At 34.3% G+C, this 138289-nt stretch overlaps 4 protein-coding genes across 6 annotated transcripts; 3 read left to right on the forward strand and 1 right to left on the reverse strand.

Annotated features, from left to right (window-relative positions):
* The first annotated feature begins 7967 nt into the window (after positions 1-7967).
* Positions 7968-51892, forward strand: LOC128990701 (uncharacterized). Of its 3 annotated transcripts, none has more exons than XM_054413222.1 (12): positions 7968-8039; positions 40364-40433; positions 41739-42162; positions 42767-42926; positions 43273-43483; positions 44115-44389; positions 46246-46369; positions 46938-47152; positions 47956-48145; positions 48778-48990; positions 50729-50947; positions 51434-51892. In XM_054413222.1, the coding sequence occupies exons 2-12, from the start codon at positions 40370-40372 to the stop codon at positions 51790-51792; spliced, it is 2454 nt and encodes an 817-aa protein (XP_054269197.1). In that variant the 5' UTR covers positions 7968-8039; positions 40364-40369; the 3' UTR covers positions 51793-51892. The 3 variants fall into 3 exon arrangements, with proteins under 3 accessions (XP_054269197.1, XP_054269198.1, XP_054269199.1); XM_054413223.1 differs by lacking the exon at positions 7968-8039 and adding an exon at positions 39346-39410; XM_054413224.1 differs by lacking the exon at positions 7968-8039 and adding an exon at positions 39586-39640.
* A 779-nt stretch (positions 51893-52671) lies between these two features.
* LOC128990627 (uncharacterized) lies at positions 52672-66672 on the reverse strand. Its single transcript, XM_054413100.1, has 5 exons — positions 66247-66672; positions 64421-64542; positions 57133-57254; positions 56054-56133; positions 52672-52939 (listed from the first exon to the last, which is right to left on the reverse strand). Exons 1-5 carry the CDS (start codon positions 66392-66394, stop codon positions 52797-52799), a joined length of 615 nt encoding a protein of 204 aa, XP_054269075.1. The 5' UTR covers positions 66395-66672; the 3' UTR covers positions 52672-52796.
* Positions 66673-67096: 424 nt separating this feature from the next.
* Positions 67097-75584, forward strand: LOC128990141 (uncharacterized). Its single transcript, XM_054412405.1, has 7 exons — positions 67097-67333; positions 71131-71313; positions 72137-72268; positions 72770-72893; positions 73802-73856; positions 74331-74472; positions 74890-75584. Exons 1-7 carry the CDS (start codon positions 67256-67258, stop codon positions 74902-74904), a joined length of 729 nt encoding a protein of 242 aa, XP_054268380.1. The 5' UTR covers positions 67097-67255; the 3' UTR covers positions 74905-75584.
* Positions 75585-80783: 5199 nt separating this feature from the next.
* LOC128989083 (condensin-2 complex subunit D3-like) lies at positions 80784-106400 on the forward strand. The gene is made up of 13 exons (XM_054410940.1): positions 80784-80910; positions 85985-87925; positions 88147-88323; positions 90091-90251; positions 94398-94551; positions 98305-98544; positions 99474-99675; positions 100032-100224; positions 100548-100836; positions 101381-101555; positions 103034-103239; positions 104641-104778; positions 105789-106400. The coding sequence occupies exons 2-13, from the start codon at positions 86075-86077 to the stop codon at positions 106293-106295; spliced, it is 4293 nt and encodes a 1430-aa protein (XP_054266915.1). The 5' UTR covers positions 80784-80910; positions 85985-86074; the 3' UTR covers positions 106296-106400.
* The last annotated feature ends 31889 nt before the right edge of the window (positions 106401-138289 follow it).

Consider the following 138289-nt stretch of genomic DNA (forward strand, 5'->3'; position numbering starts at 1 on the left):
TTACTATAATTTTACTAACAAACCTTTTACTAAGTTTATAAGATACAAGTCAAAACAATTTTAAAGTTTACTTTTTATAGATTAATCATTATAACGTTTAGAACATAGTTATTTTCTCTACAAATAAATGTCACTTCCTACTCTGATACGTTGGTCACGTTGGCATGGCAATATTAAAACCCCCTTTCCTACATTTCTTGGCTGCACTAAAACTAAAACCATAAACTATGACTTATGTTTATTTTCATAGTGGTTTTGGCATGAAATTCTCGTTTGTATAATATGTTAAATCCCTAGCATGAAAAGTATCATTAAGAACTTTAACAAGTTTGAGTTTTTTCTTGACGTGTAAATGTTACAATACAAGTCTAATAACCAATCACAAGCTAACCATTTATATGAGCAACTGAAAGATGTTTAAATGTATTCAATATCTCAGATTAATACAACACAAAAATAACATTCAATACAACATTAATTTGTTCTTTGTAGTGTTTGCAGGATTATTTATAAAATACAACACAAAAGTACGACAATGTCAACAAAAAACACACTGGAAGTAAAGTGATTTAAATTGTTTTGGATAGGCGATAAGGCATTGTAGAAATTATTCTATGTATGTGTATGCGCGTGCGTGAGACAGACAGGACTAGACAGGATCCCTTATCAGCTCATTATCATTTATTGTTGCAGCTGCTCGTTGCTTTTTTACGATTTCAGTCGACAACGCTCGCCCAAAATAATGTAATTTTTGTTAACATCAGACGACCCTAGTTGTCATAAAATGTCTATATATTTTTTTTTATCCTACTGGCGCTGTATGATTTTGACTCTTAGAGACTAAATTGAAGATCCAAATTTCGACGTATAACTTAATTACTATTTTACAAAACCTTTAAATTGAATGGTTAATATAATACTTCTGCCCCTTAAAATCGTGATTGGCATATACTTAGAGGTAAAATAATAACATCTAATAAAACATAAACAGAGCAATGTTTTTATTTTTCAAAAGTATTAGAACTCCATTGAATCTCCATTCAACCCAACAAGTTCTTGTACAAGTTACGTTCTACGTCAGGACAAGAGTTTTCATATTATTTATTGTATTTTTTGCCCCAAGCGAAGGGGCCCCTTCAACTCGATCGCCACGGCCGTACGTTTGTGTGAACGGCGTCATTGAAACTCAAACTGGTCCGTCACAACCTAACAGCTATGTTCGTGGTAACTAGGTCTAAGCGCGGGGCCCAGTGCAACCCTTGAGGAAAAGTCCTTTAGAGTAAAGAATTTTGGTCTTAGTAATACCTTAAAATTCTCTTAACAATAACCTTAAATATAGGATAACGACAATAAAGCTGTTAAAAAAAGGCCATTCTGTAAGTGTATGATTAATTTTCGAAAATATTAATAAAAACTTCTGTGCCCCTAGGTAAGTTCGGCCCTGATGATATTTAATGGGTGAAATTATCAAAAAATTGAAATAACATTTGAACTCTGTAAGTTTTAAAGCATTAGGCATTGTACCATTTTATTTAGTTACAATTAAAAAAAAAATTAGAAAAAAACCTGGGTATACTACGAATTAGTAACATACCAAATTTCATCAAACTCGATCCACACACACACACTCACTCCGGAATCACTCTTTTGGGTTGAGGGGGGATTGCAAAGGGATACCTTATTTCATTCCAAAACTCACAATCGACAATTTTACCAAAACAATAGACTACTTTTTCCTTTTTTTAAAAAAAATGCAGGTTCTATTATGGGCTGTAGCCCAGACGCCAATTTTTTTGAAGAGCCAAATACCAAAGTTATTTACTGCACCTTTTCAATTAGTTTGCTACAAAATCATAAGCACATGCCAATTTCAAACAGTATTGTAAAATCCAAAATTGTTTAAAAACTTGTATTCAGATACTTAAATTTCAAACAATTCCTGCCCAGATGTTTGCTGCCCAGAGCTACTCACCCTCCCCAGGCCTGGAAACGTGAACTAAAACTGTCTTGAATTCTTGGGCTCTGTAGGTAGGTGTTAAGCTCGCAGAGTCGTCAATTCTATAGATAGTTCTTTAGTTTTTAGATGCACTTACATCACAGGCCTATAAAGATAACCCCGCTAGAGGACGAGCCAAGTAAAAAAAAATCAAGTAACGGATTTCCAATACAAACGTTAGAAAGAAGTGTAGGCCTAAATGCTATTTTTAGACAGTCAAAAGACAACTATAAACAATGTTAACTTCATTTGAATGTACCGGTAATTGGCAGTTTTAACAATTTGTTTATAAGAGAACTGTCAAACATTGCTCTTATTATTATTTTATGTGAAATAAAAATGTTTATGCTTTTTATAGACAATGGCATTTTAGAAGAAATTCAATTTGGAAAACCAAGTGCTATATTTAATATCTTTAAAGGCCATAACATTTTCTATTAACATTATAAGAAACCACATATACAACAATACCTAATTAATTAGGTATAAACAAACTTGTAAAATTTCATGTCATATTATTCTTTGTTCAACAGCTAGTCAACAATGTGTAGTCATATTTCAATTTTTAAAATTAATTTGAATTTATATATATTATTATTAATCATTAAAGTGTTATGAGATGGTTCATAATGTATCCTTATTGAAATATAACCAGCAACCGTTGGATTTGAGGTAGAACACTATTAACCTTGTACACAATCCACCAATATTAACCCACAGGTAGAAAGGTCTTTCTCTTTAGCTATTTTTAAACTGTGAGTCATGCCGATGTAAAATTTACAGAATATCCACAAAAAACAAACACAAGTATAACTGCAGGCAATTGGCGGTTATACAGTGAGATCGCCTAGTCGTAGTAAGCACCCACACAAAGAATCAACAAAAACATAAGGATTCCTTCACGCAAGGTCATGCACATTCTGCGAACCATCCGCTGTTTATAATTGCCTTTGCTAAGTGTTAAATTGTTTTTACTGTTTGGCCATTTGTACTTAGCAATAAAGACGTTACTTCGAAACTTGTGATTGCAAATTCTTTTAGGGTGTGATGCTTACATTATATCTCTGGGGCCGCAAAATGGCGTAGTAGGTAATTTGGGCAACGAAGTTGGCTTTTTTTCATTCTATGTAAACAATAGTATCACCGTCGCATTCTATAGAATTACAATTTTATCATTGGTCTAATTTCGTTTTATTTTTTGTTGTTGTTGCATTGTGCAAGTAAATGTGACAACATACTTGCGACAGCAATAGACAAAACTAGAACACCAGAATTAGCAAGTTTTTTATCACAACCATTTTAAAACGCGTTTAAAGTATCTCTCTTGCGTTAACAGAATTCTTGTTGTAATTTCTGTGGTAAATGGGGCACAGAAAGCATTAATGTTGTAAAAGAAATCATAAAATCTTTATTGTTTCATATATTGATTTACAAAGCTTACACCCAGAGTAAAACTAAAAATAACTTAGATTAACTAACTTACACACTTGTGATTTATTCGATGAAACTATATTCATCCCTAGGTCAAAGACCTGTTTGGGATGTTCTAGTACGTACATATACATATAAACAGCTCAAAAGATAGGATTACCGACATCAATAAATAATACATTCTAAAGCAAGCGAGGGATTCTGGAGTGAGCTAAGTGTATGGCAGGTAAAACTCGGCCGATTTTGCTCATTTTTTTAGTTTTTCGCTTACAACTCAAAATCAGTGAATCCCACAAAAACGTGTCCAGATACTTTTCTAAAGAACATTAAATTCCGTGTCGAATGGCGTTAAGTTCATTAAAATCGGTTCAGTCGTTTTGTTCAGTCATTTATGTTCAGTCGTTATGTCGTAAGTTCAGCAATTTTAACATTCTCCATGTCATCCTATTCTTGATTATTACAGCGTGTTCTGCCAGATGGCAGTGTATGCTAAAGTTTTCGTTTAAAATTATTGAACTTTGACGGCCTGTTGTAGCAGAACGACTGAATCGATTTTAATGATTTTAACGTCATTCAACGTGGAATTTAATGTTATTTAGAAAAGCGTTATTGTGGGATGCACTGTTTTTGAGTTTAAAGCAATCTCCAGAGCAGATTTAAACGATTTTCAGCTTTACCCCATTTTTTTGGAGATACCGCTCGTTTTTGGGCTAATTTGCCTGGGCTATGTCGTCTAGGAACATAAATAGTTTAAATTGAGAATTATATTTTGTATTTGTAGTCAATTGTCTTTGCTCAAATTAAACGTACGTTTACTTTTGAAGATGAAGCTGTACATGAAGCGGCCACCCATCCCTACCCATCGCTTGTCGAGATTTCTTGTTAACTACAAAGAAAGCTATGCAATTTAATGTTTCACTGTACGAATTAGGATCACTTCTTGGCCACCCGAGTAATCATTGGTGGATCTTCTCGTCCTTCCCGTTGCTGGATATTCCCGCCCGGCGCACATCTGGGACGCGACCCCGCCGTCGCGGGAAACGAATATTAATCTTTCCCGCCAGATTATCCCGTCCGACCTAACCTGGTTATCATTCAGCGCTACCAACCTGTAAACAGAACTGTGACGTGGTGCTATAGTGGAATATGCCGCAGCGAATCAATGGCCAGCCATGAGCTACTTAAACCTGGCATGTGATAAACAAACAACTGGATTTTTAAACTTTGATGTAATTTTACCAGAATCTCTTTCTTCATCTGGTTATCATTCCGTTTTTCGTGTTGGACATGATTAATTAGTCTGCTAAGAAGATGGCAGATAAATCTTCGAAGGAGATTTGAAGGAGTTGGTTACGTTTCAATAGCAATAAACGTATTGAGTGTTTTGGTTTTTGAGCTGAAGTTGCTATGTCTAGCCAAAAGGCACTACTGTTACTATAAAAAAAAAACACTTGAATATTTTACAAGTTTTTTTATTAATTTCTCATGGACAATGAGCTAACTAATTGTTTTTACGACGCGTCAAAGGTCCTCCTTTCGTCAACAAATATTGTTTAATTAACTTTAAAACTGCTTTAGGCTCCTCACTAATCGACGCGTCTTCTGTAGACTCCGTATTTTGAATAGTACTTACTTTAATTGCTTTGTTTTCCCTATTTATCAGCTAGTGTGCGCATTCGTACATGTGGAATAGAGAAATACCCTCGCCGCAGCAAACCTGCAGACTAAGCGAATTTCCATATGTCTGATTGGGTTTACACTAAAATATCTACTTAAAATTGATTTCCTATTTAAATAGAATTAGTTTAACAGGTACTTAGGTTTGCTGCATCAGGGAGGGTAAAACTGCTTTTTTTGTAAAATGTTAATAGTTAGTAAGAAATAAAAACATTTTCCAAATTTGATCAAAGCGTTGTTGTTCATAAACAAGCAAACTACAACAGTTTACTTATTCTCCATAAGAATAACATGGGAATTTAAAATTTACATTTTTTTGGAATTTTCTCTGTAACCATTAGGCGCATAGTAACACTTCAATATACTAAATTATTTGTTTTTTTAAGCACTACAAAATGGTTTGAAAAGATTTTGCAAAATTTTATGTTTTTGGGTCAAAAATGGGAAAACCCCATTTTTACCCCATAAAAGCCCCCATAAACCCCCGTTCCCATAGTCCGATCATGCTGGTTCGCGAACTCGTTCAAGTTTATCCCGCCTTACACCTTCAAACCAAATTTTATCAAAATCGGACAAAAATTACTCAAGTTATCGTGCGGATGGTCACATATATATATGGACTCCGGCGGAGCCCGAGAGTCCGATCAGAATAAAAACAGCTTAGTTTTCATATTTAATGCCTAAAGAATCAGTGTACCAAATTTCAGCCTCCTAGGTAATTGGGAATTAAGAGAATTGGTGATGAGTGAGTGAGTCAGTCAGTGAGTCAATGAGGGCTTTGCCTTTTATATATAGTTACAGTAGGCCTACATTGCAGAATTGACTGGCAAATAAGTAATCCAAATGTTAATATTGCATACTGGCTTAATGATAAATCACGATCAGCTGTATTGAAGTAAACAAAGATCTGCAGTAAATGGCTTCTAATGCTATTCTTATGGAGAACATTTTATGTTATATATCGTTTTCTGGTAACTTTATGGGAATTCAGCTATTTTCCCCGAGTCCCTGGGGTCAAGACCTTTACTAAAATGACGATTAGACCCCCCTGTACAGTTTAAGACCCCTCCTACGTTTCTGCGACTTACCAGACGTCCACAATTTTCTGGTAAAAATTTTGTCTTACAGATTCTAAATATATAATACCCCCGCCGCAGCAAACCTGCAGACTAAGCGAATTTCCATTTCCCTGAATGGATCTACACTAAAATGTCTCCTTAAAAATATCACATTTATTCCCTATTTAAATAGAATCAGTTTAAAACATACTTAGGTTTGCTGCAACAGGGAGAGTAAAAGTGTGAAATGTTAATAGTTAGTAAGAAATAAAAACAATTTCCAAATTTGGGCAAAATATGTTTATAAACAAGCAAACTACAACAGTTTACTTATTCTCCGTAAGAATAACATGGGAATTTAAAATTTACAATTTTTTGGAATTTTCTCCGTAACCATTAGGCGCAATATAATGCTTCAATATACTAAATTATTTGTTTTTTTAAGCTCTACAAAATAGTTTCGAAAGAAATTGCAAAATTTTTTTTTTTTGGGTCAAAAATGGGAAAAACCTATTTTTACCCCATAAAACCCCCCGTAAACCCCCGTTCCCATAGTCCGATCATGCTGGTTCGCGAACTCATTCAAGTTTATCCCGCCTTACACCTTCAAACCAAATTTTATCAAAATCGGACAAAAATTACTCAAGTTATCATGCGGATGGACACATATATATATATATATATATATATATATATCTCTATATATAGATATATAAAAATTTGAACGAATGGTGTTTTTGGCCTCTGGGGACATCAAAATGAAAAAGTAAATCGGTCCCGGGCCTAGGTCTTACCATGAGACCTACGGTAATAGCTACTTCCCTATAGGGAAATTCGCTAACAACCTTCGTGATGGAATTAATTTGTTTTCTGAGTTTGTTTATTTTATTTTATTGTTTTTGGTTCATTGGCACAAGAGTATTTAGATGCAGATCCTACATGTTCAAACGCAATCAAACAAAATAATCCAGAAGGCAATGTTATGGAGCATATTCAATTTTCAATATATTTACTGGTTTTATGAAACGTGTATTGTGCAAACACCGATGATTCAAATATTAAGGAATGTGGCTCGAATAAAAGGCCAAGAGCTCGAAGCTTAACATAAAATTGTTTTACAATTCATGATTTTGTAGTGCTCTGATTTGTGGGAGACAAACTGTTGGCGAACTCGAACACCGGTCTAAAGGAGCAAACCATACTTCATCACGATGCTAAAAATTATAGCAATATCGTTATTATTATAGTTTGAAATATTTTTGGGAAATTAAGTAGGCATTGTGAAAATTTTATAAATAAAAAATACTCCCTATGAGAAACGATCAGTTTACATGGTACCAAATACGAAATGTTTTGGTGCTGAAATATTGGTCACGCTCTTTTAGACATTAATTTGCTGTTTAGGATATTGATAGATCCAATAAAGAAATAGTAAAGACCCCCAACACAGACCCCTGTGGAACACCTTTTATGAAAACTTACAAACTATTAGGTCACAGTAAACGTACACTTGATTACGTAAATTAAACACATATAAATGGTCCAACATCCTTGTGCACCTTTCTGGAACTGTTTGCCAAAACCGACGCGTTTCTCAATATAATATTTGGTGGGAACTTAATTACTGAAATGTTCCGTCCTCTTGTCTTCACCTGACTCCTGGATGTCCACGACCCGCCTCAACCTCCCGAAGGACCCGTGGACGACGTGAGGTCCGCCAGGTGTCCTAAGGTACTGAAGGTCGGCTCCTGGTGTACCCTCGCCACTCGCTACATCGTCGTCCATCGCTGTTCGTCGTCGCCCACCTAGCGCGCCGCTCACCATCACAGCTGACCCTGCTGACGTCACCGACCTGTTGTCACATTGTATTGTTGTATGTAAGTTGATTTAAATTTTTCAAGTATGACTTTGATTGTTAAGAGTGATAGGTAAAAAAAATTACAGGACCTTTTTTCGTCAATTCACTATCACTATTTTTTAGGTTGAAGTGCTATGATTATTTACAAATTCTGTTTATGGTTAGGTTGGGTAAAGTTTGGTTATTTTAGAACCAAGGCATATCTTAAAAACTTCAATTTTGTGTTTTTACATACAAATTATATTGTGGTAGTGAATCAAAAGGAAAAGGTCCGAAATGCACGTTTATTTATCAGTATAAAGTATAGTTTTATCAGTCTAGCAAACTCTTTGTATTGATTTTAAAAGTAATACGTAACTATTCGGTTATGCCATGATTATTGTTATTAATTGTTTTTGCCAGTTATATTTTTTCTATTTATTATATCTTCTCAAAGTTCATAAAAAATTAGTTTTAACGTAAGCGCGACTGTTTATTATTTAAATTCAAAGTTAACCACACGAATTAGTTACGATTCTTTAAAGCCTGTGATTAACTAATTTTGTTGAAAAATAAAATGTAGGTCGGTTTCATACGAAACAATCAAAATTTAGGACAATTAAACAATCAAAAACAGGAACAAATCTGCATGTTCTATGCCTATCTGCATGTAAATATTCATTTTCTAAGACAATAAACAAAGCACATCTCCTTAACATTTTAATTCTTGGCACGATTGTGTAAGTGGATATACGTGAGTAGTTAATTTGTTTATTTGGCTCACAATCAAATTACATTGTCTAAGTACAATTCTTTTTGTGAACAAAAGAAACTTCCATATAGATACTTACTTGTCACACTGTTTTAAGATTATAAACGTTGTTCAAACATCAAACAAAATTACTTAATTTAATTTACTTAGTTGCTTCTGTTTGATCATACTGGTCAAAATATTTAACAGACGATATCCATGCAAAATGTCCCATTAGTATGACTTTTAAATATAAACAATCATTAAATGATCTAATATTTCTATGTTGGTTTAATCATAGATTAAAGGAGTAGACACGGTCTACTTTTTAAAATGTGGTTATGTTTCCAGTTTGCCGGTATTTTAGCAATTTAATGTTTTAAGGTGATTCGTGGCTTTATACAGAACACATATTAATCGTTGTTTGTAAAAACCTATTATTGTTGTAGACATTTAACAATGCATTAAAAATCTTCGTGAAATGCTATTATTTAGAGCAAATTAATATTTACATCTGATAAATATAATAAGATCTTGGATTAAAGAAATACGGACACGATTGAACAGAAATATTCTTACATGCAAATAATAATCCACTGAATATGGGATTTTGTTATTACATATGTTTTCATTTTTTATTTGAAACTGTTAAAGAACATTTCACGAGACCGTACTAATATATTACTAAACAATTTATCTTTAGTATCATTGTTTAGCCTCTGTTATAGAAGTTTACCTTCAACAAATTTATCATCTGTTGACTGGTTTAGCATAAAGAAAATTTTGTAGTTGTATTAATAGTAATGTTAGCTAGTGTCCCTACATGGAAATAACCGAAGTCTACATAATAATGCCTATGAGCACTATTCTTTTTCGTTAAAAGGGTCCCAAAAGCCAAAACGCAGTTCGTCCCAATTGTGTGAATATATTCACGTGCTTTATTACTCTTTTGAAAATCATCCAATTTTCATTTACTTTGGAACAAATGTATAAATACAATTATTATAGAAATACTTCGCAATTATTTAGATTACAGTATTTCGAATTAGCTCGCAATTCGAACCCAAACTGACTATATGAAGAAGCACCTCATTATTGTTTAGTATTTTCGATAGGAATAACGTTTATACATTTCAAAACTCATGAAAATCTCCTAAATAAAATTTCCATTTCATGCATTTCACCCCTAACTTTTCCTATTGATAATTAATACAAAATTTATAGGTCGTTGTATTACATGAACAAATACTCGTAGTCAACATCACGATATTATTGTATGCATGTATAATTGTATGCAATTTTAGTATTTATATAAAGAACAAAAAAAAGTATTTCATAGTCAACAACATCAATAAATCATCACCTCTGACTTTAATATAAGACATAACTTTTTTTGAAGAAAAAACACGTGATTTCCCATTTAAACCTAAGTATATTCAACTAATTGATTGATTTAGTGATCTCCCACGGGGAAATGTTCTTGACATATTCATATAGATTTTCGCGAATAACAAGTCTATTGTTTGCCTTTGCACACCTTGGTAGTTTGGCAATGATCGCAACAATTAACCTTGTCGCAACATCAAACTTTACAACAATAAAGCTTCTTTCATAGCGTCCAAGTATTGCTAATATGCGCTGATGAAACAACAATTAATCATAGCAGCGCATTGGCAACTAATTGTTATAATAATATGTTGTAGTAGAATTACTTAACTTATCAATCAACGAATTCAATCATATTAATGTTCTTTGAACTGTATAGTTATTGGTTGCACTATTTCTTTATAGATCAATACAAAGAAAAATATAATGTTTGTTAAGTTTCAAAGTTAGGATAATTATTTGGTGTCAGACCATTTGAAGATGTTATTCGTCCTAATATAATGATAACTAGTGTATCTGGTGCTTGAATTCGAGCAATTGTGAACTATTACATGCATTATTCTAAAACGAATAACAGTAATAATTTCCTGTGACTTTAAAAGAGTCGATTCAAAGATTATGGAAATACTCACGATGTACATAACAGTTTGATACAGGGTATTTGGTACTCAGTGTGACAAAAATATTTTGGTGTAAGTACAAAGTAAATTAAGTGTGATGATGCAAATAAAATGTTCCAAGTCTAAAAACTAGCTTCCCAAAAAAGTATTTTATGTTTTTCAAAAATAACCATGCTTTTAAACTTAATACAGCGATTTCTCAATCACCTGTATATATATTTGAGTAGATTTTGCAAATCTACACACCCAGACGAACATTTTGGTATATAATATGTGGGGTTAAATATTAAAACAAAAAAAGCCTTATTGTTCACAAAGTTTGATGTAGCGTATGGAATATACGCGTAGCGTGTAGAATATAGAAGATAGATTGATAGATAGATGAATGATAACAAAATGCATGTATGATGGTCCTGTAAACATAATTTTTGTAGAAGTTAATTTATTATCTCTCAAATAACAATAGGATGTCTAAAGCATTCAATTGTATACAATTGCTGCAAAATAATTTGTTGTAAATAAAGAATTTTCTCTCTATCTCTCTCTCTTGTATACGTAAAAATCGTTAATTCTTTAATACATTACCGCTATTGATCAGTAAGATACAAAAACGAATGCTTTAAATCCAACATTTTGGTTATAAAATTCAAATATTTTTTTCAAATAATAATATTTCTGCTATACTATGTATACGTTTATATAAGAGGTGAAAAAATCGAACTACTGTACTTATTCCCTTTTGTCTTGTGGTCTTATATAACACTGTTTGTGTACTATAAATTAGTTTAATTAATTGATAGCTTTATCATTTGTAAAAAAACAAGTAAATTAACTCTGTGAAATAAAAACACAATTATTAATAATTATATTCAAAATTAAAGTACATTTGATTAAAATAATATACAGCCCTTATAACAGTCCCTTTGGAAATAGCTGGATAACAAAACAATGGGTCTGGTTGAGTATAGGTAAGCATACCTTTTAGATCCTCTTTAAATCCGTTTAAACTATTACCGCCATATTTTTTGCAATTGAAAATTTAAGGTAACCCACAATTAAAAAATCCCAAAATGCATAAACAATTTCATGAGTGTAATGCTTTTATAAAAAAAATCAACGCTTCTGTGGTGTCAAACTTGGCGTCACTCAGAACTAGGTGCTCCAGTTGTAGAAAGTGGCAGTCGGAGTGAAAGTAACCTTAACCCTACAGTAGGACCGCTTACATAAGATCGCCGTAACCACGTCCCCGTCCGTGACATTGGCCTCCTACCCTCAAACGTCCGAGCCGAGGCGCCGCGCCGGCGCGAGGTTTGTATTTTTGTTTCGAAATTGGTATTCATAAATTACCATTGGAACTGTGTTTGGCCGTGAGATAATCACTAGAATGTTGAGTATGATCATCGACTGAGTATATATAGTCAACGATGGTGGATACTTTTGGAAATTTACACAATACTGCATTGGATATGGCTCTGATATATTTGTTCTAGAGGATGTAGTTTTTCTAGTGGGGCCTTGATGTAGGACGTAGGTAGTATCGATCGATTGCGGATTTCTTCAGTTTAAAAATCGTTATTTCAATGTAGAATAACAGTATTTCCTTGTTTATTTTTGGGTAATATTAAATCATACATCGACAGAACACACTTTACACGTTTAGTTTATGTATGCCTTAAAGGCTGCTATTAGTATTGAGAAGTAGTAAGTTTTCAAGACATAGTTTTTTTAATAAAATTGTAAACCTATGACTTCTGAATTTACCGCAACGCATGTTTGTATAATGTGTAAACATTTTAAAACACTAAATGAAATAAACATTGTCAAATGGAGTATTCATGGGACCTAATTAAATATAGTGGTAAAACATTGCATGAACTTCGCAAAACAGATAAAAACACACTTTTTTAAAGTAACAACTTTGTTTTTAAATAATATTTAATCTTTCAGTGCCTTTGTAAAAATAAATACACAATGACTTTAAAATATGTATGTCTATTATATGACTTTGCTTGTATAAATTAAGCATAGGCCTATAATTTCAAAAAAATATTATGTGCCACGCATGCATAGGTGTTTGCAATCAATATATAATTTCCTATTCTATACCCTCGATCATAGTCCTGAATCCAAGGCATTACAGTAAGGCATTTCGACCATCCAAATTACAGTAGCAATTACACTGGCTACAAAGGCAGTATAAAAATAAACGTCATTAACAGAAAACCCTGACAAAAAACTGGTTCATGTTTTTGTTGGCTGGTTTCCTTTTGTTGCCAAAACCGGTGTAGTGATAGGCTTGCATAAGGAAAGACCACACGTGGTACGCTGGTATTTGTGGTGGAAAACACGTGATACAATATCCAAGGCCTGTCACGTGATGTAGTCTACCTCAACAGTTTCAGACAAAATTTAAGACAAAGTCACATGATGTGCTCTCCTCGAAGAATGTGAGGCAAAATGTAAGACTTCGAGTCACGTGATGTTCTCCTCTTGAAGAATTGGAGGCAAGATTTGAGACAAAGTCACTTAATCTGCTCTCTTTGAAGAATAAGAAGCATAATCCCAGACAAGGAGTCACGTGATCCAGTCTACTTCAACAATGAGGCAAGATCCTAGAAATGTCACATAATAATCGTCGAAGATGTAGTAAAAAATCATACACATCAAGTCACGTAATTTGGCTTTTTTTCTTTTACTTGAGGTTCAAAGTTTAATGGCGACGTTTTACGAAAAATACAGTAATACTAAAGTTTAAACAAATAGATAAGTAAAATGCATTTTAAAAACGTTTGACTACTTAGTAAGTAAATATTAAATGCCAAGTAAATCATCTTCGCGTATTTAATTGCTAAGAATCTTGAAAATGAACTCACGTATTTTTCGTGATTTGCTCAATAGTATTTTTTCTTAAATCCTCGATAACGATGGTAACAAGTACAAAGTAGTTAGGCCTACTTTAGTGTGATATACTCCAGTAAATCCTAAATTATCGTTAGCCACGAATTGACAACAGCATTGTCAGTAAGCGTGGGAAGTTGTATAAAGAGGACCCAATTACTTAACGAGAGGACGGCAGCTGTGGTTGTATCACTACAATGCCAACCTTGGAAGGTCGTTTCACTTTCAACAGATTCTCTTTGCGGCCTCGACTCGGTGATATTGCTCTCTGGAATGCGTTGGTTCTCGCAGATATTTTATATTCTTTCATATAATATTTTTGATCACAAAAAAATGTTGGGGTATTCTTCAAATAATTGTTTCCCTATTATCAATCACCATACAGCAACTCAATTTTACTGTTTTCTTTGTGTTGTTTTGATTTAAAGGTTGATGAGTTTTTATATGGTTAATAATTAGGCTGATTTAAAACATTAAAACATCTATAAACACGAACGATATAGTTTAATTCTTAAAATACATCTCGTATTGTATATCTAACTGTTAGCTTGGGGGGAATTGGTCGAGTGGTAGAGCGCGGGACTTCAGCCTCTGAGGACCCTGGTTCGAATCACCAATGTATTTTATCTTATAATGCCGCAACCCCTATTATAGGTTTAGTAGTGTAAAATACTACTCCCGGGCTAGAGAGCCTAACTTTCTAGAACAAAAAAGTAACAGTTAGCTTATTCTATACACAAGAACTGTAGTTTATGAATTAATAACCAAACTATTTAATGGTGTTTCAAATATAAATTACAACTACTCCTACTATAGTAGGTGAGCTTGGTTTTATGATCGTAAAGATTCTTTAGTCGTACTAATTATAAGTATGCATATATCGAATTAGACTGGAAATAATTGCCTCCACAGATGTTATTGGTAGTAAAATAATGAAAGTTGACCAACAGTTATATTTGTCTTGAAAGTACAGTACAGCAAAGATATAACATTGCCAAAAGTGGTGGAGAGTTTCCTTGCTTTTTACGCCTGAAAGAATAACGAGGGCTTGATCACTAAAATATGCTTATGTGATGACAGCTTAGATAGCAGAGTAGTTTAAGAGATCCATTATCCAAATAGGATGGTTCTACATCGGTCCTTAGAATTGTAGTTTCCAAAGGCAAAAGTGTAACAGAAAATGCCGAATTTGGAATATGGTACACAAAACAACACATGATAGTGAGTTTACAAAAATTGCCATTTAACCATGGTTAAGCCATGGTTTAACATTTAACTTAACCATCGAGAAAAATATCCTTCCCTCCAAATTCCAGTGGCGAAACTACGAGCTAAGCCTGAGCCTAACCAGGCCAAGGGAGGGGAAGTGCTGCAGATATACAGAAGGACTTGGCACCGTGGTGTAATCATTAGGCTGTGATAAGGTGAGGATGTGCGTCGTTGGAACGGGTTATGGTCATACACGCACACAGACAAACCGACTCGTAGCCACACCTTGAGGCCAAAGGGTCTTGACCTTACCATGCGAATCTTCCTCTCTGCATCAGCTGTTTGTATTAATATTTTTAATTGAGGAAAACTGCAACTTGTTATACATGTGGTGAGTCAAGGTGCTTCCCACTAAAATTCACGTCCCGCCCCAACACGCGTATGGGATCTTTGAACAGGTTTTCCGTTTTCCTCGACTATTGTTTTCCAAGTTCGAAAGGTTAATTGTCGTAGCGTGGCTCGGAACGTGATTCGACTAGGGAAAAACGTTGGTGATTAGTGAACGATTTGTTTTAGTTTCTTTATTGGATGAAGAATACTCAGACTTTCACATTTTAGAGAAAATACCTTGGTAAAAATAAGTTAATGATCAAAAATTATTTCAAATTGTTATCTTCTGCTAAAGAATGCACGTAGCATGATTTTTATTTTCCATGTTTAATCTGACATTGCAATGTCAGACAATGCATGCAGACTGAGACATTCATCAATTAGGCTACGTTTCTTAATTGTGTGTTGGTGTTGTGACAACAGCGTTCAACCGGCGCCGGCGCAACTTATAACTATATTTATAGGAGGAAATATATTTACTTATTAACTATATCACGTTAAAAGACGCCCCAGACGAAATATTAGGCAGATTTGCATCTTTAACACTAAGCCTACTGTATGTTTATTCCGGGTGTCTAAAGGAAATATTGGTGAAAATGTCATATGAAAGTGTGGATAATTGGACTGCTGACGTTAAGGTGATGATTTAGTGACGTCATTAGTAGGCCACTAATATGGCTGTATTTCTTGCTAAACTGTTGACAGCCCATTGTGTATGATATATCGCGACAGTTCTATTAATGGCGTCTAATTCAGGAGCACGTCTTCCTGTTGACGAATTTAAGGCCTATGAATCATGTAATTGACAAAATCATCTTCAGAATGTTTCAAAGCACTCTGGGTTTCTTCTCTGAAGATTCAGCAATTTATTTTGAATTTTATCCAATTTGATTTTATAGCCACCACTTCTGTTATAAATTGACGGCGTGTGTATGTGAGCGACTGACGGACTTACTCCTTTAGTTAGTTTGCATTTTATAAATACGTCTCCTGAATTAATTCGAACTTTTACCAAAACTTTGAGAATTGAAATATATTGGTTTTAGTGTCAGTAATTTAGTTGCATTAGCTCTAACTACCTTCACATTTACATTAGAGTTGTACACGTACACGTATCGAAACAATTAATCTTCTACTGTATGTAGGTAGCGTCCGGTAGATATCTTCGACGCTCGAATATTTATCATTATGTTGACACAATGTAAAAAAAAAATATTTTTCCAAATATTTCCGCTGAGCCTTCCAGTTAAATATTCAGTAATTTGTTTTTAGCGAATTTCCCTATAGGGAAGTAGCTATTACCGTAGGTCTCATGGTAAGACTTAGGCCCGGGACCGATTTACTTTTTCATTTTGATGTCCCCAGAGGCCAAAAACACCATTCGTTCAAATTTTTATATATGTATATATATATAGATATATATATATATATATATATATATATAGATTTATATATATATGTGTCCGTGAACACGATAACTTGAGTAATTTTTATCCGATTTTGATGAAATTTGGTTTGAAGGTGTAAGGCGGGATAAACTTGAATGAGTTCGCGATCCAGCATGATCGGACCATGGGAACAGGATTTTATGGGGGTTTTATGGGGTAAAAATTGGTTTTTCTCACTTTTGACCCTCAAAACAAAAAATGTTCCAATTTTTCTCTAAACCTTCTTAAAGAGCTTAAAAAAACAAACAACTCAGTATATCAAAGTGTTTTTGTACGGTTATTGGTTACGGGGAAAACTAAAAAAAAATTCAATTTAAAATTCCCATGTTATTCTTATGGAGAATATTGTAAAATGTTGTAGTTTGCTTGTTTATGGATATCTTTTGATCAAACTTGGCAAATATATTCATTTTATACTAAGCAATAATTATTTTACTTAAAACACACTATTTATTAAAAGTTTCCTTGTAGCAGCAAACCTAGGTACTCGTTAAACCTAATGTTATTCAAATAGATCAATTGAAAATCAATTCAGCCAAATGGAAATTCGCTTAGACGGCAGGTTTGCTGCGGCGGGGGTATTTTTACTTATCAAAATAAGGCCCATAGTTAGTCATTTAGCATTACTTACTCGGAACACGTGTTGTTAAAATACACGTTTTATTTGACTGCCATTGTTAAAAGTTGAACACCTATGAACAATTTTGTTGAAGAAACACTAGGCCTAGTCTTTTAACGCCCAACCTTTTAATAGCTCTCTTTGTAGCTACAGATTCATCAGGTTTTTTAGCTTTATCTAGGTGCCTTATCATTGCCATATTATTTATAAAATGTGGCAACATTTAACATAGCCTATAGTCTTGGCAGACTTACAGTAAGTTTGACTTACTGTAGCTCATCCTGATGGGCCTCAATTCTGCGTGGAACGTATCAAGCATAGCCAGAGATGATCCGGTACAGTTTTATTTTTTGTCCTAGGACGCTAGGCACGAGCCTGGGATTGTTTTTCACATTACTTCAGGCTAGACCTAGGGGTTGCGGCATTATCACTTAGATCAAATCCATTGGTGATTTGGCGAGATTTGAACCCGGGACCTCTTGGACCGATGTCCCACACTCTAACCACTAGACCAGCTCGCTCCCCGATCCGGTACAGTACAATCAACTGTACTGATTCATTTTAGTGGTAGGACTGGGGAGCGAACCCACGACATCGCTGCAGTCCGTTGCGCCGTTGCAGTACTGACCGTGCCACCGACTCACGACATCCCTGCCCTAGTTTTATCTGACAACGAAGAGACCATTGTTGCACTAATCAATTCAATTCATGTGAATCTTTTTGTTGACTCGCTCTTCTTTAGGAAGACTACCTTGCCTCAACGCTTTAAGCGTTCAAGTATGAGTAGGAGATTTAATCGTTTTCAATATCTCATCATTTACATATTGGCGCTGCACGTGTGGGAAATTTCCTCCTCAAGTCTGCACCTGGCAGTGATGGCATTGCTCAAGCTAACTACCGCTCTGTATTGTATTGTAATGAAGCTGCAATGCGGTTGCGACAGATATGATTTTTTCCTTCAAAACCCGCAATTAATGGATAGTTGGAGCATTGTCATTCAAACTAGTTTGTAACATAAATGACACAGTTATCGGTGAATTATCTGTCATTATCGTGTAAAATATTGAAATGGATTGAAAGAGTTTTCACGGAAAACTATATTGATATGTGACAGAGTAATAGCTCTGTATGATTAGGACCTGTCTCCTGACCGGAGATCAACCTGGGACATGGCCAACGCTTTCAAGGCACGGGCCAGTCCCAGGTATACGAATGGGCCGAAGACAGGTACCATCATACAGAACATAGTTTTGTCGGACCTCAACGCCTCGATGCTCCACATTGTAACAAACGTGATATCTCCAAAGGCCGAACCGTTTTTCACCGATGTTTCATTAAGTGTGTTGCAAACTCTGAGAACACTTAAGGACGAGTTGGCGTAACTGTGGTGGCCTTGCCCGCGGTGTGTCTCTGGTCGATCACGTCTGGATCATTACCTTGGGCACGTTGACATTCACGTGCAGCCAACTGGGCCACCGTGACGTCACGTGGTCAATAATGGACGTTACTGGTGTTGACTTTGGGTTCCGTTTTATTTATCTTCACTTTCACTAGAATGATAGGCTCTAGCCCAGAACCGTTTTACCCATTCTTTACTGTGAGTAGAGGGTACTGGGATTAGCATTGCTAAATGCCAGTGGTTGGTTCTAGAAGTGATATGATATAGTGGTACAGCGCGGGCCATTGGAGTCCGAGGTCCCGGGTTCAAATCCTGCTTATCAAAAATGGATTATATCTATGTGATAATGCGTGACTCATCATGACTAGTCTGATATAATTTGTTTTAAATAGCTTCAGGTTACAACCTATAGCCCTAGGATGTGAAATTGGGACTAAAAAAGTGGTAGTAGATGGGATTTTAACCCAAAACCTCAAAACCGAAACCCCTGCCCTTTACCACTAGATCAGCCCGCTTCTCGAATTCGAATACCAAAGTAGATTCGCTAGATAGGAATGTATACATGGTTTATAAACTATCCTTCGTCGTATTTTAATCTTTTGAGTAGTTTAGTTGCATTGAAACGGAGGTTACTGTACAAAAAGTACGCCAAAAGTAGGTACACCTTGACTTAGGTAAAAAAATAAAAATATGCTTGGGATAACTTTGCATATGATGTTCTATATCAACGCAACAATTTGTGTGTACACAGTAGAACCGTTTCTTCCCTAGTTTATTTCGGAATACATCCAAGTGTTCCCGTGATAAAGTTCAAGTTTACAGTTGTAAAAAGTGTTTCAATTAGGTCGTGGGTGGTAATTAGGTTTAGTTTCTATTTTGGCTGTGGAGTCATAAAAATGATCCATTTGTATTACTATAGCAAATTCCATATCTGTCTATATGACCTGTTCCTACCATTGGCATATCTCTTGTAGGTACCTGAATTTTAAAAAATTTTTATGGATTAATTTCTTACATACTATGAGATGTTTCAAGGACGTTAAAATGCCCTGAAGAAATTCGAGGATTGTTTTGCTAAAAAGTCAACATAAATATTGTGCTTCTTTGCTTAGAAATATACCAAGGATTTTCTATCGTAAAAAACACTGTATAGCCCCGGTTCTATTAGTTTCCATTATATATCTAGGTTTACTTGCTCCTTGACTTGTTTGCAAACCTGCATAAAACCTAACCCAATTTTCCAAAAGCATGATGCACTTGAACTGGATGACAGCACGGGTAACTGCAGGTCGTTGCCATTGGCCTTCAAACAGTTAGTCGCTAAAAGCATCAGCACAAACAATAACAATAGTTGCAAGTCGCAACCCTGAAGGTGCGAAGTCAACTCGGCTGACTAACCTTCGTAATCATTGTTTACATTTTGGCCTTTACTGCCTCTTACTTTTCTTTTTTGTCATATGACGCTATGCACTAGCCCGGGATTGTTTATCACATTACTTCAGACCAGACCTAGAGGGTTGCGGAATTATCACTTAGATAAAAATCCATTGGTGATTATAGGGATTTGAACCAGAGACCTCAGGGAACGAAGTCCCGCGCTCTATTTAGACCAGCTCGCTCCCCTTACTGTTATATTATCTTAAGTTAGCGCTGGTATCTCAGTTTTAAAACCAATGGTTTAGCGTTTGTCATATCAAACAAGCGTCGGCTAATAATTAGTTTTCCGAATAAAAATATGCCGTGTATACCTTCTGCATTTGAGACCTTTATAAAACTTCTAGAGCGCTGGAAACACACAATAGAAAACCAAACCAAATGATAAATATATGGCATTATCTGACAAAATTGTAAACTGTTACCATTTTCCTGGTTTCACTATTTTTAATTGGCGAATCCTTATCCTACTAGGCTTGAAACTTAATTAGACGGTAAAAGTACGGCTTCTAACATTAAGTGAGATATGAACGGCATTGAAAACAATTAAAATGCGTTATATATGAGGAAAGCAAGCAATTTTCCTCATTTTATGCCTTATATACGAAGCATTTTTTATGACTTGAAAATAAAACAGATACGAATTAAGTTTGAATTTGAAAATTGCCTGGGATTGTAATACCTTTTTAATTATATGCAATTCGTCATATAATACTACTTTTATTATTTTTAGTTTTAGTTGTGCAAATTTTAGTGTAATATAGCTTAGCTTATAAGGAATGTGAGATCTAAATCAGATTAGAGATAACTCTATTTTAAAGAAAATACAGGGTAGGTACTCAAAATAGTACAACATTTTCCAAGCTAACCACCACCATTTTGAAACGAATAAAAGTTGTTAAGTTACAATGGCATCAAGATGTGTGTATTAAAAAGAACATTAAAACCTACATATGGCATATGTCTATTTTTGACGTTGCGAGATTCCAATTTGCGAACTTCTGGTTTCGGAACTTTCTCTATTGGAAAAACATTTACAATATTGTTAAGTAATTCTTTAGGGTTGGTTTAGAGGATAAAATGTCATTTCACCATTGCAGAACCAACGGTAGGTCTGTAATCAATAGTGGACATCAGCAAGCCCAGAATAGAAAAAATATATTCTGTGCTATCTGGTGGACATCTTACAAGATCCTCCCTGTATACAGTATACAACAACAATTAAACAACATACCATTGGAGCTTACGTCATAAAATAGCTTTTACAGAGTTCTACAGAGTTGTAATGAAGGCGTTTAAAACTAATGACACTTTGACTGTTGATGACGTGACGTCGGTTCAAGGATCCCGATTGGTCACACAACAAAAGAAGTTATTTGCGCTCCAGAGTCCGGATAGCCAGATCATCCGTCTTCATCATTACTCCAATAAACTCAGTCCTTGGGACGAATCCGGGGATCCGGGACGAGAAAATAGAGATGATAAAGAAGTTTGCGCTTATTGTTGTGCAGATGTTGTGTAAGCCACAACTGACAGGCCTACCGTTGAGACTTTGTTGGTTAACCCTATGTGGTTGGTTAACCCTGTAAGCGGGTTTTTTTCAAAAATATTAGATCAGCAAATTTTTTTAAATATAGGTTTTCTCTTGAGATTAAATCATTTAACCTCCAACATACGCTATAAACCTAATAAACGTATATCTAAGTAAGTATAGATACTTTTTCATACGTCATGGAATACGTCATCGAACAGCATATTATATATCTCTTAGATTTACCTTTGCTGTAGTTGCCTGTGTTCTTATAGGTAAGATGTGTGTGTCAATACATTTCGCCAACATGTGTGGCATCTTACCTACTCAAGAACTCAGACGACAAAACCAAGGTAAATTTAAAATTTAATATAAGTTCTTGAAACTGGATAGAAAAAATATCCTATCTCTGATGATTTTTATGTGAACATATTGTCACCGAAATGATCGTCATCCACACCCTTAGAAGAGGTATAAAAGACACAAGACGAAATTAAGGTAAATATATTAACATCTTATTTGTATGCTAAGTGGCTCGAGACTACACAAAAACGTACCACTCAGGTTATCGTAGATCAAACAAACTTTTATTCTCAGAAACTCTCAACCTGCAAGTCAACCTACACTAAACTTTCAACCTACTCCTGCATATTCATAATGTTTCCACAAATGTTCACCAAATGTATTTAATGAAAGTCCGGGGTGGGTGGAAGAAAAATCATACAGCGATTAGAAACACTGTCTGCGTCATCATTACCCTTCCAAAAATAAAAAGGATAACCCCACGTCAGTCCCAGATCACTTCTGTACGACCACGCATTGAAGTCTCCGACGCTCTAGTTCCGTGCTGTGGGTATTTCCGACCTTGAATCTCCTGACCCTGTCACCTTTATTTATGCGCTCGTTTAAGAGACATGACTACAAAAGCACTATTTTATGCGTTAAACGTTCTAGGAATTCAATTCATTTCATTTCTTTACGACTAAGACATCCTATTGTGAAATTTATTCAGTTCGAGCTTGTGTGTGATCACACACGAGTTAGCAATTTTTCATCAATGATTATAGAAATTTATTTTAACGGGTGGCGTGTTAATTCCTAAAGCTAAAATACGAAAAACTAAATATGTTACTACATCAACATTGGCTAACAGAATTGACTCGGCTGTCTGTCTAATATCTATGTGCAGGAATGCTAAACATCTCGTTTTCTTTGTTTGGATAATTAACTAAATTATACGGTCCTGACCTAACATATTGGGTCTGAAGGTGATTGGAGCGTCCAATCGAAACCGATCACCACTTTTGCCTTCTTTTATGTGTTTTTGCCGTCTTGTGAGTCAACATTTAGAGTGTAAATATATGTTCCATGTCTTATTAGACTTATTTATATTTGCTTTTCAACCTAACCTAACCAAACCCAACCTAACCTAATCTAATCTAATCTAATCTAATCCAACCTAACCTAACCTAACCTTACCTTACCTTTTTTGTCATTTTGGCGCTAACTAGATTTACCGACGCTTTTCCGGCCGTATCTCCGTTGATATCCAACGTATCTTGATAATTCTTGCATATCCTTGTTCAGTTTACTCTACCGGTTAATTTGAGTACCCTCATGACCCATTTCCGCAAAATTGTTTTTCCGTTTTTCCGCTTTTCCGGGGAAAATAACAATCATTTTTGAATTCAGGAGGTTATTTAGCATAAGAATAGTGAAAAAAAATAAAATTTTAGCGAGACGTCCGTGATAGATATAATTACCTTACAGTTTACAATTGTACACAAATAACTTTGCAATGTTTTACTTATTAAATTCCCTAAAACAACAAAAATTATATTATTAAAACACAAACTCCTCTCACAACACAATATCTAACGTACCGTAAGTCATTTTATTTATTACATTGTAATTCACTGAAACATCACCAACTACAGATAACCCCATTTTCGTATGGATGAAAACAAATGTCAACTTGAAAAAGATCAGATGACTGACAACAGAATTCAGCACAAACTATGAAATTTTAAAACCCTATGAAGGGCTTTCACGGAATATCATCCAAACCCGCAAAAGGGACATCTAGAGCATAAGAGTTTTAATTGACACCTAATATGCCTTTGAAAAAATATTTTTAGTGATCGATTTGCTGCACACAAAAATTCCAAAAATGTCTTTAATAATATAGACTAGAGCTCGCCCCGTGGTCAAATACTCGATCAAGTACTGTATTTTACAAACTGTACTCAATTTTCACCCCACGCTGTAAATAAAACATGTGAGTGGAATTTCTTCCATTTGTTTTGATTTTCTTGTTATTTTGTCACGATCATGGCAACCCATAAGGCCCATGCTAATTTGTTTTAAAATATGAAATTCATTTTTGTGTTTATTTTTTAGCCTATTTTAATATGTAAAGGGATTCTGCACACCTACAGGCAAATATCTACCGGGATGAGTAGATTTTTCCTGTGATGCACAGGAGCTGAGAAAAAAGTTTTTCAATAAACATGCTTGTCTATTAATATATAGAATTAGCCCCATGTCAAATCTCCATATAAGAAAAGTTGAATTTCCATTTTTGACCAAATTAACATAAAAATTCTCAAAATACAAATAAAACCTGCACATACAGGACCGATAACCTTTCTTTTGGTACAACCCACGTGTAATTCGGTCCAGTAGTATGGTCAGGCTAGCTGTCATAAGTTTTGCAAAAGTTTGTTTTTTAATGTAAAAGATAGATTCAATTAACTTGGATTACTCTTCAAGTATATCTAAGTGTCTAAGGTTAGTAATTCGTATTTATAATTATCAATTTTTGGAATGCAAACCATACTATAATATTCTGTTGGCCAACGCTTCAATCTATAGAACACTTGCTAAGCTATCTCATTAAGTTAACGTGTGTTTGAGTAAGTACTAATCAGATCAAAATTGACTTAATGACCCTATAATGGAAAGGTCCCATGCCTCCCATGGCCAAGAGGGCTGGTCTCGGTCGATCTTCGAAACACTAGTTATTAACCGAGTCTTCCTGATAACTTTCTAATTTATTTCTAACCAAATTATAAACTATTTACATTGCGAGATATTTTTGTTTTTGCATACCGGTAAATAATTTCTTCCAGTTACCAATTATTAAAAATTAGGTTTGAAATACGTCTCAACATTTTAATTTTAAATTTATGGCTTAAATTTCAGACCTAGTGCAAACAATTAAAATTGCTATAATTCGCTGATATTTTTTAATTGTATGTGTTACTGTAGTTAGCTGTTCTGCCCGTGCTTCGCGTCGGGGCCTTTATACGGAAGAGAATAATGTCAAATATGTTTACCACGGATACAGGCAAAGCTTAGTTCAAACATGTTGCTCATTTCAATGAAAATATCTTATGTATTTTCAAAAAGCTGTAAGAACCAAAACTGAAAGCTTTATTGTAATTTAAACATACAGTTAGGCCTATGTGTTTTCATAACCAACACATGTCCATAACAAAATAACAGATTATCGAAAAAGTAATATTGGTTTGAGCGAGTTTCGAATAAAGGGAATAAGCTTCAGTGATACCGTAGGTCTCACCGTAGGACCTGGGCCCGGGTCCACTCAATTTTTTCGTTTTGATGACCTCAAAGGTAGAAAACACCATCCATTCGAATCCATATACATTATGCGTTAGTACGATATTGAGGAAGAATCATTCGATTTTTATCAAACAAATTTATATCTACTTATATTTTTTCGAACGAGTTGGCGAACCCGCATGATCGAATCGTGGTATGTAATTAGATAAAAATCGGGGTTTCTCATTTTGGCCCTCAAAGCATAGCTTTTACAATTTCCTTTAAACTGTTTTGTAGAGCTAAACAAAACATCAGTAAATTGAACCGTCATTGTCCGTTTTATAGTTAGGGACAAAATTCTGAAGAAAAAAATCAAACTAGACATTCTTTTGTAGGGAGATGTTCTTATGTTGGGATAGAGTATAATTTTGTAGATTAAGTTGTTTGTACTTGTTTTATGGATATATTTTGATCAAATTCGTATGTTAAACCAAGCTACTAACGTTTAAATAAAAACAAACTTTATGAAATTCCTTGTTGCAGCATACCTAAGTACTCACTAAACCTAATCTATATAAATGTGGAATAAATCTATCATGTTTAGTGGGCTATTCCAGAGGAAATCTGTTCAGGCAATTGGAAATTCACTCGCTTAGTCTGTAGGTTTGCTGCAGCGGGGGTATTTTTTGTTCACGTAGAATCTTGAACTATGTCTTGCCCAAATATTATTAGTATACAACCCACAGGTTACCATTTGTGTCTAATCCGCAACAGTAATTCCACAATTAAAACCCGGTAAACGCAATCTATGGGAATTTGTGAAACAGGAAGAATAGTGTTAACAAGGAAGCTACTGTTTAATAACGTTGTTTTCTAAGGAAGGAGCCATCCCGATACAGGATCAGGAACCACCTTTGGCAGCGAGTCAACCTATTACACTGTTACCAAGGACTTAATAATCTGGAGTAATTTCAACCCGGGTGTTTTGATAAGGTGACTCAAACACACGAATTACTGAGGGGTCAGTTAGCTGAAATTCCACAAATTGACTATTTCATATGCAAAGTGGCGTGGTTACCTTGTGCATCGAATTCTCAGCGCCAGACACTTTTCAGGGCCAGACCGAGTCCTGCATACTCAGGAGTCCTGAATGACTTGATATCCTGGAAACGCCGTACGCCGATGTCGCCAAGTGACCTTATCAGGTAGACTAGTACCTGGAGCTTTGTAGTCGTCACTTAAAGTTACAACTGTAAAAACTGTTGAATTTCGATTGTCCTTCTAAAAAAATCAATTATCAATTAAGATGGGGGCGCCACCTAGGTGCGTATTTTAACCTAAAATATAAGTGAAAGATGAGTGTAGAATGGTGTGAGAATATCCGTGTAGCTTTGTTACTGGCTAAGATCCGTAATATTTTACCTTAGGATTGTACTAAAATTTACTATCATAGCAAAGAGGAAGTAACGATTTGTTTAATGCAAACCCGTATGCATTTTTTGCATATCCTCCTACATGCTGCAAAACAGCTGTTTTCAATACATGCGTTGCTCTTTTCCCTAGGGAGTAAAATGGCCTTTTAGTTACTAGGGAGTAAAAGTCAGCTATTGTTAGTGCAGTTGTAAACTTCTATTGAAAGCAATTGCATGTATCGACTTATTTAATCTATTTTAACCCATACTGTACTTTTTTTCATTCTTGCTAATAGTTCGACATACACACAATCGTAATAGACGAAACGATTGAATCACTTACCTAACAGCTGATTGTTTGCATTATAAAAATTAAAAACCGGTTGGAAGACGTGAGAGAGAGGCTATCTTTACATGAAAATTATTTTAGTTTTCTTACTTAGTTTGTTGACAAATAAATGTTGCAATATGACGAAAATATAGTTTTCCTACAGTCACCCGACAAAGTTGGCTTCCCTGTACTGTTTATAGTACAGAAAGCTGCTAATTGCTGCATATTTATACTTTGCCGTACGGTTTATACTTTGCCGCACGGTTTATACTTTGCCGCACATCAGGATTCCAACCAAACAACACAAAACAGCGTGGTTTTATTATGCACGTAATCCGTGTACGCTTGGAAATAGGTTGGCAACACAAAGATAATAATACTATGAACAGCTGATTGACTATTATAACTACGATTTAACCTGTCATTTCGTGTTTATAGTTTTGGTATTTCTGAACTTTCTGGACTTTTCTTTTAAACGTTTTTAAAACATTCCTACGGTCTTAATAAACAAGAAAATACCTTTAAAGCATTTTTTTTAGGCGCGGAAACCACTTCAAATTACAAAAACATACGGAACTATATTCTCAAAAGACGGAGCACATTTCTTGCCGAGGAAAAATAGCGGAGTGATACGGACCACGGGTACTACTTTCTCCAGGGCACCATTTGTGTAATTGTGTTGCTAGCTGAACCTAAAAACGTGTTGTATAGTGTTTGAAAGACTAATTATTTATGTTTTATAGTGACTGTAGGAAAAATATAATGTGTAACACGAGTGAAAAAGGCCTTTGCTGCACTCGAGATCATTCCGCACTCGCCTGCGGCTCGTGCGTAAACATTGCTCTCGTGTGCAGCAAAGTGCCACTTTCACCACTAGTTACACAAATAACTATTATACACTGGCCAGAAGCGTTTTTTCGACCATCGTTAATTTTGCAACCCTCGGTCGTTAAACTTATGTTCGTGTCGAAAACAGTCATTTTAGCAGTGATGAAACAGGTATACTATTTCTTCACTGTGTTAGCCTAAAAATCAATTCTTTTTCAAAATTACGTTTACGAAATAAAGAGACATAAATATACCGAAAGCAACTTTAACAGTCACGCTTGTATTATTATTTGGAATGGAATTAGTTTACTTATTCATGTTTGTAGCCTATATAGTTTAAAAACTTTTCAAAATAACTGGATTTTTTTATTTGGGTTTTAAACCCAGATACCGCCTATTTTCCCCATTCAATTACAATTTACGATGGCAAAACTGATTTAATTAAAAACTTATTTACGGAAGTAATCCGGTCCGAATTGATCTGTTATCTTAATTATGAAATCGAATTCCGGACAGTCGTCTAGCGATTTCCTTATGACGTCAGCTTAGAAATGTGGCTAAGATGATGACGTAGTGATGCAACAACACATGCACGTGGCTGTAATTAAACGTGTAATTGATCTGTAGTATTCTTTATATGAAACGTGAACTAACTTAAGATTATCCACTCCCATTATTTAGGATTATTCTGTCATTTAATTGTGATTGCGTTTGTATAAGAACTATGATGTTACGGACAATTTTTGTTTTGGGACAAAACGAGTTGTCTTGTGTCGGAGGGTTCCCTTGTATTGGAAGTGAACTCTCCCTTTATTCACTTGCTGACAAGTGTTCACTCAAAATAATACAAGTGGGAGAGTTTATAGTTTTTATTCACCTCGCACATGTTGGCATCCCTGCTTCCTTTACTTTATTGCTGATCAGCTGACATCCAATTTAGCATTGAGGGTACTTTCCTGTTAAAGGGAACATTCATTATTATCGATGATTTTTTTCGATATATCGATATTTTTGTTTCCGATCAGATCTATTACAAATTGACAACAACAACTAACTGATCTTGTTTAGGCTAAAATAGTCTATATAGATTAAGAAATGAAACTGTTCTAAGCTAACCTAACATACCCAACCAAACTTGCTGTACCATTTAAAACTTCCGTTTGGGTTTGATAGTAGAAAAGGCAAGTTAAACACGGAATTTTTAAATGTTACAGCAAGTTTGGTTAGTTATGTTAGGTTAATTTTTTTAGAACAGTTCCATATACTGAACAATATTTATCGTAGTTGTCAGCTGATATGTTTCAATTTGTTAATACTGTATCGATATATCGAGAAAAAAATCATCGATAATAATGAATGTTCCCTTTAACAGGAAAGTACCGCATTGGGATTTTATACTGTAAATAACACTCAACATGGTGTTTTAAAAACTTTAAAGAGTATATTGTGGAAAAATACGTTGAAAGTAAATTATTAGTTTCATGTCCAAAAATGTTTGCAACTAAACTTTTATGTGAGATTACAGTGTAGCCCACGTAATAATAGATTATAGGTTGTTTTGCGTAGCGTATGTAATCTTTGGTTGTAGTAACTGTAAAGATAAATAATGCAAAAGTATTTTTTCCATATGTAAATCGTCCGTCTTTAACATGGATTGCGTTTGAAAAAAAAAACACGTTGGATATTATTTATAATAAATTTCTAATAACACTAACCCGTGTAGCCAAAAATGCTTAAATGTAGGTATCTTCACCATCTAGTCATTAGATTGTCACCCACCTTTTATTTTCCGAGTTGGCTGTACCGGTACCTACGTGCAAAATAAGATTATTGGCTACTTTGTACGTATCTTACAGCAGCAAAAGGTTTCACGATGCGAAAAGACTGAAACATTAAACACATACGAAAGTAAATTAATTCACAGGAAGTATAAGTTAATTTATACTCTTTGCATCTTGATGCTATCAAGCTTGTGTCACAACTAGAATATAATATGTTTGTTCTGTTGATAGTTATCTTTAGTTCCGTATTCCAAAAAGTCCTACTGCATCTACATTCTGTGTAAGTAGCCTAATCACCCCCAACTAGGCCTTCTTATTCTGGTTATAAATAAATATCGATCCATATCACCTCTACCATACCCTCTCATTTGATCTTCCTATATTTTGCCTCTTCGTCTTCAAGACTCAGTATATATTTTTTAATCTCAAAGTTCGTGTATACCTCAGGAAAGGGTTGAGGTTTGTGTTTCATACCATTTGCAACAATTGGTCTAATCAGAGTATTTTATAGGTCGATTTTTACTTGAAAATCGACCCGATGTTCAAGAGTACAATATTGAAACAAACATTATGGTATTCAATTTTAATCCATATCACCTAGTTGTAACTATGACCAATAAATGCAATTTTGGCAAAAAGTTGAATACTTGCGTCCTCTCAATTTGGCACTAATAGAGATAATTTTTAAGAGAATTTAAAATTAAACGTTACTTTATCGTAACATTGTTCTTGAATCCACTGAACATAATGCACCCAAAATTATCTAGCCGGTTTTCAATAGATGAGTAACTCAATATTTTTTTTAATAACGATTGTGTTCTTAGTGAAAGGATTGCAAGTTAGCAATGGCTAGCGTCCAATTTACACAATCGTGTGATTAAATTGGCATAAATTATTAATGACTGGGAATATTAAAAACAAAAGTGTAAATCACGTTGGCCATCCCATCTGTATAATCACGTCTATAATCGCACTGTGCTTTGTACAAACTCATCCAGCATTGCATTCTACTATAGTCTGTACGATGGAACCTGTCTCCTGGCCCTCCGTCTACCTAGGGGAAGTTTCAGGAGACAGGTTCCATCATACAGACTATAGAAAATAAGGCGTTAGAAAATAAGTTTCATTATTTTTTAAGAGAAATTCTGACAAATTCTTTGTTAAAACATCAAGAAACATTTCAACATGTTTGCTTAACTTTCGTGAAAATGTATAGGGTACCTAGTTGTATAGTTTGTTCTCCTGTGTTTTTTTTGTTTACCATTGAAATGGCGACCATACAAAGTAGGTATTTTAAGCCAAGTATGAATGGAGATGAGTGTAGGGTAAGTGGCGCGATCTTGTAGTCTTGTTAGTGACTAAGGCCGACATATTCCTTAGCTAATGGCAACTAAAGGACCTACAGTTTATAGTTTAATCCGAACCACATTTTTGCCTTGGTATTAACGAATTTGTCTAATTATCAGGAATGCACTGCGCATAGTCGTAGTACTCACTAGTGCGGACGTCAATCCACGCCAGGGAGTATCGCATCCCCAGTGCATGCATTTAAATATCCACAATTCGTGACCTCCTAGTAGCTGGATTACAGGACGACGCCACTTGTAGGCGGCCTATAAAAGGGTAAAAATCATCAAATAAATTTCAATTTCCAGACAACCAATGTACAGAAATTATACAACGTCTATTTACTAAACAACTAAATAAATAATCATCCAACTCAATTGTAATGGAACTAACTATTGCGGAAGGTCCATAATTCTTCAGACACTTCAGTTCATACGTGTTTTCCTAAGTAGCCATCCTTCTCCCACCGTGAATTATCAACAATGCTACGGTTCAAGTAATATACGAGTACAGGGGAATCCCTAACATGACATTCACGCCCGCGTAAATGTCATAATGAAATGCGTCGGAGCAGAAAATGATGCGCTTTTCATGACAGAGGGTAACACAGGAGTGAGTCAGAGGACGTCCCTAAAGAGGTCCTTTGAGGAGGATCTGCATCCTTGAGGATGGACATCCCGGTACGGGAATAGACAGAAAACCAGTCTCTGGAGTGATTCCACGTGCAGTATGTTTTGGAAACGAAATTATGTTCCCGAAGAATTTATACGTTCGGTGTGGTAGTTCCAAATAATTAGGTCAACTGAAAATGTAACCAGGATTATATGGATTGATATTTTTACTGAAGGGCTTTTAAATTGGAGAAGTTGTCAATTAAAATGCCTCTATGATGTTGATTGATTATTGGACATACATGGTAATTGGACAAAGAGGTGGTGTGTTTCTCGACCAATTCACAGTTTAAAAATAATTTTTGTTTATTCCAACCTTTCAAACTTTTTTACGAAAGCTACACTGACTTCAAGTGTCCTCGATTTCGGTGTAATGTGTCTTCATAGATCCAAATAACAAAGTTTACTTGATCATAAATAAGGCTTGTCGTGAAAACATAAGCAAATTTGCTTACAGATTCAAGAGTATTATTTCAATATCATTTACGGTGGGATCTGCATTACTTTAGCTAAGTTTATAGAATACAGTGTAGAGGTTGACACCTTACAGTTTTGCGTGAAGGTGAACATTTTAGCACATTGCAGCCAAATGTAAATGTGAATAATTTATAAATAAAAAACTTATTTTAAAACAAAACGTTTTTAAATGCACTAAAAAGTAGAAAATAATTTATAAATATGTGGAGAGTATAAATACTTGTAAGATTTAAAACGAAAAACGTGGGGTGCATGCAATAGATAATTTACAATAACCTTCACCTATTGAACTAATGTATTATTATCAATTGCATGCACCCCACGTTTTTCGTTTTAAATCTTACAAGTATTTATACTCTCCACATATTTATAAATTATTTTCTACTTTTTAGTGCATTTAAAAACGTTTTGTTTTAAAATAACTTTTTTATTTATAAATTATTTTCTACTTTTTAGTTTTTAATGTGTGTGGATGTTAAATCTATTTCATGCATCTATATCAGATTAGGACAGAGGCATGTGGGAAATCTAAGGTTTATTTGAGTTTCTTTTCATATAATTGTGTATTAGATTGAATGTATGGCCTACCTACTAACTATAAATATATCAATCTTTTATTGTTTACTTTATAGAATATTAAAAAAATAACAAATGACATTATTAACAAACACCTTTATATCTGCAATCAGATTGTTTTTATTTATTTTGAAATGTTTGTTTGTATAAAGAATCTCTTGGGAGCAGAACCTGTACCTCTTAACCTCTGCTTTTTGAACTGTCAAATTTAAGTATTTACAGCTGACTTTAATTAATTGATATATTTACATTCTTTCAAAATGTAAACATGAAAAATTTGGAAGCCAGTGGGGCGTAGCCCAAGGGAAATATGAAAATTAAATGCTATAATATTTCATTGTCATCCACTTGTGAGCTATGTTTCAAATTTCAAGTCTCTAGCTCATCGGGAACTTCGTTTAAAATTGATATCAAAATTTGTAGGAAAGTGAGCTAATTAAAACAAGCCCATGGGGCGTAGTCCAAGGGAAATATGAAAATTAAATTATATAATATTGCATTGTTATCCATTTGTGAGCTATGTCTCAAGTTTCAAGTCTCTAGCTCATCGGGAAGTATCAAAATTTTCAAGAAAGCGAGTTTATAAAAACAAGCCCGTGGGGCGTAGCCCAAGGGAAATATGAAAATTAAATTATATAATATTGCATTGTCTTCCATTTGTGAGCTATGTTTCAAGTTTCAAGTCTCTAGCTCATCGGGAATTTAGTATAAAATTGATTGCAAAATTTGTACCGGACAAGAAAGCGAGCTAATAAAAACGTTTTAAAATTAGGCCTATATGCTGTTAGCTGTAGCATCTACAGATCGTTTTTTGCTCTCTGCGTTTTTGATGATCCGTCCTCTTCAAACGTTTTGTTTCATTCGCACTTCTCTAATGTTAAGAGTTCGAAATCAATACTTCCCAAACAGATTCCCCCATCAATGAATCGTATACCTAGTCGTAGCTAGAATCTAAGCGGGATTTATATCTCAAAATGCCTCTGGTGCAATCACTGCCTAAAATGCTATTTATGCTGCGAATCAAAAGACAAACTTCTATAGAATATATCCATCTGTAACAAAGCACCATGTATAATGTTTTATCTTACCCAAAATAAACTAAAGAAACAACGCCACATATCATAACTAGGTAACTTGAGACAAACGTCTATCTATAGAAAACAACCAACAACAGCAACAACGCGTGTACAATGTGCTGGAAAAAGAAACGAGAGTAACAAAACAGGATCATCTCATAACTTTTATTCCATCCGGGTTGAAGAGTTACACTTCGCCTTGTAGTCCCCTGTCAAATGTACATATACAGGCTCCCGTGTGCTCCTTCATGAGGCAGGTGTGGGACTAGTCTTAATCTCTTCGTTTGAACTTGGAGAAATACAATTTCGATGGTGGCACTCTTGAAAATTGTGCGTTTGAACGCCGAATGGTAAAAAACAAAATGGCCGCCATCGCAAACTTGTTTTCTTACTTATATCAGTAACCGTTAGGGTTACAAAAGAATTGTTGATACCAAAATGTAGCTATTATAAATCTGCACAAAAAATATGATTACAGTTTTTATGTAGGATCAACCATTATTTCATAAAACATAATTTTATATTTTTCATAAATAAAATTAATCAGGGTGGATGTAATGTCCCAGGACAGTTAAATATTTCAAAAAGTAATAAAGGGTGTTTCAGTAAAGCGTTGTGGACTGTGCAGATTCAGATTCTATGTGCAAAAATAAGTCAAAAATGTTGTATAAATTTGTTTCGATTTCGGCTTAGTTTAGCCGTAATCCGCCATTTTGAATTTTTCGAAAATAACTCATAACTCAATAGCCCTTGAAGATATTTTTATGAAACTTGGTATAAACTTTAAGTCTAAAACTATTAACATTCTCCAAAAAAATCTTTGATTACGCTCATCGCATTTCAAAATGGCGGCCATTAAAAGTTGTTAAAGTCAAATTCCATGAAAACCAGCAATTAAAACAAAACTTTGAAACACAATATGTAAAGTCCTTTTTATTACAAATCGAACAACACTTTATTTGCGAAAATCGGATAATAAATAAAAAAGTTATGTAACTTTTATAATGTTTTTGTCACTAGTTTCTATGGAATTTAACTTTGTGGTGTTAAAATGGCTGCCATTTTGATAATTAGCATTAATAACAAAAGTTATAGAACTTTTTTATTTATTATCCGATTTTCGCAAATAAAGTGTCATTCGATTTGGAATAAAAAGGACTTTAAATAATTTGTTGCAAAACTTTATTTTAATAGCTGGTTTTCATGGAATTTGACTTTAAACATTTTAAATGGCGGCCATTTTGTTTTTTACCCACAGCGTCCAAACGCACAATTTTCAAGAGTGCCACCATCGAAATTGTATTTCTCAAAGGTCAAACGAAGAGTTTAAGACTACTCCCACACCTGCCTCATCAAGGAGCACACGGGTGTACATTTGACAGTGGACTATTGAGGCAGAGAGAGACTTGGACCATGCTTTGTAATTGTCCGTTCGCAGTTGTATCTGCTGGCAAAGCTATTGCTATGTTTTCTGCGTCAGATCTTAACAACCGCTTGGATATGAATTGACTATTGATACTGAAGTAGACTTCTCATCTATATGAACCAGCTGTAGCCAATTTTATATTAAAAAGTACGTAGTTGCGTGAGCCAGTCACAGAATGCGTTAGTGTCAAAAATTCCATTTGATACCTTTTTTGTTGCTGACGAGGTTGAGGGGTCATAGCAGTTGCTATAACTCATCATAAGTCATTCTCTAAACGACTTGGTAAAGAAGTTTGTGTATTTGACAGAATTTCGTAATTTAGATCAGCGCAATCTGTAGGTGGCTCACATCTACTACGACGATTTTGATGAAAGAATCTGGCTACAAAGTTAACATGGAACTTAGTATCCAATTGTAAAGCATACAATACGTGTCAACAAATAAAACACTGTTCACAAATCGGAGCTTTTCAATACGATAATAGTTTGGCAGATACTTTTATGTGCCGAATTTAGTTTATTAAAAACTACGTTTACCGTACTAGACCTTTTCTAATAATGTAACCATTAAAAAGATAGTATGATTTTCGTGGATTGTGAAAAAAAACTATTGGTGGACTAGCAACAGAGCCCGTTGTGGTTATACAACGATCTCTAGTAAAATAATGGTTATGAAATTCATACACCACTTTACTCACTAATATTAATGGTACAGATTAAGCACATATATATTTAGAATCACACTTTAGCCACAAATGCTAATTGTAAACAGCAACATGTAAACAAAGAAAACCCAATTAAATAACAACACATAACAATCAGCTGTTAAATTATCAACACACTGTCATATGATCATCAGCATCAGAGATGATATACAAATACCCCCGCCGCAGCAAACCTGCCGAATAAGTGAATTTCCAGTTGCCTGAATTGATTTTCAATTAAATGTATTGAATTAACATTAATTTTTATGAGTACATAGGCTTGCTGCTACAGGGAGGGTAAAAAAGTGTGTTTTTTAGTGAAATATTAATAACTAAGTATAAAATAAATAAATTTACCAAGTTTGATCAAAATATATCCATAAACAAGCAGACTACAACATTTTACAATATTCCCCATAAGAATAACATGGGAGTTTTAAAATAACAATTATTTGAATTTTCTCCGTAACCAATAATTATACAAAAACACTTTGGTATACTACATTATTTGTTTTTTTAAGCTCTTTCAGAAGGTCTGGAGAGAAATTGGGAAATTTTGCGTTTAGAGGGTAAAAAATTAGGGAAATTCGCTAAAACCCATTACTGCCATAAATCTTTTTTAAATCAAACTTTCATAATATTGTTTGCAAACCTATATGGGTTAAGCGTTCCGATTGACCTATATCAATTAATCAAATTGGTCCAGTAGAACTGTATATTTAATTGTACAAAGTTTACAACAATATCTCTAATTCAGTATTTTCTCACTACTATAAATTCGGAGGTTGCTTATCTTTTTGCAAATAACTTTTTAAATGGAAATCAACTAAAGTGGAAGATGATATTATGAAAGAGAATAACATTTCCTACAAATTACTGTTTGTATTTCTTGAAAAGGCAGCCTAAAGTCAGCTACAAAAGAAACATGGAAATAGAAACATGAAAATGCCGTTTTTAATGTACTCTTGTTTTAAAAAATGTAAATTTCATAATTATTTGCAAATCTACACGAATTATATGCTCTCCAACGACCCCTTATTAACAAAATCGGCCCACTAGAAGTCTAGATTTAGTTGTATAAAGTTTAACAAACAAATTTTAAATTCAGAATTTTCTAACAACTCTAAATTTCAGGTCGCTTTACTTATTTGCCAATAACATTTAAATTGTGGGAAAATCGACCACAGTGGACGTGATATTTTGAAAGAGAATAACATTTCCTACAAATAACTACTATGTATTACTTGAAAATACTTAATAGAGACTGCCAAAAGTTAGCTACAAATAGAAACTTGAAAACATAAACTTGCAAAAAGCAGTTTTTAATGTACTTTTGTGATTTTTACGTTATTGTCACAAAATATTTAATAAAATAACACTTTTACAATTATTTGTAAATCCACACGAATTATGCTTTCCAGTAACCCATTAATTAACAAAATCAGTCGCGTAGAAGTCTAGATTTATTTGTACAAAGTTTAACAAAAATATCTCTAATTCAGTATTTTTTCAGTACCATAAATTCAGAGGCTGCTTAGCTTTTTGCAAAAACATTTAAAATTGTGAGGAAATCTACCAAAGTGGAAGGTGATATTCTGAAAGAGAATAAAATGTCCTACAAATGGTATACATTTCTTGAAAAATACTAAAAATGCAGCCAAAAGTTGCACCTAAATAAAATATGTGAAACCCCCCGTTTTTAATGTATTTCTTAAGGAAAACATTTTTTATCTTTTTCCATAAATCATGATAAAAACAAACCTTTATAGTTATTTGCAAATCTACACGAATTAGGCTTTCCAGTGACCTATTAATTAACAAAATCAGTCAAGTAGAACTCTAGATTTAGTTGTAAACAGGTTTTTTAAAACTGGATTATATTTAAGTAGATAGATATTTCTGTATTATACACTACGAGTATAGTAATTTTCCTACATTTATCAAACAACGCAGCTATTCGTGTAGGCCTACTGATTATAACACTAAAAATAACTGTCACTTTGTTGCACTGCCAAGTTCACGTGGAATAAAATGTGAAGTCTGCAACAATGATTGTAATGATAAATAAGCTGTAACGCAGTTTTAGCGAATTTCCCATATAGGGATATAAATAAAATGCTATTACCGTAGTACTCATGGTAAGACCTGGACGCGGGACCGATTTTTTTTTTCGTTTTGAGGTCCCTAGAGGCCAAAAAAACCATCCGTTTAAATTCATATATATATATATTTATATATTTATATATTTATATATATATATATATGTGTCCGTTAGCACGATAACTCGAGCAAAAATGATCCGATTTTGATGAAATTTGGTACAAACGTGTAAACCTACGTTTATTCGAACGAGTTCGCGATCCAGCATGATCGGACCATGGGAACGGGGGTTTACGGGGGGTTTTATGGGGTAAAAATAGGTTTTTCCCATTTTTGACCCAAAAAACATAAAATTTAGCAATTTCTTTCCAAATCATTTTGTAGAGCTTAAAAAAACAAATAATTTAGTATACTCAAGCGTTATTATACGCCTAATGGTTACGGAGAAAATTCCAAAAAATTGTAAATTTAAAATTCCCATGTTATTCTTATGGAGAATAAGTAAACTGTTGTAGTTTGCTTGTTTGTGAACATATTTTGATCAAATTTGGAAAATGTTTTTATTTCTTACTAACTATTAACATTTTACAAAAAAAAAAAACAGTTTTACCCTCCCTGATTCAGCAAACCTAAGTACTTGTTAAACTAATTCTATTTAAATAGGGAATAAATGTTATATTTTTAAGTAGACATTTCAGTGTAAATCTAATCAGTCAAATGGAAATTCGCTTAGTCTGCAGGTTTGCTGCGGCGGGGGTATTTTTTTTTTTAACAGCTGTTAACACAATTAATATTGTGTTATTGTAGGTTTAGCCTATAAAACGTTGAGTTATTTATATGTTAGTCCAAAGGAATAATATAACTAATTTATACCCACCAAAAACACAACCCAATTTGTTTATTGGAATACTCAGTTCCCAATTAACAAATAAAAACCCCTATCCCCTTGAATCTAACCCCGTTCTACTGCTGTACTTAGTATTCCTATACACGTTTAATAATTGAAGCTAGTAAAGGTACGTTGATTTTTTTACTTTAAAGTTCTTACTTTTCGTTATATTTTGGCTTAACATTCAACCGGAAGAAATATAAGTACGAACAGTCACACTTTTGCAAAAAATCAATTCCGCAATTTCCCCGACTCACTGATTCAACTAAGTCCTTGCACCTTTGGTACCCAAGAATCGTACACTTCCAATGACATTCTAAGAACTTACCGGAAGAAACAAGGATTTTGAATCAACCGTACGGCACCTAACCGGCTAGGCCTTGTAGATCGATTCTACCAATTAGAAAAGCCAGGGGGGCAATGCCTCGACTGACGTCAGGGAGTCAGGGTCGGGAATCCCTCCCCAGGTTTGTTATGGTCCAGCGGACAAGTCCCCGGCAAGTCATATCACTAGTGATACGCGAACGTAGAGCATCGTCTCCCATGTGAGTACAGCATACTATATAAAGTGTATAATGTGTTGAGACTGTTTGAAATTGTATCTCGTCTTTTATTTGCTGAGTTTTTTTGTTAGTTTTATTACTATCTTATAATACATTATTTAATTTTTCCCGTTATTTATTATTCGACGATTTAGTATTTAATTTTTAGCCACAATTTGTTTACACATTTTTATTCAAGCATCGGAGTAAAGTGGAATTGTTGAAAATTATATGTAAGCAATTTTTTTATTAAGAATGTATGCTATATAATTTTATTAATATATTTTGTTGTTTGTCTATAGGTATTTCATGAAGGTTGTAAATTTTGTGGGTTCAGTTTAAATGTAATCATCACAGAAATATAAATTCATAGCAACGGTGTTAATTAAATTACTAAAATTGTCACTCGATCAACTAGTTAACTAATCTGAAAATGTTTAATGATTTATTCATGAAAATTCTTAATAAAACTACTGTAATTTAATTTGAATTTAAAAGAAATGTTCAACTAACTGGTAAATTTGTTGTGCTAAACAATACTAGTAATATATTAAAACTTTGATTGTCAAGTCAAAATTAAAATAAGTTAATTATATAGCTGAAATAAAAAACAACTTTAAATCAATTCTTATTTTTTAGCAAAAGTGATATGCTAATTTTTTTAAATACATTTTTAATTCATCAATACAACTTATTCTAAAAATTACATTTAAGTTTGCAAATTCAAGATGATCGTAATTGCCTTTTGATCTAGCATTAATTTTCCTTAAGGTTGAAAACATGACTTAAAAATAAGATACGGTATTATCGTGTCATAAGAATGAAATATTATTTATTAATCTTATTGTATTTTTTCTTATAATTTAATAAATTGAATTTATGACACAATTAATTGATTTTTATTAAATTGATCTCTTGATTAAGCAGATGTTTACTTAAATGTATTCTTTTTTCAGGTCAGCATGACGATAAAAATGAATTATCGCAGCTCCAGTATATCTGCATTGTTAATCTTTAGCTGTGCAGGTGAGCATATAAAATGTATTTTCTGTAAATTTAATAGGAATAAAACTACTTATATAAAATTGTGCAGCGCTATGTAAGATTTCAATTTCCATACAGGGTCAAAATATCCTGTATGAAATAGTTTTGTACACAGTGTAAATGCCGACGTGGCTCCAAAGAAAGACCAAGAATTTAATCATTGAATAATATTTTTAATGGTTCTAATGCCTAGTAACTTTGTACTAAGTTTTATGGTGCTATCTTTATTATTTTTTGAAATATTTAACTGTCCCGGAACGTTTTTCCCCTCTGTATATATTTTAAAGTTTATGATAAATATTTATTATTAATTACAGATTTGATAGTCTTTTACTCTGTTTTTGATTACAGAATTACAGTACATAGTTGAACTGAATGAAATAAATAAGTGTAGACTTGAATGAATTTACTCATGTTTATCTTATTGTTATAACTAACTGAGCTCTGAGCTGCGATACAATTATTAATAATATTATGTAATTTTGTCATATTAGGTAATTCTCAGTGCTCGATTTGTAAAAAAATCAGGTGCCGGAACTGTAACCTAGATTTATGACAATATTTTTATCTTTCCGAAAGAGAGCTACCAGAACACTGTTCCACCGCAAATCGAGCACTGGGTATTCTACTTATTGCTTTTATGAAATGTCACATTATTAATTAGGTCTTAGTACATACCTAATTAAAATTCAGAGAGCAAAGTGCAGTAGAATTTAATCATGTAAATAAATTAATTCCTCCAATGGACAACACCTAGAGATCCGTTTGTGAAATAAAACACATAGAGACGTATGTAACATGTAATTGTTGATTCATTCCGGTATGTTTTTTCTTGATGGTATTATTTATGTTAATCTTGATTTGTTGGCTACTCATCATATAATATATACATATATAACAATTTTTTTCCTACTAACTTAATTTTAAAATAATTCTAACATATGATAATTTGTAAACAAACATTATAAATCATAATTTATTTACTTATGTTGTTAACAGAGGCTAATGATGGGTTTAGAGGTAAACTCGAAATTTACCTACACATTTTTTTGTAAATTGTGTATAAATTTATTTATATGATGAGTAGCCAAAAAATCAAGATTAACATGTAATTGTTGATCTCAGAATTAAGTTAGAGTCATATAAGAATAATTTATATTGTCATAAAACTACTTTATCATCAAGTTTTAAACTAGAAAAATTTAACATCAAAATATTTTGTGATGAAAACCTTTATGAAGATGATTCAAGAACAATGAATATTAATCTTTTTTATCAACTTATCAGGTTTTATCTGCCAAGCTTCACCCGCGAGGACAATTCGTTCTCCTTCAGAACTCTCAACTTCAGGTCCGAATCTCGCACTAGAAGAGAAACTGTCAACTTCAGGTCCAAATCTCGCACTAGAAAACAAACTGTCAACTTCAGCCCCAACGATTCCTGTTGAAAACAAAATATCCACCTTATCTTACCCAGCTTCCAAGGAAGTACCGTTATACGCTACAGAAAGTGAGAATTCCAATGAAATTTTGACTGTGGCCGATGAAGTACATGAGGAACTGACTACGGACCCAGAGCCTTTGAACTCTATACACACAAACTCTGATGATGGTTCATCTTCCAACGACCAGACTCTGGGGATGGTAGAATCTCGTCCGATCCACCCTTGTAGGCGACCGTGTGTCGAGGGGAAACCTCCGATGACTTGCAGGTATGTTTATAAAAAGATAAATTAGTATAGTACGAGATTTTTAGACAATTAGTTTAGAAGAAGAATCAAGGGATGAGACAATGCAAGACCAAATGTTATTGTTTTAAGTAATCAATGGAATTTCAATTATTTAGGACTTGTTTATTGAAAGAGAATGGATATCATTCAACTGTACACTTACTATTTACATACAGTACTCAGTACTCTACATTGTGCTTCTTTAATGTTTAATTGTGGTTGTTTTCACTCTTTATAATGCAACACCTTTAACAACTAACCAACAAAGAGAATATAATCTTGGACTGAAAAACATTCCCTGAGGGGCACCACTCAACTTCGTTCTTTCAGAAAAAAATTACTACGTCTATGTAGATGGGATGTCTTCTTCAGCATCCAAGTCAAATTTTTTCATAAGCAGTTATAGCTCAAATATTTTGTTATGTTTTCCCAAATTTTATGTATTGAATATGCAAAAAGTCCAAGCTTTGGTGGTTTTACAAACGTTTTTTGGACTTTTATGCTAGAATTAAGTGGTAATTTGTTAAAAAAGTTACCTCCATTATTTGAGTGTCAATAAATCTACTAAACAGTCATGATTCCGCAGGTACCAGTTCAACGTAGAGTGGTACTATGCGATGAGCAAGGCTTGCCACAACTGCAGCAGAAACTCCTCCGACTGCTACAGACCTGAATGTATTGCTGCGGATGGAGTGAAGCGGCCTCTGATCACAGTCAACAGACTTCTGCCAGGGCCAAGCGTGGAGGTTGGTATATGTGGGACATAAGTAAATGTAGGGGCAGACTGAAATGTTTGAAAGAAACCAAAAATGTTGAAATAATTGGGCAAGACTCCTACAAAAAACATGGATGTGTTATTTTTTATTAAACTTGAATCACTATCATTTAACAACACTTATCTAGTACTTTGACTAACAATTTTATTAGGAGCTTTCTCTGATTCCTACATAATGCCAACCTCAAAAATCTACGTTCTGATCATGAGACCTTAACTACACGTCCTCATCTATTTGAAAATTCATACTTAAAACCTTTGTAATATCAATGAGACTGATCCGAAAACAAAAATAAAGAGGATACTGTGTGTTCTAGGTATGCCTGGGTGATCACATCATAGTGGACGTAGCCAATCACCTGATGGATGAGACTACCAGTGTTCATTGGCACGGACATCACCAGAGAGGGTCTCCCTACATGGACGGAGTGCCTTTCATCAGCCAGTGTCCAATCTCACCTAACTCTGTGTTCCGCTACGACTACCGAGCAGACAACCCTGGCACACACTTCTGGCACTCTCACACTGGTATGTACTTAGTGTCATGTTGTAACAAAAGTTATTTGTGTTCACGCCATTGACTTTTAAGGTTTTTTTTACAAGTATTTTTTGTACATTCAACCAATATGATTTTTGGATAATTCAACAAAAAGTTAAATAATGTTGTATCAGACAAAATGTTTAAATGTTGACTCTTGTGTAATAACAAGAGTGATATATGATGGGGTGTTTATTTTTAACGATTATCAGATCGCTTGTTCTAAGATTAGGAGAAGAATAAATTTTTTTTATGGAACACAGCAGTTTTAACTGATTTAAAGGGCATGTAAACCAATGGTTTTATTGTGACAAAATCATTTGATGATCATCAATGATAAATGCATGATTCCATGCAACAGGTCTATTTTATATTAAATACCCGTCTTAACAAATTGTCAGTTGGTTGAATAAATTATAGTTCAATGTTAGATAATTTTATAATTTTCTGCTTTGTTGTATGTGAATAAAACAAGTAATCAAGTAGTCAGTGTTGCAGTCAAGCTTGTAACCCACACTTAAACATAGTTTTTACTTAGTAACTTGTTTATTGAAGTTCAAATGTGGATTATCAATCCCAACTTGTGTTGTAGTTTACAATAAGCTTATTTTTACTTTACAGGAGTACAAAGAGGCGATGGTGCATTCGGAAGTTTGATCATCCGCACTGCGGCCTCCAAGGACCCTCACACAGCTTTGTATGATGCTGACCTGTCCGAACACGTCATCGTTGTGTTGGACTGGTCACACCAGCTGGGCATGGCAATGTTCACCGCACACTACCACAGCGACGGAGACAACAAACCAGAGTCAATGATAGTCAATGGACGAGGCAGATACTTCAACGACACAGAGGCGCTAACTGATACGCCACTGGCGTTATTCACGGTCAAAAAGGTACTAGATATTCAAATTATTTAGAAATAAAACATTACATAGATTTAATGTAAAATGCTGAATTAATGGTTTCATTTAAAGCGAAAAACAAAATTAAAAACATTCTTGGAAATCCAAAAAGTAAATTAGAAAATACATCAAAATCTGGCATTTATCAAATTCAGTGTGACAGTTGTGAGATGAAGTATGTTGGACAAACAAAAAGAAATATTAAAACTAGATTCAAAGAACACACTTCTCACATAACACACAACAGACCTGAAAAATCAGCAATAGCAAAACATTGCTTAGAAACGGACCACACAATATCAATCAATAATACTAAATTACTAAAAAATATAACAAAATCCAATGAACTAAATGCATGGGAATCATTATTTATAAATAAAATCGACAATTTGGTAAATAATGATAACGGTCCAATTCAAAATGTTACATTACTAAATTCTAAATTTACAAAGTTATAAGTTAATTCTACTTGATATTTCATTTTTATACATATATGATTTATTTTTGTAACTTTAGCTAAACGTGCTTAACAGAATAGTTTTTATTTTTAACTACCCATATGTTATATTCTTTAAAATTTATAATTGTAAACATAAACATAACCTTCAGTTTTGTGATGTGTCTGATGATGCCAGCATAGCTGGCGAAAGGCCTCATAAAAATTAAAATTTCAGATATATTGGCGAAGTTATTATTTCAAATTAGTATTAATTCCAATATAAACAGTTCTTCAAGTTCTTACATAGATTGATACAACAAAACACTTCGAAGTTTGGTCCTTGCAAAGCCAATCTCGAGGTAACAATAACAAATAAACAAACATTTTGTAAAAAGAAACAAATAACCAAAAGAAGATTCATTCATTTATTCTTTAATCCGGCAGAATATTTACAAAAAATGTAAAAAACATATCCGATGAAATATAACATCAAATGTTTAAGTTAATTGTTGTACTAAGATTTAGGAATGATCCCACTAAGCACTAAGCAAATTCAAAAGAAAAAGATTAAGGAGATAACTTATCAATCAATTAATTATGAGTGAAATGGAATGGTAGTAATAATCAATCAATCAGTCTTTATTTGCCATAAGGATACATTTACATATCATTGACAAAGTCTATTTGCATTTATCAAACCAAGTCTTAACATAAACAACAAAATACTCTTACAGGCCAAATATTACAACATTCACATTCTTTACCGAAATGAAAACCAAACTAAAGGACAATTTCTCCCAGTTTAAAATAATCATCCAGACTATAAAAAGGGTTTTGAAGTAGATAATTATGAAACATAGCCTTCAATTTGTTAATTGAATGAATATTTATATTATTTTTTACTGAATTATACACTTTAATTGATAAAATTATGTGGCAATTACTAGTTTTACTAAGGCGATGGGATTCTAACAGCGCAGTATTTTTAGAACGAGTGTTGTGACTGTGATTATTAAATTGAAGATATTCAGGGTTTTTTAATATATAAACAATCAGATCATAAATGTTCAGTAATCCTTGAACAAAATTATTAAATATCAGAATCAAGTTAACAATTATGTAAAGAATTGGTCATTCATTAAGCCAACTCACCCCATTAAGTAAACCAACCGCATAAAGTATATGTTGTCTAATGTGTTTACAATGTTTTCTATGGTATTTACCATTATTAATGAAATATCAATTTGTTAAATTATACCTTTGGTATCCAAAACTCTATGCTTGTAAATTAATTTTCTAACTATAAATTGCAAGAAGTCTCTAGTGTTATTAAAAAATACAGTACTATAAAAATATTTTGACATGAAACCACTTTTGCTTTAAACATTAAGTAGAACAATATTTCCAGGGGCTGAGGTACAGGTTTAGATTGATCAACGCAGGAGTACAGAACTGTCCCATAGATCTGGCTATTGACGGACATTCGCTAACTGTCATCAGCAGTGACGGTTCAGATGTGAAGCCAAAGACAGGTCAGTAGTCGTAGCTATTATAGAAATAGGCTATATCAAGTAGTAAGAACCAAGAAACGATCTTGATTCTTGAAATCTATTTGTTATCAACTAGAGGACCCATGCTGCTCCGCAGCATTGAAATAAATATCATATCCGAGAAATAATAGGAAAATTTATGATTTTTGATTGAGTAATACAGTACAATCCATAGCTCAAATGAACACCTATAATTTACTGATTATTTTGAGTCTAAAACATATAAAAACAAACAATACTGGAGCTATTGATTTTTAATCATAGAAAAACCTTATAAAATACCCCCGCTGCAGCAAACCTGCCGACTAAGCGAATTTCTATTTACCTGGATTGATTTTCAATTAATCTATTAAATTAACATTTATGTTTAACGAGTACCTAGGTTTGCTGCTACAGGGAAACTAATAAAGTGTGTTTTTATTAAAATATTATTAGCTTAGTATAAAATTCAAACAACAAACAAAACAATAAACAATTTAGTCCATTCCATTCTCAAAGATGGTTCATTTTTTTACCAACCGTTGCTACATTTTCATCTAAACATTTTCAGTGGATTCACTTGTGTCGTACGCCGGGGAGAGGTGGGACTTTGTGTTGGATGCTGATGCAGAGGTTGGCAACTACTGGATGCGCTTCACTGGACTGATGGACTGCGACGAGAGATTCACCAAGGCTCATCAATTGGCAATCCTGCGGTATGAAGGAGCCCCTGCAGAGGAGCCTCAAGGACCTGTCGGCTACAACGTACATCCAAAGAGGGAACTGGTAGGTCTATTGTCAACTGTAATGTTACTAGTTTACAAACATATGGGGATTGAGCTGGTCTCGTGGTAGAGCATGGGACTTCCGTCCAAGTGGTACTGGGTTCAGTCCCGCCAAATCACCAATGGATTTGATCTAAATGATGATGCAGGAACCCCTAGGTCTAGCCTGAAATAATGTGAAAAACAATCTTGGGCTAATAGAGCCTAGCATCCTAGGACAAAAAAAGTTTGAATCATATACAAGAGTGGTTTGCTTGCAAATGGTCCATTAAAATTGTTTTCAAAACCTAAAAAATAAACCTGTAGAAATTCAGCAACATTAAATAAACTTTCAGCAAATAATTGTCATAGTCTTCTGTAGCTTAAGCTGAAAATTGTAAAATGAACATGTATTCTTCCAACACTCAAAAATATTGTATGGTAATCGAAATTATGAAAATCCCAACATCTTTGTCTATATTCTGGTTCCTATTTTCTTGCACTCTTTAATGTTCCTTTAGACTTGTCCAAAACAGTCACAATGAGCTTCGATGTGCTGTTGCAATAAGAAGCTTGTACTCGCTTATAAAGATATTTTAATGTATTACAGTGAATAAATTGAGTTGGTTTGTGATTCTGATTCACGTTTGTACTGGACCCCCAAAATGTCCATCAAAGGTCATTACAAAAAATGGATACGTGAATACAAAAACAGCACTGAGTTTGAAGCATTTATTTTCTTGGGACTGATTCGCATTTGGAATAAAACATGGAAATCAATCATGACTATATTCTAGACTTTAAAATCCATTCTTTTTTCCTCAGCAACTGAACGCACTGAATGTAGCCTTGAAGGAGGAAGGGACGCTTAGCGTACCTCACCTCGAGGCCATGGATGAATCCTACGATGTAGCGTTGAAGCCAGAGGCAGACCAACAAGTCTACATAGCCTACGACTTCTATGCGAAGGACAATCCTCACTACCACAAGTCCAAACTGTACGGCTTCTCTGAAGGTAAGATCAATACTTCGTGATATCTGAAAAAATACCTGCAAGCAGCCAGGCACTGCCATTGAATTGACCAGTGCCGACAAAGTCTTGGGGACACAGTAGCGTACATGACTAAGTATGCGCTTGCATTCATCGATTGTTATAAAATAGCAGCCAATTTTTTTAGCTATCATCCAAAACCAGTGCAACTAGCTTAAGAATGAATACAAATTTTATCAAATTTGATCTTCAGAAAATTTGAGTTTTCATTTATTCGGTTTGTTATGCTTTCAGACACTCGAAATAGCATTTACTGTATTTCAATGAGGATAAAATATTTACTCTATCTATTAAATTGTTAATCACCTTTAAAATAGGTAGTTAATTAATTACCTTAAATAATTCATCATAATTTGTCTGTTGTCATTTATATGCTATAACTTTGCTGCAAATGTATGACAGAACCATCCAAATTGTTTTCGAATAGTGTCTCATATGTTACCTAAAAAAAAATTCACAATTCTGACTGTGCAAAAAACATATTTGAACAAATTGAAAAGATGCTAAAGAGCAATCCTTTAAAGTTGGATAGACATAAAGTATATTAGTGCATAAGTCACAAAGGTATATTTTTTTACGACATAATCTGATTGCAGTTTCCAAGAAGGAGCGTGTGTACACTCCACAGTTTAACGACATATCCATGAAATTGCCGCACTTCCCTCTACTCTCGCAATACCACAACATTGACCAGAACACATTCTGCGATCACCAGACACTCGCTAACTGCAACGCCACCTTCTGTCAATGTACCAACATCATCAATGTTCCGCTCGGCAACGTTGTCGAGATCATTCTCATCGATAAAGGTGAGTGGCGTATTAGTCTAATACGTAGTCTAATTTTACAGTATATGTTGAGTCGAAGAGTTAAGTTCCTGTTATCAATTAATGTAAGTTTCTGTCCCTAGACATTATTTAAGGTAATTGTCAAGTTCTTGTGCAATTTATTGAGGGTCAACCTTCAAAAAAACTTTAATTTTTACTTTCTCCCCCTATACCATAGTACGGTATATGGAGAAAGTATTGTTTTCGTCAACATTTTTGAGTTTGAGTTTTGAGTGGATATTTGTTTTGGGTCCCCCTGGACCGAAAAAAGTGGTTTTCGAAGTGATGTCTGTGTGTGTGTGTGTCTGGATGTGTACAGAGCTAGGGACTACACCTGTGGTCCGATTTCAATGAAATTTGGTATGTAGGTTCTAATCCATGGTATCTCCAAGCGTATTTTCATTTTTTTGAAATTTTGATTTTTAATGGGCATTTTCCAATAAAAACCCACAAACAACCTGAAAAATAGGATTTTCTCAAAAATGGCCCAAAACGATTTTGATAAAAATTTAGTATGTTGTAGCCCTTTAAATTCTGAACAAAATGGTACAAACCCCATCTGTGTAAAAATTACGGTACAAAAGTTATTGTAAATTATGATATTATCCCATAAAAACCCCATAAAATAACAAAAAATAGGATTTTAGAAAAAAATCCAGTTTTGATTCAACATAGTATGTTATGGTCCTTACAATTATGATAGTTTTTTAATTTTTTAGAAATTTTGATTTTTAATTGGGATTTTCCCATAAAACCCCATAAAATAACGGAAAAATAGGGTTTTCCCAAAAATGGCCTGAACGATTTGGATAAAAATTTAGTATGTTATAGTCCTTTACATTCTGAACAAAATGGTACAAATCCTATTTCTGTAAACATTACGGTTCAAAAGTTATTGTAAATTATGTTATTTTCCCATAAAAACCCCATAAAATAACAGAAAAATCGGATTTTCTCAAAAATTGCCTGAACGATTTTGATAAAAATTTAATGTTATAGTCCTTTAAATTCTGAAAAAATTGTACAAGTTATTGTAAATTATGTTATTTTCCCATAAAATAACAGAAAAATCGGATTTTCCCAAAAATGGCCTGAACGATTTTGATAAAAATTTAATGTTATAGTCCTTTAAATTCTGAAAAAATTGTACAAATCCCATTTCTGTATATTTACTCTCACCGCTTACCCATGACAAAGGTTGTTGACAAACTTATGGGAGAAAGTATGTGTCAGAATGCTGATACCGTTTATTTAGTTTTGTTACACAACTTTGAAATCATAATAAGTACTGTATTATTTAACACATACAAATTTACACATCCTGGAATATTTGTAAGTGTTATCTCAATGATATGATTATCCAAACCACCAACTGACCAATTAGTTTTGATAATTGACACTCTACTTTGGTAAAAAAATAAAACTTCAATAAAAACAAATCTTCATTTTGATTATGGCTTATGAGAGAGATTATTCAGAAAAACCATGTTTAATAGCAAACACAAAAATGGAACTGAAAAAATCAAATGGAAACTCAACAATAAATTATATAAGCGTTAATTATCCTTAAAACAAATATTCTAAATCAAATACCATAGCAAAACAATTTTGCTAATTTTGATAGTTTATACCCGCGGCTTTTTACTCTTGGTCAAGAAGTAGTGTATGTTAAAGGAAACTTGTTACTTTCAATCCAAAGCAGTTTTATCTAATTCTACAGGAGTCACGTACAACGCCAACCACCCGTTCCATCTTCACGGACACCCGTTCCGGGTAATAGGAATGGACAGGTTGGGTGAGACTGTTGACGTGGAAAAGGTGAAAGAGCTGGATCAAGCCAATATGCTTGTACGGAACTTCACCCGACCTCCCATCAAAGACACTGTCACGGTTCCCGATGGAGGATACACCATACTGAGAGTTCACGCTTCTAACCCGGGTAAGTTCTTGAAGTTTAATCATAAAAATTGTAATGCAACAATTTTATTTAACAAGTTACAAAGGCGATGGAGTTATGTGAGTATCTACCAATTACCAATGGCATGTTAAAAGAAGGTATTACAAACGCGTAAGTGGACCGAGGATCAAAGCTAACCCTCTCGCTGAAGACTGAGACGCTAACCACTAGGCTAGCAATTCACACCAAGGAAAAAACAGCTTTTTAACCTATATACTGAATACAATAAGGGGTTTCTCTGTTATATTCATTTTTAAGCTGTCTTACTAAACCGATTTTTACGATTCAGGAGTCATTATAAAGCTTATGATCTTGCGGAGTGATGGATGACCAAAGAGGTTATTTCCTTTAGGGCTTAGCCCCCTCTAGCGTTTGATTGTTTTTATAGTTAGCTTTCAAGGATTCAGTGAATGATGCTTTTGGAGTTAACATTACTACAACAACTTAATCCTAATATTCTCTTGACAGGTTACTGGCTGTTCCACTGCCATATAGAGTTTCATGTGGAGGTTGGAATGGCGCTGGTCTTAAAAGTCGGGGAACATTCTGATTTCGAACCAGTTCCAAAGAACTTCCCGAAATGCGGAGACTATTTCAGCGACATCGACAATCAACATAAGCCCAGAGCAGAAATTGACTTCCATCATGAAAACTCAATTGATTACAATGTAACATTGGGAGAGGTGGCTAAAGAAGATTCATTCATTTCATTCACTCATTGGTGGTCATCGTTCAATGGAACGTTCGCCTCAAGTTCTGCAGGAACAAATTCCTTCTCTTTGTTCTTAGTTACTCTGATCACAGTTCTAAGAATAGTCGTGCTTTAGAACTCAAGAAAATCTGACTGTTGTAAATATTATATTTATTTTTGTAAATATGTAAAAAACTGTTTTTACCATAGCTTTAAGGAAAGTGATATAGTTTGTAATAAAGAAACAGTATTTATTTTGAGATTTAAAACTGTGTTTTTTTTTCAATAATTTGAATTTGTCCTCCTTATCATTAAAGGAACACTTATGTAAGCTTTTGGTATTACTTTACAAAGGAACGAGATTTATGAGTATGAATACATGTTTTTTTTTCTTTCTGTTAAGGGTGCGGTTAAGTAGGGCTTCTAACGTGTGGGAATGGTGTTCTCACCCTGATTTTCCAAAAAAATGTTGTTTTAATAGGCGAACCCTGTTTTCTTGAGACGATGGTGTGTCTTCCCGCACTGCAAAATTTACGACTACGCCCCTGCGTAGAGGTAAATTTGAAAATATTAAAGACGTAATGAAACTTCATGGGAGGTGAAAATAATGTTTCTAGCCTGCTTCATTTTTTCAAGTGACATTTGTAACTTTAACAAAAAAAAAAGCTTTTTGGGAGAAAAAATAATGAACCCATTGTCATCACTAGTAATAATTCCGATGATTTAGTTTGTTCCAACCAAACAAAAGTAAGATATCTAGTTTACACACATGCTATGATTTTACACATTCCTTGTAAGGCCTCCTTATAAGAAAATTGATGACCAAAAACCTTCTACTTTCCTTAATAATGAAGGGAAATGTTATGCCAAATAAAAACTATGAACGCAAAACAATATCTTCTACGACTTCAAATTGTTTACAATCTTTGATTACAACATACTTTTTAAAAATAAATAAATTTGTTCAGCAATTTGCTTGATTAAATAAGGCAAATAATTTCTACTTGCAGTTGGTACAAAATATATTTATAAAATATCAATTAGAAGCTAAAATATTAAATATTTGTGTAGAGTAAATATATTACATTCTCAAACTACAAAATGAATTTTGCGCATTAACAACGAATAAAGCTGGGATAACTATTTACAAGAAACTTTTCCGTAGTCAGGATGAGACATATCTTTCATCATTTTCATGAGTCGTTCTTCTACTTGGTGGCTGTCCAACTGGGAAAGGTTGAGAGAAAAATTGCAGATCTTTTTAGTGATCGTGTTGAAAACATCTGATCGTTAAGTTAAGGAAATACCATTGTATACATCATTATTATTTCTAAAAAGGCTCTAAGTCTGACTTTCACAAAAGCATTGTATAATAGTATGTATCGTGACAATTAGAGTGGCAAGCAGGATGAACAGGCACACAAAAACCCTTCCCCATCTTCACATTTTTTGTTATGTTGTACGGTCACCTCAAAAACTAGGATTGCTTTCATAGCAGTTGAGCGATCATGTTTCATGATTTTCAATAAAGCATTAAATAAAAAATATTTATATATATAATACAAAATACAACTATTTTATCAATTTAACTTATCAGTTTCGCTCAGAACTATCAACATCTATAACAAGTTTCATAAGTAAAGATGTGGACATTACATACATATACATTGTATTGGTATTTTCCCTGTGTTTGCTTGGTAAGGTCATCTGTTAAACCCACGGTTCTGGTTGAACCCGACCTTGAACCTAAACCAATCAACATTTTCTCAAACTTGGCCAGATTTTGCAATCCAGGCAGAAATAATCCTGCATAGATCCATACGATTAGTAAAGGTGTAACTTTTTAAATACTTGTCTGCTTTGAGAATTGCACAAATATTTGTCACCTGAGAGGTTTGTTACTTATGAGGTTTTTTTATTTAATTTTGTACATTTAACATATTTATGAAAAGCATTGTTTTCAAGCAAGTGTTCTACATTCAGCTAATTCTGAAATTTTTCTTAATATGACACTCTTATGCGAATTTGGTATTTTCTTGTAAAACAAAAACGCAAAAAATACTTATCCTTCTTGGGCAATAATATACCCCAAGCCGTTGCCAACACAACAACCAATACAAGTGTGTTGCCAACACGATGATATCATGAAAAATGTTTCAAAGTAAATAATAAGAAAGCATGTTCAACATAGCCTATTTAGATAAAAATATTAATTTGAGAATACCTCGTTATTTAAAATTTCAGAATCAAGTAGTTGTTTTAATTCCCAATAACATAACATAAATGTTATTTATTGTAAACCTTATTTAGATACGTAAATCAAAACTGAAAAATACTGTACCTATTCCATCAGTGGTCGTTTCCAAATTGCGTCTTGAATGTAAACTTAAAGACTTTCTCTGTATTATTTGATTAGTGGTCATCATCAGAATTTTTTCCCTTTGTACTGTATTTAGATCGTGGATTGATTTTAACATCCTTATATAAAATACGTGAAGGTGATTTCTACGAAACACTACTTAATAATGGACGGATTTTTACAAACGACAGTATTTTTTGTGTAGACGCCAGCACTAATTCCTGTAATAAGATTTCTCGGGCTTTGCCCCACAGGCTATCAAAATCCCAATGCATTTCTTATGAAGAAAAGATTTTGTTTATTTAACAGACGAATAATTTTTATTAATTACAACTGTTCATAGCATACATATATGATACACACAAAAGCGTTCGTTTTCAGAGTGAGTTAGTTTTTTCGGTTTCAATAACTGGAGTGGAGTGAGCGTTCGTTTTCAGTTTTGATAACAACTGTAGTGGAGTGATTGATTACATTATTTTTGAGTTGAATATTTTAAGTAATCGGAAATTATGACTGTTATTCTTTTTAAAATAACGCATGGAATACTTTGCAGAGGCCAAATACCACCAAGGGTATCCATTGCCATGGGAGTAAGTAAGAGTATTGGTAACGTAGAAAATAAAAAAATTGTAAATTTAAAATTCCTATGTTATTCTAATGGAGAATATTGTAAAATGTTGTAGTTTGCTTCTTTATGGATATACTGTATTTTGATCAAACTTGGCAAATTTATTTATTTTATACTAAGCTATTATATTTTACTAAAAACACACTTTATTAGTTTCCTTGTAGCAGCAAACCTAGGTACTCGTTAAACCAAATGTTACTTAAATAGATTTAATTGAAAATCAATTCAGACAAATGGAAATTCGCTTAGTTGGCAGGTTTGCTGTGGCGGGGTATTTTACATTTACGTTGTTATTTTGTAACCATCATGGCAACCCATAAGGTGAATGTTTATATTTAAAATTTTAGAGTTTTAAATTATACATGCATTATCAAAAATTGAAATTGGTTTCGCCTTAGCTTTCCAAACATTTGACAAAACAACCTTGTTAAATTTGGCTACAATATGTTCAGCCGTTATTGAGTTAATGTGTTGGAAGGTTTCCATTGAAGTTGATCCCAAAGAGCTTCGCTTCGCTCCGCTCAATTAATTACTGTTGGATTAATAATAAAACTAGCATCTAATGGTGTGACTTTTAGTGTTGTTGGGAGTATTTCCCTCGTCCCTCCTACTCACCAAAGTAATTGACAAGACCTTACTCACCATCTTAATTGACAGGACCCTAATTATTTGTAAATAACACTTTTTTAGAAAGCTAATTTTAATTAATCTTTTTTTGAGAAAGGCAATATCTTCAATAAAGTGACTGGGATGGTGGCGTCGTCCTGTAATCCAGCTCACAAATTGTGGATATTTATGGGCATGCACTGTGGATGCGATGCTCCCTGGTGTGGATTAACGTCCGCACTAGTGAGTACTACGAATATCTGCAGTACTATCCTGATAATTAGACCAATTCGTTAATTACAAGGAAAAAATGTGGTTCGGATTCCACTATAAACTGTAGGTCCCAATGGCTGTTGTATGGGCCATTAATTAACAGCTGTGTCTAAAGAACATGTCGGCCTTAGTCACTAACAAGACTACAAGATCTATGGACTCATCCTACACTCATTCTTCACCCATATTTGGGTTAAAATTTGCACTTAGTGGCGTCCTCCCCTTAAATAATTGATTGATACCATCCCTAGCTCCCTACCTATAATTTTAACAAATAAAAGATAGGTAAACTGTGTCCCTGCCGAGTTGATCTTTGAGTTCAGTTATCAACAAAAGAGAAGAAGCACATGTTTAGGACAGAATTAACACCAACATCAAATTTCATGCCCTATGTTGTGACCAGCCATGTAATTTTATTTAACCATTATAACCTACTAAGTAATAATATTTAAGCTATAACTACAACTTTAAACTATGGAAGCCACTTACAATCCAGTTGTGAAGTATGAGTTAAAAGTGTTTAAAGGATACGACCCGCAAGAATCACATCATCTGATTTCTCATATGAAAACCGCACCTGAATTATGTTGCGCAGACATTTGTACTGAAGCCTGTAACAAGATAAACGTTTACAAAATCAGGAGCTAAATGAATTCTGATAGGCTATATCAATTAAACATGAGACTCAAGTTTTAAGGACATCAGACCATTTGTTACCATAGATCAACCATAGTAACAATACCAGAAACAATTAGCCTAGAGTATTAAAGGATTTGTTTTTCTTATTAAGTTTGGGTCTAAAAATCCAGTGATGTCACAGAAAATGTATAGAAGCTCAGTAAAATTGTTCAGTCATATCCAACTCAATGTTTTTTAAAAAAATTCTATAACAGGCTATTAAAAAATCACTTTTATTCTCTCTCCGAGGTTTTTTTTAGGAGAAGAACATTGTGTTTTTAGTTTGTAAGTTTACTGTATATCCATGCATATGTTTTATGACCTTAAATTGCTTAGATTCTTGACTATATTGCTGTAGAGTAGGCCTGTTCACAAAATGTAGGCGGTTAGAGGAGAAGCAATTCCATCCCCTCCATCTCACCCTAACTTTGAAACAATACCCAACAGCTGATCAGCTGATTAATGAATTAGGCTAAGATAAAAAATTGGTGGGAAACCAGGACACCTTCCCCTTGACCCACCTAAATACAAATATAATGTTTTCTATTCTTAATGTTGGTTTTACTGAAGCAGGCCTATCAAACTTACAGAAAGCTATGTATCCAAATTCAAATGTGCTACTCGGTACACAAAAGATAAAAGAAAACCTACTTTGTAACCAAATTTGCTAGATTTGAAACTTAAGTATTTTACATAACTTGCAGAATCTCTTTATATTTTTTTATTGTTATTTTATTTTAATCTCTTGTATTATTTGACAACATTAAATTGCTATACAGACAACGCCAAAGAACACAAAAAACACATACCGTACCGTATGCAGTATAAAAGGAAAAGTATTTTGTACTTGTCGGGAAAAAAGATATAACAGAAACTTTATTCAGCTTATAGGATTTGTTAAGGATAACAAAACAAATTTTAATTTTACTTACTTTGTTCTTTCTACCATTTCCTCATCATGAGAATTGAGTTTAGCTTTTGCAAGCAAAGTCAGCTGATTTTTTAAGTCAGATTTCTTTCTAAAAACAACCTCTTTGTGATGGTTGAAGTTCTCCTGAAATAAATACACTCTTTAACAAATAGAAACCCCAAATCAACCAACTTATTCAAATGAATTTTGACAACGAATTTACACAAATATGGGAAAACCACAATTTTTACCTCATAAAACCCCCGTTCCATGGTCCGATCATGCTGGTTCCCGAACTCGTTCCAATAAACGTAACGTAGGTTTACAGGTTTGTACCAAATTTCATCAAAAGCTGATCATTTTTGCTCGAGTTATGGTGCTAACAGACATATAAATATATGAATTTGAACGGATGGTGTTTTTGGCCTCTAGGGACCTCAAAACGAAAAAGTAAATCCATCCCGGGTCTAGGTCTTACCATGAGACCTACAGTAATAGCTTATTTCCTATATGGGAAATTTGCTAAAATTCCCTATATGGGAATTCGCTAAAAATCGGTGTCATCATGATATTCATATTTAGCAATAGCTTAAATACAGTAGACTCCTTCTTATCCGGACTCCTCGGGACCGAGGCCAGTCCAGATAACGGTTTTTCCAGTTAAACGGACGTCCCCAAAAACTTGTTGAAACGGACCGTTTAAATGCATAGATACTGTATACAGTATTTTACTTAAATTTAGGAGAGCATTGTATTTAAACACGTGATCAGTGGTATAAAATCTTATTTCATATTTACGCCAACCCAAATTCAAATAGTAAATATTTCATTTCAACCAAGTAAGTAAATGTTTGTAGCAAACGTATTGACTGTTTACAATTAACACATGTTCTTCTTCTCACTTTTAATTTCTGTCAACAGCTGGAGTTTCATAACAATTTTTGTTTCCCATGTTAATCTTATAGAGAAATTTGAAAATTTACAGAGCCCCAGGGCCTCACTCTCTAATTATTTCCATAAAAAGAAAGTTTCCTGAACAACTTCACGTTACGCTCTTCCCAATGACGCCAAAAACATGTCAATCGGTTCAGTAGTTTTGGAGGAGTAATTGTCACAAAAAAACCTGCTTGCGTATTAAATAAGTACTAGTGTCGCTGTTGCTTGAATTCGAGCAATTACTAAGTATTACAGGCGTTATTTTAAAAGGAATAACAGTCATTCTGAACACTTTAAAAGATTCAACTCAAAGATTATGAAAATACTCTTAAGATGTACATAACAGATCGATATAATCAACATTTCTTGTAAATATCTTATCATTTTTCAAAAGCTGATTTTTTTTAAAGCTTGTTTTTTAGTGTTTTTTACAAATAGCCTTACTCATAGCTGCAGAATGTCCATATAAATTATAAAAAAAACATTGTTTCTGTTTCTTCTCCTTGGTGGTGTTCTATGACTTTCCTATGTTTCCATAGGAAACAAATCATCTCAAATTCAAAATTCAAATTCTTTATTTACTCATCACATCTCTTTCATTTCATTTTTTTTTTTTTTTTTTTTTTTTTTATGATTAATAAGAAATGCAGCACAGTGTTAATTTTACACTGGATTTTCTTTATAGTATATCAATTTGATTGTGGAATTGGTTGTTAACATAGGTTCTGCAATTTTTTACATCAACAATATATTTTCAACTCCTTTAACAGGGTAGGGGGTGGGGGTGACATATTTTTTTCAATTTTCAATAACAACCCCTAGGGTCAATCCATTTCAAGTGGTCCAAAGGTGGTTGCTTCATGATATTTGTTTTTTTTTCATATTTTTATCCTTGAAAGTACATGTCATAAGAAGTACAAAAATACAATTATTTTATTTTTATTATTTTTTCCAACCGTATGGCGGCCATTTTCTCTTTGCTCGAATGCCCGTTTTCAGCGATTTCAGAGTTCTGCGTCAAATTAAATATCTCCGCTTCTACAAATCCTAGAACATTGAAATAAAAACCAATCTCTTCAGAAAGATCTAAACTTTAATATGGTAATATAATTATGCACTTTAAACTAAATATGTAGGTCTAATTACCTGTTTGAAGTTTGATGAGACGGTGTTACGAAAATTGATTTTTAACATTTTTTTTTACATAAAGGCAACTGACTATGTGTTTGTTATTTTTTTATTTGATAGTTGTATATGTGTACTCCAAATTCTCAAAGTTTCAAGTTGTGGACTTGCATAGGGTCTTAAATAAAAGATTTCAAAATCTTAAAATTTTTGAAAATTTCAAATTTTGATGTTTAATATCTCTGTTGGGCATGAAAATAAAAATTTCAAATTTGGCTCAGATTTAGTACTAAGTAAGAGCATTATTCTGTAAAAATTTTATTTTGTGGACTCAACTGGTTTCAAAGTTGTGAAACGTTGAAAGTACTAAAATAAGCATTAGACCTGTAATAGCGTAGGAAGCATATAACACACTATCGAAGTATTTTTAAATAATCTTATATTTAAATAAATATTATATTGCCCTGTTGTATAGTTTTCCATGAAAAATAAACTCAACCTTAGTAAGTAATATTTAAAAAAAGTTCCCTAATTTGTTATGTAAAACCAGACAATTTGTTTTTAGCATAAACCCATTGCTTTGCGTCTTGAAGGCTATAGAGCATCATTAAACTTTTTTTATCCAAACAAGTCAGTCACAAGTACTAATAGCTGTGTCAGGACATAAAAGTTGCATGCAGGGACATGAAACTATCATGCAGGGACATGAAACTATCATGCAGGGACATGAAACTATCATGCAGGGACATGAAACTATCATGCAGGGACATGAAACTTTCCTGTCTGGACATGCAACTTTCGTGTCTGGACAAGTGTAGTCTGAGCTGTGCTATGATAAATGGTCAGTCTCATTTCATCTGCCAATGCATTAGGATGTGTAGTGCCATTTAGCTTGAAACAGTTTTTTTATGTCTTGGTTAATTCTTAAGTATGGAGTGTTGTGTTGGAAAATATATTAAAGAAGAGTGTCATAAGAGTGTCTATGGAGATGTACCTAAAGAAATCAAAGCAATTAGTGACTATAGTGATAGTGAGCAACAAATGTTAAAGTTCAGAACAAGTAATAGCCTAGAAAATATATGTAAGTACCATGAAATCAAATTTTTAGACAAATACTTTCATCTTTATGGCAGAACATGTTGTGATCCCCTAAGACATCATAAAAAACCTGTAAAAAAGAGCTTAAGGGAAATAACTTTATCACACTTATCCAGACCAAAAAGTACTGAAGTGAACCTCATACCAGGGAAAGCATTATGCTCAACCTGTAATAAGAAACTTTTTAAGATCACTGACAATGGAGATGAAGATCCTTTAGACAGTTTAAACGATCCAAATTTTGAAAATCCAGAAACGATTCATGTTGTCGATCAGACTTGTTCTGCTTTAGGTATATCACCAGCCTCTAAGATTAGAAAATTAAGTTCAGACAAAAGGCCAAGTGCCATTGAAGCCAAAATAGGTAAAATTTCCGAAACTTTAAAAAGGAAATTGTATGCTAATCTAGATGAAGACCTTGAGTGTTTAGCTGACCCTTTACAAATTCAAAATGAAAACCAATTTGACTGTAATGAGTGTGAGGAACTTATACTTAAGTTGAAAGAAAAATGTCAGGTTTCCAACAAAGAAGAAAAAATTAAAATAATAAGTTTATTACCACCTTCATGGTCAAGAAACAAAATTAGCGAAGAATTTAAAGTTTCGGAACGTCTGGTCAAACTTGCTAGAGACCTAACTAAAAAGCAAGGTATTATGCCTGACTTATCTAAAAGAAAAAGTAGTAAGACTCTTTCTTCAGAAACAATCAGAAAAGCTACAGAATTCTATTTGTGTGAAGAAAATAGTAGAATTTGTCCAGGTAAAAAAGATTGCGTGGCTGTTCGTATTGATGGAAAATTGGAGCATAAACAAAAACAGCTCCTTTTGTGTAATTTGAATGAGCTATTCGTTAAGTTTAAGGAAACTTATCCAGATATTAAAATTGGTCGCTCCAAATTTTGTGAACTGCGACCCAAGTGGTGTATAATAGCAGGAGCTTCAGGAACACACAGTGTCTGTGTTTGTTCCTATCACCAAAACATTAAGCTTATGATAGACGGAGCAAAACTTAATGTTAATTACAAAGATTTGATGGAAGCATTAGCGTGTGATGTAAATAAGTATGAATGTATGATGGGTGAATGTGAGGAATGTGGAGATGAAAACGCACTTGTAAATACATTTTTAGAGTCAGATGAAATAAATGAAATGCCTGATGATATAGTTTACAAACAATGGGTCACTGTTGACCGTGCAGAGATGGTCACAGTGACAAAGCCTCGAGAAGAGTTTTTTGAATCACTCGTAAGGAAAGTGAATGAGTTAAAAGCCCACCACTATGTTTCCAAAATTCAGTCAGCCTCATTTAAAGACACAAAGGGTTCTCTGACCAAGGAAGAGTGTGTCGTTGTAGCCGACTTCTCTGAAAATTTTAGTTTCGTGGTACAAGATGAGATCCAGAGTTTTCACTGGATTAACAAACAGGCTACCGTACACCCCTTTGTCTATTACTATATTGATGAAGACTCTGGACTGGTAAAAAACCGTAGCCTTTGCGTCATAAGCAACCATCTGCAGCACAACACAGCAGTAGTCCATACGTTTCAAAAATATCTTATTGAAGACATAAAAAATAATGTGCCTGCCATCAAAAAGATTATATATTTCACTGATGGATCAAGTAGCCAGTACAAAAACAAAAAAAACTTTCTAAATCTATGCTACCATGAAAATGATTTTGGAGTTCCAGCTGAGTGGCATTTCTTCGCTACTGCGCACGGAAAAAATGCTTGCGATGGTGTAGGCGGCACTACAAAGAGGGAAGTGACAAAAAAGAGTCTACAATGTACTACTGACAACCAAATTTTGAATGCAAAGGATATGTTTGACTTTTGTTCAAAAAGCCTTAAAGGTATTCAATACGTTTATGTAGACAGTGAAGAAGTGGTAAAAAATGAATTAGAGCTACAAGTTCGATTCAAAGGATGTTTACTAATTCCCGGAACACGATCCTTTCATAGATTTGTACCTGTAGCGGAAAACAAGGTAGAGTGTTTTAAAACATCAAAATGCTTAAAATCTTTTGAGATGCTGACATCAAAGAGTGTTTCATTTCATTTGGAGGAAGACGATATTGTTGCCTGCATATATGATAAACAATGGTGGATTGGAAAGATACAATCTGTAAGCCTGGAACACAATGATTATTTTGTTCACTTTTTTTAACCTTCTGGACCACGAACTTCATTCAAATTAAGCATGAGAGATGAAGCATGGGTCCCCTTAAGTAATGTATTGAGAAAGCTCACACCATTAGAGCTTACCACAGCAACAGGGCGGACCTACAATATTACACAAGCATTGTGTGATGAAATTTCACAGCTCCTCAATGCCATGTAGATATAAAAATGAAAGTAAGTTAATTATCATGTAATACTACATTTATTTTCGTATTATAAGAGAAGACATACTGAAAATATGTATATATATAATATTACAGCGTTAGGTTTGTTATACTTGTTTTAGGACTTTTCAATATAACTTTGGAACCAGTTGAGTCCACAAAATAAAATTTATACAGGATAATACTCTTACTTAGTACTAAATCTGAGCCAAATTTGAAATTTTTATTTTCATGCCCAACAGAGATATTAAACATCAAAATTTGAAATTTTCAAAAATTTTAAGAATTTGAAAATTTTTATTTAAGACCCTATGCAAGTCCACAACTTGAAACTTTGAGAATTTAGAGTACATATATACAACTATCAGATAAAAAAATAACAAACACATAGCCAGTTGCCTTTATGTAAAAAAAAATGTTAAAAATCAATTTTCGTAACGCCGTCTCATCAAACTTCAAACAGGTAATTAGACCTACATATTTAGTTTAAAGTGCATAATTATATTACCATATTAAAGTTTAGATCTTTCTGAAGAGATTGGTTTTTATTTTAATGTTCTAGGATTTGTAGAAGCGGAGATATTTAATTTGACGCAGAACTCTGAAATCGCTGAAAACGGGCATTCGAGCAAAAAGAAAATGGCCGCCATACGGTTGGAAAAAATAATAAAAATAAAATAATTGTATTTTTGTACTTCTTATGATTTGTACTTTCAAGGATAAAAATATGAAAAAAAAATAAAAATCATGGAGCAACCAATTAATTTATTTCTGGACCACTTGATATGGATTGACCCCCTATTGAGTGAACCCCAGCCTAAATGGCGGCTATTCCAAAATTTAATTTTTGTAAAAAAGCATCCATTTTGGAATACCGCCATTTTGGCTAAGGGTGAGATATTCACCTCGGATTTGCGTCATTGTGTTTCTTTTGACAAACCCTTCAAAATGAGGGGTCACTCAATAGAGGTTGCTATTTGAAAACAATAAGTTACCCCCTACCCTGTTAGGGGGGTTAAAAAATATTTTTGACGTAAAAAATTGACGAACCTTAGTTAACAATTATTGCCACAAACAGAATATTTCTATCTATTTCGGTTTTAAAAATACAGATTTGTTTCAATACTTAATTTACACACTTTATAAAATCCAATGTAGGCTATGTTTGTTTGTCCTTTATGTACTCCGAAACCGCTCGACAGATTGTAATGAAACGTTCAGGCATTATTAAGTATTATTCAAGAATGGTTTGTGTGAAGTTTGGTGCAGATCCGACAAAAGGGCTCCACCCCAGTGGCTCTGGAGCTTCCCATGTTAATCTTAGGAGTACCTACTAATATTTAAATGGAATTAAAGAATCTTAACTGCTGGTTCAACTAAACAGTTTGATTACCTATGTGATGTTCAATAGCATTAAAAAGTTAATAGATTTACCAACAGGGTGCAGCGCTATTTTTTTTTAAATTTATGACAACAGTTAATTTGCAACCAAAAGGTGAGTGAGCGTAGCGAACGAACTAAAACTTTAACCTGGAGGCGAGTTAGCGTAGCGAATGAGCTAACCTGAAGGCAAGTAAGCGCAGCGAACGAGCTCCAACCTAAAGGTGAGTGAGCGTAGCGAACGTTCAACGAACTTCAACCAGGACGTAATTAAGCAATGCGAACGAGCTCATCTTAATAATAAACGAGCATTCGACATAAAACCACATTAGGACAGGACGACGTCTGTCAGGCCAGCTAGTAGACCTATAGATGAGAGTATTATCAATTGAAATAACTTTTACACTTTGATACTATAAAAACTTACCACTTTTTTTCTGAGTCTTTCATGTTCTTCCCTTAGTGTGTCAATATTTTCACAGTGACCAGAGAGTGCAACTTTAACTTCATTCAACTCTTGTTTTAGCTTTTTCCTCGTGTTTTGTAACTCTAAAAAATATTGATTAGGCTAATTTAAATTTCCAAGTAGCCTACCTTTAACACCTAAGTCTCGGACCATACTTTTCACCACACTACCAGCAACAATTAATATACAGAGTTTAAGTAAAACACAACCCATACATTTACAATCACAATACTGGGACGGGTCGTCGTACTGTAATCCAGCTACTAAGAGGTCACGAATTGTGGATATGGATATGCCTATTGGCACTGTGGATGCAATAGGCTTTTCCCTGGTGTGGATTAACGTCCACACTAGTGAATACTACGACTATCGGCAGTACTATCCTGATAATTAGACCAATTAGTTAATTAGAAGGGAAAAAATGGGGTTCTGATTCCACTATAAACTGTAGGTCCCTTAGTTGCCGTTGGATGTATATGGGCGATTAATTAACAGCTGTGTCCAAGGAACATGTCACCCTTAGTCACTAACAAGACTTGAAGATTGCGCCAATCATCTCCATTCATACTTGGCTTAAAATACCTACATTCGTATGGTCGCCTTTTTAGAATAAAGTATTAAGTATTAACTGTTTAAGTATTAATTCTACACTTTTTAATACATTTTTCAATTTTAAAAAAAGCATTGTGGTGTAGGCCTAATGTTATGAAACCTTTTCAGGATTAATTGTGAAAATGTAACGTAGCCTAACTTACATGTGCCCATCCATACATGTCTAGAGTTTATGTATAAGTTAAGGTTTAGAAGTTAAGCGCATCTTCATTGAGATCCTACCTATTAAAGAAACTTAGGATTTATTATGACTTTATAAAAACGTGCCAATTAAGGGTGCTTGGTAAATTTACTGGACTACAGCTGATTTTATATTGATCCCATTCTGTAAACAACAAATTTCTGGTCAGTAAAGAGAACAGAAACCAGCTACTTACTGGCAGTGTAAAGAATGATCGTGTTGAGGATTTGGCTAACACCAATTGCTGAAAACTTGTATAACAATCATCACACACACAGGCCTACCAAGTACCTATCTATTCTCTACTGTAGATTGAATACGTCTGACTGGTTTGAAATACAGTATTTATGCGAACCACATTAAAAGGGTAACTTGCCGTATCAACTATTTCTTTCCTATTTATCACGTAGTCCTCGCCACAATCCTCGGATCGGGGAGTCGTCAGATTTCTTCCCTCTTGGAGGGGTCTTGAAGAAGTTGCTCATTTGAGGTGTTGGTATGTGTGCTGTTCTATGTAATCTGTGGTTTTGTAATATGGCCTGTTTTATTAAGTATTCTTTGAATTTTTTTGTGAAGCTGTTGATTGTGGTTGTTGATTTTATATGTTCTGGTAATAATTATAATAAGTTAATATGTACCTGAGTTGATGGGTGTATTGCTGGTTTTTTTGTAGTCGGTGTTGCTTTGTGTTGATGTTGTGATTGTTTCGGGTGTTGTAAGGTGTGTATGTCTGATCGTGGGGTGAGGGATGTTTTTTTTGGCTAGGAGTATTGTGTCAAATATATACTGGGAGGTTGTTGTTAGGATTTTGAGTTTGATGAAAAGGGGTTTGCAGTGTTCTAGGTAGTGTAGTCTCAGGATTGTACTCTTTTGTATGGTTAAGATATTTTCAATGTTGTAATTTTCAATATAACTTAAGTTAGTGTTTATAAAAAAAAAATTGAAATCTTACGTACAAAATCTGATATTTAATCATACCTACTTGCATGCATACCTTTAAGTTTACTATTGTTGATCGACTCTTTAGGCTTTGCTGTCAGTAAACTTAATATTGAATCATGATACAAACTTTCAATTCTTAATGCAACTTCTAAGGAGTCATGGACAATTTCGCCCTTAGGACTAGGCCTATTACTCGTCATTCTGAAAAATGTAGGCCTACTGTTTATTTTTAAGCTGTCTAGTTGGGTTATTTGTAAAGAGTGTAGGCTAGCTACAAATAAAATAACTTAATAGGTAAGTTACTAAGTCCGAAATTAGTCTCTGACACTGGGTGTTTCGGTGTTTCTGAACAGTTAAGGTTAGGTAATGCAGACACTTAAAACAAACATTAAGAGGCTTCCATTTTAAATTGAAATAAGTTATTACAATTACAAACAACTACCACTCAGCCGCATATACATCTAGAAACTCACAAGTCACCACAACCCACGAACACATCAAAGCACATAGCACAAAAGTAAATACACCATACAATTAATTATTGTTTCACTGTTTGTTTTCAATTTCAAAACAAATAACGGAGAAATTCGAAATACCGCCAATACCGGTCCGCGGCAAACAAACGGATTGATGAATGATTGAAATTGAAACACTGAAACTGAACTAGTGAGAGTGAGAGAAGCTCAAGCTGAGCTTAGCGAGCAACAGCCACCTACCTAAAGGTGGCCTTGGACTTGGACTGGACTCAAAGCTATCTTCCTTCTGTTCCTTCAAAATCTAGTTAGTTTGGGAATGGAATGAGGGTTGGGATGATGACTGAACCAAAACCGAACTGGGAAAGACTGAACTGGAGACAAAATAAACATCACATCAATAACAACCAACAACAAACGAAGCATCAGTTATAGGTTAGGATTGTTAGGAATTATATAAAGGGGTTTAGGATTTTGTTTGGACTTTAGTAGCCTAGGTACAGTACTTTTTTAGATGAAATATCCTGTGTCAGTAAAGTAACAATTTACCGTTTATTTTATGAGTAGGCTATCATAGAAACCTTCATTATGAATCGCACTAACAATGAACTGGGTATTTATTGTACGTCATCTAATTTCATTACTGCAACTGTGACTATATCAGAGGTAAGTTTTAATTTAGCCTAGGTGTTCACGAAATAGTAGGCCTAAATATTAAAATATTGTGCTGATGAAATGTATTTATTTGCTTTTAACATGAAAATCATGCATTGCAATCGTCAATGCTATATAGACTAAGCAACACAAGAAAGAGGATTGGTGTGAACCTGGCAATAACTCCAGCCATAAGTAGTGCGCGCGCCCGAAAAAATCTATTGCTGGCCGTTTTGCGGCAAAATGCGACCGCGTAACATGAAACCGATGATGTCACCAGATAGAGGACAGTTTAACGGACACAACAGTATCAATATCATGTACCTGGGGAATAAGAAAGGGGGGGTAAAGTCAGCAATAAGTAGTGGGCGCGCCCGAAAAAATCTATTGCCGGCTGTATTGCGGAAAAATACGTCCGCAAGCAATAATAACGACGATGCCAACAGATAGAGGACACTTCAACGGACACGACAGTATCAACATCATGTACCTGGGGAGTAATTTAGGGGGGGTAAAACCAGCAATAAGTAGTGGGCGCGCCCGAAAAAATCTATTCCCGGCCGTATTGCGGAAAAATACGTCCGCGAGCAATAATAACGACGATGCCAACAGATAGAGGACACTTCAACGGACACGACAGTATCAACATCATGTACCTGGGGAGTAATATAAGGGGGGTAAAACCAGCAATAAGTTGTGCGCGTGCCCTTTCAAATCTATTGCTGGCCGTATTGCGGAGAAATACGTCCGCGAGCAATAATAATGACGACGCCAACAGATAGAGGACACTTCAACGGACACGACAGTATCAACATCATGTACCTGGGGAGTAATTTAGGGGGGGTAAAACCAGCAATAAGTAGTGCGCGCGCCCGATAAAATCTATTGCTGGCCGTATTGCCGAAAAAAACGTCCGCAAGCAATATTAACAATGATGCCAACAGATAGAGGACACTTCAACGGACACGACAGTGTCAATATCATGTACCTGGGGGGTAATATAGGGGGGGTTAAACCAGCAATAAGTTGTGCGCGCGCCCTTTCAAATCTATTGCTGGCCGTATTGCGGAAAAATACGTCCGCAAGCAATAATAACGACGATGCCAACAGATAGAGGACACATCAACGGACACGACAGTATCAACATCATGTACCTGGGGAGTAATTTGGGGGGGGGTAAAACCAGCAATAAGTAGTGGGCGCGCCCGAAAACATCCATTCCCGGCCGTATTGCGGAAAAATACGTCCGCGAGCAATAATAACTACGACGCCAACAGATAGAGGACACTTCAACGGACAAAACAGTGTCAATATCATGTACTTGGGGAGTAATATAGGGGGGTAAAACCAGCAATAAGTTGTGCGCGCGCCCGATAAAATCTATTGCTGGCCGTATTGCCGAAAAATACGTCCGCGAGCAATAACTTATTGCTGGTTTTACCCCCCTAAATTACTCCCCAGGTACATGAAGTTGATACTGTCGTGTCCGTTGAAGTGTGCTCTATCTGTTAGCGTCATCGTTATTATTGCTCGCGGACGTATTTCTCCGCAATACGGCCAGCAATAGATTTGAAAGGGCGCGCGCACAACTTATTGCTAGTTTTACCCCCCTTATATTACTCCCCAGGTACATGATGTTGATACTGTCGTGTCCGTTTAAGTGTCCTCTATCTTTTGGCATCGTCGTTATTATTGCTCGCGGACGTATTTTTCCGCAATACGGCCGGGAATAGATTTTTTCGGGCGCGCCCACTACTTATTGCTGGTTTTACCCCCCCCTAAATTACTTCCCAGGTACATGATGTTGATACTGTCGTGTCCGTTGAAGTGTCCTCTATCTGTTGGCATCATTGTTAATATTGCTTGCGGACGTATTTTTCGGCAATACGGCCAGCAATAGATTTTATCGGGCGCGCGCACTACTTATTGCTGGTTTTACCCCCCCCTAAATTACTCCCCAGGTACATGATGTTGATACTGTCGTGTCCGTTGAAGTGTCCTCTATCTGTTGGCGTCGTCGTTATTATTGCTCGCGGACGTATTTCTCCGCAATACGGCCAGCAATAGATTTGAAAGGGCGCGCGTACAACTTATTGCTGGTTTTACCCCCCTTATATTACTCCCCAGGTACATGATGTTGATACTGTCGTGTCCGTTGAAGTGTCCTCTATCTGTTGGCATCGTCGTTATTATTGCTCGCGGACGTATTTTTCCGCAATACGGCCAGGAATAGATTTTTTCGGGCGCGCCCACTACTTATTGCTGGTTTTACCCCCCTAAATTACTCCCCAGGTACATGATGTTGATACTGTCGTGTCCGTTGAAGTGTCCTCTATCTGTTGGCATCGTCGTTATTATTGCTCGCGGACGTATTTTTCCGCAATACGGCCGGGAATAGATTTTTTCGGGCGCGCCCACTACTTATTGCTGGTTTTACCCCCCTAAATTACTCCCCAGGTACATGATGTTGATACTGTCGTGTCCTTTGAAGTTTCCTCTATCTGTTGGCATCGTCGTTATTATTGCTCGCGGACGTATTTTTCCGCAATACGGCCGGGAATAGATTTTTTCAGGCGCGCCCACTACTTATTGCTGACTTTACCCCCCCTTTCTTATTCCCCAGGTACATGATATTGATACTGTTGTGTCCGTTAAACTGTCCTCTATCTGGTGACATCATCGGTTTCATGTTACGCGGTCGCATTTTGCCGCAAAGCGGCCAGCAATAGATTTTAGCGGGCGGGCGTACTACTTATTGCCAAGTTATTGCCAGGTTCACACAAGTAGAAAGAGGAGTAATATACCGTAATGAAATATGTAGGACCTAAAGTAAAGTGCAGCCATAACAAGATACAAATTGTAAAGAAAATACAACCTCTACAGTTGGACGTACAGAACTAACAATAAAATTGGCTTCAGCTGTTCTGTAAGGATGACAAATCTACTAAGGAAGTATGTTTTATCATAGACAAAAAGAATTAAATATAGGCTAGACTGTCAGCCGTACAGTGGTTACCTTGGTCACTATAGGTTCGGGCGCATACCGCTGTAAGTGCCGTGTAGCTACGTAGCGCGTAGGCCGTAACTACATGGCGCTCCCAGCGGTGTGCGCTAGAACCCATGGTAACCGCAGCACAGCTGACAGTCTAGGCCTATATTATATTTATTTTTATTTTTTTGCTATGGTTTTATCTATGCTCGAAAAACAACACTCGTAAAAGGAGTAACTTATTAGCATTATTTAAATGGAGAAAAGTGGTCATGCATTTGGAAAAGAAGACATTTCTCTGTTATTATTTATCCATTCTTAACAAATAAGGTACCATTGAAAACAAGATAAAATTTACTAGCTTTTATGTCTCCTACAATTTTTTTGTTAAGTTAACGGTTTTCTTGAAATTTGGAATCAAATATTTTAAATGGCTGCCTTTTTTGAAACGGTTAATGATTTTTATATATAATTTTAAACAAAGATAAGCTCTAATAAGATTAACATCTCTGCAAAATCTCAACGTTGTATCTCAAACCGTTTAGGAGTTATTAATGTTTTTGTAAAAAACACATAAATGCCGACAGTCTGTAAACTAGACACCACAGACCCATGTTCCTAAGGTGAAATGTGTTTGTCTTGACCTAAGCAATAACACTATACATGTGTACAGAGAGTTACGGGACACCCTGTATTTTATTTATTACCGTAAAATTTCTGTCCATGAATGAAGTTGATTTCATTTGATTTACTTAAAGATAATTATAATCTGCTTGGTATTGTTACCTTATAATAGTATACCGGTATTTAATATTTACAGGATTTGGACGTTGTGGGGTTGCCACCAATTGTTAAGTATGATGAGCATGACCCAGTACCAACGGTAGTAACTTTGGTGAACACTGTCTGGATCTTGCTACGGCAAAGGCAGGGACTGATCGATGGAAAACGAGGTTTAGAACAGACAATCACTAGTTTGTCTCAAGAACTGACATATCTGAAGGTATCATTGTCCACTGGATGTGTTAATAAACTAATTGTATTTTTTGTACTACCTACTATTCTGTTTTCTGTTATACAATTCCAGTAGCCCTATTGACACTGCCTGTGACTGATGGACAATTTGACTGTGGTGATGATTCAATTAATGAGTGCTTTTGTTGTACTTTGCTAATGTTAATTTTTGTGGTTATTTTGCATAGAATAAAATAAATTTCCTTTCCGTTGCATTTAGAATAGAATATATTTAAGGTTTAAACCATTTAGTACTAATGCATAACACAACAGCCTATTATATAATACATAATGCATAACAATATTTTGAGCATGTGGTACAAAGAGTTTCTGGCCAGAAGCTGAATTTGGTTTTGCAGATTAAAAAAAATTAGTGTTTTATTCATGAAATAAATCATGCGTCTCTAAAGCCGTGTTTACACGAAGCCAGTTGGCAGGCAGGTTACTTGCCTCAGGTAACTTGAAATACATTAGAGCCAGGTAACCTGCAACCTGTCTGCTCTACTGGCCTCAAGTGAACGCGGCTTAAAATGAGAGACCTTACTATATATACATTCTTTCACAAGGGTTAGGCCTAAGCCTACTTGTTAAATAACAACTAAATTTTACATTGAAATAAAGAATTAATATTATTAAGTAAAAATGTTCCAAAAATTGCAATTGCAATATTAAATGCAATGGTAAACCAGACCGCTCAAAATAAATTCATATTTTGCTTGATTTATTGATATTCAATAATTGATAATTTGATATTTAATTCAAATTTATTTAATTTGATATTCGATAACTAATGATACTTTTTATTCTTGCAGAAAAAACATGAGCAGCTCGAAAGTGCTTTTAATCACAATGAAAATCAACTGATCGATAAGAAAAAACTCCTTTTGTTAAAGACTGAAGATGATTTGGAAGCTTTGAAGAAAATCAAATCGTTAAAACAAGAGGTAGGTCTACGTCTAAGCTGATTATAATCAAGTATAAATTAAATTATTAAGATCCTACGTCCTCATCCAGGTGGTCAAAAGGTAGTGTACAAGAACAACTGTTGTGAAGACATACAAAAATTGAGGGTAAAAAAGATGTTGCACAAATGTTGGATGAATCTCAAGATATTTTAATTCTGTACATCTTTTCTCATTCAAATTGGTAAAAGAAGAAGTAAATAATACTCAAACATAAAAAAACTGCTTTAGAAACATAGCTTCATATTCATGTTAAATGGATTAAATCTGAGACTAAAAAGCCAATAGATTTTTGTCTGCAAGTGAGAGATTTTTAAGATCTATTAGAGTCCACTACACTTATAGTAACTTAGTTACTTATAATGGTTATCCTTAATAATTGTAAATTGTTTATCCTTTAGGCTCCACTGACATGATTTACTGAAAGTTTGGTTAAATATTTTGCTGTTTCTTGTTGGTTGTTTAATAGTCCTTTTACTGCAGGTGCATGAGATGAATCAACTTCTGAAGAGTAGAGAATGGCAGTTCAAGCACGACTTTAAAAGACAGCAAATTGAAATTGCTTCATTGCAATCTAAACTACGGGCTATACTAAGCAAGGAACAAGGTAAGATTTTTATACGTTAGGCCTATGGAACTTTTTGATGTTACTCATATTTATCATTACCCCCAATGCCGTTTTATGTCATCAAATAAAGTAGAATACCTCTTACAGCCGTAGTTGTTAATTTAGTGGAAACAATTCTGGTCGATCAACTTATTTATGCTCACATGAAATTGTTTAACATTCTTTCTAATTATAAAAATTAACCCTTTCAGTGCTGTGCGACAATATATCGTTGTGCGTATTATTCCCATTAAGTGCCATGGGAAAGATATGTTGTTGTGCACGTTTCATCCGAAAAGCGCAAAGCAACAATATCTCGTGCCAACCCAACTTTTGACTGTGTGAGTTTAAAGGTCCATATCGGTTGACTCGGTTATTCTTTTGAAACAGCAATGATTCCGCAATCGAGGTCCGATATATCGTCCCTTAGCACTTTTGAGATGAAAAATGTTAATTTTACAAATTTTTTTCTAGCATCCAAGACTTTGCTCCAGCACCAATAGAGTTTTAATAAATTCTTGCCTTTAAATATAGAGGTTGTCATTGATTCCCGACCTGATTGGATTAGGTACAAATTGTGGTTTTTTTTAAAGTTGTTGTAACTTAAGTTTTGTTATAAAGTTTTACGAGTTGGATTTATAATGATTTTAAACCACAGCTCAAAGTTAGACTGTAACTATCTGTGGGTTTGATAATTTTCATAGGCAAAATGTGTACAAATGCTACAACCATCAAAGACATAAAATAATTTATTTGGTTAATCTTTAATCCCCAACGTTCATTAACTTTTTTACTGTTGTCAAGTTTCAAGTCTGTAAATTTAAGTATAACAATTATATCTAAAAAATTTTGGTCAGTCATATAAAGTTTGGTTAAACTAAATTAACAGTTGTAATTTTATTTTTCAGGCGAGAAATGGAAAGGCCCCTCTGACAGTTCAATAGAAAGGAAATCATTCTCCAGGTAGGGAACAATTTGTATTGTTATTCTTAAGTTGTAATTTTGGCTAGGTTATTGAAAAAACATTATAACCTGTGTTTTTACTTCTACACGTTCATTCCAACGTTAATAAATTGTTATTTGAATCCAAAGTGTGCAATTTGTGGCACGGGAGTGTACTTTTCAACTTTTTGATGTCCATTCTCTTTCAACACAGCTGATACAGGTTATTTGCCCGTACAATATCCTAACAAACAGCTGATAGTTTCCATAATATCGGGTCCTTACCTACTAAGTCTAATTCCAGGTTTTTTTCAGTAGGAATTGGTTTTCCATTAAATACTTATTTTTAAATACATGCTTATTCATATTTAAACATGTAAAGTCACAACTTCTGGTCAGTGCAAAGTGGCGGAATCACTATTTACATGAACTAACGTCTAGGAAATATTTATTCTGACTCTTTACGAGAAGAAATTGATGTCTATGTTTTTACAGAAATGAAGACCTGCTTAAGAAGTGTATTTGTCGGCTTGAAAATAACATTCAACTACTTGTGAAGGAAAATCTCGAACTACGGCGTCTGTTGGACGGTGTCAGCTCAGAAATGGCAGAGTTATTGAAGGCGCGACAGAGTCAGGTATTACCATACTCATTCATAAACGATTCACTTTTTTCCCCCTATATTCACTCCATTTGATCCCATGTTATTCAGCACATCATTTGGTGATGAATTTCTCACACAAAACTTATGTTATGTTGCGGATGCAGTTGCTTCAACCTCTCAAACAAGCTGGGTTAGCCCTATTTCCCTACAATTCCTCATTCAGCTTCAAACTTTATCCTCTATCCTGTTTATATTGTGACTGCCTAATGCAATGTAAGTAACAAATATTGATATCAAAAATCCCTAGGTGCTTAGTCAAACTTTGATCTATTTGAGACTTAATTCTGAAAAATGTAGTTACATAAGTTACAATAATGGCATATTTCTTTATGTTTGCATCACTATTGTTGGCTTTAGATAATTTTGTTGACACAATTATGTACTCCGCAGGTGGATGTTACTTGAAAGACTACACTTCCATTTTCAGTGTTTATCGCCACAACAATGAAACTCCTCAAGTATTCAAGGGAGGAAAACTAAGCACTAAAGAAGGTTACAACTAACAACACTAGAACCACTATCCTTGCGTTTTTGGGGATGTATACAATCAGTGTAGGCTAAAAAAAGTTATGTAGAAGACTCGTGCTTAGATAAAACAATGACATTTTTGTTTGTTCCTTGATCATTTAAACACTTTGATTAACAAGTTTATGAAATAGTTTCCTGAAATAAAACCAACAAATCTTTGACAATTAATTAATTATTTTATGCTTTAATAACATAAATATAAAAAATAAAAACAATACAACACAATAATACAAAACAATAACATAAAACTAAAAAGGTGTGTACTGAATAAACCAATAGGCTAACAAAGCCTAAGTGTAATTTAAAGGTTATTTCCTAAGATACTTTGTTCAATTATTACACTACAATTATTATACTCCTTGTAGCCTATATAAATTTTTCAAAATATGTATCATTCAGTAATCAGACATATTTAACGTGACTTTGAATAGAAAAGAAAAATGCTATCATAGGAAATTACTTGAACTAGTAACTTCCTTGAACTAGTGACTAGTACTGCTGAATAGAAATTGTGCGCTGTTATTGTTGATAAACTTTTAATAAATTTATTTGAAATATTGTTGTAGTTTTTCCCTTGCTTTTCCTTTCTATCTATATCAAAATAGAGAATAATTAATAACACAACACTTTAGGTGTTGAGCACATTATCGAGAACTAGTTAGCCTATCTTTGATTGTATTTTCATTTTCACATATCAAAAATATATGTGGGTAAAAGAGTTAAAAAATATGCAAGTTTTCATCAAATTTAGCTGATAATCTCTTATACATTCATGGTTCGGGTGGTTGAATTAAAAAATAAACAAATGTATTACAAATACTCAAGTATCAGCATGATGACATCTATTAGCCGACAATAAATGAGATAGAGGAGTTTAGTTTTCTTTGACCACTCAATTTTAGGCCAGAGTCCTATTAAAGTCATCACTAGTAAGGTGTGCGATAAGTTGTTGGTTACCAATACCATCCTGATCTGCAATCAGATTTTGTATTTGAAATGAAAAAAACAACAACAAAATAACAAAAGGAATAACAATGAAGTAACAATAAGGACGAAGATAACAATAAAGAGCAACAAGGACAACAAAACATAAAAAAACATTTAACAAATTAATTAGAGATTAAATTAATGAGTAGATAGGTCATCTTCACTAATCAAGTGGAAGCGAGCTGATCAATCTCCTGAAACCTGTGGTGCTACAGTTGAAGAAATCAATTTCAGGTGGTAGAGAGTTTCCAAGGGCTTGTATGCGTGCGATGGCACTGTCCTGTTCGTAGAGCGTAGCATGGTAAGACCTAGCAAACAGCTCCCTGATCTGAGAGATCTGATCTTGAGGAGAGGAATTATGTATCAGCTGTTTTTTAACTGCAGCTACAAAAAATAACTGGAACTGACAATTTACATGGACACACTTTCAAGGGCTGTAGGGCGGAAACTGGATTTTCCCAGCCTTGGAACCAACTCTAATCGATTTCACATGGCCTTGTAGCCAAATACCCCACAATAAACAAAAAAAAATAAAAATTCTCGGTCAAAAATACAATTTTTGTCCATACATGCTTGTTATAGAGTATAGGATTTTTATCGTGTAAAAGTGTCAAACATGAAGCACTATTTTTTAGTAGATAGGGAAGTCAATCCTTTAATTCTTAAGTCCTTTACCATAATAAGACATGAAAGCATCAGGAATTGACAACAAATTGAAACTATTGAAAGCAATATGAATTGGGCCAACATTTATTGGTTTTTAGTTGGTTCATATTTATTCTTCAATAATTTCTAACAAAGAAGCCAACATCTTAAGTAGGCATTGTTAAATTATCGATTTAGTTAATAATTTTATTTTTATTTTGTTTTTATTTGCTTTAATTTAGCTAAATAACTTATATAATAAACTAGCAGAGTACTCGTCCTTTGTACGGGGTTGACATATAAGTATAAAATGCTTATTGCAGTTATACTCAAGCCTTGCGTTTGCAATGAGGTGGGACACAGTTTGATAAAATTTGCTTCTTTAAATTTACAGTATTCTATAGTATTACACATATACCATAGCCATAATGTTCTACCGCACTTCACCTAAACAATAGATAAAAATAAATTATAATAAATTCGCAAAAAAATCACAAATTTATAATGATTCATTAAATTAAAAACAGAAATATAACTGTAAACAATCCTACTTTTGACAGTTCTCATTGCGTATCACAGTTTTTTGTTGCTGCTTAGTTCAAATTAGCTGTTTTCAAATGCAAAAAAATATAGTGCCTTTTATAGCACCCTTTTGGTAAATCTTATAAATTTTTAATGCTTTGCAAATCATGGAACCAACTTTTTTAGTTGAAACAGCTGACTAATTTATTTAATTCCCTTTTAAATATTATGAATACTGTTAAGGTTAACATGGGGAACTACAGAGCCACTGGGGCGGAGCCCGAAAGGATATTTGAGATAAGAATATGCCTATATGTTAATCGGGAATGTGAGCTATCATCATGCCAAATTTCAGCCCAATCCGTCCAGTAGTAATGCGTTATTGAACTTCAAACAAACACACAAACTTTCACATTTATAATATTTATACTGTACTGTAGTAGAGTTAAAATTTAAAAACGTACGTTTTCAGGAAAAGCACTTTGCATTTTTTCCCCCTTTTTTCAAAACTTTTATTATTTTTATTTCATTAACATTTGTTGAAGTTTCATAAAATATCCATGGTAACGCAACATCTTTGGTATTTTTTTTAAAAAAAGAGCATCTTTAGTGGTAAAACACAAAATCCTGTCACGACCATAACAGACGTTTAAATGAATATTAAAAATAGTTAGGCCTAATATTATTTTTATAAGTATGTTTTGCTATAAACTAATTTACTTTTATGACCATTATACAATAAAAAGGTCACTGAGCTTTTGGTATATTTGGTCTTTCTAGAAAAAAAAACTCAAAAAATTGAAAAAAGCCAATAAAATCTTTTTAAGTTTGTATAACTCCGAAAAACTTACCTGAGACCCAAAAAATCGTTATGTTTGTATAGAGTTGTGCTTCTTTTGTGAATAAAACATTGAAATATGACGATATTTTAATTTTTGAAATTTGTATGATAGAAATCATAAACGTGATGGTCAGGGACAAGCGGTACGGTCGTGAATTTTCTGAAATAATCTAAATCTTTCTAAACAATCCTTCAATTATACTGTTAGTTATAATAAAAATAAGTGTTTCAATTGAACTAAACTGTTCAAATTACAATTATATTAAAGTTATTGTCACGACCAAACACACTATAGTTTTTGGACCATCTCAATAGTATTAACTCCAACATAAAGTTCACGATGGAAGAGGAAAGAGACAGGAAACTGCCATTCTTGGATGTAATAACTACAAGGAAGGAAAACTGAACTATAGGCCATGCTTTGTACAGAAAACCAACGCATACCAACAGATATTTAAACACTCAATCACATCACCACCCGGCACAGAAAAACGGCATATTAAACACACTGATAAATAGAGCAATCCGCATCTCAGACATGGAAAACAGGATCAGTGAAGAAAAAGTAAAAGTGATAACTTCGGCCCTCTTAAGCAACGGTTACGGAAAAAATGATTATTAAGAGAGCTTTTAAAAGACAGGATTGTAGGCTAACACGAGTAGCAGCAACCGATAACCAAAAAGTCGGTGACAACAGAGAGAGAAGACATAATTCGTATCTTCCTTATGTGAAAGGGACATCGGAGAAGATTGGCAGGATTCTCAAAAAATACGACATCACGCCAGTATATAAGCCTCTGAGAAAAATGAGCTCACTCCTACCCAATGGAAAAGACAAATTACCCCTAAGCGCACTGGGTGTATACAAGATTCCTTGTTCCTGTGGCAAAGTTTACATAGGAGAAACCAAACGGATGATTTCAACTAGATTGAAAGAACACATTCGCCAGACCAAACAGGAAAATACTGAAAAATCGGCAGTAGCAGAACACAGCTTCATGACGAAACACGCCATAGATTTTGACAAAGTTGTACTCGCTAAAGAACCATATTTCTACCATAGAAAAATCAGAGAAGCAGAGAAGCTATTGAAATAAAAATACATCCAGGCAATTTTAATAAAGATGACAGCTACAAGCTTCCACAGTCATGGAATCCGGTATTACGTCAGCTTGTTTACTAGAAACTACTAGAAACAGCCAGAGCAAGGGGTGTATGCTCCTGCATTCCACGCGCGCGCCGATGATCTCGTACTAGCTATAAGTATACCTGGACGGACTTCTCTGACTACTGACTTAGTCTCAGCGTCTCAGCCTAGCCACTGAGGATGCCACTTCATAGTAAGGGCGAAACGTCTGGCAGTGAAATACAACTGACGACGCGGTTGACGCCGAAAACCATCACCATGGATTTCAATGACAACGGCCGCGAAAGCCTACGCATTAAGACAAACACACTATAATCCATAAGGCTGGATTGGTCGTGAAAAAACCGGCGATGGTCGTGAAATTACGTGTTATTTGGCTCTGTTCTGGCGGTAGCCCTGCACCTCATGTTCGAGGATACAAAGTGAACTTCTAGGTTAATCTAGCAGTTGAAATATCTTATAAACAAAAATTAACACCATGTCTACTTCATCGAATGACTACGTACGGTCATGGCCACACCAAAATTACAAAAAAACACAATCTTTCTTTTATTAATCTTGTAATTCCTCCTTTCAACTCGAAACGACCGGCACTACAATCCTGACGTACACCCCGAACTAGTCTCTAAAACCAACTGACTCCATCGACGCCAGGCTTGCCACTGTCGTGCTCCAAAGTTAAAAATGTTTCCCAAATGGTCGTGACGCCAAATCGAGGGACAGACTTATTTTGTCATGGTAGTCAGTTTGCAATGACAATAAAATTATAATATGCTCCTTTTTTGTAAGTTTAATAACCATTGATGGCATAAAAATATGGCTTTATATATTTCGGCATGAATAATTAGTCTAAAAACAGCGTGAAAGTTGGAAGTTGGAAAATGTACCCTACACGTCATGGTCGTGAATTTTGAGACTTTAAAAATACGAAAAAATACCTAGAACCTATTGAATACCAAATAAATGTGTGTAACATGTTGCCCCCGTCCAAAAAAATATTAAAACACATAATAATAAACTACAAATCCAGTATCTACAAAGTAAAAGGCCAGGGACATGAAAACGTAAGTTTTTAAATTTTCACTCAGTAAGATTAAATGTTTAATTCAATACGAGCAAAGCTACTGGTACTCTTTACGTCTTTACGTAGATGTAGAAGGTGGAGTCAGCCCAGGAATATCGCAAGGATGTTTATATGGGAGAAATAAAACAGGAGAGTCTCCAAGACAATACCATAGATAAAACGTGTTGGTTAGTCTATGACAATACCATCCTGAATTGATTCACGGCCACCTCGATTCTGCTATAATTTCAGACTGTATGGGTTTTTATTACCATTGATTATAATATATCTCCCATTTCGGGGAGGTTCAATCAATACCGTCATTATAACCATGCTGACTATGAGTAGGTTTGAACATCTAATATAAATATATCTTGATAGGATATACTTTTACGAATTCACAAAAGCTAATTAACAAATTTCTTAAATCTCTGTTTTATTTTTGACAGTATACCGTGCTTAAAAAAATTAAACAAATTTGTATTTCCTTTTGGTCTCTCTTTTTGTTCTTGGCGCTTGTTCGCTTGTTGGGGTTTGAATTTTAGAGGGAATGCCTAAAACGGCTAGCTATGTTTTCCGAAGATGTTTAGATTATTATTTCGATTTTATATTTTTTTGTTTGATAAAAAAATGGCTATGTTTATTGAAATGAGCTGACGATTTGAAGTTAGGCATATGGTAAGTTTATCAGCCCTTAGTTTTATTAGTTTTGAGGTGTAACACTTGACGATTTAAGGTTATGTTTGATAAAATTGAGGATAAAATAGGCCTAGGTGTAGTTTAAAAACATATTTAACGTTGTTATATTTTTATTTTGATCCATAATTTTTGTCTACAAAAAGGGTTTTAGTCTCTTAAGTTTAATACTACTAACTTAGACAGACCATTACTGTACTGTAAGTTAGATGCTCTGCTCTAGTGTGTTGTGATTGGACACTAGGCCTAGTCCTTGCCTAGTCTAGGCTTGAGAATTTTGACTCAAATAGAAACATAGTCTCGTTAATTGATTAGCATTTGACTTACAAACAATAAATTTAGCATGTTGGCCTTCGTATCATGACCAACTTATCATTACTTCCTATAGTTAATTGCTACAATATAATAACTTTGTTGTCAAAGCTAAAGGCCTAGGTCCTAAGTTTAAATAGGACTAAGTTTAAGCCAAAATTCTGGGCCTAAAATGTCTAAAAACTTCCCAGACCATTACATAACTTATTGAGTAGGTACCGGTAATGTTTGGACTTTTTTCTCTTGTATAGTTATCCTCATCTACATGCATTTTATATTCTCTTTGTATCTCTTGCTTTGACCTTGTACTCTACACACATTGTACTCTTCCTTGACAAATGTTTAACCAACATAATACCTTTCATTGACCATTCCACATGCAATTGTATTGTCTATTGGGAAATAAAACTTTGATTTGATTTGATATAGCCTATACAGATTTCAAGATCAAGCTATAGATGTTAAACATCAAATAGGCTATCTAAAAAAAATTAAAACTTAATAGTAGCCTAGGTCTATTTCATATTAAGCTTAGGCTAAAGGCCGGTGACTTTTTTATTTATCATGGTCCGTGCTACGGGGACTGTTTGCTACAGTAACAGTAGGCCTGCTAATCACCGAATAACAAGTGTATACCGGTACCTCTATAGTGCTATAATAGCCCAGACATTGAGATGCTAAAGTTAAATAATCTGAGGCACATTAAAGATTATTTCACTGTTGACAGTATGTTTTCAGATTGATTTCGCAATAGAGCCTATATTATTAAGGCTAGCTACCTAGTAAGTTAATTAAAATACTGTATACTGGCCTAACTTAAATTCTTCATCTTAAAATTAAGTTACCATGTCTAACCAAATTAGGCTAAAAACAAACATTTCATAACATATAGGCCTAAGGCCTAATAAAATATAGGGGACCAGAACTTGAACTTACTCACTTAATACTTAGGCTAAGCTACGTAACTTAGGTACCGGTACTTAATAATTCTTGAGTTCTCCATCATTACCAGATATAGTCTGATAGATTGTGTCAAAATAAATAAAACATTGTGTACACCTACAATATTTCCAGATATTTATAACATAGCCTACTTAAAAACTTGGCTCTTTGATAAAAACCTGGATACTTTAATTATCACATGTTAAGGTCTATTACATTCACTCATTATGGCATTCATCTCTGGGGAAATTCCCCCCATGTAATTAAGTGTTTACGTCTGGCTTCGCCGGTGTGAACAGTCCTTTAATTGCCAAGCGTGGATAGCTAAGTTACTCAAGTACAGCTAACACTGCAGTGAGGGAAGTCAATATTTGGGGCCTACCTGATTTGAAACTCATCTACTTTCTCTCTCATAAGGGGGCATAAAGTGTGACAGACGACATTAGACTATCAATGGAACATTGACAGGGTACGATTCTTAACCTTTTTTGATTTTTCTAAAGCCTTTGACTTAGTAAATCCTAAGCTCATCTTGGAAAAGGGGTAAAGGGCAATAGGGGTTTCGATTGGTGTATTAGACTGGCTTGGATCCTATCGGTCAGACAGGTGGCAGTGTGTTGAGGTTGATGACTTACGATCTGACTGGGAGACAGTTACTAGTGGTGTGCCTCAGGGGTCATTCCTTGTCCCTCTGCTGTTCGTATTATACATAACTGACTTGAGCTCCAGTCCTCACACACTGTAAATACCACATGTATGCTGACGACTTACAGATTTATACACATTTCTCAGCCAAACAGATCAACGAGTGTTCTGAGAGCGAACGAAGGTTTTGAGAAAATCATTACATGGACTAATAAACACGGTCTCAGACTAAACTACGAAAAAACTAAATTTGTTTATGGAACTCAATTGACTTTCTCACGACGAATCCAATAACTATACAGTAAATAAATGGAACAGCGTTGCTTTACAGTGACAGGGTCAAAAACTTAGGACTTACTATCAACTCGACACTTACTTGGGGCGATGCGGTAGTAGACATCCGTAAAAAGGTGTTTGTATCAACCCACTCACTTAAAAAGTTACAAAATTTCTTGCCTTTGCACATGAAGTTACACCTGGTTAAATCACTTGTCTTTCCCCACTTCACTTACTGCAACTCTGTGATCAATGACATGATCTAAACCTCGCTGATGCTCTCCAATGCCCTCAGAACTACTGCCTAAGATTCATTTATGATCTAAGACGCAGTGAGCGCATCACCCCTTTCTACATTCATTCTATGTTAAGCTATGTAACCTCAACCTGAGATCAATCAAAATTCTTTTGCTAACCTATTCAATAGGCCTATTAAAAACCAATTTTCCAAAATATTTTGTGGATTATTTTAGGTTTTTAGCTGAAGAAAGTGTTAGATACTCACGCCATGCATCTTTAACTTTGCGTATGCCTCACCATATCAAATCAAATATTCCTTTATTGCCAGTTAACATATTTACATGCATGGCTTGCGTCACAATTTATAAATAAAATACATAATAAGAAGCAATGACATAGATACACATTATTGCAGAAAAACACATCATGCCTAAAAAATGCTGAATTGTAGTTTACGACATAGAACCGCAGTTTACGACAGAGCTTTTGTTGTAACTGCTTGCCATCTTTGGAACGATCTCCCTTTAGCTATTAAATCCCTTGATAGTCGTTCCCGGTTTGTGGCACCACTGAAAAATCTCTATTTTGAACGCATGGCCATGGTTGGTTTGTCCTAGGGGCTTGTGCGTATGAGCAATCGCTGACAAGTGTGTGTGTGCGTAAGTATTTGTAAAATTAAAAATTTACTGATTTTTGTTAAAAGTTTCTGTATCTATGATTTTTGTTTTGTTTTATTGTAAACTGATTTTGTTAAAATTTGTATCATATTTAAGTACAGGTTAAGTGTAAGAGAGGGCTATGTGGCCCTAACTTTGCCTGGGTAAATAAACAATATTTTATTTCATTTCATTTTAGGTTAATACACAGATAGTAAAGAAAGATTGAGAAATTTCAGGTTTTCTTAAAAGATGGAGCACTTGACACAACTTGACACATACCTACGAGATGTGTTGGATCCAACTTAGTCTGCCATCCACCACAACTAGTAACCTTAAAATCACATCAAGTCATCCTTTATTCATTTTGTACAAAATACATGAATAGTGTCAATATTATTTAGCCTAGATAAATAGTCAACATAAAAATAATATATAAACCGTACTTAAGTCAGCGGAAAAAGTCATTGACCTTATAGCAACATTTGTTACATAACAACTTGAATAAATTTCTTTTAAATTACCTTAGGGAAGGTGCAGACTTAATGTAATCAGGCATCAGGTTATTTGTTGTTGTTTGATTTGTTCTTACTGCGCTCTCTTCCTCTACTCTCCGTTTCAAAATGCAGACCAGTGACTGGGGTTTGTCATAATTTATTTTAATGCGGTTAGCAACAAACCAACAAACTAACTTGCTATTTGGGAATCAGGATAAGGATCAGCTAAAAGAATTAAAATAACACCTACCTTTTACAAAAAGTTGCAAAATGTTGTGCTCCAAGTAACTAAGTTAGGTTAATAAGAACCAAAATAATCATAAACCAAAAAGCTTTTTTTAAAAACATCAGTAAATAGACCTAAAATGCTTTGTAGCTTTGGAAGTGCTGTTTCTTGTATGATTTTGATTTATGATCCTTTATTTATAATATAATTTAGTTGGTTGAATAGGTAGGCCTATTTTGACAGGTAAAAAACATAAAACGTATTTGTTTAGTTATATAATTAAATTGCCTCCTTGACTGACTGATTTAACAAACATTCAGGTCCGTACAAAACAATCTTTACATTTGGTTACTTAAATGTCCTAAGGGTTGTAACGTTAAAGTAAGATTTGTCCAAATGATAGAGAAGTGATTAAGGGTGTGTTGCTAGCCTAGTAGTTATTGTCTCCGAATTCGGTGCGGAAGGGACTGGTTCAACTCCTAGCACACATCCACAAAAACTTAATGAGTTTGGACAGCTTTCACCTAAAAGCGTTTGATTTATGGTATAAGACTATGGGGCAATTCACCATCAGCAAAAAAAGTGTTTGTTTGGCAAAAAAAAGCAATTAGGGTTATCTGTGGCCTAAATGAAAATGATTCATGCAGAACAGTCTTTCCTGAACTTAGCATATTTACTCAACCTAGTCTGTTTATTTACTATAATCTTATATTTGTTAAAAACAACACCCATATCTTTCAAAAAACCTCTACTATTCATTCTCACAACACCAGACAAAAAGAGGACATTGTTAGACCTAGTATTAGACTTGATAAGTATTATAAGAGCCATAGTTACCATCAAATTTTAATTTATAATAAACTGCCAACCAATGTTAAAATGTTACCACCTAAGAAATTTATCAATGTTATTAGCAAGTGGCTTAAAGTTAAGGCATTTTATACCACTGAAGAGTACCTGAGCTGTGGCCCTCAAGACATTATCTATTGATTTTATATACTTTGACGACACCTATTGTATACTGCATATTTAATGGTGAATAAATTCTTGATTCTTGATTCTTGATTCTTTGACTTAATTATAAAAATAAGACTAGTTATACATTTAGCTACCTATTTCCTTACGTTTGGTGTCATATAGATCTTATATTTCTTTTTTATTGCATCTTTACAATATTCTGGAAGGTTCTTTGACTACCAGTTGGTAAATATAGTTTTGAAGCTTAGGCCTAACTGTATCTAATTACATTTCTTATTTTGCAGGGTTTAATTGGGAAATGTAGAAACATAGCCTGATAAAGGCTAGCTACAAAAACATCAGGTTATTGGTTAGATTGAACAGATTTATTCATCATGGATATTTATGATTTGTTCTCCAAATTCGAACTGGAATTGCTGCCACAGGACTGGGTCCAGAATTTATGGAAAGACGATTTTTCAGAAGCCGTTGAATTTCCAGCCGAATATGAGGAGTTTTTGGAAAATACAGATATCGGAGAATTGTTTTCTGGCGCCAGCAAATTTATAAAAGAATGGATAGACATACCTTCTGGCAACAGCACGTTTTCAGGAGAGAACAGGAAATCCATTCATAATAGGTCCAGCTTTAACGCAAGTGAGGTTGATTCAAAATCATGGCAAAATCTCATCAGCAACAACGTGAAACACCGAGCGCTAGTGGCTGTGCTAAGTGTTTTCATATCAAGAGGTAAAACAGAAAAGCAGTTTGAGGTGAAAAGACTAGGTTTAAAAGCAACAGACCTGTACCTAGTACTTCTTGCCATTCCTGGAAGCCAAGTCTTTCATATTTTTAACCCAATATTATATTCACATGCCATAGAATCTTTGAAAATCTGTAGCACGCTCAGTAGTTCAGCTAGTTCTAAGCCTGCAGCCAAGAAGAAGAAAGGGAAGCGTAACAATGTTGATGATGACGATTTTGAAGACGATGAAGAAGGAAATAATGATTCAGGTGATGACGATATGTTGCCTTCAGATAAAAACATGGTTATCAAAATGCTTAGCACTGTTTTAGAAGACCTCCATTTTGCATTGAAAAGGTTCCAGATGAAAAATCAAGATGATTCACTACTCTTAACCATTCAAATCTTGATTCTTATTACAAGATTGGAACGTAGCTCAACATCTCTATTTTCTAAATCGCCTTCACACAACTCTGTATCGTATCTTGCGTACAAAGCCTACAAAACCCTCTTGGCCCTCTGTTCCCCGGACCATGGTGAAGTGCAAGAAATCGTTTCGTTTATAATGAGAGAAATGATGTCAGGTTTATTATCTTTTGACCAGAAAGGGTTAAAGTTGTCACCCAAGGAAGCACTTGTAATCAAAGATCACTCCATTTATTTCATTTCTAATCTGTTGAGATGTCTAAAAGACTCAGCCCACTTCGGGGTGTTCCTTTTGATTCAGCATATTTGTGTCAGAATTCCAGATAAAGCAGATTTAAGAGCTAAAGGAGTGCAAGTAGTGCAAGAACTGTTGGACATTCTGCCATATTCCCTGTACGCTCACACCGTTATCTGGCTAATGGGCTTGTGTCACAATGACCAGGTGAAACACAGAATAACTGGGCTAGAAATTGTCACAAAACTGTTGCATGGAAATGAAAGAGTTCCATCTTCTCCTTTGCGACCAGTTCTACAGAAGAAAGCTAAAAAGAGAAAAGTGAATAGGAATGATGAGAATGAAGGGGAAGACCATAACGAATCAAACGGTCATGGAGGGGAAAGTGAAAGTGAAGATGAAACGCCCATTCCTTTGACACAGCTTCCGGACTTTTCAAAAAGCAATTTTCTCCTCGCTACAGTCTTTTCTCGGTGTAAAGATGTGGCGTCTTCTGTTAGAGCCAAATCTCTATCTATTTTAGCCAATCTGGTATCATCGAATAATAGTAACATCAAACATGCAATGGAATCCATATTTGTAACACCATACTTGGAAGTAACGAATATTGAAAGAAGTGATATTACTGAAAAAGATTTCCTAGATTTTCAGAGTTTATTGAAGGATATTAGGAAGGAGACGAGTCAAAACTTCGACCCTTTGCCCGGTGCCAAAGCTGTCATTAAACTTCTTGAACTCTTCATTGAAGATGAGAAAGTTTTTGTAAGGAAGTCTGCTCTTCAAGTGTTGGCAAACATATTCCTCATGAGTGACAAATGGATGACTAACAAACTTTTACAGGTAAGGATATCTTCTTATTTCTAACATAAATATATTCACAGAATGGCTTTTGTAGCCCTATTCAAACTGAAGTCAAGGTAGTTCAACAAAGAAACGGATTAGTTTAAATCAGCAAAATGAGAGTAGGCCTATTTATATTCATTGCTAAGTAGTTCAAAATTTGGAGTTAGATCCTCATCGATTTTCTAAACGTGTTAAGGCTTTAATGGATGATTGTGCAGGTGATGGTGAACAACTGCAGAGACATGTCGGTATCGGTGCGCAAGCTGATTGTCCAGTGTCTGACTGATCTGCTCAGACACTACCCCAGCCACCCGGAGCTGCCCAAGTACTGGGTACAGGGAGTCATGCCTCTTCTGGCTGACCAGGAGGTCAAATCACAAGAGAAAGTGCTTGAGGTAAGCCATTTTTAACGGACTGTTTAAATGCATACAGTATTTTACTTAAATTTAGGAGATCATTGTATCTAGTAGAGGCGTTATCATTGGTCCCAAATCTTTCCAACGAGAACAGTCGTTTCAGTACTACCCACTTTCTGCTGATCTAGTCCGATTAAACCGATTTGCTGATAAAAATTGTCCGGTTAAAGAAATGTAATTTTCGCCGAGTGTAGTCCGGTTAAAAGGTGTCCGGATAAGAGGGAGTCTACTGTAATCATATTTTTAAATGTGCTTTATTACCAGAAGATAAGTGTATTCTTAACCAGGCTGTAAATTTACCCAACAGGGAATGTTCTTTAACCCTCCAACTAGTAATGGGCAAATTCTGTAGTGGCAAGGCATTTTTGGCGATTTTGCAGTCATATTTTTTAAAATTCATATAAACTAAACCAACAACCTATTGAACTGTATAGTTAAATTGTTAGTAATGAAATGAAGAATTTGAAAATGGCAACAGAATAAATATTTAGAACAGTATGTGTTGACATTAGGTGAAAGAAATTGTAGTAAGTAAAACTTTGCTGCATGAACCAAAAATTCTTTATGTGAAATTCAAGATTAACTAAATGTTTGGAATTTTTTCCCCTACATGGAAATGTAAAGATATTTCAATTACCATTTTGTCTTAGAAAATTATGACTTAAAACAAAAAAACAACAAATTTTACGATTTTGCGCTACGAATTTAAAACAAACTGCAAAAAGATTTGTTCTCAGGAAATGTAGTGAAAGTACACATTATTGTAAGGGCAATAATATTGGAGATTAAATTAAGTAAGAGTTGCCCATTCTTCGTACTAATGATTTTAACCCCTCCTCCCACCCAAAGGGGGCCTAAGATTATTTAAAATATTGTTGTCTCCCCTTATCTCCTAAGATTATAAATTTATTGCTACACGTATTTAACTAAAGACAGTTTTACAGTTCATGACTTAACAAATTTCAATCATTAAAGCAATAAACCTACATCGGGACTCTAACATGTCAAGACTTGTTCAATATTCACTACAAACAGCCCCTCGATGCATGCAATTGTCTGGTTATCATTAGTTTTTAGCACAGAAAACATTCCCGGACAACATCCTCTCTTTCGAGGCACTTTCTCACGATGGCTATACAATTAAAAAGGGGCCTCCAGCGAGCCAAAGGCGAGTTGTGAAATAATACTAATCTAAATTTACCAATGATTATCCTATACTCTTATAAAAGCAATGTTTGCTTGTATGTATGTATGCTTGCACAAAGATCACAAAGAAAACGACTTTCATGAGGATTTCCTTCAAATTTTGTAAATAATTTATATCCGTCCTAGAAACGTGTTTACTGCAGTTAAAACAGCCAACAAAAATCTAATTACATAAAAAAATGAAACTGAAAGTCAATTATTGTTAACATATGGCCATATGGGTTGCCAAGTAACCATGTTGGTTGAACAAAATAACAAGGGAAAAGTAAACAAAATACTTGCAACATGTGTTTATAACAAGCCATCCACAGTATACTAGTAAAAAAATACAGTAGTACAGTACAAAGGGAATGATTACACTGAAGATAACTCGATATAGGGGTAGAATGGAAATAAACTATATCGAGCCATGGCTCGGTCCCCAGGTACTTAGTAATTATTTTACCAATGGAGGTTTATTTTGTTTTGCCAAATCTTTATGAAGCAGCGCTGCAACTGTAATGAACCTGTTTTCATATTTTTTTTTTATCTTAATTTCAGGCTTTACAGTCACTAGTGCTGGATAACTTGGTTGCTTATGACAAGATGAAGACGCCACACCATGCTCTGCCGTGGACGTTGTTGAACATTATTGCAGACAGCAACAAACGTCAACTCTTTTTGTACGCTTGTCACAAGTGGTCCCTCACAAACTCATTGAGGTACTCTTTAGTCAATGTTTTCTTTTCTGCAGTAGCGGACTTACATACGGCGCCGCCCCTAGGCCCGTTCGGCTGGCCACCTCTTTGTGTTTTGTGAAAAAGAAAAGGTTTCAACGTAAAAGCCACATTAAATTTCCCTTTGTTAGCATGCTTATTAAAGCATTTTCCTGAGAAAGACATAGTACAATATAAGTACATTATATTAAAGTTGTATTTATAGGTTTTAAGACAAACATATATTTTGTAATCGAGGCAAGAATGAATATGAATAGCCTAAATTAATCGCTGGACCCATCGTTGTTCTTGATTTTAAATATAGAATTCAAAACAGCAAACAATAATTTTACTTATAATAAACTGTGTTGTCACCTCTTTATATGAGTTGTGTATACTATGTAACATATGACTTCAACTTTAAAGGAATAGAGAGGCCCTTTACTTATTTTATTTATAGGATCGTACTTGATTTTACCTGATTAGATTCCACGAATCTTTGCAGTTATTTGGTATGCTGTTATACAATGCATTAAATAAGTACAAGATCAAACAATGCTTTTGCCGGATATTATAGTAATGACTGGCATTATAATTAAATACCGTTTAAAGCTACGTGCACACTAAATTTAGGGCGGCACGATACGGATGGACGGGACAGGACAACCGCACATCCGCAATTTAGGACAGTCTGTGAGCTAAAACTGTGAGTTCGACTTCGACGGAGAGCGTGAGACCAGTGGATAATGGTGGGAGTCCCGTGCCGCCCGCCCAGACGGTTCACAGCGTCCGGCTGGTACGGCAGCTCGGAAATGTCCTAGAGTTCTGTCTCTCTGACTTTTTAACAAACGGCGGAAGCTGCCGGACGTCTGTTGCCGGCCGTTCTACCGTAGTGGGCACACCTATATTACATTCAAAGTTATACATTTATGTTTGTTATATTAAAAATCGCCATGCCGGCCGCCCGTAGGTGCCGTGCCACCCTAGTGCGTGTTTAGCTTAAGAATTAATTTAAACTATATGAGTAGTAGAGTAGTTTATTATACGATTATACATTTCGTAAGCAAATTATCACTCTACTTAGTGTGTAACCGCTTTTGATTACATATACTAAGCATAAACAGACAAATGATAAACACGCACTACACACACAGACATACACACAACACATCTGCAATGCCACCACCTTTGACTGCCACTAGAAACACAACACAGGTACTGGTAATGACGCACTGACAGTGCTCGCTACTCGCAGTTGTATGTCTGCCTCTGCCTGTTGCGACATGAACGTGACTCATCTTCACCGCTAACCACCACGCGCCCGTCGCCTGCTGACGCGCCACCTGCCGTGGCCGTGCACCCCTCAATGGCGGGCGCCCCTAAGCGTGTGCAAGTCCGCCACTGCTGTTCTGATCTCCTAATGTACATGTAGGTAGCACAAGAACAGTTTCTACACAGAATATCCAAGTCTACTACATAGGAAGTTGAAAGTTATCACGTTAATATAGGCAAGACCAAATTCAGCAGTACAATTCCTCTCACGGAGACATCGTTTTCTGTCTCCTGTAAAAGCAGCAAAATCGTTGCATCTCCCACAATCTCGGAGACATTATCATCGTCTTTTGCAATCGGGATGAAATCTAACTATAATGATTACCATATATTATTTAATAGATTATTTTCCATCACAATATAAGTAAAATAAAAACAAAGTTTTCACTACATTAGATATCATACCTGTAAATGAACCCCAAAATTTCCATCCATGTGTCATTCAGTTTAAATAAACATGTTCTTATATGAAGTAAACACTGAATTATAAAAATTATCCTATACTCTAATACGAGCAATGTTTGCTTGTATGTATGTATGTATGCTTGCTTGCTTGCTTGCTTGCTTGCACCAAGATCTCGAAAACGGCTCCGACGATTTTCTTCAAATGTTGTAAATAGATTATTTTTGGCCTAAAAACGAGTTTCATGCAGTTAGAACTGCCAACAAAAATCTAATTACGTAGAAAAATGAAACTGAAAATCACATTTTTTTAACATTAGTCTTATGGGTTGCTAGGTAACCATGTTGACTGAATTAAATAACAAGGAAAAAGTAAACAAAAGACTTGTAATTTGTCTATCCAAAGTATACTAGCAAAACAAAATACAGTACAAAAGGAAAAACATAAGTTGTTACTATTGAGCAAAGATTATACTGAAGATTACTCGATTCTATAGTCAAGGGTAGCAGTGTGGAGTGTGGGATCTGTTTATGACGATTAGATTACGGTATCTGCAATCCTTAAATGCTATGGAAAGGGAGGAAAACAGGTCCACGACATAGGAAGTGGTGAAGGAAGTAGTAAAGGCGAGCAGTCTGGAGTGTGGGAACTGTTTATGACGATTAAATTAAGGTATCTGCAATCTTAAAATGTAATGGGAAGGGAGGAAAACAGGTCCATGACGTAGGAAGTGGTGAGGGAAATAGTCAAGGCGAGTAGTCCGGAGTGTGGGAACTGTTTATGACGATTATATTAAGGTATCTGCAATCCTAAAATGCTATGGGAAGGGAGGGAAACAGGTCCGCGACGTAGGAAGTGGTGAAGGAAGTGGTCAAGGCGAGTAGACCAGAGTGTGGGAACTGTTTATGACGATTAGATTAAGGTATCTTCAATCTTAAAATGCTATGGGAAGGGAGGGAAACAGGTCCGTGACATATAAATTGGTGAGGGAATTAGTCAAGGCGAGAAGTGCGGAGTGTGGGAACTGTTTATGACGATTAGATTAAGGTATCTGCAATCTTAAAATGCTAAGTGAAGGGAAGGAAACAGGTCCGTGACGTAGGAAGTGGTGAGGGAAATAGTCAAGGCGAGTAGTCCGGAGTGTGGGAACTGTTTATGACGATTATATTAAGGTATCTGCAATCCTAAAATGCTATGGGAAGGGAGGGAAACAGGTCCGCGACGTAGGAAGTGGTGAAGGAAGTAGTAAAGGCGAGCAGTCTGGAGTGTGGGAACTGTTTATGACGATTATATTAAGGTATCTGCAATCCTAAAATGCTATGGGAAGGGTGGGAAACAGGACCGTGACGTAGGAAGTGGTGAGGGAAGTAGTCAAGGCGATTAGTCCGGAGTGTGGGAACTGTTTTTGAAGATTAGATTAAGGTATCTGCAATCTTAAAATGCTATGGGAAGGGAGGGAAACAGGTCCGCGACGTAGGAAGTGGTGAAGGAAGTAGTAAAGGCGAGTAGTCCGGAGTGTGGGAACTGTTTATGACGATTAGATTAAGGTATCTTCAATCTTAAAATGCTATGGGAAGGGAGGGAAAACAGGTCCGTGACGTATAAATTAGTGAGGGAATTAGTCAAGGCGAGAAGTCCGGAGTGTGGGAACTGTTTATGACGATTAGATTAAGGTATCTGCAATCTTAAAATGCTAAGGGAAGGGAAGGAAACAGGTCCGTGACGTAGGAAGTGGTGAGGGAAATAGTCAAGGCGAGTAGTCCGGAGTGTGGGAACTGTTTATGACGATTATATTAAGGTATCTGCAATCCTAAAATGCTATGGGAAGGGAGGGAAACAGGTCCGCGACGTAGGAAGTGGTGAAGGAAGTAGTCAAGGCGAGTAGTCCGGAGTGTGGGAACTGTTTTTGACGATTATATTAAGGTATCTGCAATCCTAAAATGCTATGGGAAGGGAGGGAAACAGGACCGTGACGTAGGAAGTGGTGAGGGAAGTAGTCAAGGCGAGTAGTCCGGAGTGTTGGAACTGTTTTTGAAGATTAGATTAAGGTATCTGCAATCTTAAAATGCTATGGGAAGGGAGGGATACAGGTCCGCGACGTAGGAAGTGGTGAAGGAAGTAGTAAAGGCGAGTAGTCCGGAGTGTGGGAACTGTTTATGATGATTAAATTAAGGTATCTGCAATCTTAAAATGCTATGGGAAGGGAAGGAACAGGCCCACGACGTAGGAAGTGGTGAAGGTAGTAGTAAAGGCGAGGAGTGTGGATTTTGGGAATGGATTAATGTACCTGCAATACTAAGACTGCTTTAATAGGAAACTTATGATTTTACCCGAGCAAAGCTCGGTCCCCAGGTACTTAGTACCTATAAAACAAGAGTATTTTTAAAGGTTACATACAATTAAGTTTTATGTTCCAGGCAAAGTTTAATAACAGTATTAAAAACCCATATTGGGACAGAGAACAATAATGCTGTATGGTTCCTGTTGGCTTCATTCTCGGAATATCTCGACATCCGAGATCCTGAGTTTGCTTTGAAATATTTCTACGAAAACGTCCTCAACTCACAACAGGTAATACATGCTCATTGCTGATTGTTATTGTGTGTTTCCTTGTGTACCATTACTAGTCGGCACGGTCAACAATGACACAAAATAGATTTACAGCTTTGTATTAAAGTAATATGTGTATTACAGTAGACTCCCTCTTATCTGGACTCCTCGGAACCGAGGTTAGTCTGGATTACAGGATTTGCAGTTAAACCGACGTCTCCAAAAACTCGTTAAAACGGACCGTTTAAATGCATACAGTATTTTACTTTAATTGAGGAGATCATTGTATCTAGTAGACACGTGATCATTGGTCCCAAATATTTCCAACGAGAACAGTCGTTTCAGTACCACCCACTTTCTGCTGATCTAGTCCGATTAATCCGATGTGCTGATAAAAATTGTCCGGTTAAAGAGATGTAATTTTCGCCGAGTGTAGTCCGGTTAAATCGATGTCCGGTTAAATGGTGTCCGGACAAGAGAGAGTCTACTGTAATCATATTTTTAAATGTACTTTATTACCAGAATATAAGCGTATTCTAAACCAGGCTGTAAATTTACCCAACAGGGAATGTTCTTTAACCCTCCAACTAGTAATGGGCAAATTCTGTAGGGGCGTATTAACCAGGTTTTTGGACGGATCTTGTCATATTTAAAATACATACACTATACATATTAAACTAATATTTACTAACTACGATGGTGGCCAGTATCACACCCTAAAGTTCACACTGTCCTCAAGATACTTCTCTATGAAGTAAAAACATTTGGTATAATTTTACCTGTTTATGTCTGTGATCCTACATTTGTTGTATAGAGCAACCGGTTTCAAGGTTATAACCTCATCTTCAGGCTCTTGTTGTCACTCTTGCGAGATCGTCGAGTTTTACAAACACACAAAAACACTAACATTTAAATAAATAAACACGAGACATTGACAGACGAAGACGATTAACATAAATTCGGAAACTAGTTCCACACACGACGCGGCACGGGCAAACGTTTTGTCATGACTCTAGTCCCCTAAGGGACTTTGTCAAGTGTAGAGAAAGAGTTACTTCTCTACACTTGACAAAGTTCCTTAGGGGACAAAATATTGTGAGCATAGTGTTTTTGTACTTGTTCTATGGCCTACCCACACTTTCAAGGTAAGCTAGCTGCTATCCTCCTTTTTCTACAATTTAAAATCCTGGCCTAGAGCCTTTCCTTAAACAAAACTATATGGTGGCATGGTCAAGCTGGACGTCACTCATTGACTGAGTTTGTATGTATGTGCTAATAGTCCAGGCGCTAAACGAGTTGAGTATGCACTGAAAGTCTGACAAAATTTGACTTTTGCTTATTGTTGGGGACATCTAGTAGATGAAAAAAATCGATGATGTCGCATTTCTAGGGTGGTCACAACTCGGTGGGGAGGGGGGGGGGAAGTTGCGCGCGTCAGTGGTTTGCGTTTCCGCGTCTAACTCTCAAACGGTAAATGATAGAAAAGTGGTTTAAGCATCTATCAACACTTAAATATATTGTCCTTCAAAAAGGTTATTACAACCTTTCTTCTATCTCTTAAGCTTTAGGCCTCAATCAACTTGTATTGCAAAAATTTAAATTTTAAACTACTTTAAAATCAAATATCGGAAATATTGTACGCGTTTAAGACATGTTACAGCCGATTTGTGGTTAGAAAAACTAACAAATAGTACAAAAACACCAAGTTTAAGGAAATCTGTGCAAAAACAACAGAGCTACATTTAATTACGTAAGAGTAAACGTGGAAAATTCGTAGTAGTATCGAGGCGCGCATGGATGGTACGTAGCCCACAGTCAATAAGGTTTGGTGTTGTAAGTAAATATGGGAAAGCTGAATTTTTCTATGCTGTTAGACCATGTTGAGATGAGCATTTTCCCAAAAGTCCCCACTCCTCCCCCCTTGTGCTTTCCTCTAGCCCCCTTTTTAGATAAATTTACAGTCTCTTAGAAATTAAGCTATAACTTTAAAACGGGTAAGGATAATAACGCAATCTTTTATTAATCATTTTGCGTTACGATATTCTACAAAAAGCGTATTTAGCATGGTATCCTAAATATTCATAGTTAAAAATATCATAAACATAAAAAAATTATTTTTACGGATTAATTTATGAAACTTTTCTTTGTAGATTTTTTAAACGAGGTCGCACATCAAAATGTTAGGTATAAAATTTGGGGTGCATAGTTTACGCTTTAAAATGATACATAGTTATCAACAGTTTGTTTGCATATAGTGGTTATAGATAGTACAGTATATTGATTTTACAGGACTCTGGCTTTTTTATGCACCGCAACAATGAAAAAAATTACGTATATTATGGCTTTTGTATTTCAATTTGCCGCTTTGTATAGAATATATTAACGTTATGTAGCTCATTCAGTACACATACAGACTGTAGTAGATACATATGAATGAATATCATGCATTTGCTGCTGTACGCCAAAGCCTCATTTTATTATACAGGGTGTCTCACCTAAAGTGAACCGATAGATAATTTTTTATTATGAGATATAGAGTTAACTTCTTATGGGACACTACCTTTTATTTTAAGATGTTTTTTTAGTGGTTTAGAATTTTAAAAATATGTTCGCTATTTTCCAATATGGCTGACAACTTTGTTAGTCCTATCGAATACCCTGTATTTTATGATTGTTTTAGAATGTAAACGCACAATTTTTAAACCTTTTGATTCTTGACATTTTTCTCTAAAGCTACTTGTTTAGTAGTTTAAAATCTTTTTCATCGTGTTACATCGAAGAAGAAATGGTTTGTGAGTACATCCTGCATCCTGTAGCTCACATAAGCGAGTAAGTTTAAGAGCGAAAATACAAAGAATAAACCAGTTTTCAAACCAGATCTACATAAAAAAACCATAAAATAAATTGTTCCAATATCTAAGTAAGCTCAGTAACACAAAACAACAAAATCAGTATTTTTAAAGTATTTTATATATTTTTTTGAACGAGGACTTATACGTGACTCATTTATTCTTTGCACTTTCTCTCTCAACTTCTTCGTTTACGAGCTACAGGATGCCGAATGTACACCACAAGCCTTTCTTTTAGATATAAAACGCTATCAAAGTAAATTATAAAAGTAACAGGTTTGTTTTTTGAATTATTAACTGTTTGTACAAACAGTACAATATTTCCGATATTTGATTTTAAAGTAGTTTAAAATTTTAATTTTTGCAATACAAGTTGATTGAGGCCTAAAGCATAAGAGATAGAAGAAAGGTTGTAATAACCTTTATGAAGGACAATATATTTAGGCGTTGATAGACGCTTAAACCACCTTTCTATCATTAACCGTTTGTGAGTTAGACGCGGAAACGTAAACCAATGACCCGCGCAACTTCCCCCCCTCCCCCCCGAGTTGTGACCACCCTAGAAATGCGACATCATCGATTTTTTTCATCTACTAGATGTCCCTAACAATAATCAAAAGTCAAATTTTGTCAGACTTTCAGTGCATACTCATCCCGTTTGGCGCCCGGCCTATAAGTGATTTTTAAGACTTGTGACGAACTCTTACGAGTGATAAAACTTTAAACTTTACATCCAGCTTGACAATGACGCCATAGATGTAAAACTGGACGCCATATAGACAACTTTAGTTAGTATTACTTGGACAGAAAATGGTAACTTAACCTGTTGTACATAATTTTATTATCTATTTGTAATGTGTGGTGGGTAGATTTTTTTATGTTACAGTTATTTCCAATTAATTATTTGTCTGTTGTTTGTTTGTAGGTGGATGAGTACTGCTGTCAGATGGTGACAGAGGTGATGCACCTCAGCTGGAGACAGTTGGATGTCCTAGCTCAGATCAACCTGTGCGACGGTTTACTCCGGCATCTGATGCAGTTCACTGTTCCTCTGCCAATGATAGCTCGGTGTGTTGACATCTGTCAGCTCATCACAGAGACTCACGCTGACACCCCGGAACAGGGCAGGGAAAGAGTCAAGGAATGGGCCACCAATCTTATAAACGTTAGTAATTAAATTGTTCGACTAATGATTAATTTGAAATTTAACATTAAAGCTTAACATAAAATATTTTGATACAGTGAATGTTTTTCTTTTTCTTTTTTTTTTGTTAAGAAATAATTTAGAGATTTGTAATGTTTTTAGCATCTGAAAAAGTTAGAGCAGTAGAATACAAACAAGAGACACGACGGTCGACGACAAGACACGGGCGCGGCAGCTCAGATGAGTCGAATCCGAATCTTGAATCCACCGAATCCTAAGACAAGATTTGGATTTGAGATTCGATTAACGAGATTCGAGACTGCCACCCGCCAGCTCTATGTATCTATATTAACGTGTAGCAACACAGCGACAGCAGTAGCAGTGTCAATCTACGCATAGCTGGAACAAAGCCAAACTCGGTCTTAAAACTTAAGGCCATGGCTTGAATTACGTCTTACTTACTTACTCTTACTCCCATGGCCATTTGTACTCCAAGTGGTACTTGGCCTCACCAACATTACGTCTTAGTCGAATATTAATTGTATTTGAAAAGGGATTGGTCGATAACAGAATTTCTCGATTTGGTACCAGTTCGGAAATATTACTCACGATTCTCGATACCGATTCCATATAAAAGATGGAAGATGAAGATGAAGACATACTGTGTCAGTACATCTTCAGTGTGGGAGAGTTGGTACTACTGTGTCCTGCTCAGCTGATCATACAGAACCTACAGAGTATTCAGACGTATATATACTTTTTTTTTGTCCTAGGACGCTAGGCACGAGCCTGAGATTGTTTTTCACATTACTTCAGGCTAGACCTAGGGGTGCGTCATTATCACTTAGATAAAATCCATTCGTGATTTGACGGGATTTGAGACCGGAACCTCGGAAAACGAAGTCCCGCGCTCTAACCACTATTAGTATTCAGTCAGATGGTTGTTGTAGATATGTGAGTCCAAGATAGAGAAGGTGATAGGCCCTGCGGCTCCTCCTGAGGTGGAAGATGAAGACAGACTATGTCAGTACATCTTCAGTGTGGGAGAGTTGGTACTACTGTGTCCTGCGCAGCTCAAACACTCCAGTCTGCTGATCATACAGAACCTACTAGAAACTGACTTTGACGAGGAGATTGATGAGGATGATGCTGGTTGGTTGATACAATTTATATGTTTTTCACAGTCTAATCCACACTACCCTTACACTTGACAAGTCCCCCAGGGGACAAAGTATTGTGTTCAGTGTCAGTGTCTCTTCTGTATGTTCTGTGGCCTACCTACATGTTCTTCACGGAGTTGCTAACCTCCTTATTTACAAAATTCAAAATCCTTGCCTAGAGTCTTTCCTTGAACAAAACTATACTGATGTTGAGGCAATCATACCTTATAGACCTAATTATGTCATGAATATTTACTTAATTAGTTCTAATCATGACCAAGTGCCAGAGACATGTTAATTTGTATATTTGATTTTATAATAATGTGTTTTTTATCTATGTTTCACCAGCCGAGGAGAGATGGAAGGGCCATGTTAGTTCTGCAGTTCAGGCTGTCGCGGTGGTCACACTGGGGAAGCTGTGTTTGCAGAAGGAACATACAGCCAAGGTGTTGGTACCCCTGTTTGGCAGTCTGCTCAGTGAGACACCTCACAACGAGATCAAGATCAACGCCATGATAGTGCTTACGGACATGTGTGTCAAGTGAGTTAGAACTAATTTATAAATTGACTTGATTCTGATTGTGAGGTTATTTGATTTTAAGGAAATGCTGTGTGATTTGAGGAGGATTTTATAAGGACCATTCTGTTGCATAGTTTCTTTGGACAAAAAAAACCACCAAAGCAGGGTCTGGCGTAAAGGGTTAACAAACATTTGATAATGTATCAAGATCAAGTACATCATTATCATACGATGAAACCTATATACAGTATTCTTACCTTTGATATTGTCAGAACCATCACAAAACACCCTCATAAAATTACTCTAAGCAAAGATAACGGAGGATTAATCACTCTCTTGTACAGGTTCACGTCCGTAGTGGAGAATCATCTACCTGAGATGTGTATCTGTTTGAGAGACAAAGACTTACAAGTGAGAGAGAACACATTGACTCTGATGATGCAGCTCATACAGGAGGACTACCTCAAGGTTCGCTGCCCGATGCTGTTCCATCTGATGTCGATGCTGAACGACGAACATCAGCTGATTCGAGACATGATCTCCTCATTCATCGTCAACTCTATGTTAGTCAAACAGAAGAACATTTTAATGCAGCATTTCGTCGAGTCTCTGTTCCACTACAACGCTTATTTGGTAAGATTTTGAGCAAAGAGTTTGTATTTTGTGGATGAATCAAGTTATATTTCCAATTAAAACATTTTTTAGCCTCCTGGGGAGCAAATTGTTATTTTAAGTTGGTATAAACTTTTGCACCCATCTGCAACTTGGCCACTGTAAGAATCATGTTATCTTTAACACAAACCTTCTCTGGTGCACCTGTTCTTACTTAATTATTACATTAACCAGGTATTTAGACCAGATACTCATTGTCACAATAATGGCCAATTAATTGGTGACATAGCCTACAAATTTTACATTAACTTGAGACTATTTGACCCTACATAACAATGTGTTGTGATTAATTGGTTTTATTTTATAACATCATTCAACTTGGAGAAAACAGGGAACTTAAATGGCACAGTAAATATATAGTCAAATCTTGATTTAAATATGTCATGTTTATATCATTCTACCAGACATTTCATTTATGATAACCATGATATCGCACAACAAAATCTTACAGTTTAGCAAATATTATAGAAAATGGGTAACAAATTTGAGTGATTCTGCTGCACAGGGCCACTCAATGTACTCCAAGGGCCGTACAATGGGTATGAGAGAGCGCACCGTGTTCTCTTTGGAGGGTACGGACCGGGAGGCTCAGAGACGGGTCATCTACAGGTTCATGTTGGAGAATATGATGGACGACCATCGATTCAGCGTCACGTACCGTCTATGCACAGACATTCTGGGTGAGTAACCTCAAAACACTAGTGTACACCCTATGTATGTTCCAATTGGTTTCCAGAATATAATAATTTATAATATAGCTTTTATAGTAGGACTAGTGTTAACAGCCTTTTAGTTTAAGCCATGTGGTCATGGGGATAATTAACTCCCAAATCAATATAGAAGTAGTTTTATAATCTGGTCATAAACCAAAATGATAATTTCTCAACAAAATAACAATTATTCTAAAATATAGTAGTGGAACTAACCTAAAAATGGATGGGTCGCATTTTTAATTCAGTAGGCTACATGTTGTTGAATTGGCACAGCTAATATAGGCTAATATCTTCCCACCAACAACTGGAACTCGTCTAAAAAATTACCAAAATGATTTAATTTAATGCTAAAAATACTAAACTAAGATTTTATACAATTTACAGTTCGAGCATACAAATTTATTTATGTCGAAAGCAAAGTACACATATTTAAGTTCAAACCTTTTACATATAAGATACAATTCAAGAATTCATTAAAAGGATATATTCCTAGGATGAATACTAATCTTTCAAATTAACAAAATTATATTTAATTCTATCTACTTAATTGTCAATGTGCCCTTTCCGTACTGATTCTACTCCAATATCAAGTTTTTCCAGCTAGAACTTCTACAATCAATGATACCACTACAACAAAACACAACTACTTCCATCACTATATATGTATTCCTATAGTTACAGGCACATATATAATATATATATTTTTATTATACCAACAAAATAATCGGTACATCAGGATTAAATGACCCGATAGTAATTGTAACAACTGTTGTGTATTGTGTATAGTTACACGATAGCTTAGTTGTGGCTCTACTATATGGTGCCACCGCTTATCAACTAGAACTGTGTTTATTATTTATACTATTTTCAACAACTCCCTGGTCACCATATTGGAACTAAAGAAAACTCTCTCTTCCTTAATTGAAAATGCTGTCAGTGGCAGTAAAAAATTCTTAAGTGTTGTCTATATAGTGTAAAGCTGTGTGTATCTTGTGCCAGTTTAGACTTTTTACATTCAGGAAAAAGCCTGCTGTCCTCACAAAAATCCTAAAAACCTAGGCCCTTGTGCTTTATGTTACATCCTAAGTTTCTTTAAAATAAAGTAGTTGAAATAAGCGTGAGAGATAGAAATTCAACCAGTTGGCTAAGAGAGATTGGTTGATGAATTTTAAATTGTAATAGTTAGTTCTTGACTAATTAAATAGCAAATAACTTTAGGTAACTTTAGGTACGTCAATTTACTGGTATTGGATTCCATTGTTGTTGAAAGCACAAAAGTGAACCAACATTACACTGTAAATGTATTTCTTTCTGTAGCAAAAAAAAATATAGGCCTGCCAAATTGAGTCTATTGAACCTCACTAAGGTGAAAAGCAATATCAGGCAATACACATCTGCCAGAATTTGTCTTGCAAAAGATTTGTAAACGGTTATGTGATTTGTAGCCGGAGTGGCCGATGGAGACATAGACCTCAGTCCTAGTGGCACAACGTTGCTGCAGGACGCGTTGTATGTTCTATCCAGCGATGAAATACGCCTGTCTCACCTACGAGGGGCTTCTAAAGACTGTGATGACGACGAAGAACCAGCACCCGAGGCCCAGATGGCTGAGGTCATCAGCAACCTCGCTCGCAAGACTTTGGTTTCCCAGGCAAGTATATCACTGAATTTATCAATTATTTTTAAAACTTAAGAGGAAATTAAGAGTTAAATAAGGTTATTTAGTTTATGTAAGAAATAAAAAAAAACTTAATGAAATGTTTAAGGAGAGTAAGAAGTACTGTAAAGCACAAAATAATTTTTTTCTGTTTGATCCTAGTGAGTTTATTTAATGGAAATAGGACTTTACTTTTCACTTCCAAAACTAATTATATAGAGTAATTGGCTGGTTTCATCTTACTCTTAAGCTAGCTTAAATAACCACATGCTCATTAATTCACATTTGATAGCGAGTGTGTGCACTACTGTTTTTGGGTATTTACTCAGGGGAGGTATAGAAGAGGCTACGATGACAGCTGAGGGCTTCTTATTAGCTGAGGGAACGCCATTACCGTAACAAAACGAATAGTTGCCATCGGCGTCAGTGGTCCAATGGTTAGCGTGCCGGGCTGATATACTGTAGGTCCCGGGTTCGAATCCTGCTGGTAACATTAACTTTTTGTCCAAGAATTTTTTATTATCAGCAAGTTTGGTTGGTTTGGTTCAGTTATTACAGTTTAATTTTATTATTAAGTCATTACAAAATTTTAATTGAGCAAATTCTAGTTTTATTTAATAAACAGAATTATTTTTCCGATTACTAAACTTTTGTTGTATTATTTCTTTATCAGCAAGTTTGGTTAGTTTGGTTAGGTTATGATAGTTTAATTTTATAATTAAAAAATAATAAAATTGAATTTGAGACATTTATAATTTTATTTTATGAACAGAACTATTTTTGCGATTAGTAAACCTTCATTGCCGAAGTGCTCCCTACTACAGCGCCGTTCACGGAGGAATTTTGAACTAAATGCCTCATTCGTACCTCCCCTAAGTCAGACCCCTGTTTTTGGACTGCAACTCTGTCTATAAAAACATTTACATGGAGGAAATTTTGTAATACTTCAAAGTTGAAACTACTAAAAAACACCAGCCCACGATATTTAGCACAAACTAACCACGAGCATGAAAATTCTAAAACAGAATGAGCGATAAATTTTGTTAACCAAAGAAAAACATCGGAATTGAGCCAAGAATTTTGCAACTAACCCTTAGAATTGACCCCATTCAGGTCTTGCAATGACAACTGTGACGATACAGTCATTTATTTTTTGGGTAATTCGCAAACAGTTTTTCATGGGAAAAATATAAAAATATTTATCAATTGTCCTCAGAACTTAATTTCTTGATCAGAATGTAATCTGTTTTATGATTCAGTGGCTTAGAAGCCTGACCAGTTTTTCTGTCATGCTTCATAATCAAGATACAAATGTCCGGGAAAAATAAAGAGCAGTGCTTTTTAAACATTTTCTTGTTGTATGTATTTTCATGCCAACTTTTTTCTTGTTTCAAGGTTGTAAAGAAAAACATGATTGAAAATGTGGTCCCCATCTTCATCAAGCTAAAACTGAAGTTAAAACAGCTCAAGTCTCCGTTAGTGCGAGATCTGATGGCTTGTCTACGGGAACTCATGAAAGACTACAAAACTGAAGTGAGTATTTGTCAAATATTAAGGCGTAGTATACCTACCTCAATATTTATTGGTAGATAAATAAGGACAGTAATGTAGGAAAATTCTTTTTGACCTAGGACCTTAATCTAATGAAATTAAACTTATACAAACATTGGTTATAACATCATGAATGTATATGCTATGTTTGGTTCAAATTTTTTTCTGCTTGTTTATTTAGGTTTTTAAGTAAAAATTCAAGTAAGCAATAAGCATGTCATTTATTGCTTTGTTTTGGGACTTTTTAAAGCTTTTGCCAGAAGGATTCTTGGTCAAGTTACTGTGTGTGATCTGAGCAAGGCTTTTGATTGTGTTGATCATAGTCTCTTGTGTAAATTAGAGCACTATGGCGTCCCTTCTCTCAATTTTTAAGTACTATTCAAGTGTGGTTGTTCATAGTTTGTTTATGCAAAGGGTGTGCATTTCAGGTGCATTGAAGTTAAAACTGGAGTTCCCCAAGGCTCAGTGCTTGGTCCCATACTCTTTTTTATTTCTGTCAATGATTTACCACTTAGTATCGGTTCCCAAACCACAATGTTTGCAGATGACACAACATTATTAATTATTCACATAGATTATAATAGATTAAAGTTAGCTGTTGGACTGATAATGAAACAAGTTGGTACGGTAATTGGTTCGGTGTTAACAATAATATGAATTTCTTTCTTAATATGGATAAGACTCATTACCTAGTTTGTCATACGAAAAACAAAGATTTAGGCTCAGTTATGGTTTGGAAAGAGGATAGGCCTATACTAATTTTCAGTGTATTGATTGATAGCAGCCTTTCCTGGTCGTATTCATTCAGTTTATTCAAAACTGTCAATAGTTATCATTTGCCTTCCAGACTTTCTAGCTTTTACAAATTGACGATTTTGAAAATAATAAAAAGGAAAACCTGTAACTTAACGTTTTGTGATTGTATGTCCAACTAATTAGTTCAGTTGAGAGGGACTATTCTGTGTTAACTGTGAACGTAAATGTGTTTCCAGATAAATGACATCTTGGCAGCGGATAAGGAGCTGGCTGCAGAGATTGCCCACGACCTACAATCCTCTAGGCTAGAAGAGGAGGACAGCGGAGACGAAGCTCCTAAACTGAGCGATGGTGAGGTGCTAAAGAAAGCTATGATGGGAGTCGTAGCGCTAACGGAAGTGAGGAACAGTCTGAACATATCCAATCAAAGAACCCCACAAGTCAGGCTATCTCGGTTGGACAGTTCACCTGTAAACCCGCCCAATGGAACTCCTAAAAGAACATCTACGCAGCAGGAATCCCCTGTGAAAAGAACATCTGAGTCTAGCACTCCTGGTTCTTCTAAATCATCCCCGGGGACCAGTGATGCGGTGAGCAGCAAACAGTGTTCCCCCACCACTGCCTCGGACTGTGAGCCTGCTATGCGTGTCAGGTCTAGTAGGCTATCTACCGGGTCCACTTGTAGCGAAGCAAGCACCAACTCCAGGACTAGTAGGAGCTCCAGGAGGAATAAGAAGAAATAGTCCTCATTGTATGTATTTTCTTGTACAAAGTTATATTTCAACTGTATTTTTTGGCCGCGTTTTATATGTCTTTAGTATATTTAGTTAGATTAAAATAATAAAGCCAAGAAATCAAATTTTATTTACCTCAGGCTCTTTCAAATTGAATTCAGAGAATTGAATATATATAAAAAAAGTGATATGGTTGATTGCTTAAATGATACATGTAGTACGGTCAATTGCCTAATTGCCACATTTATAGTGGTTTTTTAGCATTATGCTTTGATCATTTGATTAAAAAGAAAAAGTAAACCCATTTATCAAACACATTACATTTTTAGATACATAATCTTATATAAGTAGTTCAGGAGACAATTCTAAGTTATTTTTAAATATTTTATACACTTAGGAGCGTTAGTGTGTTTGATTTTTTACTGCCTTAAAAATTGCTTAAGAATATTACAAAAAATATGCAGTATAATATTTTTAAACTACCATTAAATTGCCACCAAACAATCCATTAAATATAGACAAATTTTGACAAATTAAATATAGACAAAATAAGAGATCAAAACGAAGCACCTGTACATGTGATTTTCACAAATTTGTATGTTATGTGCAAATAAATTATCATTATCTGATATTATCACCAAAGAGAAAAGCTTGTTCAATCCACCCTAAATGAAGTAAGAGAAATTTAGTCAATATTAATGCAATCAAGCGTAACAGAACAGACTTGTCAAAACTGGCAAAATAATTTACAATATTTTGAATTTACAATTTGTTTTGATCTTTTTTTAGTAAGGCAGGCAAACTTCTTATGAATAGATTGCCGATATACGAAGGCTTCATTTTTTAAAGTTCCAGCCGATGATGACTTTTTACAGTAAGATTTTCCCACCTTGTATTGTATTTATGGGATACTTCAGTGTTTTTATCTTTAAATAAACATGCTGAATAGTTTTAAAAATATACAAACCATACACTGTAAAAATTTGTATTTCTCTAAAGTATTTTCTCACCAACTTCTTATCCTTAAAATTTTCAATAACTCTAATTGCCTGTTTTTGTAGTTTTAAAACCTTTTTCAAGTTTTTTTTGCTGTCCCACCATAAATTTTGATTCCGTAGCCAATATGACATTCTATAAGCGAGTGGTATATCAATTTTAACACAGCTTTGTTACAGAGATAAGCCATTGATCTTAAAAGAAACAAGCCTGAATTAATTTTGCCAACCAAATACTTAATATGTTCATTCCAATTTAGATGTTCATCAATTATCAAGACAAAAAATTTGGTTGATTTCACTTGATTGATCAGGTTATTATTTCGAGTAATTTTAGGGGTTTGATCTTTTTTGATCTTATTTGTATGGGAGAGAACAAAATTTGTCTTGTTTGTATTTAAAGCGAAATTGTTGTTTGTTAAGAATTGTTCAATATTTTTTAGCTGAAATTCAGTAGAATTTTTTATATCAGTAATTGAATTACCCGAAGTTTCAAGATTGACATCATCAGCATATACTTAATGTATTGGCTGACTCAGTCAATGTTTTCAATTGTTTATTTATATATATATATTTATATATGTGTCCGTTTGCACAATAACTCGAGCAGAAATTATCTGATTTTGATGAAATTTGGTACAAATGTGTAAACCCACATTTATTCGAACGAGTTAGCAAACCAGCATGATCGAACTGTGGGAACAGGGGTTTATGGGAGTAAAAATGGGGTTTTCTCATTTTTCACCCTGAAAACATAACATTTTGCAATTTCTTTCCAAACCATTTCTTAGAGCTCAAAAAAAAACAATACTTTTAAAGAAATTTTTAATTGATTTGGAAAATAGCCTGTGATAAGTGAAGAATTTACAAGATGTGCCAGGATAAACTTTAATTCATCTTTTACCTCCTTTAGAATGGTGACTGATAAGCCATCATAACCAGATGATTTTCTGTTTTTAAAAGAGTTGATAATTGAAACTATTTCAGCGTCAGTTACAGGTTTTACCTAGATACAAATTTGAATTCAATGACAAATCTACATTGTTGTCATCCTGAGTAGAGAAAGATGGTTGAGTTGGTTTTGTGGTCATTGTCTGTGCAAAGAATGAATTAAAGAAGTTGCTTACTTCTTCGGGTCTGCTTATCAGCTTCTCACCATTTTTGAACACAATACCCTCAGTATCTTTTTTTTACTATTGTGAATGTCTTTGTTTATTATTGACCAAAGTTTTTGAAATGTCAGGTGATTGCTTAATTTTGTTGTTGTAATATCCTTTTTTTTGCATTTAAGAGACCTGATTTAAAGTTTTCTTTAAGATATTAAGATCGACTTTATCCTTGGTTTTAATTTATAACCACCAATGTTAAGCTATAATACTTGTCCATTGCGGTCTGATAAGAATGTAATCAGACCATAAACATATAACTTTACATTTGTGAAATTTGTTAAAAAATTATCTATTGCCGATTGACAGCTGTTTAGTACCCTTGTGGGAAAGTTGATTAAATATCGCATATTGTGACTTTTTAACATGCTCTGTAGTTCTTTAAATTTGTTATCTTTTACCATTAATATTTATGTCTCCTGCTTCTATAATATTTGTACTAACATTCTTTAAAATGCTATCAACTACAAAACTAAGATTATCCAGAAATAAATTTACATCGGCACTTGGAGATCGATACACACCTATCAATACAAACTCATACCCATTAGTACAGCACTTCACAGCACAGCATTCAAAAACCATCTCCTGACAAAGTGTCTCTATTATTTAGGGTGATATTTTATTTTCTGAACTGTTACATTATTTTTAACAAATATTGCCACATCTCCTTTAGAAAACTTACTTTGACAAAAATAAATGTTTACAGTGAAGTCATCAATATTAATCTTTTGAATGGCATAATCTAATCTTTCATATTGTGCTCAGTAATTACAAGAATGTGTGGTTTAATTTCCTCAATGATTACTTACAAGCCAATTTTTCGAGATTCTAGATGTTCAATATTTTGGTGTAGTATTTGTTTCCAAAATTTGCCAATTCATCCTGCTTGTAACAAGTTTTACGTGCTGGTGAATAATGGTGTGAAATGCTGTTTACTTTATTATTATTGTTGTTATTATTATTATTATTACGAGGTGTTAGCCCGTCCTACGTACGGGAATTCAGTAGTCAGTTAAAACCGTGTACAATTCAGATCAGCTAGTTTACACATATAAAGGCAAAGTTTCTTGCAGTTTTAATGTGAAAAATCATCTTGTAAACAAATGTTGTGTGACCAAATCTGTTTTTATGCCATCATAGGCCTATACAATATGCATTTTAAATACGATAATTTTACAATAAAACAGCAATTCTGCAATTTTTACGATGTGAAAAGCGTTAAAGTGAGATTTGCAGACGATTCGCACAGACGCACACTGATTATAAGTAGCCTACGGTAGAGAGAGTAATAGTCAATTGAGAAGTGTATAGACCTAGTCAAGATACCACCTTCCATAGCATACCGGCCTCTTCCATAATTATTATCACCAAAATACAACTACTATACACAATTTCCAGTAGGTCTGAGTAGAAACGACCTCAAATAAAACGATAATATCCAATAAAATTCACAGTACACATAATTTAACTTTGGTGTCCTAACATCAAAACTAATCGTCACACCTATCCTTTATATCAATTTCACTGCATTAATTGCTAAATAAATAAATGTAAACAAAGAAAAGTTAAAACAATAACAGTTTGTTTTGAAACAGCTGTTTGGTTCAAATAACATTCATTTGAAAAAAAGAACTGGTCACATGTAGCAGGAATATAAAAAGTAAACACGCTAGTAAAGCTGATGAGTAATTGTCAATGTTTATTATCCATACCGTTATCAGTTCTATCCTTGATAATTGCCCACCCTCATTGAATAAATACGTCGTACATTTCCCATATTAGTTAATTTAAACTACAATACATTCATAGTTGAAATAAAAGTGATATTTTCACGTTTGGGGGCGCTGATATAGGCGCCCCTAAACGTAACCACAACTGAACACGATTTCATAAATGGATGGTTTGTCTAATTGCAGTATCCTAGGTCAATGTTGACTGTGTTCAATCTATGTCATCCATCTGTTTATCTTTGTATAAAACCCGGCTGAAGTTGTGGTGGTAATTTAAAATCGTGATTCCTGATTATTCTTGATCTTCTTTTTCCATGACATCAATATTTCCGGGCCTAATCCAAACAAAGTTAAAGCAGACAAACATTAATTGTAAACAAAAAGCTACCATTATGAATTAAAACATGTAAACATTGTTATTTTTCTAATCTTTCCTTGAAAAGTGGAGCAGTAAAATAATTTGCATTTATCCTTTTTTACAAACTTGTACAACTCATAAGCACATTTGTTTTACTCCAACTAGGAGGTTGCTATGCCAACATAACAACTAATTTTATAAACATGAAACAGTCTTTAGTTACACATAGAATAATAAATAATTGAGTTAGGGGTACTTACGTATTAAACGGAGGCCACATATTTTACAGCGCGCTGCAGCGGTTATGTTAGGTTGGGTTAACATAAATATATGTTTTTTTATCAAATTAAACTATCTTAACCTAACCTAACCAACCAAACTTGCTGATGGTGAAGGTTTACTAATCGAATCAAATCTGTAGGTTAGGTGGCCTCCGTTTAATACGTAAGTACCGAGTTAGGGTATATTTTGATATATTTTTATATTGCTTCAACAATTAAAAACTGTGGTTTAAACCGTGGTCTAATTATCTCTACTAATCTTACTTATTTCCTATAATCAATGACAAAATAAGAGTAAATAAAATAACCTCATGGTTCCATAGTTTATATTTAACCAGCTGTTAGTTAAAACAAATTATATCTAATATATAAAATTCTCGTGTCACAGTGTTTGTCTGCAAACTCCTCCGGAACCACTTCACCGATCGTTATGAAATTTGGTGTGTACATTCTGTAGGTATGCGAATCGGACGTAAACTATTTCCCGTTTCGAAATTCTTAAAAGGGCTCCGCCCCAGTGGCTCTGGAGTTTCCCATGTTAACCTTATGAGAAATGGAATTAATGAATCTTAACAGCTGTTTCAATTAAACAAGTTGGTTCTGTTCTATGATGTTCAATAGCATTAAAGTTACAAGGATTACCAACAGGGTGCAGCACTATTATTTCTTTTACATTTATGACAACAGCTAATTTGCAACCAAAAGGTGAGTGAGCGTAGCAAACGAACTTCAACCTGGAGGCGAGTGAGCGTAGCGAACGAGCTCCAACCCAAAGGTGAGTGAGCGTAGCGAACGAACTTCAACCAGGACGTGATTGAGCGATGTGAACGAGATCATCTTGAAAATTAAACGTAACGGTACTTTCTTTCCATCGGTCTGTCTTAGGGGAAACCTATAACTTAGGCGATACGAAGTTCGCCGGGTCAGCTAGTTGCTCTATAACAAATCGAAGATTACAAGGATTGCTTTAAAAAATAATTTGAACATCCTAGTACTTTACTATGTATATTTAATTAATCTGTCATCCTCTTACAGAAGAATTGAACGTATCAATGATTAGCATTACACATAGTATAAATAAGTCAACCCTGAGTATGTCTTTACATTTTTATCCAAATGCTGAATTTGTGACACAAAAGCTGAATGTTTACAGCTGTTATGTTAAGCAAATTATTTTATGCCAAAAGCTAGTTTAGAATCTTAGCGTCGGCTGCTAGACTTTTTAAAAATTAAAACTTAATTTCTCAAAAACTGGGACCCTAAACTAAAATTATGGCTTCGACATTCCCTAGTTCTCAAAATTGTCTTTCTTTCAACACAAAAATCATTAAAATCCGTCGAATGGTTGATCCAGAATCGTGAAATAAAAAAGCACTGTTTCGTTTTAATATTATAGATTATTACTGTGATTATTGATATTGTCAGAGTCCAGAGATTTCCCTGAAGTTTTATCAGTGATATTGAAACCAAAAGACAGATCATTTGTTGCGAAATGATAATTCTTGTCATTCTTAATCTGGTATTTATAAAGCCCAAAGTACCCATGAACTTTTGAGAAAACTACGAGTCACACCCCCATAAACCATATACTCTACTTAAAATGTTCGTCATGACTAGAAACCTTGCGCAAAACTATCCATTATTTCACAAATTGCCCTTTAAGGTGGTAATTCCTTTCTTAAGGGAACTTTCCATATACCTAATGTTAAAAATACCTCAGCAGTACTTAATGTTTGTATTAGGTACTGTATTCTGTTTTGTTTATTTCAGCTTAACTTAACCAATCAATAATTGTACTGTATTAATACTTATGAAGTCAAACGGGGTGAAGCCTGTGAGTAACAGCTAGTTGGTTTAAATATAGAATCGGCAAAGCTTTTTCATTAATTGACAAATTATTACAATGTTATTATGTAATTATTACAATGTTAAAATTTGTGGTACTCTCTGATGCCAATGTCAACAGTTTCAGTTTGTAAAAAGTTTACATTTTGGGTTGACTCCTTACATTTACTGCTATTTGCAATTGGAGACCACCCCTTGAAAGGACTGCCATCACTCAGGAACAAATTTTTTTTCTAAACCCACTTACGGCACATCACTTTACCCCCAGAGACTTTCTCCCCCAACATATCACTGGTCCACTGTAACAGCTGGTGTTGTGCTGGTATTGGGATCATCAGTAGCATCTACAGGTGAGCTGGAATGCTATAGCAGGTGGAGTTGAGTTGATTGGTCTATTGCTGGGGAGGAATCATCTGCTGTATGTGTCTGTGTGTCAGTTCCAGAGCTGCTATCTGTGCATGAAGAGTGTTGTTGTCGAGAGCTGTTGCAGAGAGCTGTCATCGTACAGTCATTAGGGAAGAATAACTGATGCAGTTTTTGAACAAAGACCGCATGAGGAACTCCATTCCTCAGCCTGTTGCGTGATGTGTCGTTTGTTGTGACCATAATTACAGAAGCACCAGTTTGCTGCGGTGGGGGTATTTTATTTTCTTGTCGACGGCTGAAATGATAACATGTTGCTTTCAATGGTAGGTCAGTAGAACTTTTAAAAACCAATGGTGGCTCTGGTTTGTCAATTCGTATTGTACCAGCAACGGTCAGCTTATAATCATCTCTCAAATATAATTAATTATTATATAATTCATTCGCTATAAGAATTATGACCACTTTTTGTATAATGCTCGATTTCAGCATTTATTTCTTTGTGTATTATCAGGGGTTTCTGATATGTTTCTCTAATATCAGAAAGTCATCATCTTGACTCTCCTCAAAAAGAACTCTTCTTCCCGCTCGTAAATTTTATTCAAGAGTAACATTCAATCGTCTATCTTCCCCATTTCTACACGGTCTAAAAGGCCTGAATTCTCCCTTCTACACTGGGGTCCATGACAAAAAATTTAAAGATACACTCACACAGTTAAGTGCATTGGTGTTAATGACAGATTTAATACAAACGCGCTTCGGTGGAAATGACTGACCTTGCACTGTTTTTGTTACCGTGTCGGGTAATTTGGAACTAACTAACCGCTCCCCACCAATGCAATTTCATAGATATACCCTTATCTGAGTATCTAGGAGAGAGTGCCCTGGTCCGTTTCCCCCTTCCAGTAATCACCGAAATAGTACGTTTCAGTCTTTTCCACCGATGTGCGCCCTCTGGAGGGTTAACAGATGTCTTCATCCTTTAATACTTAGACCAATTTCAAGCCTTTATTAAATTTAAATCAAGTTTTTTTGCTAACCAGAATCATACAAATTATCTGGTAGAAATAACTGTCTTCCAAAAACAGTGTGACTAAGAATAATAGTCTTTGTTAATAATAATGGTCAAGCTTTTTCTCATTTAAATATTGCATCAGATATCTAACTACTAACTAGACTTTATGCCAGATACTCTAATTAGTGTAACTAGGCTATATCAAATCTATAAAGCTCAAATACCACTGACCCATTCACTCACTCATCACAAAATCTCAGAAACCATAAGACCTAGGAATCTGAAACTTGGCAGGCATCTTCCTTTTGGGTAGTAGACGCTCACTAAGAAAGGATTTTACCCTCCGACCTCTGGGCTCCGCCCCAGTGGCTCTGGAGTTTCCCATGTTAACCTTATGAGTACTCATATTTAAATGGAACTAGTTAACCGCCCGTGCTCCGCCACGGGAATATTGTCAGCAATAAAAGAAATAATAACTTAATTTAACAAATACTGTTTATCTTTGTATTTTAATTAGGGGTTGTTTAATTTTTTACATGAAATATAACTGATAGTTTGCCTGTATAAACTATTTTATGATAATCAAACCGATATATTATTTTAACCAAATGAATGTTTTATATTAATTCGAGTTTCATTTGAAAAATAAATAGTATACGAATTGGGCAATGCTGATAACCTAATAAGCAGCTATTTATGCTATTTAGATAATTTGCTCAAGTATATTCCTATATTCGTCGTTTTTTTTCATTACATTTGTTGTATGGAATAAAGATAGTCACTTAGCCTACATGTAAATCACGCATCAGCAGTTGGTCGCATTTCACGAATCTTTGACCCATACTGTGAGTAAAAGCTGTGAGTAAGGCATACTTTGTTCAATGTTAGAGGGTATTAACGGTCCAATTTGATGGAAAAGGAGTCGTGGATTTTAAAACTATGTAGACTACCACTACCAGAAAGATGTTGATTCAAGTGAGACTTAGCACTGGCCATTTCAAATGCAGATTTGTATTATATTTTAATCAAATAGTTTTTAATCTCTTTTGACCTTTAATACTTTTTTTATAGTCGCTGTTGATAAGATTTTCCATAAACTCAAAATGTTGATAAGGAGTTCATTTTACCTTCCCCTTGTGACAACATAAGGAAAAAATATTTGTGTCCCAGTTAGTCTGTTCTGACTCCAAATTCATAGATTTGCAGTACTGACAAATCCAATCTAACGACCCCAATTCAAAAAATTGGTATTTTTTAGAAGGGACTTCCAGAGCACATTTAACACCATCACTGCTCTTTACCTTTTTAGTTCGATGGTTCTCTACATGTTTTTTTTCGTTCTGTATGTCTCTTTACGCCCGGTTAGTGATTACTTTTTTTTCTTTTTGTACTTTTCACATTCTGGGGTTAATGATAAAGTTTACCCCAGTTTAGTTAAACGCTATAATGACCCGAGTCAACATTGCCATTAAACATCAAGTCAGATACTTCTTCGCCAGAACCGAAATCGTAAGTCACAGTTTCTCAAGCAACTTCCCTGTGTAGGCCTACTCGAAAAAAATATAGTTAGGTAATAGTTCACTGATAAATTGTAGTTCCAAATATCCCAGCGTACTCGCTATCTCGAGAAGGTAAAATTTGGAGGTCGAACATTGATCTTGAGTAAGATTAATCACTTACGATAAAATGTTTGTATGTTTACCAATCATTAGCAATTACCTGTACAACTTGCAAGCGGATTTCCCTACGATTGTTCTGGTGGCTATAGAGAATAAATTATATTGGTCAAAACAATAAGTTTCCGTCCCCTACTATGGGTATTATTTCACATTCCATACTCAAACTTAAACTCAATTACCACTTTCCTTCAGATCACTTTGCAGGAAAACCAAAACATTTTTGTGTCCCAGTTAGTCTGTTCTGACTCGAAATTCATAGATTTGAAGTAGTGACAAATCCAATCTAACGACCCCAATTCAAAAGAGTTGGTATTTTTTTGTAGGGACTTCCAGAGCACATTTAACACCAACACTGCTCTTTACCTTTTTAGTTCGATGGTTCTCTACATGTTTTTTTTCGTTCTTTACGCCCGGTTAATGATTACCTTTTTTTTCTTTTTGTACTTTTCACACCCTGGGGTTTGATAAAGTTTTATAACGCTATAATGACCCGAGTCAACATTGCCATTAAACATCAAGTCACATACTTCTTCGCCAGAACCGAATGGTAAGTCACAGTTTCTCAAGCAACTTTCCAGTGTACTTGACAAAAAGATTCACTGATATATTGTAGTAGTTCCACGTATCCCAGCGTACTCGCCATCTCGAGAAGTTAAAGTTTGGTACCACTGAACGTCAAACACTGATCTTGAGTAAGATTCGTCACCTACTATAAAATGTTTGTATGTTTCCCACTCATTAGCAATTATATGTACAACTTGCAAGCGGATTTCCCTCCGATTGTTCTGGTGGCTATAGAGAATAAATTATATTGATCAAAACAATAAGTTTCCGTTCCCTACTATGGGTATTATTTCACATTCCATACTCAAACTTAAACTCAATTACCACTTTACTTCAGATCACTTTGCAGGAAAACTAAAACATTTCAATAATAAGTTAACAAATACACTTTCCTTTATCAAAATCGTGTGTTTATAAACAGAAACTCCAAGTTTAATAATTGCATACTGAAAGTGAGGTTATAAAAATAATAAAAAATGTCTGACAAACATTAAACAGCTGACGAATAATTTATAAACTGTTAATTATATTCTTCAATAAGAATTGTATTGACTCGACCTTTAAAGGGCTGTAGGTCGTAGCCCTTAGAAAAAACGTAAATTCTAAGGAAGTTCGGCAAATCTACACACTATCCCCTTTAATTTGAGACATAAATCTTGTAGATCGGTCCAGTAATTACTGAGAAAACAGTGTTACAACTGTGTATTAAATATATAGATTGATGAATCTTAACAGCTGTTTCAATTAAAAAAGTTGGTTCTGTTCTATGATGTTCAATAGCATTAAAGTTACAAAGGATTACCAACAGGGTGCAGCACTATTATTACTTTTACATTTATGACAACAGCTAATTTGCAACCAAAAGGTGAGTGAGCGTAGCGATCGAACTTCAACCAGGAGGCGAGTTAGCGTAGCGAACGAACTTCAACCTGGAGGCGAGTTAGCGTAGCGAACGAGCTAACCTGAAGGCAAGTGAGCGCAGCGAACGAGCTCTAACCTAAAAGTGAGTGAGCGTAGCGAACGAACTTCAACCAGGACGTGATTGAGACATGCGAGCTCACTTATGAAGTTAAACGGGGCAAAGCCCGCGGGTACAGCTAGTTATCTTATATATATTAAAAAATTTTGGTTTTTCTTTTCCGAGTTTGTTTGGCTCTTTTCCAGATTCTCCTTCAAGCATATAATTATCTATAGTATCACTCGGTTTGTACGTAAACAAAATTTGCTCCCCATGTATTTCTTATGGGAGTTAAATTTGGGTTTTCTTTGCCGAGTTCGTTTGGCTCTTCTGCCCGACCGATTTTCATGATTGAGGTCTCAAGTTGAAGGTATGCACGGACAGATTTGCCATCAAGCATGGGCATATAATTATCTATAGTATCACTCGGTTTATACTTTAAACGAAATTTGCTCCCCATGTATTTCTTATGGGAGTTAAATTTGGGTTTTCTTTGCCGAGTTCATTTGGCTCTTCTGCCCAACCAATTTTCATGATTGAGGTCTCTGAGGAAAATTTTGCAGTTTTAAAACAAAAAAATAGTGGTTTAAGCTTATTTTAATTGTCAAAAGCACTTCAATTAAAAAAAAAATAAGAGTAAAATTTATTTTCATTTAGGCAGAAAATTAATGAAACTAAGAATTATTGACAACAGACAGAAACACAAGAATTTTATGTTGGTAAGTTAGTCATCTAAGAAACGTGATCAATAGTTCCATGATGTTAATATTATGTTTGTTTCTAGATTCATGACCAATTTCTCTTGTACAACATTTAGCAATGAATACGGTTGTTCATAGCCTATAGATTATAACAGTTTATTTTGGTTTTTAAATAAAATACAAGTATTTAAGAACTTAAAAGCAAATCAAATTTTATCACCAATAAAATAATTTGACACAAAAGTACAAAAGATTCTATTTAACTATATTAAATTGGTAGTCTACAATGTTCAAAATAAATTACGTAAAATGTATACACATGTATAATTTTAATGCTTGAATAATTCATAAAAGTAAATGCCAAAGCAATGCTTCTAAAAAATCGGAATTTTTATGTAGGCTATATATATAAACTAGAAGTAAGTGGTTTTTCGTACAGCACCAAACAGAAAAAGTAAATGATTAACAAAACTACTAATTTATGTAAACTCAAAATGTGCTATCTAAGACGATAAAACAATAATGATTTTTGTTTCGAATTACTGTACAAGAATATACAGATTTTTGTCTGCTGTGCTTTTTAGGATTTGGAGAAAATATTTGTATATTGGCTAGTACAGCATATTTTTTCCTCTAGCCCAGGATCTCTCTCTGCCCCCCCCCCCCCCAATGACGCCCCTGGTATGCACGGACAGATTTGCCATCAAGCATGGGCATATAATTATCTATAGTATCACTCGGTTTATACGTGAAAGAAATTTGCTCCCCATGTATTTCTTATGGGAGTTAAATTTAGGTTTTCTTTGCCGAGTTCGTTTGGCTCTTCTGCCCCACCGATTTTCATAATTGAGGTCTCAAATTGAAGGTATGCACGCACAGATTTGCCATCAAGCATGGGCATATATTTATCTATAATCCCACTCGGCATATACGTAAACTAAATCGCTCCCCATGTATTTCTTATGGGAGTTAAATTTGGTTTCTCTTTTCCGAGTTCGTGTGGCTCTTCTAACTGACCGATTTTCATGATTTAGGTCACGAATTGATGCCATGCACACAAATATTTCACATAAAGCATCCGCATATATTTACCTACTGTATTACTTGACTAAAAATATAATTTTATTATTTTCAAATTCTTACATCAATTTAAAATGTATTTCATCATTTATAATTATATAATCCTATATATTTTGGTCTCAGAACTTTCAGTGAAATATCGGCTTTTATTTAAGCGATTAAGATACTGTTTTATTCAATCAAAAATTATAAATTTGATTATTTCTCCGATCTTATATTTATTTATGGGTCCTCTAGTTAAAATGTTATTCAACTCCTATGAAATTCAACAATCCACAAATCTTCCCTCAGCTTTTTGTTGGAATTTCATGGGAGTAGAACATTATGTTACAACAATGTTTCAATAATTTAATGTAACTACAGTGTCTTGTCTCTAAATAAACAAAAGACTATAAGAGTGATTTCAGATTAAAGAAAACAGTCTGGCCGGATAAAAAAGTACTATAAAAACAGAAGATATGAAAAAGATTTTTTTCATTAAAATGATTTGAGTGGTCCAATACATTACCTATAGAGCAAAAAGTAAACAGCCAAACTCCAGGAAATGGTTCAATTAGTCAAAAGTCAAAATAAAGAGAAAATCAAGAATAACATTTTTCCAAAATCGCTTCGTTAACCAGATATCCGCTATTTTGTATTTTTTTACATAAATATTTTTATTTTTGAAATTTTTCAACCGATATTTTTAAAACTTGGTGTAGGTTAAGATAGAAAAGATCAATGTTAGAAAAAGAATTCATCTTGATTCAACTTCAAATTTCAAAATGGCGGCCATCTTATTTTTTTTTAACTTAAATTAATTACTCATAAACGGCTAATTTTATGAAAAAATGTCAAGAACACTTTTATTTCCCTATCAAACGATACCAAGTTCAAAAAGATTGAATAAGAATAACTTTAATATTACGATTTTTTATTTTAAAATGGTGCAAACCTGACTAGCTTCTGCCTTATTCTATCCCATTTTACAACTAAAAATCGTAATATTTCAGGTATTACTTATTTGATCCTACTGAACTTGGTATCGTTTGGTAGTGAATTAAAAATGCTAAATAAAAGTGTTCTTGACATTCATAAAATTAGTCATTTTTGAGTAATTTAAGTTTAAAAAATTAAAATAGCCGCCATTTTGAAATTTTAAGTTGAATCAAGATCAATTCTTTTTCTAATATTGGTATTTTCTACCTTAAGTCAACCTACATACCAAGTTTTATAAAGATCGGTTGAAAAAATTCAAAAATAAAAATGTTTGTGTAAAAAATACAAAATGGCGGATATCTGGTTAACGAAGCGACTTCGGAAAAAATGTTATTCTTGATTTTCTCTTTATTTTGACCCATAGAACCATTTCCCGGAGTTTGGCTGTTTACTTACGGGACACCCTGTATATAGATGGATGAAGCTATTAGATTGTAAATAAAAAATAAGTTATGGTAACTTATATGGTATTTTAGAGTCTAATTGGATGTCTGCAAAAATATTAAGATGCTATACACATTTTGCATAATTGGTGCCTAATAATTTTTATGAAATTTAACAGTATAAATACAAAGAAAACATATTGATTACAATTATACTTATACAGTTAGTTTAAAAGCCTCTATTTACATTTAAAATATTAAAATGTATTTAAGTCCGCTGATAAAGTTCTACAACTTGTAGTGGAGTGATAAAGGAGATATGAAGTGATCAGCATTCCACTCCAGTCTGGATCTTTATTGGAATATCTTACGTTTCAGTGACATTCCCCCTCCCCCTCAGTCATCCTTATTAAACCAATGGGCTTGCCACAGGATTGGAGTTTTATCAATTAAACACTTTTGGGATAAAATGCAATAAAATAATTTGTCTCAATCAATTGAAATAATAGTCTCAAAAATTATTTGAGGAAAAGTGAAGTTTGTGAAACAAATTTAACATTTTTGTAAATTGTATTATTTTGTTTGTTTCAATATGAGTTATTGTGCTCAATCTAAATATATAAAATTTATTTATAAAGGAGGTACCTACTTGTTTGTAATTCATTTGTATCTGTGATAAAAATAATGATAATTACAAACCAGAAGTTAAAGAATACGTAGTTGTAAAACACGTTTGTATTTTATATTTTTTGTATAATTTTAGAATTTTATATACAGCACACATTTTTTTCCAATTCTCAAAGAATACAGATTCAATTTAGTGGTTTTTAAGTTGTGAGTATGTATTGTGAATTAACAGGTTTTACATTGATGGTTATTTATCAGCTATGTTCTATATTTAAGATTCAGATATATTACAAAAACAATAATCTACTACTAAAAAGGTTTTTTTTATAAAATAGAAGATGCAAAAAAAATATAATTACAAATAATTTGTGTATAAGGTGAAGCACATTACAGTAAATGGAAACAGTAGTTAACTAATTATTTTATTTAAAATTATTGGTCTGATTTTGTTCTTTCAACTAATAGAGCTTAAACATTATTAACAAGTTGAAACATGTTTTTTAAACACATTACCCCTTATCATTTATTGTACTTCCTTCCCAATAACAGAAAAGAGCACAAGCAAGGAGAAAACAAATAATAATTTTTGACAGCAGCCATTTTAAACAGAAAAATATAGTTTTAAAAAGTGGAACAGAGGTTTTGAACATTTTATTTGGAAAGATATTTTATTGAAAGATCTTATATTGGCCAACTATTTAAATAACTTCACTTACTAATCATCCATATGTATTCCAAGCCATTAAGAGATGGTTTGGGGTATGTGTAAAAAATTGTGTAGGTTTACATCGTTTACAGCAAAGACTAGGTGATATTATAACCAGATTAATATTTGACAGGTTTACAATAATTCAGCGGAGCGAAGCGAAGCTCTTTTTGATCGACTTCAATGTAATATAATTAACTCAATCATAGCTGAACACATTTTAGCCAAACTTACCTTGGTTGTTTTGCCGAATGTTTGGAAGGCTTAGACGAAACCAATTTCAATTTTTGATAATGCCTATATAAATTAAAACTAAAACTAACTCAAAGTGTTTAAATTTTAACATTGGCCTTATGGGTTGCCATGATAGTAGCCAAAACAAAGAATCATAGCACATGTTAAAATCAAGCCTCGATCTAAACACAGTACAAAGTAAAAAATTCTGATGATGACTACTGATCAAATAATACAGAGAAAGAAATATAATACAGAGAATTTAAGTTACAATTTGGAAACGACCACTGATCGAATAGGTTCAGTATTTTACAGATGTGATTTACACAGCTAAAATAAGGTTATAACAACAACGCACTTCTTGTATTGATTGTTGTGTTGGCAACGACTTGGGGTATATTATACTTCTTGGAAATGTTTTGAGATAGTTGAATGTAGAACACTTGCTTGAAAACAAGCTTTTCATAATTATGTTAAACTAGCTGTTAGCCCGTCCTACGTACGGGAATCAAGTAGTCAATTAAAACTGAATATAATTCAGAACTGCTAGTTTCTACGCATAAAGAAATATTCTGGCAGACTTAATATAGAAAATTTATTGTTAATTCCACGTGACCATCTAATTCTTTGGTCTGATTATAGACATATACGATATGCATTTAAATCCGATAATTTTACAATAAACTGCAATTGTGTCGATTTGAAAAGCCTTGAAGTGAGATTTGCGGTCGATTCACACACACTGGTTTAAAGTACAGTAGCTACATAACTTACCACCTTTAATTGCATATTATCACTTACTGTAGGCCTACCTAATTTTACCTATGGCCACTGAAACCTTAAGAGGATTTTGGCCTCCCATTCTCTTCTATCCCTTGCCTCTGCTAATGTTGATCCAAGTCTGGTGAAGTCTTTCATTGCTTCGTCCTCCAAGTGGTCGTCTAATTTGTGTTACTCATAGGTAAGATTTGAAAAGTTATGTATCTTCTCTCCTCCACGCATATCTAGGTGTTTAAATAATCCTCTTAGCTCTCTGTTCTTTTGTATCCCAACCTCTGTTATTATAAATGGCCCGTATATTTTCTCAGCACTCTATTTCTCACACCCAGCAATAAGAGGTTTCGGTTCTTTCAGTGCCCAAGTTTCTGAACCATACACTACTGGGATATTATGGTGTGAAATGAATCCAATTTGGCATTTACTGACAACCTGAAGCTTATTTTAGAGTTTTCTAGTGACCTCTACTACAACTGTTGACATTTGAATTACCAACCAAAAATTTGTATCCTTCGTATCGATTTCACTGCATTAATTGCTAATAGTCCAGGCAAATTAGATCAAATTTAGGGTGTGCTCCCCAAAAAATCGTCTTAAGCTGGAAAGTGTTTTAATACCTTTTGGGTGTCCCAAATAAGACTCCTGTGAGTTTGCGACGGATTCTGACGTCTGCTTAAGTTTTGGGAGTCGAAAAACTATAAAAATTTTGCACTTTTTTCAGTTTTTCGCTTATAACTCCTAAATAACGAATCCTAAGGAAAATGTTGTTCAAAGGTGTCTTTTAGTGCATTAGATTCCGCGTCGATTGATGTTAAATACGTCAAAATCGGCTGAGCCGTTTAGCCGCTGTAGCTTTTCAAAGTTGGGATATTTTCATCAACATGGCCAAAAGGTTGATTATTTTACCAGTTTTCGGCTTACAACTCCTAAACGACGCATGCTATACAAAAATACACCTGCAGTTAGATTGGAAAACACAAAATTCTGCGTATAATGTTTTTTTATTAATCAATAACGGAAATTGATTGTTACCTACCTTGTATGGTCGCCATTTCATTGAACAAATTATTAAAGTTAAAGTTGGGAAACTTTACTAAAATTTGTAACAACATAGATCCTGTCCTTAAATGGATTATGAATTATTAGATAGTGGTTTATTCCATGATGGCCATCCAGAGGTTTATCTAATAAGGTGTGATGAGAGTAAGACCCCCTAAGTAATTTTAAGTCTAATATTGTTGTTTGAAGTTCAGAAAATTCTAGGATTCATCCCAACCACCCATTATATAGATCTATCCCTGTATTCATCATTCAGTTTTTGGCTTACATCTTCTAACGTATGCTATAGACAAAATGTTTCTGTACTTAGTTTGAAGAGCATAAACGTCTGCGTAGAATGTTTTCCAATTCATTATGATCGGCTTCACCATTTAACCGCTATTGATTGCTAACACTAGCTGAAGTTTAAAATCTTACCATTGAAATCGGGCAAACCAGCCTAATTACCAAAAACATAGGGGATATGGCAGTGAATCTACCCACTAGTGTGACGTCATGGATCCTGCAGCATGGCTTATGAACAAGTAAGTGCTCATGAGAGCAACATCTTATTGTGGAGAGCTTTTCCAAGATAGGGGAATCAATGATGAGGATCTAGCCCGATGGTTCGCTGGCAGGCCCATCGCAGTGAATGCTACCCATCAAATTAAGGGATATTGTGGGATCACCTCTTCAACATATTATCAGCAAGTTGACAATATAAACTCCACGGATACGGTGGGATCAAAAAGAAATTTGTTAAATCGTTCCAGTGTTACAACCCATTTACTGAAAATAGTTCGCTCATGTCTATCAGCTCAGCAGCTATCCCATATGATAGCATCAACGCGAGATGTGTATAAAGCATAATGAAAAGGCACAGCTTGCAAGAAAATCGTAAATAGGCAAGCCTATAATGACCATAAACTGTGCAGAATAAAAGGAATTGGTGACCTTAATTGCGAGCTGTGATGGCAACAGCAAAGATTAAAGAAGAATCTGCCCCCTTCAGTCGGCACGTGATATTCCACATTAAATCGAAGCCTCAATTTGAATCATACTTTGGATTAAAAATAGGTCCGTACCCACTAGCACAGTTTGATGAAGAAAGCGTGATATAGAAGAGTCGAAAATCTAACTAATCATGTAGCCTAAAACTACTCATGCTGTTTACTCCAATCAATGTAGATCTCACTGTGTTCTGACGGGTTAAAACGCTTGGCAAAGTTGCAGAAGCAGGTTGGCCCTATACATGGTTGGGAGCAGAAAATATCCAAATCAAGTGAGGGTTGGTCTCTTCTAGAAGACACTTTCAACTAATTTTGACTTGATTCTAACAAAAGGGGCTGCTCATCCACCAATCCTTTAGAGCTCATTTAAAAGTGTACTTAATTCAGAGAGATAGGTATGGAAAATTAACGCCAATGGGCTAATTCCCATCACTACGGTTAATCCACCGGTTCGACAAGAACTTCTCAACTCCGTCTACCTATCTCGACTATCGTGTACATGTTAAAAAAGGTTTACATTATCTTGCTCCATTTGAAATGCAGGGATATAATGCACTACTGTCTGAAAGACTTCCAAGGGGCACGCTTATCTCAATCCGATATCTGACGAAAAAGATGGTACCGAATGTCATCATTTGTGCCAAGACCAATAAGAGCAAAGAATGAATCCTTATTCTTAAGATTCCAATGATGAGAAGTAGAAAAGTTATATGGTAAAATCTACGAAAACTCCCAATAGTTTTTTTAATAGGCTAACTACATAGTAAAACTATGTACATCTGTCCCATTATCATCTTTCATTTATTAAGCTAAAAAATAGCATTTTGCTATATTTAATAAAATCTTTCTCGTTGTAATATCTTATTATATATTAGGATCGCTTAACACCATTTTGGAGTGTCCAGAGATGGGATCGTATAAACGGAAGCTTAGGACGAATCCTAGAATTTTTGTAACCCCAGATAACAATATTAGATTTAAAATTACATAAGGGGTCTTGCTACCCTTCCCTTCACACATTGTTGGATAAACCTCTGGATGATAACCATGGAATAAACCACTATCTAGTAATTCATAATCATAATTCTACGCCGAATTTTGTGTTTTCCAAACTAACTACAGGTGCATTTTGTATAGCATGCGTCGTTTAGGAGTTGTAAGCCGAAAACTGGTAAAACAATCAACCTTTTGGCCATGTTGATGAAAATATCCCATCTTTGAAAAGCTACAGCGGCTAAACGGCTCAGCCGATTTTGACGTATTTAACATCAATCGACGCGGAATCTAATGCACTAAAAGACACCTTTGAACAACATTTTCCTTAGGATTCGTTATTTAGGAGTTATAAGCGAAAAACTGAAAAAAGTGCAAAATTTTAATAGTTTTTTGACTCCCAAAACTTAAGCAGACGTCAGAATCCGTCGCAAACTCACAGGAGTCTTATTTGGGACCCCCAAAAGGTATTAAAACACTTTCCAGCTTTAGACGATTTTTTGGGGAGCATATGTCTAATTTGCCTGGACTATAAATAAATTAGTAAACAAATAAAAGTAAAAACACTAACAGATAGTTTGTTTTTAAACAGATGTTTTGATGTTTAGTTGAAATAACATCCATTTAAAAAATCGCTTGTCATCTGTAGAAGGAGTTTGAAAAAGGAAACACGCCAGTAAGATAGTGACGTAATTTTTATATGTTTACTATCCATACCATTATCCGTTCTAATAAAAAAGATAATTACCCACCCTCATTGAATCTATGTACATCCTAATTTCCCATATTCCTTGATCCAAACTAAAAGATAATTAGTTAAAAAAATAAAAGCGATATTTTGCCTACATCAGTGCACCCTAACGTAGCCACACATGAACACACGCCAAACAACGTTTTAGATTTGACAAAAGGATAGTAATTATAGGCCTACTTGCAGTATCCTAGGTCAATGATAAAATCGTGTTTAATCTCTGTCATCCATTTGTTTATCTCTGAATAAATCTCGTAAAATAATTTTCATAGGCTTTTCTTTGAAGACTCATGGGCTCATTCTTTGAAGACCTCGATTTGTATACGGCAATGTACTTCCTTATCTCTATTGTCTACTTAATCCCTACTAATCTTACTTTTCCTATAATCAATGACTAAATTAGATAACCTCCTAGTTCCATAGAATATTTTTTTATATCTATCCAGCTCTTAGTTCAAACAAATTATATTGCACTAAAACAAACTCAAGAATTGTTTGAATATGAACACATAATTAATTGACTTAATAAATGCCCCAATTTGCGGTTTTTGCTTATAACTTGATAACGGTGTGTCGTAGGTTAAATTGTTCAATGTAAAAGTTAAATCTAATTAAATTTGCTAGAACTTTGATTCTGTACATTATCAGTGAAAAACGCATAGTTTCAGAGATATCCGAGCTCAAAAATATAATAATGTTCGAAAACAGATTTTCACCTGAAATTTTTTTTTTAATCTTATTTTTTTCTTCTTCCTTGTTATTTTTTTAGAAATATTGACTGAAAGAAGCTTGTAGAGAATTAAATTTACTTCAATAATATGTACACATATGTAAATATGTATGATGTAGGTCAAAAGTTACAGCGTTTTTAAGATAAAAGAGAAAATCCTGAATTACACAAATAGTTGCAGTCTTGTTTTTTATCATTGCAGGATTTGTATGGTTTCGTATAATTGTTTAGGACAAACATAAGTATACTTTTTTAAGTTTAAAATTTGTACCACTATTCTCCATTTAAACAATGCTAATACTCCTTTTACATTGTCTAAATATCTTTACAATAATCGAATAATCTGATATAAGTCAATCAGCTGTTTTAAAACATAACTGCTGATTCAATCATTTGTTTTCGTTATTTATAAGTATAACTTGTTGTTTGTTATAAGTAAAGGATCTTCCTTGTTATAAGTAAAGGAGGCCTCTTTTAGATAAAGGAGTACCATAAGGTATTGTCCAATTGTGTTTAATAATTACAAAAATGTTAACATTATCAACGGTTTTTAAATTAAGTTAAAGAACGATTAATGTTACTTATAACAAACAACAAGTTACTTATAAATTACAAAAACAAATGATTGAATCAGCTGTTATGTTTTAAAACACCTGATTGACGTATAACAGATTATTGTAAAGATATTTAGACAATGTAACAGGAGTATTAGCATTGTTTAAATGGAGAATAGTGGTCAAGCACTTGTAAAAGAAGAAGTTTTTTTGTTATTATCGATCCATTCTTATCAAATAAGGTATTATTGAAAACTACATAAAATGTACTAACTTCTTTGTCTCCTGCATTTTTTTTTAAAGTTAACGGTTTTCGTTAAATTTGGCATGAAATATTTTCAATGGCTGCCAATTTGAAACGGTTAATGATTTTATTCAATAATTTTAATTTTTTGAAAAACTCAACGCTGTATCTAAAACCGTTAAGGGGTTATTAATTTTTTTGTACAAAACACATCAATGCAGACAGACGGAAAACTAGGCACCACAGACACATATTCCTATGGTGAAATGTGTTTCTCTTGACCTTGACCTAAACAATAACACTATATACATGTGTCCAGAGAGTAACGGAACACCCTGTAGAACTAATGTTACCTTAGCCTTTGTTCATGCAAGAAGAAAGGCTAAGGTAACATTCGTTCTATAATTAAATATGAATTGATTTGTAAGTTTTAATTGTTTTGCCTTGGATCATCGTAATAAATACAATATAACCTTTTTATTTTGTCACATTGTTATTTACATAACTATTACAAATTTTAACCTTAAATATACTTATGTTTGGCCTAAACAATTATAAGAAACCATACAAATCGTGCAATGATAAAAAACAAGACTTTGCAACTATTTGTGTAATTCAGGATTTTCTCTTTAATCTTAAAAACGCTGTAACTTTTGACCTACATCATATATATTTACATATGTGTACATATTATTGAAGTAAATTTAATTCTCTACAAGCTTCTTTCAGTCAATATTTCTGAAAAAATAACAAGGAAGGAGAAAAAAATAAGATTTTAACGAAAAATGTGAGGTGAAAATCTGTTTTTAAACATTATTTTTGAGCTCGGATATCTCTGAAACTATGCGTTTTTCACTGATAATGTATACAATCAAAGTTGTAGCAAATTTAATTAGATTTACCTTTTATACTGAACAATTTAACCTAGGACACACCGTTTTCAAGTTATAAGCAAAAAACCGCGAATTGGGGCATTTACCCCTCTCAACTCCCCCATACATAGAGCGGCAGGGTGATTTTATTCTCACCTATCATATATTCATAAGGGGACCCTCCCCGACACATTTTTGAAAAAAATGGGAATACATAGATTTGTTCCTCTATTTTTCCTAATTTGGACTTATTTGCTTGAACTAAGAGGTTGGGGGTAAGAATAGATATGGACCTGTTAATTCATTATGATCAATAATAATAATCTAAGATAGTAAAAAGCATTTTGAAGATTAATAAATTTCAAACCATCAATATTACCAGTATTTTCTAATTATACTTACAGACATAGATACGGAAATAAAATATTCATGTGGGGCAGGTGAATAACAGATGCAGTAATCTGAATTTCTAACATTGATGGATGCTGTCTAATGTACCTTGCAACTCTAATCTTTATCCAGATTTGGATTGGAAAACACAGTTGTTGTTTATACAGTACATTTCATGCTTGTCAAAATATATATATATATATATATTGCTTGATACAGATAAAAATATTAACTTTTAGCCTATATCAATTAATTAACCACTTTTTTGGCATTGTTAAATACAATAATTAAGTTTATGAAATTTATTTCCATGTATAAGTTGTGAGATTTAATAGGATACATTATATTGGTGGCCATGGTAAATAGTTAGAATATTAAGTTTTGTATAGAGGTGCATCACTATCACTGTACAACATTCATGGAAGGCTCTAATGAAATACTCAAAGGAAGATTGTCGGAGAATAGATTAAACATTTTGCGTGGGTAAGTATCGGTATCGGTGTATTTTAGAACCCTATAATATGGTTTCTGTACTTAGTTTGAAGAGCATAAACGTCTGCGTAGAATGTTTTCCAATTCATTATGATCGGCTTCACCATTTAACCGCTATTGATTGCTAACACTAGCTGAAGTTTAAAATCTTACCATTGAAATCGGGCAAACCAGCCTAATTACCAAAAACATAGGGGATATGGCAGTGAATCTACCCACTAGTGTGACGTCATGGATCCTGCAGCATGGCTTATGAACAAGTAAGTGCTCATGAGAGCAACATCTTATTGTGGAGAGCTTTTCCAAGATAGGGGAATCAATGATGAGGATCTAGCCCGATGGTTCGCTGGCAGGCCCATCGCAGTGAATGCTACCCATCAAATTAAGGGATATTGTGGGATCACCTCTTCAACATATTATCAGCAAGTTGACAATATAAACTCCACGGATACGGTGGGATCAAAAAGAAATTTGTTAAATCGTTCCAGTGTTACAACCCATTTACTGAAAATAGTTCGCTCATGTCTATCAGCTCAGCAGCTATCCCATATGATAGCATCAACGCGAGATGTGTATAAAGCATAATGAAAAGGCACAGCTTGCAAGAAAATCGTAAATAGGCAAGCCTATAATGACCATAAACTGTGCAGAATAAAAGGAATTGGTGACCTTAATTGCGAGCTGTGATGGCAACAGCAAAGATTAAAGAAGAATCTGCCCCCTTCAGTCGGCACGTGATATTCCACATTAAATCGAAGCCTCAATTTGAATCATACTTTGGATTAAAAATAGGTCCGTACCCACTAGCACAGTTTGATGAAGAAAGCGTGATATAGAAGAGTCGAAAATCTAACTAATCATGTAGCCTAAAACTACTCATGCTGTTTACTCCAATCAATGTAGATCTCACTGTGTTCTGACGGGTTAAAACGCTTGGCAAAGTTGCAGAAGCAGGTTGGCCCTATACATGGTTGGGAGCAGAAAATATCCAAATCAAGTGAGGGTTGGTCTCTTCTAGAAGACACTTTCAACTAATTTTGACTTGATTCTAACAAAAGGGGCTGCTCATCCACCAATCCTTTAGAGCTCATTTAAAAGTGTACTTAATTCAGAGAGATAGGTATGGAAAATTAACGCCAATGGGCTAATTCCCATCACTACGGTTAATCCACCGGTTCGACAAGAACTTCTCAACTCCGTCTACCTATCTCGACTATCGTGTACATGTTAAAAAAGGTTTACATTATCTTGCTCCATTTGAAATGCAGGGATATAATGCACTACTGTCTGAAAGACTTCCAAGGGGCACGCTTATCTCAATCCGATATCTGACGAAAAAGATGGTACCGAATGTCATCATTTGTGCCAAGACCAATAAGAGCAAAGAATGAATCCTTATTCTTAAGATTCCAATGATGAGAAGTAGAAAAGTTATATGGTAAAATCTACGAAAACTCCCAATAGTTTTTTTAATAGGCTAACTACATAGTAAAACTATGTACATCTGTCCCATTATCATCTTTCATTTATTAAGCTAAAAAATAGCATTTTGCTATATTTAATAAAATCTTTCTCGTTGTAATATCTTATTATATATTAGGATCGCTTAACACCATTTTGGAGTGTCCAGAGATGGGATCGTATAAACGGAAGCTTAGGACGAATCCTAGAATTTTTGTAACCCCAGATAACAATATTAGATTTAAAATTACATAAGGGGTCTTGCTACCCTTCCCTTCACACATTGTTGGATAAACCTCTGGATGATAACCATGGAATAAACCACTATCTAGTAATTCATAATCATAATTCTACGCCGAATTTTGTGTTTTCCAAACTAACTACAGGTGCATTTTGTATAGCATGCGTCGTTTAGGAGTTGTAAGCCGAAAACTGGTAAAACAATCAACCTTTTGGCCATGTTGATGAAAATATCCCATCTTTGAAAAGCTACAGCGGCTAAACGGCTCAGCCGATTTTGACGTATTTAACATCAATCGACGCGGAATCTAATGCACTAAAAGACACCTTTGAACAACATTTTCCTTAGGATTCGTTATTTAGGAGTTATAAGCGAAAAACTGAAAAAAGTGCAAAATTTTAATAGTTTTTTGACTCCCAAAACTTAAGCAGACGTCAGAATCCGTCGCAAACTCACAGGAGTCTTATTTGGGACCCCCAAAAGGTATTAAAACACTTTCCAGCTTTAGACGATTTTTTGGGGAGCATATGTCTAATTTGCCTGGACTATAAATAAATTAGTAAACAAATAAAAGTAAAAACACTAACAGATAGTTTGTTTTTAAACAGATGTTTTGATGTTTAGTTGAAATAACATCCATTTAAAAAATCGCTTGTCATCTGTAGAAGGAGTTTGAAAAAGGAAACACGCCAGTAAGATAGTGACGTAATTTTTATATGTTTACTATCCATACCATTATCCGTTCTAATAAAAAAGATAATTACCCACCCTCATTGAATCTATGTACATCCTAATTTCCCATATTCCTTGATCCAAACTAAAAGATAATTAGTTAAAAAAATAAAAGCGATATTTTGCCTACATCAGTGCACCCTAACGTAGCCACACATGAACACACGCCAAACAACGTTTTAGATTTGACAAAAGGATAGTAATTATAGGCCTACTTGCAGTATCCTAGGTCAATGATAAAATCGTGTTTAATCTCTGTCATCCATTTGTTTATCTCTGAATAAATCTCGTAAAATAATTTTCATAGGCTTTTCTTTGAAGACTCATGGGCTCATTCTTTGAAGACCTCGATTTGTATACGGCAATGTACTTCCTTATCTCTATTGTCTACTTAATCCCTACTAATCTTACTTTTCCTATAATCAATGACTAAATTAGATAACCTCCTAGTTCCATAGAATATTTTTTTATATCTATCCAGCTCTTAGTTCAAACAAATTATATTGCACTAAAACAAACTCAAGAATTGTTTGAATATGAACACATAATTAATTGACTTAATAAATGCCCCAATTTGCGGTTTTTGCTTATAACTTGATAACGGTGTGTCGTAGGTTAAATTGTTCAATGTAAAAGTTAAATCTAATTAAATTTGCTAGAACTTTGATTCTGTACATTATCAGTGAAAAACGCATAGTTTCAGAGATATCCGAGCTCAAAAATATAATAATGTTCGAAAACAGATTTTCACCTGAAATTTTTTTTTTAATCTTATTTTTTTCTTCTTCCTTGTTATTTTTTTAGAAATATTGACTGAAAGAAGCTTGTAGAGAATTAAATTTACTTCAATAATATGTACACATATGTAAATATGTATGATGTAGGTCAAAAGTTACAGCGTTTTTAAGATAAAAGAGAAAATCCTGAATTACACAAATAGTTGCAGTCTTGTTTTTTATCATTGCAGGATTTGTATGGTTTCGTATAATTGTTTAGGACAAACATAAGTATACTTTTTTAAGTTTAAAATTTGTACCACTATTCTCCATTTAAACAATGCTAATACTCCTTTTACATTGTCTAAATATCTTTACAATAATCGAATAATCTGATATAAGTCAATCAGCTGTTTTAAAACATAACTGCTGATTCAATCATTTGTTTTCGTTATTTATAAGTATAACTTGTTGTTTGTTATAAGTAAAGGATCTTCCTTGTTATAAGTAAAGGAGGCCTCTTTTAGATAAAGGAGTACCATAAGGTATTGTCCAATTGTGTTTAATAATTACAAAAATGTTAACATTATCAACGGTTTTTAAATTAAGTTAAAGAACGATTAATGTTACTTATAACAAACAACAAGTTACTTATAAATTACAAAAACAAATGATTGAATCAGCTGTTATGTTTTAAAACACCTGATTGACGTATAACAGATTATTGTAAAGATATTTAGACAATGTAACAGGAGTATTAGCATTGTTTAAATGGAGAATAGTGGTCAAGCACTTGTAAAAGAAGAAGTTTTTTTGTTATTATCGATCCATTCTTATCAAATAAGGTATTATTGAAAACTACATAAAATGTACTAACTTCTTTGTCTCCTGCATTTTTTTTTAAAGTTAACGGTTTTCGTTAAATTTGGCATGAAATATTTTCAATGGCTGCCAATTTGAAACGGTTAATGATTTTATTCAATAATTTTAATTTTTTGAAAAACTCAACGCTGTATCTAAAACCGTTAAGGGGTTATTAATTTTTTTGTACAAAACACATCAATGCAGACAGACGGAAAACTAGGCACCACAGACACATATTCCTATGGTGAAATGTGTTTCTCTTGACCTTGACCTAAACAATAACACTATATACATGTGTCCAGAGAGTAACGGAACACCCTGTAGAACTAATGTTACCTTAGCCTTTGTTCATGCAAGAAGAAAGGCTAAGGTAACATTCGTTCTATAATTAAATATGAATTGATTTGTAAGTTTTAATTGTTTTGCCTTGGATCATCGTAATAAATACAATATAACCTTTTTATTTTGTCACATTGTTATTTACATAACTATTACAAATTTTAACCTTAAATATACTTATGTTTGGCCTAAACAATTATAAGAAACCATACAAATCGTGCAATGATAAAAAACAAGACTTTGCAACTATTTGTGTAATTCAGGATTTTCTCTTTAATCTTAAAAACGCTGTAACTTTTGACCTACATCATATATATTTACATATGTGTACATATTATTGAAGTAAATTTAATTCTCTACAAGCTTCTTTCAGTCAATATTTCTGAAAAAATAACAAGGAAGGAGAAAAAAATAAGATTTTAACGAAAAATGTGAGGTGAAAATCTGTTTTTAAACATTATTTTTGAGCTCGGATATCTCTGAAACTATGCGTTTTTCACTGATAATGTATACAATCAAAGTTGTAGCAAATTTAATTAGATTTACCTTTTATACTGAACAATTTAACCTAGGACACACCGTTTTCAAGTTATAAGCAAAAAACCGCGAATTGGGGCATTTACCCCTCTCAACTCCCCCATACATAGAGCGGCAGGGTGATTTTATTCTCACCTATCATATATTCATAAGGGGACCCTCCCCGACACATTTTTGAAAAAAATGGGAATACATAGATTTGTTCCTCTATTTTTCCTAATTTGGACTTATTTGCTTGAACTAAGAGGTTGGGGGTAAGAATAGATATGGACCTGTTAATTCATTATGATCAATAATAATAATCTAAGATAGTAAAAAGCATTTTGAAGATTAATAAATTTCAAACCATCAATATTACCAGTATTTTCTAATTATACTTACAGACATAGATACGGAAATAAAATATTCATGTGGGGCAGGTGAATAACAGATGCAGTAATCTGAATTTCTAACATTGATGGATGCTGTCTAATGTACCTTGCAACTCTAATCTTTATCCAGATTTGGATTGGAAAACACAGTTGTTGTTTATACAGTACATTTCATGCTTGTCAAAATATATATATATATATATATATTGCTTGATACAGATAAAAATATTAACTTTTAGCCTATATCAATTAATTAACCACTTTTTTGGCATTGTTAAATACAATAATTAAGTTTATGAAATTTATTTCCATGTATAAGTTGTGAGATTTAATAGGATACATTATATTGGTGGCCATGGTAAATAGTTAGAATATTAAGTTTTGTATAGAGGTGCATCACTATCACTGTACAACATTCATGGAAGGCTCTAATGAAATACTCAAAGGAAGATTGTCGGAGAATAGATTAAACATTTTGCGTGGGTAAGTATCGGTATCGGTGTATTTTAGAACCCTATAATATGTGTGGGAGTCTAGGAATCCTTTGAGAGACCACTCGAAAGACTTATACTGGGCAATTGACTCTATGTTTGAACTTGGTATTGAGAAGCAATTTTCATAACTGACAACGCTAATGTGGATTATTTTTTACTATTATACTAAGCCTACACAATTTGACGGTTGAAATCAACATTTTTGCGACTAACATTTTTCACAATGGTTATATTTTTGTCATATTCGACTTATTAAATGAGGTACCCCAAAAGTTTGAAATAATTTCCAGTCATAAAGTAGGCTACAAATGTTTCCCAAATTATATTCTGCATTAAAATACCTTGGAGTAATATTTATTTATTTGAACTTCTTAGTAAAATAAAAATATTTGATGATTTTAACCGTGATATAAATGTTACATTACAACAATATCATACATGTACAATTTCATCCTTTTCTTGGGTTTTATTGTATAATTTTGCTTCTATGATGAAATAAAGGAGTTCAACATTATAATGTACATTTCTATTATAGCAATCGCCCTAAGTAGCAGGAGTTATCATAGCTAACTCAACTTTGCAGAGTTCCTATTACGTTCGGGCACCCTAGGTTTAGAAAGTAATTGTACAATAATTGTTGTATCATGCTAAAATGGAGTATGAGTCAACATTGTTGACTAAATTAGTAAAGTTCCTACCAACTTCTGCCACCCTAGTACCTACTTTTCCACAAAAGTGTTTCAATTTTTTATTAGGACAGGTGAAGAAGGAAGTAGACTGTACGATGAAGGAAAGTAGGTTGATTCAACTAATAGATCCTTATAATGTCCTGTTACTCAAGTAGGGTTAAAATTAATGGTATATTTTATTTTAAATTTCAATCTTTTATTTGTTTATGGTTCCTACCAAGTTCTGCCAATTTGGTACTCTTAGGGAAACAATGGCAAATTTTGTAGGCCAGTTGAATTACAATTATGTGCTTCTTTCATGTGTTTTATAACATTTGCTTCATACCCCATGGGGCTTAAACAGACAGGTCTGTTGTGTACGGGAATCGCGAAGCGAGACTCACGAGAATTTGTAACTTATATACAGACCGAGTTAAAGCTTTATAACGTAAAAAATTATTGTATTATGTTCACACAGTTTGTTTAATACTTTAGGAGATATAATTATTAATTAAAATTTACTTAACAAAACGTTTATATCACGTTCAAACTAATTACCGTATTAATTATGACTAGAGCTCGTCTAGTGGTCGAAAACTCGACCAAAACTATGTAATGTACAGACTTCCCTATTTTCACCCCACGCTGTAAATAAAACATGTGATTCGAATTTCTTCCATTAGCTTTGATTTTCTGGTTATATTTCGTTGTTATTTCGTCAACAACATAGCAAACCATAAGGCCCATATTAATTTTTTTTAATTTATAAAGGAATTTTGCACATCTATAGGAAACTATCTTTCTAACAGTATGCGTAGATTTTCCCTGCGATTTACACGAGCTGAGAAAAAAGGTTTTCAAGAAACATGCTTGCCTAGTAATATACAGGGTGTTTTTTTAAACGTGCTTCTTTATTTATGTAAAAACTGCAATAGACAAAAATATACAGTTCGCGGGAATCGTCTATTCACGTAGAAGCCACAATTGTTGTAAATTCATCGTTAATCTCCCATTCACCCCCTTTCTCCCCCTACCTTTAAGTACAAGTTTTTACACACAACAATTGCTAGGGGCCCCTTGTTACATATCAAATGAAAGGGCGTGAAAAAATAAAAAGAATGGCACAAACTAGAGGTATCTACGTCAATCCTATCAAAAGTTATGGCAGTTCAACATTTTAATCCCCCTCCCCGTTTTTTGAGAAAAATACGTTCGTTTTGTTTAACGGCTATGGCTCGAAAACAGAAAGAGCTGGCAAGATTTGAAAGCTTTTTTATGTTCAGGAATTAAATTTTCTACAAAACCCAATGAAACGTTTTCTCTACGTCAATAGAAGAATTCAAAAAACTGCATATTTCCATCTTTTGCAGTTTTTACATAAATAAAGAAGAAAGTTAAAAAAAACACCCCGTATAGGATATTTCATGACCAATCAAATTGTATTTGCTATATGATTACAAATTTCTATAAAAAAATTGCAACATGTTAAGTAAAGTTCTGCCCGCTGGGACGTTTCTTGTCATAAAGTAATTTGTTGTTTTTGTTGTTACACTTTGGTAATTACAATGCCCTGATTAATGTTCTCTATTGACCTTTGACATTTTAAAATTAACCCTAGCCTTCGTGCCAAGTGTGTATTTTTCAATATGGACGGTAGGCATAAACAGTTTGTGCTGTTATTGAAGTTGTATACTTACAATATATTACTGACATTTCTTATAAAGTACGTGTTATTAATTTGAAGCAAAGTTAATCAAATTTCGTATATTACACTTGAAACATTAATTTACACTTGTACTGCTTTGACAAGACAGTAAATACATTATAGTAGGTGGTGTTCGAGTCCGATCGGCCACTCCAATCATCCCCGACCCATTATAGGCGAATTCAGGATCGTATAAAGTTTAGTACATTATTCCAACAAAGAAATTGCTAAAACACGAATTTGACAGCAAAGCTACACCTCAAAGTTGTCCATTTTTTATAAGTGTTTATTCTGTTGTTAATTAAAAACTATTCTATATTCGTCAAATTATACAGGTAAAAATAAAAAAAACAATTTT

This window comes from Macrosteles quadrilineatus, unplaced genomic scaffold, assembly GCF_028750875.1.
Source record: "Macrosteles quadrilineatus isolate MER2022 unplaced genomic scaffold, UCM_ALF_1.0 Scaffold_3__2_contigs__length_128488019, whole genome shotgun sequence".
Taxonomy (NCBI): domain Eukaryota; kingdom Metazoa; phylum Arthropoda; class Insecta; order Hemiptera; family Cicadellidae; genus Macrosteles; species Macrosteles quadrilineatus.

Bases quoted from the DNA above. Each gene is read 5' to 3' on its own strand.
- LOC128990701 (XM_054413222.1), top strand. From the start codon at position 40,370: ATGACGATAAAAATGAATTATCGCAGCTCCAGTATATCTGCATTGTTA. The intron at 44,390-46,245 runs GTACTAGATATT...CAATATTTCCAG, and splicing joins CGTTATTCACGGTCAAAAAG to GGGCTGAGGTACAGGTTTAG. The intron at 46,370-46,937 runs GTCAGTAGTCGT...AAACATTTTCAG, and splicing joins AGATGTGAAGCCAAAGACAG to TGGATTCACTTGTGTCGTAC.
- LOC128990627 (XM_054413100.1), bottom strand. From the start codon at position 66,394: ATGACGAGTAATAGGCCTAGTCCTAAGGGCGAAATTGTCCATGACTCC. The intron at 56,134-57,132 runs GTAAGTAAAATT...ATCTTGTTACAG, and splicing joins GAAATGGTAGAAAGAACAAA to GCTTCAGTACAAATGTCTGC. The intron at 52,940-56,053 runs GTATCCTTTAAA...CTTAACGATCAG, and splicing joins TGATGTGATTCTTGCGGGTC to ATGTTTTCAACACGATCACT.
- LOC128990141 (XM_054412405.1), top strand. From the start codon at position 67,256: ATGAATCGCACTAACAATGAACTGGGTATTTATTGTACGTCATCTAAT. The intron at 71,314-72,136 runs GTATCATTGTCC...TTATTCTTGCAG, and splicing joins AAGAACTGACATATCTGAAG to AAAAAACATGAGCAGCTCGA. The intron at 72,269-72,769 runs GTAGGTCTACGT...CTTTTACTGCAG, and splicing joins TCAAATCGTTAAAACAAGAG to GTGCATGAGATGAATCAACT.
- LOC128989083 (XM_054410940.1), top strand. From the start codon at position 86,075: ATGGATATTTATGATTTGTTCTCCAAATTCGAACTGGAATTGCTGCCA. The intron at 94,552-98,304 runs GTAATACATGCT...GTTTGTTTGTAG, and splicing joins ACGTCCTCAACTCACAACAG to GTGGATGAGTACTGCTGTCA. The intron at 100,225-100,547 runs GTGAGTTAGAAC...TCTCTTGTACAG, and splicing joins CTTACGGACATGTGTGTCAA to GTTCACGTCCGTAGTGGAGA.